Raw genomic sequence first — 144,179 nt, 5'->3', positions numbered from 1 at the left:
ATTTGTGATGTCTTCGTCCAATGTTGTCCCCTCCCCTTTGCGTGCCACAGAGTATGTAAGGCTGCTCATTTTGAGCATGAGACATAGGAAGGGGCCTGTAGCTGACTTGTGCCTGCACAGTGGGACCTAGAACTCCACTGTCTTAGATAATTTGTCATCTCCTGGGCCCCTCCCCTTCTCCTTTCCCAGTAACTGTCGCTAGCAGAAGCGGGGCGGGCAGTCAGAGCTGAGCAAGGCTCTCGGCTCTGCTTGACCACCACACCATGAATTTTCTTTCTGCAGAAGTCCATGGCTCTGGTATTGGGCCTCCAGATGTATACAGGCAAAAGGACTTAGTTTGGTAACACAATGGAAAGAAATGCACAAAACCACTAATCACATTCAGGAGGCGGGTGCTGTGGCATAGTGGGTAAAGCCACTGCCTGCAGTGCCAGCATCCCATATGGGTGCCAGTTCCAGTCCTAGCTGCTCCACTTCTGATCCAGTTCTCTGCTACAGCCTGGGAAAGCAGTAGAAGATGGCCTGAGTCCTTGGACCCCTGCACCTGTGTGGGAGATCTGGGAGAAGCTCCTGGCTCCTGGCTTTGGATCGGCTCCACTCCAGCCACTGCAGCCATTTGGGGAGTGAACCAGCGAGTGGAAGACCTCTCTCACTCTCTGCCTCTCTGTACTGCTGCCTTTCAAAGAAACAAACAAATAAAAAAACAAACCACTAATCACATTCCATGGGCCTCAGGGTTGCAGGCATATTGTGGAGGAAGCTGGTGTCATGGGGGCACTGGAATCCACATTCTACCATTTACCGCTACGTAGTTCTAGGCAACTGACTCCTTTCTGTGCTAATTTCATCATGTGTAAAATACATAAAACCTGTGTTATTGAGAGAATTCAGTGAGTTCTTGCACACACAGAGCCTAGCATACAATCAATTTTAATTAATTTAGCTCTGATTATTATTTGAATGATTTTAGTTATGCCAGTTGGACTGTCTACATGGGTAAAATTCACTGCATAACATTTTTAAATATATTATTTACAGTTAGTGTGTGACTGCTTTAAAATGAAGTTTATTTTTCCTTCTGTGCTGTATATATTAAGAGGACAACCTCCTTCTTCGCTCCTGGTTTCAGAGTTCAGGAATGGTTCCTGCTCCGTGACTCCAGGTGCACCCTTCTGTTCTTTTCCCCATGCCCCGCTCTGAGGGGCAGGGACTCAAGACAACTCCAAGCATCTGGCTAAGCCTCTGTCCATATGGAAGGAGGCAGCTCTGCCTATTTACTTCTCTGCACACGCCTTCCATAAAGGAAAGCCAAGTTTTAGGAGGCATAAATGGCTTAGTCTCTCCGATCTCTCATCTCCTTCAATACCACTTCATAAAGCAAACATCCAATGATGGATTAAGGAACAAATAGGGCCCTCTGGACAACTGGCTTCTGTATCCAAAAAAAGCCAATAGCTGGGCTGGCGCTGTGGCAGAGTGGGCTAAGCCTCCACCTGCTGCACCAGAATCCCATATGGGCACGGGTTCAAGTTCCGGCTGCTCTTCTTCTGATCCAGCTCTCTGCTACAGCTTGGGAAAGCTGTGGAAGATGGCCCAAGTGCTTGGGTCCCTGCACCCGAATGGGAGACCCAGAAGAAGCTCCTGGCTCTCAGCTTCGGATTGGTGCAACCCCAGCCATTGTGGCCATTTGGGGAGTGAACCAGCAGATGGAAGACCTCTCCCTCTGTCTCTCCCTCTCTCTCTCTGTGTAACTCTGACTTTCAAACAAATAAATACATATTTAAAAAAAATTCAAACCACATGCCGTGACTTATAAATAAGCATGTGTCATAACACATTTGGGTAACTATTGGGCAAACTAAAAATAGTTGGCAACGCATCTCTAAAAAGTTACTCAATCACTGTCTGGTGAGGCAGAGCGGCTCTGTGCTCGTGATGTGAGCAGCAGCGGGACTGGTGAAGGCTGTGAAAAAAAAAAATCACTCGGGGCCGGCGCTGTGGCGCAGTAGGTTAATCCTCACCTGTGGCCCTGGCATCCCATATGGGCGCCAGTTCGAGTCCCGGCTGCTCCTCTTCCCATCCAGCTCTCTGCCATGGCCTGGGAAAGCAGTAGAAGATGGCCCAAGCCCTTGGGCCCCTGCACACGTGTGGGAGACCTGGAAGAAGCTCCTGGCTTCGGATCAGCGCGCCTCTGGCCGTTGCGGCCATTTGGGGAGTGAACCAATGAAAGGAAGACCTTTCTCTGTTTCTCCCTCTCACTGTCTGTAACTCTACCTCTCAAATAAATAAATATTTTTTTTTTTAAAAAAAGATCAATCTTTTTTTTCAGGAGCAAGGTGAAGGTGAGGTCCTAGGGTCAAGCCACAGGTGCGTGCATGCACTGGGCAAAGCACGGCCTAGCGCTCCTTCTGCACCTGATCTGTTGGAGCGACAGGTGAGAAGCCAGGCTGTTTATGTGGGCAACCTGGCAACAGGGCATCATCTGTCTGTAGCTTTGAGAGACACACTGGGCAGCTGCCTGATTCGTCAGAAGCTGATTCGTATATGATTTTGTCTTTCCTCTCACTATAGTGGCAGTCACCACACAGGTGAAAAATATCAAATATCCCCAAGCACACGAAGCTAGCCCCCTTGCTGATGTTAGAAGATCCAGGAAATATAAGAGTATTTATGGAGATGTTTGTATTTGCAGGTGGGGCAGAAGTTTCCTTGTTGTTCTATGGTTATTGTGGCTGCTCAAGATAATGGTAGACAAGGCCTCTGTGTGTAAAATCCATAGATGGAAACTCTCATCGCATGCTCCATAGCAAATGCTGTGAGCGTTACTGGCCTTCTGGTAGGCCAGGAAGACAGGCAGGGCAGTTGGGTCCCAGAAGCCAGGGGAAGGAAAAGGAGCATTTCAAAGAGGAGGAAGTTACCATTTCCCAAGTGTGGTAGTAGACGCATCGAATGGATGGGGGGCTTCGATGTGTGTTAGGTGTTTTTTTTAAAAAACAGCTTTATTGCAGTATATTTTTTTAAATTTTTATTAAAGAGAACAGATTTCATGTATTTAATAGGTACAGTTCTAAGAAGATAACCATACTTCCCTCCCTCCCTGTTATATACACATACTCAAAGGTGTACAGTTTTATGAATCTTGGCATATGTCCATCTAAAACCATCTAAAACCATCTCCACAATCAAAATTATGGGCAGCTCTGTCACCCCAAACATGTCTTCCTGCTCTTTTGTCATCCCTCCTTCCTTCTCTTCCCTCACCTTTTTCCTAGGCAACGACAAATGGTTATGCTTTCTGCTACTATAGGTGACTGCATTTCCCAGAATTCTATACAAATGGAATCATAGACTGTGTTTTCTTTTTTGTCTGGATTTGTTCATCTTCTTTGGCCTCATTATTTTGAGATTGAGAGTCAGCCATGTTGGAGCATACATTAAAGGGTTCGTTTGCTGTTTGGTTTCTTGTGTTTTGTCAGCAGCATTTCGTTGTGCGGCTGTAACACAGTTTATCCACTCCCCATTGCTGGGCATTAGGTTGTTTCCAGTTTGTGGCCATTACAAACACAGTTGCTATGAACATTTGTGTTCGTATCTTTGTATGAACATCTGTGCAATGGACTGAATGTTTGTGTCTCTATCCTCATATTTATATGTCGGAATACTAACTCTCACAGTGATGGTTTGGGGAGGTCATTAGGCTGTAAGGGAAGAACCTTCATGAAAGGAATTACTGCCCTTATAAAGAGACCCAGAGAGCTTCTGTCTCTCTAAATACCAGGTGGAGACACAATCGACGGACAACTCAGAGACAGAAAGCAGTCCCTTATCAGACATGGATTCTGATGTGTGCCTGCTAACAAGAAATAAACAAATACATGCATATGCAGAAATATAGAGACAGGCAGCTTCTAAAATTGTTTTCAAAGAAAAACCTTGACTGGACTAGAGTTCAGATATGAATAATTCAAAGCATGGATATAATTAATACTTAAGCATGCCCAGTCCCGGCTGTTTGGGGAGTGAACCAGTGGGTAGAAGATCTCTCTCTCTCTCTCTCTCTCTCTCCTTCTCTCTGTACCTCTTTCAAATAAATAAATCTTAAAAAAAATTCTGTAACCTTCTTCCAAGTGTTATTACTACCATTTTCCATTCCCGTCAGCACTGCATGCGTGTTCCAGTCCTCACACATCTTCTCGGGCACTTGAGGAAGCCAGTCTTTTTCATTCTTGGTATTCTCCTAGGTGTTACCCATGAAATCTGGCCATCCAAATGTTCTTGTCGTCTTCAGAAAGTATCTCCACTCTAGTGTGGGGAGGCAAGCCAGCCTGCGGGGAGCAGAGGGCAGAAGTTGTACAGTGTAGATGATGAGCGTAGGCTGTTCTCTTACTAGATCAAGCTCATAAGATTGAAAGCATCTATCTCTGTATTACAGCATTCTAGCATTTATTATTTTCCCAGTTCACAGGGTGAGGCTTTAGAGAACAAAACATTTTGAATTGTACCAAATCGTAAGGCCACACTGTTTCTTGAGTCATATCTAAGTGTTAAGATTGGATAAAAGTCAGCTGGAACTTCTCAGTCTTTTAATAAAACTTTAAATGTGATGCACATGTGTCTTCATCCTCTTCCAGCAGGGCACACCCAGACAGAAGACAAAAAAGGAGACTGGAGAGGAGAGACAGAGACAGAGTGAGAAGAGAAGGACCATTAGCAATTACTCTTGCAAAGTCTTTAGGAGGATGCCTTTATAATCTAACCCTGCTGGATTCCCTGTGATTGTGGGAATGAGGGCGGGCTATTTCTTCAGTTGAACACCAGATGTAGTAATGAGCTTGCACTTGGGGCTCATGTCGTTTGAAAGATTCCTCTCTTTGAATACTAGCATCACAATCAGTTTGACAACACATTTACTCTTAGGAAGGCCAACTGTCTGGAAAATTGACAGAGGGGAAGAGCTGATAATTAAGCCCAATCCAGCTCAGCTTTCTCCTGGAATCAAACGTCGTTGGAATTTTCCTCACTATTGAAATTGTATGCCCTTTCTTTAAGCTAAACATGCGCCTTAATGGGAATACAACATGTATTTTAATTTTTTTTTAAAGATTTGTTTATTTACTTGAAAGTCAGAGTTACACAGAGAGAGGAGAGGCAGAGAGAGAGAGAGAGAGAGAGAGAGAGGTCTTCCATCTGATGGTTCACTCCCCAATTGGCCGCAACGGCTGGAGCTATGTCAATCCAAAGCCAGGAGCCAGGAGCTTCTTCCAGGTCTCCCACGCAGGTGCAGGGGCCCAAGGACTTGGGCCATCTTCTACTGCTTTCCCAGGCCACAGCAGAGAGCTGAACTGGAAGAGGAGCAGCCGGGACTAGAACCGGCGCCCATATGGGATGCCGGCACTTCAGGCCAGAGCGTTAACCCAGTGCGCCACAGTGACGGCCCCAGAACATGTATTTTAATTTTCATCTTTTAATCTATGTGATTCAATTCTTGTGTATAAGAGAACGGTCTTGGGAGAAGAAGAAACATATATAACTGTGAGATAAGGGAACATCTTTGGAAGGGGCGCAGGTGATGGAAACATGAGCCAAGTGAGGTCTTGATCAGAATATAGCAGCAAAGAGAGGAAGAATAAAGGAATGGATGTCAACATTAAAAGAGAAAGTATAAAAAGAAAAGAAGAACCAATTAACGGTTGGATCTGGAGGGAGCACTTACATGCAAACAGTTAGATAGAGAAGAGAGAGAGAGAGAAGGCAAAATCAGAGAGTTCCAAGGAGAAGCAGCTGAGGGCAAAGGACTGTGTGATGCTGAAATACCTGAAGAAGGTGTGACTGACACTTGAACCCTGATGGACAACAGCGATGGCCAGGAGTAGGTTTTGTTGAGAATAAATTTTATGGACTTCAAAAGATTAGGAAAATAAGGAGGCGTTGATGGGGCCAACCTCTTCTTTCCCCTTGGTTATTAAGCTTCTGTCATGCTGTCCCCACTCCTCTCTGCCTCACTTTTCTCGCATCAGCTAATGTATGGACACAAAGTAGCAGGAATGAGCAGATGTTAGGACTGTGGAGTATAGGGCACTGCGGGCTATGGATGCCTGAGCTTTAATTGCCTGTCTTCTGTCTCTTAGGACTTCTCAGTAACTGAGCTGATTTGTATTTAGACACATTGTTTGTAAAGAAGAAGGTAGTGATTTATCAGTGGTAGAATTTTCAATGACTCCTTGACAGGTAGCTGATGCCTGAGTGTTCATCATCAAGACTTCATCCTGTTGGCCTAAGACTTTGTTTCCTGTTGGGACCCAGCAACAATGTATATCTGCCACAAACTCTGTTTTATTTTATTTCTTTGAAGATTTATTTTTTATTTATTTGAAAGGCAGAGATACAGAGAGAGAGACAGAGACAGAAAGACAGAGAGAGACAGAGAGAGAGAGAGAGAGAGAGAGAGAAAGAAGTCTTCCATCCTCTGCTTCACTCCCCAAATGGCCTCAATGGCTGGAGCTGAGCGGATCTGAATCCAACATCCAGAAGCTTCTTCCAGGTCTTCCACGTGGGTGCAGGGGCCCAAGGAATTGCTGCTTTCCCAGGCACATTAGCAGGAAGCTGGATCGGAAGCAGATCAGTCGGGACTAGAACTGGTGCCCATATGAGATGCCAGCACTGCAGGCCAGGGCTTTAACCTGCTATGCCATAGCACTGGCCCCCAAACTGTGTTTTATTTGCCTCTGGATGCCCCCCATTCTTAGTATGGCCAATGGTGCGCTGGAGCTAGCACTCACTGGCTTACCAGCATGAACTGTGACATCTCTTTCCGATACTGTTCATGGCGACATCACATTGAGATCTCAATATCAGTTGTGCTGGGAGTATTTGCACCATGGCAATTGAGGAGCACTGCAAATTAGGGCTTTCTCCCTGCAAGACCTTCTGCCTCCACTGCTGCTTGTCCTTTTACCCTTAAGCAACTGGCTTTGTTGTTGTTGTCATTGTTGTTGGTCATTTGTTTTAACCATTGAACTTACAAATATACTATAGATTTTTTATATATTTTTTTTAGAATTAGAAAAGACAATCCTAAAATTCGGAGTCACTAAAGACCCAGAATAGCCAAAGTGACACTGAGCAAAAAAGATAAAGCTCAAGGTATCATAATACCTGACTTCAAGGCATCCTACAAACTATAGTAATTAAAACAGCATGGTACTGGCATAGAAACTGACACATAAACCAATAGAACAGAATAGAGAGCCCAGAAATTAATCCATGCACATACAACCAATTGATCTTTGACAAAAATACTCAGGCCATACATTGGAGTAAGGATAATCTCTTCAACAAACGGTGCTGGCAAAACTGGATGTAAATATGTGGAAGATTGAAATTTGATTCATATCTCATGATATACAAAAAAACATCAAGTCAAGATGGATCAAAGACCTAAACTTAAAACCTGAAGCTATGAAACTGCTGGAAGAGAACATAGTGGAAACACTCCAAGACATTGGTGTATTGGACAGATCTTAGACAAGACCTCCAGAGCACAGGCAACAAAAGCAAACTAAACAAATGGGATTAAATCAAAGCTAGAAACTTTTGCACAGCAAAGGAAATGATCAACAGAGTGAAGAGACATCCAACACAAGGGAATAAAATATTTTGGAGTTACCTACTTGACAAAAGATTAACATCCAGAGTATACCGGCAACTTTAAAAACTTAACAGAGAAACAACAAATCCATTTAAGAAATGGGCAAAAGTACTCCATAGACAAGACTCAAAAGAAGAAATACAAATGGCAGCAAATACATGAAAAATGTTCAACATCACTAGCTGTCAGGGAAAGGCAAATCAAAGCTATGATGAGATATCCCCTCACTCATGTCAGAATGGCTAAAATCCAGAAGACAGAGAGGAACGAATGCTGGCAAGGATGTGGAAAAAGGGGAACACTGACATACTGTCAGTGGGAATGTAAATTAGTGTAACCACTGTGGAAGACAGTATAGAGATGTCTTAGAAAACTGGAAATAGATTTGCATATGGTCCAGCAATCCCTCTTCAGGATATATACCCACAAGACATGAACACATTGTATCAAAGACATACCTACACCACCATCTTTATGGAATCAGCCAATGTGTCCATCGTTGGATGAATGGATAAATAAAATGTGGTATATATATATATACAATGGAATATTATTCAACTATAAAAATAATGAAATTTTACCATTCTCAAAAAATGGTTGCAACTGGAGGGCATCATGTTGAGTGAAATAAACCAGACATAGAATGACAAATACCATATGTTCTCCCATATATGTGGGAACTAAAATTAAAATAGAAAAAAAATTTCAAAAACCCAAAAAAGAAAGAATGCCTGTGTTAACCAGCATTGCTGCAAATATAGTTCTATCAATCTTTGTTTTACACCTTTGTCAAACCAACAGTTAAGAAAGTTATAATACTTGGCCGGCGCCGTGGCTCACTAGGCTAATCCTCTGCCTTGTGGCGCCGGCACACCGGGTTCTAGTCCCGGTCGGGGCGCCGGATTCTGTCCCGGTTGCCCCTCTTCCAGTCCAGCTCTCTGCTGTGGCCTGGGAGTGCAGTGGAGGATGGCCCAACTGCTTGGGCCCTGCACCCCATGGGAGACCAGGAGAAGCACCTGGCTCCTGCCTTCGGATCAGCGCGGTGTGCCGGCCGCAGCGCGCCAGCCACGGCGGCCATTGGAGGGTGAACCAACAGCGAAAAGGAAAACCTTTCTCGCTGTCTCTCTCTCTCACTATCCACTCTGCCTGTAAAAAAAAAAAAAAAAAAAAAAAAAAAAAAAAAAAAAAAGTTATAATACTATAGTTTTAATGATCTATGATTACTTTAAAATTTATTGTATATAGCACTTGCTTATATGCCCACTAAACTGGGGTCTTTTTGGTTTTTACTTGTTAAATTTTTTATTTGGCAGGGCATCAAACCCTTGACTGTAATGTAAATTAAAAATATGGCATTTCAAAATCTGAAAAAAAGAAAGGACGGGAGAGGGAGAGAGGAAAGAGGGGAAGAAGGGAATATTATTATATTTTAGAATTGTATCTGTGAACTACATGGGACTTGTTCAAAACTAAAAAAAAATCATAAAGACAAAACTTTCCCACTATAATATAATAATAATGATCTCCTAAATTTCCATATGCTTTATAGCTTTGCTCATTTGACCTCTCAGTGAAATTGGGAGTTGGCGCAGGGAGATTGTGCAGCCATCACTTTCAGTGGCCACTTGCTGGGGGTGTGACAAATGAAATCTCCCAGGTGGCAGGAGAGGAGAGGAATTCCTTCTTACCTGCCATCAATCCACCACTTTGTCCTTTTTCTGACTGCTCTCTGCTTTTAAAGACCAAAACTGGCTATGATGTGAGACTTAGCGGCCCTCCCAGAACACAGAGCTAAGATCGAATTTCCAGTATGTAGAAGAGCAGGCCTCAAGAGGGACAGGCTGTAAAAAGTCACCAACCTTATCTCCCTCAACTCCATGTTTTTAAAGGCTCAGTATTCTAGAAGGCTTGCCTTATCAGGCTCCTGTGTTCCAGACTTAGCCTGGAGGCTGAAGCGCGTCTCTCTACATTGTCTGTCTCTGCCTGCTACAGGACCACAGGACAACTGGAATATGGCAGCGTCCTGAACCAGGATGAGACAATCCAGGGCCATTCCCCAGCAGAAAGCACACACCATGTGATGTGCTTTAAGTGGTGAAAGTGCCAAACCAGAGATCTGAGGCTTCCGAGGACAAAAAGCAACTGGCTCAGCAAACAGTCCTGGCCCTGACTTCTGAGACGTTCCCAGAACTGAGTCCAGGTTAGCCTCACATGGAGTCAGGTTTCCTGGTGAGTTCTGCCAAACGTGGACTCCGCTTCGATCATGGGTCAGGTGCGTCAGCCCCCGGCACCCTCAGGCACCTCTCCTGTTTCCCCAGGTAGCTGGATCCTGGCCCTGAGTCAGGTTGCACGCCGGACACCTTCATCACAGTCTGATCTCTGCTGCGGTTCTGCTCTGTCTGCATTCCTCGCTGACAGCTGCTGACTTCTCATCTCGAGGTCTTTCTGACTACGCTTCCTCCAGGAGAGCCGTTCTCATCGTCCTTGGGTTCTGCTCCCTCTCCAGGCCATTCTTTAGAATCCAGCTGATGGTGCTGTACGAAACTACCTTTTTAGTTGCATAATTACTTTCTTGCCATCTGTCTTCCTCACTAAGTCCTAGACTACCAACTCCAGGAAGACAAGGACAATATTCTTGACACTGAATTTCCAACACCTTTGATAGAATTTGGCCCACAGTAAATTCTCAAGTAAGTAGGATGGTACTTCAGAAAGTCTATGTGAAAATGGAATTCAGAGGTAAGTTAATTTTGGTGCAAAAATTTTTGATTTTTGCAAATCCATGCATAATAGTTTCATAATATGCATCTCCATAAACTTTTTGAAGACTACTCGTATTTGAGTGAATGAATGGGTCCTCAGGCTAGTCTGTTGTATCCTTACTCTGTCATTTCCTGAGCAGACTCCCTCTGGGACCCCCAAATGCTGTTGCCATCACAGTGGTCTCATTTCCAGTTCCTGCCCGTTTCTCCTTTCCCAGCTTCATTGGGCCCATGCCAGCAGGCTCAGCATCAGAACTTGAGAACTCCAAGCTGCCATTCTGGTAACTTGCCGGTACTTGCAGCTGTCCAGACCTCCGCTTACCTACCTGGTCTCAACACATAGCCTTGTTCTTCCCACCAAGAGCTCTGCCTACTTGGCTCCCACCATGATCTCCTGTCTCCCCTGCCCGCCCTTTGTTTTCTTCTGCCCTCAGCTTGCTCCTCTGACTTGTCTCAGCTCTTCTCTCTGCAGCTCCCGTCCCTGCTCCCTGTGTTCCCCAGACTACTGCAGAGAAGCCAGCGTCAGGGTCACAGGATTCCTTAGCCCCAGGGGTCTTAGCCTCAAGGGCTCTCAGGGGTGTCCAAGGGGGAAACGCACTCCAGTCAAACCTAGAGTGTGCCAGTCACTAAATATTTAATGCTGCCCAAAAGTCATTCTTGAGAGAAGGCGTATCTTCCTGGGGATGAAGAATGAAGTCACTTATTTCATAGAATTTTTAAAAACTGTGAAGTAAAGCATACTTTCAGAAAAAATGCATAAAACATATACATAGCGTTTACCAAATAAGAAGTGGACAGCTTGTCCTAATCCCTTGTGTGCTCCTGTAACAGAACCTGAGACCGGGTCCTCTATCAGTCGCAGAAGTGTCTTTATCACAGTCCTGGAGAATGGGGAGTCCGAGATCAAAGTGCAGGCATCTTGCATCTGGTCAGGGCATTCTCGCTGCATCCTCACATGGCAACAAAGCAGAAAAGGGGGAACTCATTCCCAGAACCCTGTTTAATCCATTCATCAGGACTCTGCCTTCAAGACCTGAACACTTCTTATTAGGCCCCCTTCTCCAAAATTGTTGCCTTGGGAATTAGGGTTCCAACATGCGAATTTGGGGGCACACATTCAGACTGCAGCTCATCAAAAGAACCACCACCCAGATTAAGACACCAACCCTCAGAGTCGGCGCTGTGGCGTAGCAGCTAAAGCCTCCGCCTGCAGTGCCAGCATCCCATATGGGCGCCAGTTCGAGTCCCGGCTGCTCTACTTCTGATCCATCTCTCTGCTATGGCCTGGGAAAGCAGCAGAAGATGGCCCAAGTCCTTGGGCCCCTGAACCCATGTGGGAGACCCGGAAGAAGCTCCTGGCTCCTGGTTTCGGATCAGCCCAGCTCCGGCCACTGTGGCCATTTGGGGAGTGAACCAGTGGGTGGAAGACTCTCTCTCTCTCTCTCTCTCTCTCTCTGCCTCTACCTTTATAACTCTGCCTTTCAAATAAATAAATAAATCTTAAAGAAGAAGGAGGAGGAGGAAGGGGAGGAAGAGGAGGAGGAGGAGACGACACAGACTCTCACCAGTAATCCTCCCTGTGTTTCTATCCAGTGAGAAGCAATTCCCACTCCAATCCCTGGTGGGAATCACAGTACTGACTTTTATATTTATTGCTTCATTTTTTCCTTGTTGTAGTAACACAAGTATTTCTCTAAAAACCATAGTTGAGTGTTGTCTATTTGGAATTTTATATGGATGGAAACAAATTGTGTGTACCTTCTTATGTCTACTTCTTTGATGACGACTCTGATTTTTTTTTTTATCATAATGCTGTACTCCCAGGAGCTAGCAAAACTCATTATTGCCAAATTGGCCCTTTCCTCATTCCAAGCTTTCTTGGAATGTAACTTGAGTTTCCAGGCAAGGTTTATTACTTATGTTTTTCAGATTGCTTTGTAGTAGATCCTGTTCAGGTATGCAGGACTATTCCCTGCTGGCTGCCTCCTCCCCACCCTGTGTATCAATCATGGAACACAAGACGCTTTCACATCTGTATTTGCATATTGGTAACAGAGCTCAAAATGCTCCATGGCTCTCATTGGAGCCTAGTACCTCAATAGGAGTGGTTTTCAAGAAATTTGTAGAAATATACTTTATGGAAAAACTATTCATGGATTTCATTTTTTTTTTGCACCAAAACAAGCTTGTTTTCAATTCTGTTTTTCATGAATTTTCTGAAGTATCCTGATTTGCAAGTTCTTACTCCATATAAAGAGACTCACGAGGCCTTTGCATTGAAATGGGAAACAAATGTTGAAGAAGTGGCCTGTCTTGGATGAAAATAATGGATGATAAAAGGCTGAAATTCTCTGTGAAGAGAAACTTTTATCTAGTGCCTTCTGAAGGGAAAAAAATAACATATTGGAAAGTGCTGTGACTTTAGAGTGCTTTCGTGCCACTTGAACAATGATTGAGAAAACCCAGTTCTAGAATTTTTAAAATAGTTACATGAATGCATCTTTTGTTTCGAGCTGAATCCTTTGGTGAGCCTCCTGGTGCACTTCTGTTTGTGTCACGAGATCTTGTAAATGGGGCCTGACCGTATTCTCTGGATTGAAATGACTCACTGCCTCCTGCTGCCATCGATTCCCAGTTGGCTTTGCAAGTCGGTGGTGTTGCTCAGAACTGATTTATACACCAGCGATGGTGGTGCTAAGGCAAAGAATGAAAACAAACATACAAAAAAACCACTTCTCCTTTTGGCAATCAAGTCAGGAACTTCCACCGTAGTTCTGAGAAATTGCGTATATTCACCCGCTGTGCTGAACTCACTCATTCTTTTTTTTTTTTTTTTTTTTTTTTTGACAGGAAGAGTTAGAGAGAGAGAGAGAAAGGTCTTCCTTTTCCCATTGGTTCACCCCCCAAATGGCTGCTACAGCTGGTGCATTGCGGCCGGCGCACTGCGCCGATCCAAAGCCAGGAGCCAGGTGCTTCCTCCTGGTATCCCATGTGGGTGCAGGGCCCAAGGACCTGGGCTATCCTTCACTGCCTTCCCGGGCCACAGCAGAGAGCTGGACTGGAAGAGGAGCAACCGGGACAGAATCCAGCGCCCCGACCGGGACCTGAATCCGGGGTGCTGGCACCGCAGGCGGAGGATTAGCCTAGTGAGCTGTGGCACCGGCCAACTCATTCTATGTAGTAGTTACAAAGGTCTGGGCCAGCAGGTTCTACTTCATCTTTTTTAACGATTTATTTTATTTATTTGAAAGGTAGAGTTACATATAGAAAGAGAGAGAGCGAGAAAGAGAGATCTTCCATCTCGTGGTTCGCTCCCCAGTTGTCTGCAACAGCCAAGGCTGGGCCAGGCAGGAGCCAGGAGCTAGGAGCCAGGAGCTTCTTCCAGGTCTCCCACATGGGTGGCAGGGGCCCAAGCACTTAGGCCATCTTCCACTGCTTTCTCAGACACATTATCAGGGAGCTGGATAGGAAGTGGAGCAACCAGGACTTGAACCAGCACCCATATGCAGTTCGGATGTCGCAGGCCTTGCTAGACCACAGCACCAACCGAGTATTCTACTTCTTATCCATACTCCCGGCTCCTGGGGTCCCAACAGCTGCGGCTGTGCACATCTGTGTGTGCATGTGTGTGTGTGCTATATCCAGAAAGGGAATTTTACAGGTACATTTGGAATGGGGCATATTAATAAAACACTGACTTTTGGGAGTAAATACTGGAATCCTAGGATCCTCAGGCCTCCTTCTCGACTCCAGTTTCCTCTATTTTTCTGCATTGCATGACCCATTCTGTTACCAATAAGCAAGAGGAATAGGAAAACTGGAGAGTAATGTCCATGTAACCACTTGAAGGCTATCAAATGTCAGAAATAGGAGAATCTAAGACATAAAGTTTTGGACAACCTTGTGAGTATTCATGTGACTTCCTAGAGAGAAGGCTCAAAGCGGCGAAGCTGTGTAGCTATAAAAAGCAGCTGGAAGCTGTCTGGGGAAGCCACCCAGAGACAGAGCCCCAGGGCTCTTATGATGTCACCCACAGCAGAATTTAGTGTAAAAATAGCCTTCAAAGACTCAAGGCAAAAGAGTTCAGTTTGGGAGCTGATTTTATCTGTGAAACTCAGGAACTTGTGCAAGTGGCTGTGAAGTGGGCTCTATTCTGTCTTCTCTCTGATTGTAACTAGGAAAATCCTAGCATGAAGTCAGGTGATTAGATGTCCTTCCGTGAGTCTTCTGGCCCCTCCTCGATAACGCTCCCACTTCATTTCCTTCAGCCCTCATTGAAATCCAGTCCCTCTACATCCCCTCCCCACCGGAAATCAGCAGGATCAGGTACTTCGGGTAAGGGACCTAAATATTTGCAGTTGCTTAAGTTTTATAGTCACTTCTTTTCTTTTTAAGATTTATTTATATGTTGATTAAAAGGTGAAAAGACAGAGAGGAATAAAGACAGAGCGAGAGCAAGAGCGAGAGCAAGAGAGAGAGAGAGAGAGAGAGAGAGAATCTTCCATTCACTGATTCACTCACCAAATACCTACAAGAGCCAGGGATGGTCAGGATGAAGCCAGGAACCAGGAGTTCTATCTGGTTCTCCTGCATGGGTGGCCGAAGCCCAAATAAATAGGCTGTCAGCCACTGTCCCCTAAGTGCTTTAGCAAGAAGCTGGATCAGTGATATAGAGTAGCAGAGACTCAAACTGTCACTCCCATAGGGATGTCCCATGATAGCAGCTTAACCGGCCAAACCACAACTTCCCCCTTTACAGTCAGCCTGTCTTAGTCCATTCCTGCTCATATAAAAATATCTTAGACTCAGCAAATTTTTTTTTTAAATTGTTTATTTATTTGAAGAGAGAGAGAGATCTTCCATCCACTGGTTCACTCCCAAAATGGTTGCAATGACTGGGGCTGTGCCATGCCAAAGCCAAGAGCCAGGAGATTCTTCTGGGTCTCCCATGTGGGTGCAGAGACCCAAGCACTTGGGCCATCCTCCACTGCTTTCCCAGGCACATTAGCAGGGAGCTACTTAGGAAGCAGTGCAGCTGGGACTAGAACCAGTGCCCATACAGGATGCAGGCACCACAGGTGGTGACTTTACACACTTCACTACAGAGCCAGCCCCAGCCTGGGCAATTTTTAAACAAAAAGAATTATTACTCACAGTTCTGAGACTCGGAAGTCCAATGTCAAAGTGTCTGGTGAAGACTTGCTCTCTGCTTCAAAGATGGTGCCTGTTGCTGCACCCTCACATGGTGGAAAGGGCAGAAGGGCCAAACAGCATCCCTCGGGCTCTTTTTTTTTTTTTTTGGCATGCATTTCATAATTACAACTTTAGGAACATATTCTTCCCATCATATCCACCCTCTCACCCATATTCCCACCCCTCTTCCTTTTCCCTCTCCTATTCCCAGTGTTTTTACTATGATCCATTTTCAATTAACTTTATACACTGAAGATTAACTCTATTCTAGGAAAAGACTTCAATACTCTGTATGAGGAAGAAGAAGAAAAATAAAACAAACAAACAAAAAAAAAACAAAAAAACTGTTCCTTAACAGTCCAGACATGGGCTGTTCAAAGTCATTGCATCTCAAAGTTAATTTCACTGTTTTTTCCTCTTTTTTGCCTCCCTTTCTCTCTCTTTCCCTCTCTCTCTTTTGAGAAATTTAATTATCTTTAAAGAAAAACCAAAGAATGATACATAATTTTATGAGCATTTAGACATAACTATAACTTATAAGGCATAAGAATATCCTCCACTTAATACACTAAAATGAAGTAATTCTTTGAGAACAAGTTGTACTCATAATACAACTCTTTGAGGACAGAAATTACTGCACAGAGACTCCTGTTGTTAATTTATCAATTAACACTCTTATGTATGACGTCAGTAATCACCCAAGGCTCTTGACATGAGCTGCCAAACTTGTGGAAGCCTTTTGAATCCACAAACTCCATCAGTATTTCAACAAGCCTATAAGCAAAGTGGAAGTTCTCTCCTCCCTTCAGAGAAAAGTGCCTCCTTCTTTGGTGGCAGCTTCTTTCCACTGGGGTCTCACCCACAGAAGTCCTTCATGTAGGGCACTTTGTCACAGTGTCTTGGCTTTCCATGCCTGAATTGCTCTCATGGGCTTTTCAGCCAGACCAGAATGCCTAAAGGGCTGATTCTGAGGTCAGATGATACTTAAGGGGATTGTCATTCTATGGGTCTGCTGTGTGGACTGCTTCCCATGTTGGAGCATTCTCTTTTTTTTTTAAACTCAATTATTATTACCAGACACTTAATCCTATCCATATGATCATTTTAACACTTAATCCTGTCCATATGATCACTGTAACACTTTTAAAATACTATTTTTTTTACTACCCAGCTTAAGGGGATTTGGAGTCCCATGGCAAGTTTTTAAGCTATATCCTTAGAAGTAAGTCTATAGGAATGTATGCAGAGCTACACTGCTTTACAGTTTCAAACTTCATACAATTCACATTTACAACTTCAGGAACATGGTGAGTCTTTCCACTGTGCTTTGGACTCTTTTATAAAAGCAGCAGTCCCATGATGAGGGCAGAGCTCCCATGACCTAATCATTTCCTAAAGGCTTTGTCTCTTTTTTTTTTTTTTTTTTTTTTGACAGGCAGAGTTAGACAGTGAGAGAGAGAGAGAGACAGAGAGGAAGGTTTTCATTCTGTTGGATCACCCCCCAAATGGCCGCTGCGGCCAGCACACTGTGCTGATCTGAAGCCAGGAGCCAGGTGCTTCCTCCTGGTACAGAGCCCAAGCACTTGGGCCATCCTCCACTGCATTCCCAGGCCACAGCAGAGAGCTGGACTGGAAGAGGAACAACCGGGACAGAATCCAGCACCCCAACCGGGACTAGAACCCAGGGTGCCGGTGCCACAGGCGGAGGATTAGCCTAGTGAGCTGTGGCGCCGAAGGCCTTCCCTCTTAATATCATTTCATTGGGGATTAAGTTTCAAGATGAATTCTGGAGCGACAGGAACATTCAAACCATAACAGAACTGCCCTATTAATAGCTTGGATCCTGACACTGGTATTGAACTCTAGGTCCCTCAAAAACCACCTCCAGAGGACCAAGCCGGGCTGGCAGCTGGGGATGGGGGTGAGAGTAGGGGGTGATTGGACAGGCTAGTGAGGGTGGTGGGCTCAGAGTAAACCTATACCATGCCAGAAGAACAGTTTTGATGGGAGAAAATACATTGACATCTCACTTTTGAAGGTAAAAAGAAAGAGCTAGGTATGTTTAGGATCTATGCAATGAGCTTTCATTGAAGATTTGAATACCCCTTTCATCTGTTAGATACAGGTCTCATCTCAAATTATAATTCATTTCTTTCCTTAGAGAGGCCAAAGGGAGCAGTAATACATGGAGCTTAGCTCACTGAATGAACAAATAGCTCATTTACTTACCAGACCTTCGGATCCTTAGGGAACATGGGCGTGAAAAACTGGATGTAGGCACCAAGGTAAAAACACGCTAAGTTTTCATGACAATTGCAAACGCATTAGTCACCATATGATTCCCTTCGGGCCACACTTTAGAGGTTGTGGTAGGAATGGAGATTCAAAGTTCCTGGCTATTATTTCCCCCAAATCTGACTCTTCCGCTACTTAAACCACTAGGGTATCTCTTGCTCTCCATACAAACAGAGCCTAACCAACTCTTGAATAAAAAGAGTGAATTGTATCCCTGGAGAGTAAAACATGCAGTAGAATAACAATCTTATTGTCTGAAGCAGTGAGTTTTTGTTAAATTTTTTTGTTAAAGCATAGATCAGTCATCTGAAGAATCATTTCACAGTCCTTTGAAATTAGGTTTGTTGAAAGGTATTTAATGAAATGTAAAAATGTTGATGGTACATTATTTTTAAGAGCTGGATATCTATATATAAAATGATTTCATATTTTATAATATATAAGTGTGTGTAAAATGTGTATATACATATGTAAAAAGACTAAAAGGGAGAGAGGTAGGAAGTATCATTATGAGCTTAAAATTGTATATATGCATAAAGTCTGTTCTCTTTATATAAATAAAAAATTAAAGAAATAACATCATTTGATTTAAAAAGACTGAAAGCAAATATATATCAAAATATCAATAGTGATTGACTGTGAGTTTTAAGATTAAATGCGGTGGGGCCGGCGCCCTGGCTCACTTGGTTGATCCTTCGCCTGTGGCAACAGCATCCCATATGGGTGCCGGATTCTGTCCCGGTTGCTCCTCTTCCAGTCCAGCTCTCTGCTGTGGCCCAGGAAGGCAGTGGAGAATGGCCCAGATGCTTGGGCCCCTGCACCCGCATGGGAGACTGGGAGGAAGCACCCAGTTCCTGGCTTTGGATTGGCGAAGCTCCAGCTGTGGCAGCCATTTGGGGAGTGAACCAACAGAAGGAAGACCTTTCTCTATGTCTCTCTCTCTCTCTCACTTTCTAACTCTATCTGTCAAACAAATAAATTTTAAAAAAAGATTAAATATGGTTTAGAAATATAGGATGCTTTTACATTCCAGCCATCCTGTGATGGATGCATATTTCACATCTAATACTTGTATATTTTTATGGAGTACAGTTGAGTACAATATTCAACACATGGATTCAGCATAAATTAATCAAATAAGATAGCCATCCCACTTCCTTATCTTTTCTTTGGGTGTAAAGCCTTCCAGTTCCTCTCCTCCAGTTCTTTATAAAGTACATAATGCATTAATGTGAACTATAGTCATGCCACGGTGCTGTGGGACACTGGACCTTCTAACTTGTGTCTGACTGTGTTTTCATATCTGTTATCCAGCCTCGCTCTAACCTCCTTCCCTCTCCTCTCCTCACTCTCTAGTAACCTTTTTTGTTTTTTAAGATTTTATTTATTTATTTGCAGACAGTGAAACAGAGAGACAGAGAGAGAGAGAGAGAGAGAGAGAGAGGTCTTCCACCTGCTGATTCACTATCCAAATGGCTGCAATGGTCAGAGCTGCACTGATCTGAAGCCAGGTGCCAGGAGCTTCTAGGTTTTCCACACAGGTGCAGGAGACCAAGTGCTTGGGCCATCAGAGTTACACAGAAAGAGGAGAGGCAGAGAGAGAGAGAGAGAGAGAGAGAGATCTTCCTTCTCTGCTGGTTCTCTCCCAAGATGGCTGCAATGGCTAGAGCTGCACCAATCCAAAGCCAGGAGCCAGGAGCTTCTTCCGGGTCTCCCATACAGGTGCAGGGGCCCAAGGACTTGGGCCATCTTCTACTGCTTTCCCAGGCCATAGCAGGGAGCTAGATTGGAAATGGAGCAGCCGGGACTAGAAACAGCACACATATGGGATTCCGGGCGCTGCAGGCAGAGGATTAACCTACTGCACCACAGCGCCAGTAATCACTATTCTATGATCAGAATGACTTTTCTTAAGCCTCCATATATATTTTTAAACCACATTTTGAAGGTTTTAAAGCTGCAACTTCCACAGTGTCTTATCCATTTTCTGGAACAGAAGCAAAAATGATAAAAGTACATATTGATAAGGCAAGGAAGATAAATGTGATCACTTAACAAACTATTTACTTGGGTTCCCTGGCCACATGCTCCCCAACACTTGCAGAGCTGTCTCTAAAGTAAAAGCCACTGATAACTACTAGAGACGCAGCTCGAAGCCCTTGTCCATTGGTGGGAGCAAGCACACAACCCTCATCAGTGAAAGGCAGTGCAGGAATTGGTGTCTCCCTAGGTAGACACATGGCAACTCTCTGAGCAAATAGCAAGACTTTCTCATTACTTGAGTGTGTTTTAAAGAGAAACTGTGGAAAGCAAAAATAGCACATCCTACGGTTGTATTATCTATTTTAGTTTTTATAATTGTCCCACAGAAGTAGATAGGCTTTGTACATTATACAGATGAGCAAACTGAGGCTTAGAGATCTTAGCTATCTTATCTAAGGTCAAATAAACACGTCAATACACATACAGCTTTGTTAGATGTCCTCTATACAATACACAGTCCCTTGTCTAAAAATATGCGGAAGGAGGGAAATGCATTGAGCAATTACTATATTTAGCTGCATTCACAAATGCCTCTTTGTCCAAAAAAGAAAAGAAAGACATTTATTGGGACACATTATCCATTACAAGACTCCCATAAATGTAAGCTGGAAGTCAGCGAGCAAAAGGAAGGATGATGTTGTCTGATTCATGGAATGGGTACTGTGCTGAGAGCTGCTGGGTTGCGGCAAACACCAGCCTGGCTTGGTGAGCCTTCAGATGGTGAAAAACAGGTTTCTCAGGGCAATGACTGGGGGAGCACAGGCAATACTTTATGTGAACTTTCGTGGTTCAAACAGATTATGTACTTTATAATTTCCACTTAGATCGGTGGGGGGGGATCAATGAAAAAATGGAAACTAAGCAACTACTTTTTCCTCAAGCATAATTTTCTTTCTTTTTTTTTTTTTTTTTTTTTTTTTTTTGACAGGCAGAGTGGACAGTGAGAGAGAGAGAGAGAGAGAGAGAGAAAGGTCTTCCTTTGCCGTTGGTTCACCCTCCAATGGCCCCCGCGGCTGGCGCACTGCGGCCGGCGAACTGCGCTGATTTGATGGCAGGAGCCAGGTACTTATCCTGGTCTCCCATGGGGTGCAGGGCCCAAACACTTGGGCCATCCTCCACTGCACTCCCTGGCCACAGCAGAGAGCTGGCCTGGAAGAGGGGCAACCAGGACAGAATCCGGCGCCCCGAGCGGGACTAGAACCCGGTGTGCCGGCGCCGCAAGGCGGAGGATTAGCCTAGTGAGCCACGGTGCCGGCCTCAAGCATAATTTTCAGTCAAGGGAAATGATATATTGAAAAGGATACTCATTTTTCTTTTATTTGAAAAGAAGAAAGACACACACACACACACGCACAGAGAGACTGAGAGAGAGAGAGATATCGATCTCCTTTCTGCTGTTCATGTCTCAAATTCCTGTAACAGCTGGGGCTGGGTCAGGCTGAAGTCAGGAGCCTGGAACGCTACCTGGGTCTCCCACATGGGTGACAGGACCCAAGTGCTGGCACCATCACCACTGCCTCCCAGGAATCTGGAATCGTGAGTGCCGTCACAAATGGAACTCGGGCACTCCCATGTGAAAAGAGGACATCTTAGCCAGTAGGCCAAATGACTGCTCCCTAATTGCCCTATTGAAGTAAGTACTCTTTTTTTAAATTTTTTTTATTTTTTGTTTTAAATATGTATGTATTTATTTGAAAGGCAGAGTTACAGAGAGGCAGAGGCAGAGAGAGAGAGGTCTTCCATCCGCTGGTTCACTCCCCAGATGGCCACAACGGCTTGAGCTGGGCCGATCTGAAGCCAGGAGCTAGGAACTTTCTCCAGGTCTCCCACGTGGGTGCCCAAGGACTTGGGCCATCTTCCACTGCTTTCCCAGGCCATAGCAAAGAGCTGGATGGGAAGTGGAGCAGCTGGGACTCCAACCGGTGCCCACATGGGATGCCCCTGATGCCAGTGCTGCAGACAGGGGCCTCAACCCACCAAGCCACAGCACCAGCCATGAAATAAGTACTCTAATCATGTACAATTTACAAATAAGCAAACTGAGGTTTAGAGACCTTAAGTATATTGCTTAATGTCAAAAAATAGACATTTATACTATCTATTCTTTTGGTGCCTTGACAAGACAAGGAGCAACACTTAAACACTATTAGTACCCAGCGTATCTCTGAGATATGTATGTATGCATACAAATACCAGATAGAAATACTAGCAAGTTACTTTTTAATTTATGATAATTAGTGAGAGTACAGTTTAAAGAAATTTCCTCATCTTCAAACTTCCAACTCAACCGATTTCTCCTTTGTTTTCATAATAATGTGACGTGCATGAGAGTTTGGGACCCTGTGTAGCTTAGATGCTGGGAGTCAGGAAGAGTCTAACTGAACATGACGCATCTGAGGGTGAATTTTATTTTTATTTTTTAATTTTTTTTTGACAGGCAGAGTGGATAGTGAGAGAGAGAGACAGAGAGAAAGGTCTTCCTTTTGCTGTTGGTTCACCCTCCAATGGCCGCCACGGCTGGCGCGCTGCAGCCGGTGCACCGCGCAGATCCGGTGGCAGGAGCCAGGTGCTTCTCCTGGTCTCCCATGGGGTGCAGGGCCCAAGCACTTGGGCCATCCTCCACTGCACTCCCTGGCCACAGCAGAGAGCTGGCCTGGAAGAGGGGCAACCGGGACAGAATCCGGCGCCCCGAGCGGGACTAGAACCCGGTGTGCCGGCGCTGCTAGGTGGAGGATTAACCTATTGAGCTGCGGTGCCGGCCAAAACAATTTTTAGAATTTATTTTCATTTTATTTGAAAGGCACAGAGAGAGAGAGAGAGAGAGATCTGCCATCCTCCCCCCTTTTTTTATGATAGGCAGAGTGGACAGTGAGAGAGAGAGAGACAGAGAGAAAGGTCTTCCTTTTGCCGTTGGTTCACCTTCCAATGGCCGCCGCAGCTGGCACGCTGTGGCCGGCGCACCACGCTGATCTGAAGGCAGGAGCCAGGTGCTTCTTCTGGTCTCCCATGGGGTGCAGGGCCCAAGCATTTGGGCCATCCTCCACTGCACTCCCTGGCCACAGCAGAGAGCTGGCCTGGAAGAGGGGCAACCGGGACAGAATCCGGCGCCCCGACCGGGACTAGAACCCGGTGTGCTGGCGCCGCAAGGCGGAGGATTAGTCTGTTGAGCCGTGGCGCAGGCGCCTGAGCGTGAATTTTAAAGTAGGGCAACAGTAGACTGTGGCTCTGCTGCAGAACAGAGCTTTGGTCATCATGTGAATAGTTAACATCTCCGTGCCAGGCTCTGGGCTGAGATCTAGACATCCAGCACTTCAGTTAACCCTCACCACAGCCCTACGCACTGGGTGTTGTGGTATTATGTCCATCCTACAAAGGAGGGAGCTAAGGTTCACCGAGAAGAGTCTTGCCTAAGGTGTGTAGCTGCTGCGTGGCACAGGGGAGTTGTCAGCTTCTGAGCCTCAGCTGTGAACCTCATCTCGGAAAGCCAAACTGAGAGCAGGTTTCTGACTGCAGAAGGGCCTGGCTTGGTATGCCAGCCCTGTTTCAGTCTGTCCTTGTAAGGAGCAGAAAATTAAACAACTTCACTGTAATATTAACAAAAATAAGCAAGAGCCAAGCTGACTACAGGAGATCTGCATGGACTTGATAAGAATCACCCGTGGCCTGCACACACCGTCCTCGGGAACTTAGCAACCCTACACTGACTGTTCAAAAATATATAAAAAATGCACAGACTGAGAAGGCCAGTGGGGACTCTGAACAGATTCTTCTGAGTGCGGCCGAGCAGAAGCTCGGGGTTAACCCACCGCATTCAGATCTTCCGGTGAGAGAGTTCTCCCAGCCAGCCCTGGGCTCTCTGGGTGTCGAGGGGCTGCTCTCCCTGGGCTGAGACCACCAGCCAGACGCTGTTGATGACCATTGCTTTCCGGCTCAGAGGCATCACCCCTGCACACGCCGTGCAACTCCGCCCTCTGTGGCCAAGTCACGTTCATGAGGGGCACTGGAGGTACTTTTGGGAACTTTGGGAACTGGTTTATCCAGTGTGTTGTGTTATACCAACTGAAACGTGTGATTTCTCTACTGCATAATAAAAAAGCCTTATTGGGGCTGACACAGTCTCCATATCATGACTATGCTCGCGATAGCTGGAGTAGGCGGCAGGATATTAAGAATATCCGTGCACAAATTCTCTTCTGGGAGATTTTAGGTTCGACGTGAGTATGTGGCAGGAGTCACCTCCAAGAATGGGAGTGAGAAGGGGATAGGGAGGAGGAGGAAGGGTGGGAGGGCAGGTATGGTGAGAAGAATAACTATATTGTACTTATAAAATTTGCATTCCTTAAAAAGCTAAATAGTTAGCTTTTTTTTTTTAAAGGAGTCACCTCCAAAAGACACCAGTGGCTAAAGCTAAGTGGCTGAGGCTGTGCTAAGACCAGCTCTGGTCGGGGCAGATGCTGAGATCTCATGGGAGCTAAGTTTTAAATGTGCAGCTGGCTGTCCAAATGGTAATATAACTATGCAGAATGGAAATTAGATAAGTGTGGGAAGATTACATGGTATTTGGGGAAAAAGTAGGTTAAGGTGCTAATTGATCTGGCCACTTGTATAGCATAATTAACCTTGGCAAAAAGCCCCAAATAGCAACATAAATACATAAATATATTAAATATATATTTATTTATATCGGTACAAGTAAATCATATGGGTATTTTGTACTTTGTATGAGTATAGATATTTACATAAGTATAATTACAAATTATCATATTGCTTATACATAGAAGATAAAATGGATAAGATCTGGAAAAAAATTAAAAATTGGAAGAAAAAATGAATTAACGGTTAATAATCCTTGGCACAAGGTGGAATTAATTACTTGAGAAAAATTTCCTGAGAGGAAAAAGGGGACTGATGTTACAATTAACTTACACTCTGCGGAAGGAGTGAAGCCAGTGCTGGCAAGGGCTCCCCCTCGTGAAGTCCCCACGTTGTTATACAAAACCATTACAGACAATGACTCAGATCCATGTAAGGGAAAGGAATTAGCCAGACGGGTATGAGAAAAGACCCAAATGAATCCATTCTTAAATAATAACCCCTTTTTAGAAAATAAAGAACTTAAGTCCAGTTTACTAATAAAGAAATTAGGACTCAAAGAACAAGGGGGACCCCAAAGTCAGCATAGACACCAGAGAGTTTACAGGAGCTGAACTTCAAAAACATAGGCAAGACTTTGTCCAAAAAGAAACTCGGGATATCGAGTTCTTATACATGCTCTGGGCTGAAGGAGCAAATGACGTGATAGTGGACAAGAAATAAATATTCTAGTCAGAATAGTAAAAACTCCGGTAGTACACGACACACTTTGCTTGTTTATTTATTTATTTTTTAATTTATTTTTGACAGGCAGAGTTAGACAGTGAGAGAGAGAGACAGAAAGGTCTTCCTTCTGTTGGTTCACCCCCCAAATGGCCGTTATGCCGTTGCGCTGTGCAGATCCGAAGCCAGGAGCCAGGTGCTTCCTCCTGGTCTCCCATGCGGGTGCAGGACACACTTTGTAGAATAACAGATGATTATATGATGAAGGAACAGTCAATTTTTTACTAGATAGCAGAAGCTTTCCCAACGTTAAATTTAGCATCTTTCAATGCCCAGATTAAATGGAATAACATCAACCAGTCCGTAAGGCTATGCAGAAAAACTGGAGTGTTACCGATGATATATTCCCAAGAGGCAACTGCTCCAGTGATGGTGCCTGTAGGTCAAGGGATTAAAAACGTAATTATTAGGGGTGGACCACAACACTTGCATCTCACCATGATCTCCGCCCTGAGGAGGCCAGAATAATGCAAGAAATTGTTGATTACTTCCAGCTAAGCTAGAGACCTAGAGGAGGGTTAAAATTTCTCATTTATTACAACCCAAACCCAGACATCTGCCTCTTTCTTCGCAAAACCTAATAGGGAGAGGTTTAAAAACATACAATGGAAACCCAAACCTAAAACACAAAATAATTACCAAAGGAGAAACATATCAAAAACTCCAACAGGGGGCCCCGGAATTACCCACATTACAACAAAAATCCATGAGGCCCCAAATTCCCCCAAAATTTTCAAAGGCCAGCAAATCATTCCCCATACCACCAAAACTGGCGAGAGCCGGACAAGACCCCTCAATGGGGAAATTTCAAGTTCCCAAAATGGAAACCAACACCCAAAAGATACAATTAAAATGTAACTATATAGATAATAGGCTATTTATAAATTTAGTTAATTAACTTTAAAAATATAGATTATAACTTAAAATTCTTAATAGATACAGGAAGCCAAGTAACCGTAATTAGAGACATGGATGCTAAAAGTAAAAATAAGATAACTATTGAAGGCATTAGTGGACAGACTTTAGAGGGGTATGAGATCTTGATTAAAATAAAAAATTACAGGGGCCAGAGCTGTGGTGTAGCGAGTAAAGCTGCTGCCTGCAGTGCCAGCATCCCATATGGGTGCCGGTTTGAGTCCCAGCTACTCCACTTCTGATTCAACTCTCTGCTATGGCCTGGGAAAGCGGTAGAAGGTGGCCCAAGTCCTTGGGCCCCTGCACTTGTGTGGGAGACCTGGAAGAAGTTCCTGGCTCCTGGCTTTGGATTGGCCCAGCTCTAGCTGTTGTGGTCATTTGGGGAGTGAATCAGTGGGTGGAAGACACTCTCTCTCTGCCTCTACCTCTGTAACTCTGCCTTTCAAATAAATAAATAAATCTTTAAAAAAATAAAAAAAAATTATGATAGGAAAGATATTTTAGGTAAAACAATTCTAGCAACAGCTCCACGTAATATTTTTTTTTAGATTTATTTATTTAGTTGAAAGGCAGAGTTACACAGAGAGAGAAGGAGAGCCAGAGAGAAAGGTCTTCCATCTGTTGGTTCACTCCCCAATTGACTGAAATGGCCAGAGCTGCACTGATCTGAAGCCAAGAGCCAGGAACTTTTTACGAATCTCCCACATGAGTGTAGGGGCCTGAGGACTTGGACCATCTTCTACTGCTTTCCCAGGCCATAGCAGAGAGCTGGATCATAAGTGGAGCCGCCGGGACTCAGAACTGGTGTCCAAAAGGGATGCTGGCACTGCAGGCGGCAGCTTTATCTGCTATGCCACAGGGCCAGCTCCTCCACATAATATTTTGGGAATGCATTGGATTCCAATAATATTTAAAGACCACATTCCCCTTAAAAAAAAAAAAAAAGAAAACAATCATTACTAATACTTCCACTTTGACCATGGCCTTGTCTAAAAATTATCAGAGTCAGTGAACTCAGGGGGCTTCCATAGCCTTGGCAGCTCATGACAAGAGCCTAGGGTGATTACTGATGCCATAAACAAGAGTGTCAATTTGTTAAGTCAACAACAGGAGTCACTGTGCACTTACTCCTCATGTAGGATCTTTGTCCTTAGTGTGCTGTACATTGAGATTTAATGTTATAACTAGTACTCAAACAGTATTTTTCACTTTATGTTTCTGTGTGGGAGCAAACTGTTGAAATCTTTTACTTAATGTATGCGAAACTGATCTTCTGTATATAAAGAGAATCGAAAATGAATCTTGATGTGAATGGAAGGGGAGAGGGAGTGGGAAAGGGGAGGGTTGCGGGTGGGAGGGACGTTATGGGGGGGAAGCCATTGTAATCCATAAGCTGTACTTTGGAAATTTATATTCATTAAATAAAAGTTTTAAAAAAAAGGAAAACAATCATTACTAACAGCTATTAATGTTCAACCAATTGAATTACCAATGCCAAAGCAAGTTGTACTAAACAATATCCCCTAAAAGGAGGACATAAAGAAATAACAACAAAAGTAGAGGAGCTTTTCAAAGAGGGAATAATTGAACAAACCCAATCCTTTAATTTTAATAGTCCAGTATAGCCTATGAAAAAAACCCACTGGCAAGTACAGATTCATACTAGATTTTAGAAACTTAAATAAAAATGTACCTGCCATGCTAAGAAACTTACCAGAGGTAGAAGAAATTATCAATAAGATTACTATGGACAATTCTAAACATTTTTACCACAGTAGAACTAACGGATATGTTCTTTAGCATTCCATTATCTAAAAACTCAAGAGAACAAACTACGTTTACTTGGAATACTACTTAATATTAATTCACTAGGCTACCTCAGAGATATAAAAATAGCCCAGTAACAGCACATATAGTAATAACAGGATATCTAAAACAAATTAAAAATAAAAATCCAAACATGCAAGTTTTTTTTTAACTTTTATTTAATGAATATAAATTTCCAAAGTACAGCTTATGGATTACATTGGCTTCCCCCTCATAATGTCCCTCCCACCCACAACCCTCCCCTTTCCCACTCCCTCTCCCCTTCCGTTCACATCAAGATTCATTTTCGATTCTCTTTATATACAGAAGATCAGTTTCGCATACATTAAGTAAAAGATTTCAACAGTTTGCTCCCACACAGAAACATAAAGTGAAAAATACTGTTTGAGTACTAGTTATAGCATTAAATCTCAATGTACAGCACACTAAGGACAAAGATCCTACATGAGGAGTAAGTGCACAGTGACTCCTGTTGTTGACTTAACAAATTGACACTCTTGTTTATGGCATCAGTAATCACCCTAGGCTCTTGTCATGAGCTGCCAAGGCTATGGAAGCTCCCTGAGTTCACCGACTCTGATCATATATAGACAAGGCCATGGTCAAAGTGGAAGTTCTCTCCTCCCTTCAGAGATGACCTGTTCTTTCCACTGGGATCTCACTCGCGGAGATCTTTCATTTAGTTTTTTTTTTTTTTTTTTTTTCAGAGTATCTTGGCTTTCCATGCCTGAAATACTCTCATGGGCTTTTCAGCTGGATCCGCATGCCTTAAGGGCTGATTCTGAGGCCAGAGTGCTCAAACATGCAAGTTTTAAGCTACATTGATGATATAATAATTTATGGAGATACAAAGAAATAGTGGCTAACACTTTAGCTAAACTTATTGAACATTTAAGAAGTAGTGAATGGGTGCCGGTGCTGTGGCACAGTGGGTTAATGCCCTGGTGTGAAGCACCGGCAGCCCAAATGGGCGCCGGTCTAGTCCTGGCTGCTCCTCTTCCCATCCAGCTCTCTGTTATGTCCTGGGAAAATAGTGGAAGATGGCCCAAGTGCTTGGGTCCTTGCACCTGCATGGGAGACCCGGAAGAAGCTCCTGGCTTCAGGTGGACCCAGCTCCAGCTGTTGCAGCTAATTGGGGAGTGAACAAAGGGATGGAAGACCTTTCTGTTTCTTTCATTTTCTCTCTCTCTCTCTCTGCTTCTCAAATAAATAAAATCTTTAAAAAATTATTAAAACATAAATAAATAAGAAATCATCTGCCTTATCATATTTTCTGATGGAATAATCCTATGTATATTGCATAGATGATGGCCCTACATCTTATTTAAAGACTTTCCTGGAAGCACCAACCTGTCATATCACTGAGTTCATCATTAAGTCTAAAGGACAATTTCTTTCTGGATAAGCTTCGAGAAGGACAAGATCATCTCTCCTGTAGCTCACAGGGCCAAGTGATCCAAAATAATACTGACAACATAGGAGCTCTGTGAAGTGAGGACTCGTTTTATTTTGACCTCGTTGTCTTTTTTGGGGGAATTCTAAAAGCACAACCAACTTCTCTTTTTTTGTTCTTTCTCATAAATCATTAGTCAGCAAGGGGTCTGGTATTTTGCAACTGGAATGGATCCACAAACTCCATGTGAAGTTACAGGTTTTGTGTGTGTTTCTGTGTAGAGTGGGTATTTGTATCCATCTGTGTAGTCATTCACAATACAGTGTGAATTCTCAGTAAATAAAACCATAGCTAATAGGAGTATGAAAGAGTCAACTTAATTGTAGGTGTTGTTGAAGATACCTATTTCATCTATCAGCCTTCCATGGTTAGCGCTTCCTGTGTCCTGTTTAAACAATCTTTGTTCGCCTCCAAAACATGAAGATATTCATCTCTGTGTTCTTTAAAAGTCTTACTGTTCTCTCTCTCTCACATGTAGGTCTATGATAGATCTTTGGTTAATTTGTTTATATAGTGTGAGGTAAAGGTCAGGTCCAGATGTTTTCCATGTGGATATCCAAATGCCTACGTACCGTTTGTTTGGAAGGACCACACTTACCTCACTGAAACGCAGTGGCATGTTTGTTGCAAATCAAGTGGCCGCTTATCCCTGGGTCTATTTTAGGCCTTCTCTTTTTGTCCCCCTGAACTATTTATGAAAACCTTTAACATTAATTGTGGGTTGCACTGCCTTTCTGAAGACAGAAGGAAGAGATGACCTAAGTAACCAAATTACAAAGCCTTGCATAAAATTTTAAGAAAATTACTGGAAAGTGAAGAGTCCTATTGTGTAAAAAATTTTTGATAAGCCAGAAATGGCCAATGTATAAGTATCCCAACCTTTCCCCACTAGGGCCACCCAGTGGGACATATCCTGTGTTGGCTCTTTAGTTTCTCCTACTTTGTCATTCCTAAAATATAAGGAGTCATGGTTTTTGGAAAAGGGTCCAAAAGATCAATTTAGATTACAAAAGAGAGAAGGCAAAGGTTGCTTGAGCTGTGTGTTGAGAGTTTAGGTGGCATTTGGAGAGAGAAGGGCCTCTTTGGGAGTGGATTCTGGGTGTAAATAAATTGGAACATGGTGCAAAGGTAAGCAAATCAGTTGGGTAGATTTATGAGTATGATCACTTTTCATAATCCTCAAGAAATGCAAGGAAAGAGTTTTTATTGCAAATAATTATTGTTGGTTATTAAAATGGATTTAAGTAAACCACTTTACCTTCTTGATCCTGCACCCAAGTCTTATCACAGGAAAGTGCTATGGTTTGGACAAGATTTGACTTCCAAATTCATGCAGACATCAAACCCCAAAGTCATGGGTTAATGGTGCTAAGAGTGGAAATAATCTAATTATGGTGATAGGAGGTGAGCCCATTGGGAGTTGGTTAGGTCATTTGGGACATGCCTTTGGAGGGGTAATTCTTCTGAGAGAAGTTGGTTGCAGTAGCCTGAGTTGAGACCAGCCACTCTCTTCTTCCTAGCTCATCATATTATCCTTCCTCTGTAAGCACTATACCATTGCCAGTGGGGTGAATCTGACCACAGACTTTGAACCTCCAAAACTGTGAGCTGAAATAAACTTTCCTTCATAAGCAGCTCATCTCAGACATTCCACTGTGGTGATGAAATGCTGACAAACACAGAAGGGAATTCTATTGACAGAGGAAGGAATATGAGCTCGTCTATGTTTAATTCATCGCCCAAAATGGAGCTACGATTTGATGTCAGATTTTCAGAATTCAAATTCATGCTTCTGTCAATTCAAATCTCATGTTTCTGCCTCAGTCATTAGGAAACAGTAAAAACCATAATACAAATAACTGTAATACAAAGCAGAGAAGTGTGAGTGCTTGGAGAACATGTGATTGAGTGCATGAAGAGAGATATTTTCAATCTCCTTTCTGATAAGAAAGAACTTGGGGCAAGTGCCTGACTCCTCCAAAGATTGAAGAGCACAGGCTGGGGGATAGGCCTATGCCAATAGAGACCTACCACTGGCTGTCCACCTGCCCATCAGAGTGAGCTCAGCAAAGACCACCAATGGGAAGCTGAGATCTCAGAAGGCCCTCCCTAAGCCCCTGCTTTCAGGGCCTGAGAGCTTGAGGTGGCAGTTCACACGATGGACAGGAGAACAGAAACTGGTCAGAAACTACAAGAGATGGAGAGGGACAATAGTTTGATTTCTTGTTTCCATCTCAATTCCAGACAAAGTTATCATAAGGAAAGACTCCTTTTCGATTTGTTTAACTATTAAACTACAGAGTTTATTTTGATCTCACCAGTGTTCTCATTAATGTTATTTTTTAACTGAAAATATTTGATCAAAGTAAAATATATATGATGATACTTCAAAAACCTCATGGAAAACATGTATTATGAAAGTACTATGTGGGGGCTGGCACCGTGGCTCACTTGGTTAATCCTCCGCCTGTGGTGCCGGCATCCCATATGGGCACCAGGTTCTAGTCCCGGTTGCTCCTCTTCCAGTCCAGCTCTCTGCTGTGGCCCAGGAAGGCAGTGGAGGATGGCCCAAGTGCTTGGGCCCTGCACCCCATGGGAGACCAGGAGGAAGCATCTGGCTCCTGCCTTCGGATCACTGCAATGCCGGCCGTAGTGGCCATTTGGGGGGTGAACCAACTGAAGGAAGACCTTTCTCTCTCTCTGTCTCTCCCTCTCACTGTCTAACTCTACCTGTCAAAAAAAAAAAAAAAAAAAAAAAAAAAAAAAAAGAAAGAAAAAGAAAAAAAAAAAAAGAAAGAATTATGCATAGATTTCAAAACTTTACACCAGTACAAACTTATCTATTAATCTCATTTTCCATGAACTTTCAGAGGTGTCCTCCATAAGGATACACTCAGTTTTAAATGGAGATTGACTCTCATTGCCATTATTAGGAATGAAGGGTGAGTCCCAAAGCTTTGTGAGTTCCCACCATATTGCCTCTCACCCCCCCATTCACATTTACCACCAAAATTAGCCTGGGCGACCCTTGAGACTAACCTTATCCTGCCCTGTGCCCAGTGGGTTGTTAAATGCCAGTTATTCATCATTTCCCAGTACTGTTTTTATTCACGTTCAAGTCAGGTTTTACATCCTTCTTCCCACAAACTCTCCAACTGCCACGCCACCTCCTTGGCTTCTTCTGCTTCTCCTTCTCTTTTTCCTCCCCTCACCCCTCCCCTTTGCCTGATATCATCATCCCCATCATCATCATCATTGTCATGGAAACTACAGTGTTTTCAACCTCTACCATGTGCTAAGCACTATTCCAAGGGTCCAATACTTGTTACATTACTTAACTTTTTTTTTTTTTTTTTTTTTTTGACAGGCAGAGTAGACAATGAGAGAGAGAGACAGAGAGAAAGGTCTTCCTTTGCCGTTGGTTCACCCTCCAATGGCTGCCGCGGCCAGCTCGCTGCGGCCAGCGCACTGCGCTGATCTGAAGGCAGGAGCCAGGTGCTTCTCCTGGTCTCCCATGAGGGTACAGGGCCAAGCACTTGGGCCATCCTCCACTGCACTCCCTGGCCACAGCAGAGAGCTGGCCTGGAAGAGGGGCAACCGGGACAGAATCCAGCGCCCCGACTGGGACTAGAACCTGTTGTGCCAGTGCCGCTAGGCGGAGAATTAGCCTAGTGAGCCGCGGCGCCAGCTTACATTACTTAACTCTTACAACATATTTATAAAGTACGTGTTTTTATAAAAATAGCAACTGGATTCTTCCAGTGCTATAACTGTGCTAAGTACCTCACAATTGTCATTTCATTCATATTATACTTCTCTCACATATGGGTATATGCTCTATCGACTTAAACAAAGGCTAGAGCAGCCCTGTGTTTCTGTGTCTGCAACATCACTTGAAAAGACCATGTTTATCTGCAACCTCTCTTTGCAGACCTAAAATACCCAAACCAAGGCCCAGGGTCACATTTGGAGAACCTGATGTCCTTGGTTTGGTGCCAGCCTCAAGAAATGGAGAAGCCAATCTGACTGTCAAGAGCGAGAAAAGGCATTTCAAAGCCCATTTGGTAACTGAGCACATGGAGAGCAAGACAAGACAGCAAGTTCTGAGCTGACCGTGAAGGGAGTCTGAGTAATGGTCCAAAACAAACAGCGTGTTCACAATGAAGGGCTGACAGCATCGCCTCAATGTTCCCTTCCCCAGGCAATTAGGTCACCTGCTCCAGGAAGACACGAAGCTGTTTGAAAAGGAAGAAGAGCTTTATGCATGCCTTCCAGCGGCTCCCTGGCCTTCCTGCAGGCTTTGCAGAGTCAATGGTGGACGTTGACCAGTGGCTGTCTGGAACTTTGCTGCCCGAAGCATGCGCCCTGGCTCAGCAGCCCTGGCATCACTAGCAGCAACCAGGCCCCACCTGAGATCAGAATCTGCACTTTACCAAGATTCCCGATGATTCCTCTGCATGGTAAAGTTTGAGAGGGACTGCCTGGAGGAATATTAGACAACCAGAGAAGGAAAACACAAATATCAGTAGGTTCCCAACCCCATCAAGTCCCACTGGCTGAAACCTATCTGTAGCTCCCACTGCCCTTGGCACAGCCTCCAATTTCTTTGGGAAAAAAACAAAACAAAACAAAACCCTTCCTTCCTTCCTTCCTTCCTTCCTTCCTTCCTTCCTTCCTTCCTTCCTTCCACTTTCTCTCTCTCTCTCTCTCTCTCTCTCTCTCTCTGAAAGACAGAGTGACAGAGAGCGAGAAAGGGAGAGCAATCTTTCATCTGCTTCATTCCCCAAATGGCCACAACATTCAGGTCTGGGCCAGGCCGACACCAGTATTTAGGAACTCCATGCAGGTCCCCCATGTGAGTGGCAGGCACCCAAGCACTTGGGCCATCTTCTGCTGCTTTCCCAGTCACATTAGCAGGAAGCTGGATTGAAAATGGAGAGGCGGGAACTTGAACCAGAGCCCTGATTTGGGATGTTGGTGTCACAGGCGGTGGCTGAACCCACTGTGCCACAAAGGTTCCAACTTCTTGAAATGGCTTCAGACTCCCATTTCTATTCTGCCCACCTCAGTCTTCCCCTTTGTAGACCAGCCAAGTTCCATTGAGGGCAGCAACCTGAACTAGCCAGGCTTTCTTCTCAGAATACGTGTGTTGCACGTATTCTGCTCACTGACATGCTTTTCCTCATTTTAACAAACAGGGCTGCTTAAAAGTCCCAGCAGTACACCACTAATGCGGAAAAATGAACACAAAAAGTCTCCTTCCCCACACAGGTCCGGTGAATGTGGCCCGTCAGTGCGTCCTCTCTGACTACAAAAAGCTTCCAGCTCAGTATAAGAAGCATTCCTCTTCCCGGGAGGGTTCTTGAGCCAGCAAGTTTCAGTTGAAGGCATATTTACGCGTGGTTTGACTCTGTGACAGCAGCTCTAACGCCCGAGAGTGACAACAAGCCTCCTGGGAGCGCTTAGCCGGCCGAATGCTGTAATGGATCATTGATATGCTGTATTTGCCTTTTCTTCTTTATGTAGGTCTTAGTGCTCAGTGTTGGACATGATGGGGGTGTCAGCGGTGTTGGCCAGAATGTCTCAAGCTCTTTCACTGGCCTGTGTAAAGAGCTTCCACTCATCTCTGAAGAGATAGGAAGTGTCCTCGTGTAGGAAGGAAGTCACTACTGTATACTTAGTCATTGATTTCTAAATTGATTCCCTGTTTCCCTGTAAGTAGTAAATAGATATAGATAATATCAACAGAACTGTGCTGCTAAATCCAAATGACTTAATTTCCAGTGTCTTGGTTTGTAAGGGTTTTTCCAGCGAAACAGAACCCACAGAGTGTGTGTGTCTGTCTGTCTATCCATCGATTGACTTCTCATGAGGAACTGGATCACATAATTATGGAGACTGAGAAGGCCCAGGATATTCTATCTGCTGGTTGGAGACCCAGGAAAGCAGGTAGGTCAGCCTAGTCCAAGTCTTCAGGCCCAAACACTGAGGAAACCAGTAATTTCAATGCCAGCCTAAGGGTAGAAGATGAGATGAGATCCAAATCAAGCATGGAGGCAGGAAAACGGGAATGAATTCTTCCTTCGTCTATCTCTGGTCCTATTTAGCCCTCCAGGGATTGTAAGGTGCCCACACAAGGAGAGAGGAGGACAACCTACTTTGCCGTTTGCTTCAGCTGCACCTAATCTTACCCAGAAACAGACTTACACACATACCAAGAGGTCATGTTTACCCAGATACCTGGGCATCTCCTGATCCAGGCAAATGGACATATAAAATGAATGATCACATTGATATTAGGGGCCTCATTCATAACTAGTTAGAGAAAGGGAGGGGGGGGAGAGAGAGAGAGAGAGAGATGATCAATTTCTAAAGATTTTAGATGATCAAACATACAATAGTCATAGCTGGTGCAAGATTCTATATTTTTCCAAAATCAGTTCTTTAGTAGATGCTTTTCAAGAGCCTATTTTATGTTTGAGGCACTTGGATGATTAGAGAGAAAAAAACAATTAGCTAATACCATGATACCACACTTGGCAGAGACTGGTGGAACTGCCCAAACTAATACAGACCTTGAAAGGAGAATTCATGCCATGATCATGATGGGACAAGGACCAGAAATCTTTCCCCTAATGTGACATAAGTGCGTGGACTCTTGAAGTCCCAGGGAGGGAGTAAGTTTCTCCAACATAAGACAGATTTAATTTCTGGGCACTTACTCACGTAGGGATATCAAGTGAACTTAATTTGATTAAAGGACACTTGAGAAAATTAGGTATTGTGGCCTTTTTGTTAGCAGAATTGCGGGATGGGACTCCCAGGTGCCACGTGGGACTGGATCTGAGTGTTTAAGTCTTTCCCCATTGAGCAGTCCACATGCAGAGTTGTCCAAACTGGGCTGTCACAGGAATAAAGGAAATGCCAGGCCGAGACACGCAGCTCAGGGTCAGCATCAGCAGGCAGCTATGAAGAATGTCCCCAGAGCAACCAGCAGCCATTATGGTTTTAGGGTAATTGAGGCAGGATTAAATGAACAGATGGAAAGTTAGGTTGAGATCACAGAAGAGAATATTTAAAGTGCTAGACTAAGACACTGAACTTGAGCACATTAACTGTGCCCAAGAATGGGTTAAGCTTAGCTTAATGCCTTCCTACTTTCTAGGATGGTATTGAAATCACACTGCATGAGCCATGGGGACAGTTAAAAATATTTATGAAACATCTGAACACATGAAATACAAGGTCCTGGATTGGAGAGGGTGAAATGTAGGAAAGGAATTCAGGAATGAGTAAGGTCCTCTAGCTTCATAATTCAGCAAAGCAGACAGAAAACAGACAACTGAATATTTTTAGTTCTGGGGGCTGGCATTGTGGCATAGTAGGCTAAGCCTCTGCCTGCAGTGCCAGCATCTCATGTGGACACCAGTTCAAGTCCTGGCTGCTCTTCTTCTGATCTAGCTCTCTGCTATGGCCTGGGAAAGCAGTGGAAGATGGCACTTTAGTGGGAGACCTGGAAGAAGCTCCTGGCTCCTGGCTTCAGATTCAGCTCAGCTCTGGCTATTGTGGCCCTTTGGGGAGTGAACCAGAGGATGTATGTTCTCTCTCTGTCTCTGTCTCTCTCTCTTTCTCTGTCTGTAACTCTGCCTCTCAAATAAATAAATAAAATCTAAAAAAATATTTTTAGTTTCAATGGCAGAATGCCATTGCATTCATGCAGAACCTCAGATTTTTATATATGCCACATTTATAATCCTAACCATAGAGCACAAGACACTAGCAGATTCTGTTCCACTAGTCCGGCTAAAAACAGCGTCCAAAAAGAAAAGTGGAAACCGTGTAGTGAAGAGAGAGGAGAATGGACTACAGCCCAGGTTTACTTCTCGTTCTCTCTAAGATCAAGAGCACACCCAGTCTTGTCCAGGAGCAGGTGACCTGGGGATCAGGGCTGGCCAGAAGCTCTGCTGTGGTCGTGTCTGGTATTCTTGCTTTTGTCTGGAAGCAGAAAGTGCTTTCACATGGAATCCTTTTATTTCTCCATCTCTTACAGACAAGAGCTTCTCTCAGGACATGGCAACTTCGAGCACGGCCCCATTAACCCAAGCTACTCACCTGCAGAAGGCAATTGTGAAACGGCAGAAGTCCACTGCCACTCTGAGTGTGGGAGTGCAGCAACCCCGACTCGGGCTTCTGGCCCAAGGAAAAGCGAAATAGAGCAAAATTTACCAAAATTCAAGAAAAGGATTTCTAGGCAAAGCATATTGCTTTTTTGGACTCTCCAAAGAAGTATTACATAATTATATATATTTATTTTAAAAATATATTGCCCTAAAACATGCATACCATAAATTTTATCATTTTACCTTTTTTTTTTTCAGTGCATAATTCAGTGGTGTTTAATGTACTTACAATATGATGCAACCATTACCATTGTCCATCTCCAGAACTCTTAAATCATCCCAAACAGAAACTCTGTACTCATTAAATAATACTCCTGTTACCCAGCCCAGAGCTCCTGAAAACCTTTATTCTGCTTTCTTTTTATTTTTTTTAAAATATTTATTTATTTATCTGAAAGTCAGAGTTACACAGAAAAAGGGAGAGACAGAGAAAGAGAGAAGAGAGAGAAAAGAGAGATCTTCCATCTGCTCATTCACTCTCCAAATGGCCACAATGACCAGGTCTGTGCCAGGTCAAAGCCAGGAGCCAGGAGCTTCTTCCAGGTCTCCCAAGTGGGTACAGGGGCCCAAGCGCTTGGGCCATCTTCCACTGCTTTCCTGGACACATTAGCAGGGAGCTGGACTCAAATCGGCGCCCATATGGGATGCCAGCACTACAGACAGCAGCTTCACATGCTATGCCACAGCACTCTCTCTGTTCTATTTTTGATCTGTATGAATTTGCCTATTTCAGGTTCTACATGGAACTGGAATCAAACAAATCTGTCCTTTTGTGGATAATGGATGTTTACAGTAAACAGGCAGGAGGAAAAAGAAAGACAAAGCAAATGCATTCTCTGTTGGTTCTTTCCCTCCCTGACACATGCCCTGGCTTCCCTTCCGTGTGGGTTCCTGCATGGACTTCCTGGGTTCTGTCTGGTGATGATGCCATTGGCCTTCTGTGGGTAGCTTATTATGCAGGTCATTCCATTGCATTTCCTTCCTCTTTTGTACAGAACTGATTTCTCCTTTGCTGACTCTGTCAGCTGAGTTCAAAACCAGGGTCAAGGTTCTGCTCATGACACAATTCGCTTCTTGTGAAGCCTGGCTGGGTTTCGGCGGGCAGCTGCCAGGCGTTTAGGCTTCCAGGATGCTGTTCTGGCTACAATGGGGCTTTGTGTGCGATCACCGAGTATTGGGCACAGACCTGGCTCGGCTTTAGTGGTGAGCTGTCCCTGACTTGCTTATGGCTTTCAAGCCTTAGGTCTTGGAGGGCACTGTGACCTTGAACTTGACCAATGAAAACAAAAACAAAAACAAAAACACAGCCTCTGCTTTCCTGGTTGGAGCTCAGTTTGTAACTCTCAGGGCCTTTCTCAGAATTAGTCAGGCTCTCTTGCAAAGCCCACCCATCAACATTGAGTGCCTGGGAAATTCTCTTCCAGTCCCAGAAGAAATAGAACAGATTTTCCCAACTTGAAAACATCTGTGCTTGATCTTTTCTTCTTAGTCACAGAGATTCTCTTTCAGAATGTGGACCCCCTTTATCTGTGACTAGATGTTGAATGTGCATATTCAACTTTGACAGGGGGCACAGGCCAGCCTTATGCTAGTTTTGTAAAGGTGATTTCATAATGGTTTCAGAGGGAACTGACCGAACACCACCACCTTGGTCCAAAACGTCTTGCTTTCCCAAAGGAGTGTGCTTTTCTTGCCTTGGGTTGTGGCCAGTCTGCCGTCCGGTCCTATTGTTTTGCTTTTTGTCTAGGAGGCTCATTTATTTTGTGTGACATGTGCTCTTGTTTTAAGTTCCTTCCCCTGACCTTTCCCCAGACTCCACTTTCCTTTCAAATACTTGGGAAACAAGGCTCTTGCCTGGTTCCTTCTTTGATTATTATTCTGTCTTGTGCAGGTGGCACGGTGGGCGTTTCACAGTGTTTGTTGGGACACCTGCCTGGAAAGCCTGGCTGAGCTACTTACTAGCTGTGTGACCTTGGGCAAGCAATTTAACCTCTCAAAGCCCAGATTCTTCCTTTGTGAAAAGGGAACAACGAATTGTTATCTCCAAGAATGTTGATTGGACCACTTAAAATAATTAGGGATAGTGCCCAGGGCATAGCAAATACTCAGTTAACGGTTAACACGCATCCATAACCTTTTCTTAATGTAAGTCCTTCCTAGCCTAGCCGGCCTCCAGCTGACCTGATACCCAGATACGCAAAGTTCCTTCAGGGTTAAGCCAGGTTGCTGCCCAAGCAAGTAGGGTGGCTAGCAGATAGTAGTCACCTCACCTGTCATATGGAGTCCTAATTTCTGTATCTTAAGAAGGCAGCTACCAATTCACCATGCCACCCCATAACCCTCCATGCTAAGATGTGCTGGGAATGGCATGTGCCAAAGGTGTAGAGGGAAGGGAAGCCCAAAGTAACAGTGATTTTGTTCCACAACTTGGGAATGCCAAGGAACCAAGGGTAGCATGACAGGATTTGGTTTTACCAAGCAGAAAGTGTTATGGGAAAATGGCCACGGAGAACATATTATTACCTCAGTTCTTTGTCTCACATGGAAGCAGAATTTCCAAGCAGACAAGCAGAGATTTGAAAACAAGATTTAGGAGCCTGCACTGTGACGTAGCAGGTAAAGTCGCTGCTTGCAGTGCCGACATCCCATGTGGGGGCTGGTTCGAGTCCTAGCTGCTCCACTTCTGATCTAGCTCTCTGCTATGGCCTGGGAAAACAGCAGAAGACTGCTGAAGTCCTTGGGCCCCTGCACCTGTGTGGGAGATCCGGAGGAAGCTCCTGGCCCCTGGCTTCGGATCAGTGCAACTCCAGCCATTGTGCCCAACTGGGGAGTAAACCAGTGGATGGAAGACCCCTCTCTGCCTCTCTGTAACTCTGCCTTTCAAATAAATAAGTAAGTCATTAACAAGTAAATAATAGCAAGATTTATTAAAGTCTAGACTTCCAGCCAGAGTAGCATGGAGGGGGGACTTCCAAGAGAGGAAGAAACCTAAAGGGGCTGGTGGTAGTAGGGTTTTTAAGTACAATTTTGGGAAAGAAACTGTCAATCAATAAGGTGGTGACAAACCTAGCAAAAGACTTGATTTACAAGCCTTTATCCTGTCTGGTTTGCTCACGATAAAACATGGGATAGGTAACTTGTCTTCACAATAAACTGTGAGCTCAGGAGAGTGAAATCACCACTCCCTGGCTATTTGCACGGTTGACTTGGAGATTCCTAAGGAAAGAGGTGGGCACTTTTGATGTTGCTAAAGATAAATTTGTTGCGGGGGAGACATTTTCCACCCTCAATTTCCAGACTGTCTACCTTGTGTGTTGTTCCCAGTGCAGGTAGCTTGGGGATCTTTCCTGACAAGTTAGGGTCCCCTAGGGCCAGGGGGACCTTGTGGGCTCAGCCCCACTAAGAGCGCTAAGATTTCTGTGAGAACAGAAGAATGTCTCTGGGACATTTTTGATTGGGATCCCATTGAATCTGTAAATTGCTTCAGGTAGTATGCACATTTTGATAATATTAATTCTACCAATCCACAAACATGGAAGATCCTTTCATTTGTTTTGTGTCTGCTTCTATTTCTATTTTTTTTTTTTTTTTTTTGACAGGCAGAGTGGATAGTGAGAGAGAGAGAGACAGAGAGAGAAAGGTCTTCCTTTTGCCGTTGGTTCACCCTCCAATGGCCGCCGCTGCAGCCGGCGCACCGCGCTGATCCTGGCAGGAGCCAGGAGCCAGGTGCTTTTCCTGGTCTCCCATGGGGTGCAGGGCCCAAGCACCTGGGCCATCCTCCACTGCACTCCCTGGCCATAGCAGAGAGCTGGCCTGGAAGAGGGGCAACCGGGACAGAATCCGGCGCCCCAACCGGGACTAGAACCCGGTGTGCCGGCGCCGCAAGGTGGAGGATTAGCCTATTGAGCCACGGCGCCGGCTCATATTTCTTTAATGTGTTGTAATTTTCATGGTAGAGATCTTTTGCCTCCTTGGTTAAATTTATTCCAAGGTATTTGTGTTTTTTGTAGCTGTTGTGAACGGGGATGATCTTACTGTTAGGAAGAGTTGCAGATTGGTGCCTCCTCACACGGGGCACCCTAAATGTTAGGAAAAGAGGCGCAGAATGGAGAGGAGGCAGTGTGCGAATTTATAGCCAGACCAGATTTATTCAGAGAAAATAAATTCATAGAGGTGAATGACCAACTGCCGGCATACACATGATGGAACGCGTGGCAGAAGGCTCCGACCCCCAGGGGCTGGGCCTTTTTGTATTTTAGGATGGGGGTGGGTGTAGAGGACAGCAGGCAGAGGGGAATTCCTGGAAATGGTCTTTCGGGTGGCCGTGGGGGGTGGGATATGAAGGCAATAGGATGTGAGACCCAATTGAGATTCAAGGGCAGGGAATAAATTCCAATGTCTATCTATCTTTTGGGCAATGAGTGCGAATGGCTGAGGCTTATGTCTTTCTTCCATCACTTACTAGTTCTTTCTCAGCCCTGTGGGCTGGTAGCTTCTCCCAGCACCTCCAGCGCAGCTAGGGACTGATCTGACACCTCGCTGCAGGAAAGCGAGGAGACCATCAGCCTCAAAGTCGCAGCTCTTGCTCCGGGTGAGTTACAGGTCCTGGCGGGGCTCACTGATTTCAAGGCAGATCCACGCAAACGCCTCCTTCTCCATTTCGGGCAATTGTACTGAAAGCTAGCTAACAGCGGCTCGGGGGCGTTTGGGGCTGGTAACACATTTCCGTCAGCTGTGCGTTTATGTATTCGTTTCAACCTCGAAAACGCTGTCCCCGTCTGACTGCCGGAGGAAGATCGAGGAAGGGCGCCCGGGGTGCCCTCTGCCTGCGCGCAGGAGAGCCGAAGTGCGGGTGAACCCAGGTCTTCCCATCTTCGCGCCGTCCCCCTGCAGGCAGCACGCCCCGGGGCGGCGCGGCGCTCCCGGGGGCAGCGTCTCCGGTTGCAGCGTTAGCTCTCTAGAGGGAGGTCAGGGTGTCAGGGGGCGTGGCGGCGTCCCAGCGTTGCCGCCTGCTCTCCCCGCGGCTCTGCAGAGCGCGGTGGCCGCGGGACGCGGCTCGGAGCCCGGCCAGCTGGTACCGACGCGCCCCGAGTTCCCCCGGCGCTGCCTTCCAGGTGAGGCTGGGGGGCAGGGGTGGGGGTTGGAGGAAGGGGAGGACAGGCTGCAGAAGAGATGGGGGAGGTGAGAGGGACTCCGGGGAGGCTCGCGCTGAGCAGAGACCCTGGGACTCTCAGGGAAGGTCGGTCCCTAGGGCCTCTTGGACACTGCAGGTTGGGGCTCCTTGCCAGGTGGCGGGTTTTTATAAACTTCCGCAAGGTGAGGGCGACGCTGAGCTCGGTCTGCACTGACCCCAGCGTATTTTTTGTTGAAAGGACTCTGAATACAGAGCCTGCGCCCTGCGTCTTCCCACGCGCTGTCTTCCGGGCTCGGTGGCTTTTCTCGATTCCTCAGACGCGCGCGCGAATTGAATGCAAAGGCCAACGAAGAGAGCCCTGGAACCCAAGGAAGCCCGGGGATATTTCTGGCCGCGGGGAGAGGGGCGGGAGCAGTGACACACTTGGCGACTTCACCCAGCTGGGTTGGAGTCTGAATGCGCGGCGTGTGGGGTGGTCGGAGCGCCCTGGGGAGAAGTCCACCTGCTGCTGCGGCTGCTCCCCTGGGCACCCAGCCACTTCCCACCGCCTGGTCGTGACAGCGCCGGCTCTTGGCCTGGGTGCTGGCAGCTTGCCAAAGGCGGAGAAGCCTCGGAGGAGGGCTCATTTCTGCTTAAATGAGAATGGAGGCTCAAAGGAAGGGTGTATTTGAGAGCTGCCTGAACCGCACCGTATTATTACAATGGACATGTATTTAAGAGCTGTCCGAGCTGTGTGATTACGATGGAAATAGATGCTGGAGCTGCCCGTGGTTGTGTTATTACGATGGAATCTGGAAGGATCTTTGAACTGAAGACAGCGCCACGGACTGAACACATGTAGATGTGGGTTTCTTAATGCTAAGTCCTCAGGCCAAATAGTGATGAGGTCTTGGCAAACCGAGAAACCTCAATGATCACTTCTTCTGTGGGATGGGGGTCGATCCTCCTCCCTGGGACTTCACCCGGGCGATGGGAAGATGAATGAACCGGAGGGAGGGAGGTGCTTCTGCAAATGAAGGTGTCCCGACAAAGCCTTCGTGGTAGTACTGGTGATTTCACAATTACCCGGCCAGAGTGCCAGGATGCGTCCATTTGTCCATCTCCTGGTGCACCTCCCTGCACCTTCCCAGCCACAGGAAGCCAGGTGTCAGTTGTGGCATCAGAGGGACACCACCATCTTCAGCTTCTCCAGGGTCAGCACAAAGTGGAGGAAGCCCTAGGAACTGCTGGTGGAGATCCAGAGTGGTGGCCTCTCTGGGGCAGTCTTTATGCAACCGTATAGCTCTGAGAATAAGGTTGGCCTTCTGAGCTTTTTTTCTGATAAAAAAAACAGGGATAATGCTGTTGGAATCAGAGATAAGCGTGCAAGAGTGAGCATTTTCTTTAGAGGAATTATGGAAAGAACTACAGGAAGGGTCCATTGCTCACCAAGGCATTTTTTCCCTATCTATTTGAAGGCACTGATAACAGCCCTGGCAGATTTGAATACTTTCCCTTGTTGCTAAATCGGAATGCATGTTTCTAATCTGGAAAGAAGAGTTTGCATAGTTGGTTATGTTAAAATTGAAGGCACTCTCTGTAGGTAAGCTATCTGGGAAGATTTCCAATTGGTTTCTCTGTTTTAATTACAAGGAGCTTGAGAAATAAAACTAGGCCTCTAACTCACCATGTCTTATGTTGAACTATATTTTTATGCACTAATAATGATGATGATGAAGCTAACTTTTGTACAACATTGTATACCAGACTGAGATACAATTCATTTAGTTCTCACAACAGTCCTCACACAGAGAGGCTATGAGCCTTGCTCAAGGTCACACAGCTGGTAAATATTTTCTCTCAGATAGGCATGAACATTATATTTGATTAGGAAGTGTGTGTGTGTGTGTGTGTGTGTGTTTTCTGCGATGCATTTTATCCCTCCCCTCCCCCCCCACATACACCAAAGCACCATGGAGGTGAGCCCAGGGCTCACAGCAAGGCTCCATGCTTTGAACCCTGAGCACGCCTCTCAATCATTGTGGGCTCATCAGTCTACTTCCATTATCTGGGCCTCAGTTATTACGGTTTTTGAATTTGTGTATATTAAAAAAAAAAAAAAGAGAGAGAGGACGAATACTCTCTGGTTCACTCCTGAAATGCCTGCAACACTTGGGGCTGGGCCAGGCTGAAGCTTGGAGCCAGGAACTTGATCCTGGTAGGAACTCAGTGACTTGAGCCATCACTTTCTGCCTTCCAGGGTCTGCATTGGTTGGAAGCTGGAGCCAGGAGCTGGAGCCTGGTATTGAATCCAGAAACTTCCATACCTCTCCATTGGTGCCCCAACCACTAAGCCAAATGCCCACCTTGGTCTCAGTTTTCCAATCCATAAAATACATGTAGTCATAATAAACCCAAATTGCGTTAAGGTTTTATTTTGATTGGAACATGAAATATGAATTGGAAAAATAAAATAGTTGTTAGAATGCAAAATGAAGCTTTGGATTTAAGTGTGTTTGTCATCTGCAATAGTGTTGGGAACAAAAGCTTCAGAGAGCCGGCATTAGCCCAGCAGTTAAGATGTCTGCATCCCTCCTTGGTGTACCTGGGTTTAACTCCTGGCTCTGACTCCTGACTCCAACTTCCCGCTAATGCAGACCTTGGGAGGCAGTAGTGATGGCTCAAGTAATTGGATTCTGCCACCCACTTGGGAGACCTGGATTAGGTTCCTGGCTCCTGGCTTGGGCCCCATCCAGCCTTGTCCACTGCAGGCGTTTGGGGAGTGAGCCTGTGAATGGCAGCGCTCTTTATGTCTGCCTCTCAAATGATTTTTTTTTTTTTTGACAGACAGAGTGGACAGTGAGAGAGAGAGACAGAGAGAAAGGTCTTCCTTTTGCTGTTGGTTCACCCCCCAATGGCCGCTGCGGCCGGCGTGCTGCGGCTGGCACACCGTGCTGATCCGGAGCCAGGTGCTTCCTCATGGTCTTCCATGCGGGTGCAGGGCCCAAGCACTTGGGCCATCCTTCACTGAACTCCCAGGCCACAGCAGAGAGCTGGACTGGAAGAGGAGCAACCGGGACAGAATCTGGTGCCCCAACCCGGACTAGAACCTGGGGTGATGGCGCCGCAGGTGCAGGATTAGCCTATTGAGCAGTGGCACCGGCCTCAAATGATTTTTAAAATGCTTTTAGTTCTGTTATTGGATCCTTACTACAAGAGATAAATGCAAATTAGAACTCAGTTTTTTGGGAGCAAGTAACTTTGAAAAGCACCCATGCTCAGCAGGTGCCTCCCTCTAACAGTTTTAGGTGATTGGAAGGTGGAAATATGTGGGTTCCATTCTTCTGTGTTCTTTTATTCCAGCAAACTACAGTAGATAAGAGAACAACTGAGTTTCCAAAGTATCTGTAGTGTATGTCTCTGTCCTTTCTTGATTTGGAAATTATTCTTTTTTGAAAAGATTTATTTATTTATTTTAAATTTATTTATTTTAAAGGCAGAATTACAGAGAGAGAGAGGGAGAGAGGTCTTCCATCTGCTGGTTCACTCCCCAGATGGCCACAATGGCCAGAGCTGTGCCAATCCAAAGCCAGGAGCCTGGAGTTTCTTCTGGGTCTCCCACGTGGGTGCAGGGGCCCAAGGACTTGAGCCATCTTCTACTGCTTTCCCAGGCCATAGCAGAGAGCCTGATTGGAAGTGGAGCAGCCAGGTCTCGAACCGGCGCCCATATGGGATGCTGGCACTGCGGGCGGAGGCTTTTCCTGCTGCTACATTACAGCACTGGCCCTGGAAATTATTCGATGGCAATTTTTGAGATAGGCATTTTAAACCTGGGAAGTGAAGATACTTTAAATTTTTGTACATTCATATTTTAAGAATATGGCTCAATTGCCAAGTTTTTTAAATTTCCCTACAAAATCCATTTTTTGGGGGGAGGCAACTCACTCTTTGTTTAGATTCTTGGTTTTATGGAGATATGGGTTCAGGGAAGCAAACATGGCCATGTCACTGGCATTGCCAAGGTCGTGGCAGTCTGCTCTATGCGTGGTGAATGTGGGTGTTTTGGAAAGGTGTCTGGTTCCGCCAGTTTGCAAGTCTTCCCAACACCTTTGTGCTTGAGGGGTGGGGGCTAGATTCCTTTATCCTGGGCCTGCTGGGTGTTGGTGGTTTGAAAACAACCCTGGAAGCAGACTGGCTGTTTGCTTTAGTATGGAAGAAATAGTTCATGGTTAACTCCAAGTGTCTTCTGTTACACTGTGAACACAGAGATGACTGTTTTCTTGTTGTTTTTCTAAACAATGCCACTTTTGCTTGTGGGCTTTGCTCACACGTTGACTGTTTCTCAATCAGGATATTTTCACAATCTGCACTCAACCCCCATCTTCCAGCTCCCTTTTGACATATTGCTGTTTAGAAACCGCGAGAGTTGGTTGGTGTTGAGGGCTGAGCTAGGTTGGTAATAATCTGAAATACCTTGAGGGATTCTGACTTAGGGGATAAGCAGATACTCTGTGTGTGTGTGTGTGTGTGTATTGTGTGTTGTGTGTACAATTTAGCAGTGGCAGCCTGGCACACTGTGTTGCATCCCTGTCCTCCGCTGCTGCTATTTTAAAGCAAGTTCAGGAAGTTCTATCAATTATTTCTAACTGCTTCTGTGTGTATTTCTGAGAGCTGGGCACTTCACAAAACCTAGCTGTGGTGCTAACCTCTCTGACCTTGCCTCCCGTGGGGAAGTTGGGCAGCCGACCTGCCCTGGTTTACAGATAAGGGTGCGCACCTGAGGCTGCATTAGTTGGCCAGTTGCTGGTAGCCAGTTTAGACTGATTCTGTTTCTGTTACCTTTTCCAGCCCTTGATTTTTTTTCTTTTTTCCAGATAGTTCTGTTGTGACAATCTCACATTCACTTCCTCCCTCTTCCCCATAATGATTTTAGACATTTATTCAGAATTCCCTTGAACTACTCTCTCTACTTCTCCTTTTAACTTTCTCCTAACCTTTCAGAATCTTAGCTCACAGCCCAACTTGTAGCTTGTTCTCTTTTGATCGCTGTCACCCATGAAATACTAGCTCACTCTAGTTCTAGATCTTTTTGAGATAGGCATGTCTCCCTGTTTCCTATATTTTAAAGTAGTGTTAATGAGATTGAGATAGAATTCACATGCCATACAATTCATGCATATAAACTGTACACCCATTTAAAATTCAATACTTTTAAAGATATTAAGTTATTTGAAAGTCTTAGTGACAAGAGAGAGAGGGAGAAAGAGAGATGCTCCATCCAGCAGTTCACTCCCCAAATGGCTGCAACAGCCAAGACTAAGCCAGGAGCCAGGAATGCCATTGAAGTCTCCCATGTAGGTGGCAGGGATCCAAGGACTTGGGCCATCTGCTGCTGCTTTCCTAGGTGTATTAGCAGGAAGCTGGGATTGGAAGCAGAGTGATCTGGACTTGAACTAGCACTCTTGTATGGTTTGTGGGATCGCAAGCAGCAGCTTAGCCCGCTGTGCCGCAACACCCATTGCTAATTAGGTAATTTTTAATCTGTTCACAGGTATATGCCACCATGACCACAGATGTTTTTAGAATGTTTTTTCCACCTCAAAAAAAAAAAAAAAAAAAACAACACCTGGTGCCCTTTAGCTGTTCTCATTCCTCTATCCCCGCTCTAAATAACCACTAATCTTTCTGTCTCTGAGAATTAGAATTAGTTTTCCAGGATATTGCTTATAAATACTTATAAATATAGAATATCTTGTGTCTGGCTTCTTTTGTTTCATGCATTGTTTTTAGTGCTAACTTATGTGTAGCATGAGTGAGCCCTTCATTTCTATTTATGGCTAAATAGCGTCCCCTGTATGAAGACAACATTTAAATTATTTCCATGTTTTGTCTCTTATAAATAGTGCTGTTATAAACATTTGCATACAAAGTTTTCTTTAAATTGATTTACTTATTTTTAATTTGAAAGACAGAGATAAAGGTCTTCTATCCATTGGTTAACTCCCCAGATTCCCGTGACAGCCAGGGCTGGGCCAGCTTGAAGCCAGAAGCCAGGCACTCAGTACAGGTCATACCCATGGGTGGCAGAGACCCAAGTACTTGAGTCATCACCTACTGCCTCCCAGGTATGCATTAGCAGGAAGCTGGAATCGGAAGCAGAGCCAAGACTTGAACTTGGGAACTGTGATATGGGATGAGGGTATCCCAAGTGGCATCTTATCTGCTGGATCACATTCCAGCATTTTTAAAATATATTTATTTTGGTGTCGGCGCTGTGGCAGGTAAAGCCGCTGCCTGCAGTGCCAGCATCCCATATGGGTGCTGGTTCGTGTCCCAGCTGCTCCACTTCCAATCCAGCTCTCTGCTATGGCCTGGGAAAGCAGTAGAAGATAGCCCAAGTCCTTGGGCCCCTGCACCCATGTGGGAGACCAGGAAGAAGCTCCTGGCTCCTGGCTTCGGATTGGTGCAGCCCTGGCCATTGCAGCCATCTGAGGAGTGAACCAGCAGATGGAAGACCTCTCTCTCTCTCTCTCTCTCTCTGCCTCTCCTTCTCTCTGTGTGTAACTCTGACTTTCAAATAAATAAATCTTTAAAAAAAAATTGTTTTTGTGTATAAGCTTTATGTAAACATAGAGTCTCATTTGGCATAGTATATATGCCCAGGAGTGGAATTACTAAGACAAGTAGTCATTCTATGTTTAGCCATTTGAGAAATTTCCAGATCATTTTGTTTCATTTTGCACATACATGGAAGTATAACCATCTTTCAAGTGCAGGTACTACCCTTACTTTGGGTAAATCTGTGTGTTAATAGTTGTTTCTCAAAGTCTTACTTGGTTTTCTTATGATCTTCATGTATAATTTTATTTTTGTTTGTTCATTATTGTTTTTATGTATAAGATTCTTAAATAGAACAATAATTGAGCAGTGATCTCCAAAGTATAGAGTACAAGAAGATTCATTGGAAAGCAAGAAAAAAATGTTTTTTTCATGTATGCTTTATAGTTGTGTATGGTGGCCCCTAGTTGTACATGTGTAAGATTTATAAATAAATATTCTTGGAGGTGTATGTGAAAAAATATTTCTTACACAAAGGCAGGCGGAAGGAAGGTGGACTCATAGAATCTTGGGGATAACTGTTTTAGAGACATGAAATAAAATATAGCTATGTAGTTCTTAATTCAAGTTTTTTGAGATGTCTGGTGGGAAAATTCTTAGTTACTTTGCTAATAAAGTTGAAAATATCCTGCTAGTGTTAACCCTCATGGAACATGTGCATATCAGTGGAAAAGAGTTTGGATCAGCTGTCAGGCCTGATTTTGTCCTACTTCTGCTGATGAGTAATGATGAAACTTTGGCAAGTCCCTTAGTGGTGACTTAGTTCTCAAATTGACATGGTGACACCTGAAATACTGCAGCTCACCACTGTGCAGAGTGAGAGTGGTAAACATGAGCTGTGCAGCCATCAGAGGAAGTTAATCATCCGTGCGTCCTGGGCAATCCCGTAGTTCTCGTAGGTGAGGTATCTAGTGGTCCCTAATCTTTCCCTTTGTTTGGTCTTCCTCTTCTTCCCCTGCCTACTTGTTTCTCTTTATTGCTTTCTGTGCTTCCTCCGTGTTCCTGTGAAGACAAACCTTCAAAGTTTAGGGTCTCTGCCGAAGGCTAAGTTGGTTGGAGAGGAGTCCATGTGCCCTCTGTGAAACGGCACTGTTTCCTTCTGCTGCTTTTGGTGCAACGCGGTGTTTAGTGCCTGTTGCGGTGCAGGTGCTGCAGTGTGAGAATCCAGGTTCACACGGATTCTGGCTGCTATGGTGGAAGTGGGGGAGTCACGTCAGTGCTCTTCCTCATGGCTAATGTTGGATATGTAATGGTTTTAGAGACGGTGGGCATCCTTGGGGATGTGAATCTTTGCTTAAAGTCAAAGTGTGAAGGGAAGTGGATCCAAAGAGAGACAGGAAGAGGTTGTGGGCAACCATGTCAATCAACCAACTCACGTGCCTTGGTTAAAGATTTACTCATTCTCTGTCCCCTTGTATTTGTTTATGACTGGGTGTGTTACCAACATTCCATAAAATGGAACCAAGCTCAACATCTGGTTTGTGATTTTTTTTTTTTAACTTTTATTTAATGAATATAAGTTTCCAAAGTACGAATGATGGATTACAATGGCTTCCCCCCCATACCGTCCCTCCCACCCACAACCCTCCCCTTTCCCACTCCCTCTCCCCTTCCATTCACATCAAGATTCATTTTCGATTATCTTAATATACAGAAGATCAGCTTAGTATACATTAAGTAAGGATTTCAACAGTTTGCTCCCACACAGAAACATAAAGTGAAAAATAATAGATGATTTTTTTTAATGATGATGAAATCAGATCAGACCTATTGTCATGTTTAATCCCAGTGAGAGTCAAGTTGGGAGTTGATAGTTTCTTTTCTTTTCTTTTCTTTTTTTTTTTTTTTTTTTTTTTTTACAGAGGATCAGTTTAGTATGCATTAAGTAAAGATTTCAACAGTTTGCACCCCCATAGAAACACAAAGTGAAATATATTGTTTGAGTACTCGTTATAACATTAAATCTCAATGCACAGCACATTAAGGACAGAGATCCTACATGAGGAGTAAGTGCACAGTGACTCCTGTTGTTGACTTTACCAATTGACACTCCTGTCTATGGCATCAGTAATCTCCCTATGCTCCAGTCATGAGTTTCCAAGGCTATGGAAGCCCTCTGAGTTCTCCGATTCTTATCTTGTTTAGACAAGGTCATAGTCAAAGTGGAGGTTCTCTCCTCCCTTCAGAGAAAGGTACCTCCTTCTTTGAAGACCTGTTCTTTCCACTGAGATCTCACTCACAGAGATCTTTTGCCAGAGTGTCTTGGCTTTCCATGCCTGAAATACTCTCATGGGCTTTTCAGCCAGATCCGAATGCCTTTAGGGCTGATTCTGAGGCCAGAGTGCTATTTAGGACATCTGCCATTCTATGAGTCTGCTGAGTATCTCACTTCCCATGTTGGATCACTCTCCCCTTTATTTATTCTTTCGGTTAGTGTTAGCAGGTACTAGACTTGCTTATGTGCTCCCTTTGACTCTTAGTCCTTTCATTATGATCAATTGTGAACTGAAATTGATCACTTGGACTAGTAGATGGCATTGGTACATGCCACCTTGATGGGATTAAATTGGAGTCCCCTGGTATGTTTCTAACTCTACCATTTGGGGCAAGTCAGCTTGAGCATGTCCCAAATTATATATCTCTTCCCTCTCTTATTCCTACTCTTATGTTTAACAGGGATTACATTTCAGTTAAATTTCAACACTTAAGAATAACTGTGTATTAATTACAGAATTAAACCAGTCATATTAAGTAGAACAGACAAAAAAAATACGAAGAGGGATAATGTATTAAGTTGTTCATTAACAGTCAGGGCTATGCTGATCAAGTCACCGTTTCTCATAGTGTCCATTTCACTTCAACAGGTTTCCTTTTTGGTGTTCAGTCAGTTGTCACCGATCAGGGAGAACATATGGTATTTGTCCCTTTGGGACTGGCTTAATTCACTCAGCATGATGTGTTCCAGATTCCTCCATTTTGTTGCAAATGACTGGATTTCGTTGTTTCTTACTGCGGTATAGTATTCTAAAGAGTACATATCCCATGATTTCTTTATCCAGTCTACCGTTGATGGGCATTTAGGTTGGTTCCAGGTCTTAGCTATTGTGAATTGAGCTGCAATAAACATTAGGCTGCAGACCGCTTTTTTGTTTGCCAATTTAAATTCCTTTGGGTAAATTCCAAGGAGTGGGATGGCTGGGTCGAACGGTAGGGTTATCTTCAGGTTTCTGAGGGATCTCCAGACTGACTTCCATAGTGGCTTGACCAGTTTGCATTCCCACCAACAGTGGGTTAGTGTCCCTTTTTCCCCACATCCTCGCCAGCATCTGTTGTTGGTAGATTTCTGAATGTGAGCCATTCTAACCGGGATGAGGTGGAACCTCATTGTGGTTTTGATTTGCATTTCCCTGATTGCTAATGACCTTGAACATTTTTTCATGTGCCTGTTGGCCATTTGGATTTCCTCTTTTGAAAAATGTCTATTGAGGTCCTTGGCCCATCTCTTAAGTGGGTTGTTGGTTTTGTTTTTGTGGAGTTTCTTGATCTCTTTGTAGATTCTGGTTATTAACCCTTTATCTGTTGCATAGTTTGCAAATATTTTTTCCCATTCTGACGGTTGTCTCTTCACTCTCCTGACTGTTTCTTTTGCAGTACAGAAACTTCTCAATTTGATGCAATCCCAATAGTTAATTTTGGCTTTGACTGCCTGTGCCTCCCGGGTCTTTTCCAGAAACTCTTTGCCTGTGCCAATATTTTGAAGGGTTTCTCCAATGTTCTCTAGTAACCTGATGGTGTCAGGTCGTAGATTTAGGTCTTTAATCCATGTTGAGTGGATTTTTGTGTAAGGTGTAAGGTAGGGGTCTTGCTTCATGATTCTGCACGTGGAAATCTTCTAATATTCTTTATTCTAAGCAATGCTTTGTAGACATCTTAGGTTGTGGTCTCTAATTTCTTCTAAAAGATGACATCTATTCCTGACTTCTTTTCTTGGGTAACAGAAATAGCCAACATATCCCTCTTGGGTCTTCTTGATTAGTGTGCTCATTCTTTCATTTAGCTGCTCAAAGAATACATTCATTGAGCACCTGTTATTGAAAGTGTTCTAGGTGCTGGCCGACGCCGTGGCTCACTAGGCTAATCCTCCACCTTGCGGCACTGGCACACCGGGTTTTAGTCCCAGTCGGGGCACCGGATTCTGTCTCGGTTGCCCCTCTTCCAGGCCAGCTCTCTGCTGTGGCCCAGGAGTGCAGTGGAGGATGGCCCAAGTGCTTGGGCCCTGCACCCCATGGGAGACCAGGAGAAGCACCTGGCTCCTGGCTTCCGATCAGCACAGTGCGCCGGCCACAGCGCACTGGCCGTGGCAGCCATTGGAGGGTGAACCAACGGCAAAGGAAGACCTTTCTCTCTGTCTCTCTCTCTCACTGTCCACTCTGCCTGTCAAAAAAAAAAAAAAAAAAAGTGTTCTAGGTGCTTGGAATAACCTATTCTTCCAAAAATTGCTCCCATAGATGTCACATCCTAGTCGCCGTTGAGGTTAAATAAAATGGAGATTGGTAGGAAGGAGAGAGATGGAGCCGGGAGGGTAGGTAAGAACTGTTGGGGAAGGGCAATTGCCCTTTTTATAGGGTGACCACAGAGGCCTCCCTGGAAAGGTAATGTTTAAGATGAATCTTAACTCTGATGCCCCCAGTTACGTGCAGAATGGATAGCAGTGCCAGGACAGGGATGATCCTAAGCCCCAAATCCAATATGCTTATGCTTGTTCACAGAGTCCTTTAAAGATTTACTTATTTATTTGAAAGGCAGTGACAGAGAGGCAAAGCAGAGAGAGAGAAGGGAGAGAAGTCTTCCATCCCCTGGTTCACTCCCCAAATGACGGCAATAGCCAGAGCTGAGCCGATCCGAAGCCAGGAGGCAGGAGCTTCTTCTAGGTCTCCCACGTGAGTGCAGGGCCCAAGGACTTGGGCCATCTTCCACTGCTTTCCCAGGCCATAGCAGAAGAGCACCTGGGACTTGAACCAGTGCCCATATGGGATGCCGGTGCTGCGGCAGCAGTTTTACCCACACACCACAGTGCCGGCCCCTGCAGAGTACTACTTTTAAGACTGTTAGGCACAGTAGATGCTGAGGTTGCTCTGGCTGCTTGTAGTCTGAAAGACTCTGTGAGGTCACTGTAGAGGTCATAGTGGCTCCTACCCAGCTGAGAAATCTGTCCCTCTGCGCAGTGGATGGTGTGGCTCTGAAGTGGCTGTAGTGATTCTGCCATTTTCTGTGGGGCCACTGACTGACAGAGTCAGAATGACTTGGCTGGGGGAGGCCCAGGGTCTCTCCTTTGTCTAGGACTTAGCTGTCACACTCATATTAACTAGTAACCTGGCCTGTACTCACCTTTGATCCCGGTAGGAAAATCTCAGTAGGAATGATGCTAAGCTTTGAGCCTTGATTTCCCTTCTTCTAAAATCCTTTTGGAAATTGGTTTTCTCTTGTGCTCCAGCATATAAAGGACCTCATTTATGCTGGCAGGAAGTATGTTGAAAACATGCTAAGCATTGCTTCAATCCACAGTACCTGCTGTCAGTCCCTGAAATGTATGAATGTGTGTGTCTGTTCACCATCTCCCCTCCCCCAGAAAATAGGCTTAATTTGGTTACCACTGTTATGTTACCCCAGTTCTTCCAAACAAAAACAATGCCAGGTGTATGGTAGAACCTCAATCAATATTTTTAGCTGGATAACTAACAGCAGTACGGCGGTAAGCTACATACTCAGCAACTGTATGATGGGAACTACTTACCCTAAACATTAGAAAAGAAAATGTGGCCCTCCTGTCACTAGGGCCTCTCTTCTGTGTCTCTCCACTTCCCAAAGAAACTCATGGTCCCTAATGAGTGCTCAGCCTGACTTCCTATCGTCTCTCTGCCACTGTCCCCAGCTGTGACCTGAGATACAGTTTGGAATTTCTGGGGATCTATCGCAGCTCTGAAATGTTATGGTTTGGTAACTCGGCAAAGCCAGAGCCTGCTGGTTATTTTATGAAGCGGCCTTACCTTTCTAGAAGGAAGTGGGGCAACCACCTGCTTCTAAAAACTGCTTTCTATAAGGAAGTTTGTTTTCTCTCGATGTACTTAGATCGATTCCCATCCATGGGAAGTTCACAAATAGTGTATTTCTCTTTCAGCTGTTGACTTTAATCTGTTTATAAAAACTCTGGATCACAATTATTTATCACTTAAGGGTGTATATTTTACATGTGATTTTTTTTAAAGATTTACTTATTTATCTGAAAGTCAGAGTTACACAGAGAAAGGAGAGGCAGAAAGAGAGGGAGAAAGGTCTTCCATCCGCTGATTCACTCCCCAATTGGCTGCAGTGGCTGGAGCTGCGCCAATCCAAAGCCAGGAGCCAGAAGCTTCCTTGGGGTCTTCCCAAGCGGGTGCAGGGGCCAAAGGACTTGGGCCATCTTCTACTGCTTTCTCAGGCCACAGCAAAGAGCTGGTTCGGAAGCAGAGCAGCCAAGACTCGAACCAGCGCCCAAATGGGATGTTGGCACTGCAGGCGGTGGCTTTACCTGCTACACCACAGTGCCGGCTCCATACATATGATTTTTATATCTATAAATATATCCCCTCCACAAACACAAAAGATGTGGTATGTAGAAAATTAGAATAAACCATGACTTACTTCTGTAACTTTATTCTGTTGGAAATAGTTTATCATGAACTCAGACTATGGACTCAGCCTAAGGTTAGAACTAGTAAGGGAAAGGAACTAGTAGAAGAAAGTCAGAAAAAAAAAAAAAGACATGAACAAAGATGTTCATTGGTGCATATTTTATAAAAACAAAAATTTGCAATAATTTTTCATCAATAGCATCTGGCTAAGGAAGGTGTGCTGTATTTATACTACAGAGATTGGTAAGAGGAAGGGTGTTTGGTGTAGCAGTTAATATGCTGCTTGGAATGCCCACATTGCATGTCAGAGTCCCTGCATTTGAGTTCAATTCTTCTCCCAATTCTAGCTTCCTGCCTAGGAGGTAGCAAGCAGTGACTCAAGTACATGGGTCCCTGCCACCTATATGGAAGACCTAGATGGAGATCTGGGATCCTGGCTTCTCCCTGGCCCAGCCCTGGTTGTTGTAGGCATCTGGGGAGTAAACCAGAAGATGGAAGATCTATGTCACTATCTCTGCTTTTCAATTAAATAAATAATAAAAATTTTGAAAAAATAAATAGGTAAGAAATAATAGACATAATGTTGAGAGCAAAAGAAGTTATAGAGGGCCAGCGCCATGGCTGCTCACTAGGCTAATCCTCCGCCTGCGTCGCCGGCACCCCGGGTTCTAGTCCCGGTCGGGGCGTTGGATTCTGTCCCGGTTGCTCCTCTTCCTGTCCAGCTCTCTGCTGTGGCCCGGGAGTGCAGTGGAGGATGGCCCAAGTGCTTGGGCCCTGCACTCGCATGGGAGACCAGGAGAAGCACCTGGCTCCTGGCTTCGGATCAGCGCGGTGCACTGGCTGCAGCATGCCAGCCGCAGCGGCCATTGGAGGGTGAACCAACGGCAAAGGAAGACCTTCCTCTCTGTGTCTCTCTCTCACTGTCCACTCTGCCTGTCAAAAAAAAAAAAAAAAAAAAAAAAAGGGAAGAAGTTATAGAGTATGTACACCATGATCCCATGTATGTGTGTAAAACAGAAAACAAAACATATCTTCTGACCCAACATATGGATTAACCAGGTCTGGAAGCGATAAAATGGTTAGCAACATCATTTCAAGAGTGAATTTGGAATGGTGGGGCTCAATGTGAGGGGTGCTCCTCAATTGTCACTCCAGGCTTCCATGTTTGAATCGCTTTATCAAAGTCATAGTCATTGCTTTGTTTTGTGGTTATAAAATCCAAAGTTATTGGAGAGGAAAAGGTATGCAACAAGGAGAACTTGGAACACAAGGGGGTGTTTGAGGGCTGCAGAGGCAGATGAAGCACTTTGCAGTGGAAAGTTCTGGCAGTTGACACAGGTATGTCCTGTGATATACCGTGAGTTGTGATTTGGGGCTTGTATTTAGATATACACATGAGTGTGCACACACACTCACACTCACACTCACACAAGGGGTCTTCAAAAATTTCATGTAAAATATATATTATGAAAAGAAACTATTACTATTACTTTGTCTTTTAATTTCCACAATTTTTTTTTTTTTAATTTGAGGGTCAGAGAGAGGGAGACAGATGGTGAGATCTCCCATCTGTTGGTTCACTCCCCAAATGTCCACAGTGTCTGAGCCTGGGCCAGGTCAAATCTAGGAACTTGGAACTCAATGCCAGTCTCCCACACGGATGGTAGAACCCCCCCAAATACTTAAACCATTACACGTTTCTCCCAGGGTTTGAATTAGCAGGAAGCTGGAATCTGGACTCAAACCTAGGTACTGCAGTATGGGAAGTAAGAATCTTAATTGTTAGGCCAAACACTCGTCCCTCCATAAACTTCATGTATATATATGTATATGTATATATATGTATGTATATATATGTATGTATATATATTTTTGTATTATATATATATAATACAAAAGATGTGTGGGACATATACACAGAGAGAGTCATGTATTGCTCAGTGATGGGAATTTGTCCTGAGAACTGAGTCATTGGTGATTTCATCATTATGCAACCATCACAGAGTGCACTTACACTAAGATGGTGACGTCACGAGGCAATATAATCTTACAGGGACTCTGTTGTATGTAGGGTGTGCCATTGACCAAAATGTTGCTATGTGGTGCATGGCTGTTTATATAATCTTCATCTGTATCCCTCCCAAAGGTGTCACCTGGAAGAGAGGACTTTTAAGAACAATTTTTCTATGTACCTTTTTTGGGTTTATTTGAACTTGTATCTTATTATAAACATTGGGTGAGAAATTTCATATGTTTAGGAAACATGAACTCACCTCTATGCCTGTATGAATAATACTGACCTAGGAATAGAACAGCTGTATCTGTCACAGAAATCTGGTTCACTCCCCAAATGGCCACAACAGCCAGGGCTGGGCCAGGTCAAAGCCAGGAGCCGGGAGCCTCATGTGGGTCTCCCATGTAGAGGGCAGGGGCCCAAACACTTGGGCCATCTTCTGTTGCTTTCCCCAGGCCATTAGCAGGGAAGCAGGATTGGACACGAACCAGTACCCATGTGGGATGCCCGTGTCGTAGGCTGTGGTTTTACTGGCTGCATTACAACACCTGCCCCCATAGAAATCTTTAAGTAGCTCTTGACTTTATGCCTGCTTTGTCGATTTACTCAGAAACGTTGATTGAATTTCCACGTGCTACTCCAGATAAGGGGGATGCAGCCAGGCCACTGCCCCCAGGAAGCTCATGGTCGGGCGCAGGTGGGGAGCGCTGACATTTCAGGAAGTGAGATAAAAACTACACAGGGTGCTGTGATGGAGCGTGAGTGGGGAACCACCTCAAGAGAAGTCATTAGGAAAGTTCTTTGAGGAAGTAATTCATCAACCAGAGCGCGTGTGACAGGAAAGAGTCAGAGGTGTGCTCGTTTTGGGGAAGAGCAGACAGAGGGGATCTAGAAAAGCACTCCCGGGGTGAGAAAGAGCTTGCAGGGTTCAAGAGCCGGCTGTGTGGCTGTGTGGCTGCAGCTCGGAGGCTGAATGAAGACAGGCAGAGAGGTCTGCAGGGGGCAGGAGCATGTCAGGCCCTAGGGACAAGGTAAGGCATTCGGATTCTATTCCGGATTTGAGGCGAGAAGCCGTTGGGGGGATTGCTATTAGCAGGGGACTGGTGTGATCTCATTTAGGCTTATAAAAGATCTCTCTGAAATTCCTGTTGATTGTGGAGGCAGGGCTGCCACTGGGGAGTGATGGTTGGGTGTTCAGGTGGGAGAAAATGGTGACTTAGACTAAGGTGCTGGCTGTAGCTGTGGATTTGAGGATGGGATAAAGGTGGAGAGCTATGGAAAGATAGCAGATGTGTTTCTGGAGATGGGAGAAACAAGAGAGGAGCAGGTTTGGGAGGAGATCGGGCTCTTTTCTGTGTTTCACATCGGAATGCCCTTTGAACCGATGTCAAATAGAAAGTAGGATAATGGTATCCTTGAGTTCAGGGGGAGGTCAGGAGTCCAGATATGCATTTGGGAGTTGCCTACACACATAATGATGGTATTTAGAGCTCTGGAATTGGCTCCACAGAGTCTCATAGTCAGCACTGTGCACATGTTTTGAAACCCTTCATAAATGGCTGAACCTGCCTAGATAGAGGGCTTCTATTTCTAGATTTCCCGGTGCTGGGCTCCCTCGCCTTTGAGGGTTGTTCCTCTGTTCCAGAAAGGAGAATAGTAAAAAGAAACATTTGCTGAACCTGTAGTTTTAATGACAAAAGGGCTTCTCATTTGCATAGCACTTGACATTTTAATTATCACCTTATTGACTAAAGCAAAAACCAAGCCTAAAGTGAGTGAATGGGGGGTGGATATTCAGAGTATCAGCTAAGGCACTGGTTAAGGTGACTGTATCCCGTACTGGAGTACCTAAGCTCAAGTCTGCTCCTCATTCCAGCTTCCTGTCAGTGTAGACCCTGGGAGGCAGCAGATGGTGGCTCAAGTACTTGGGTCCCTGCTACGCACATAGAGCCCTGTACTGAGTTCCTGGCTCCTGGCCTAAGCCCTGGCCTTATCGCAGTCATTGTGGGCATTTGAGAAGTGAGCCAGTGAATGAGAGCTCTGTTCTCTGTCTCTGCCCTCAAATAAACAATTTTTTTTTTTTTACAAAGCAAGTGAACCACCTTAAAGATGAGTCTAGATTCATAGTGTATTCTTCAACTATTATAAATTAATAATATGAATTGCTATTTCAATATAAATATTATATAAGCCAATGTAAGTTACATGAAATGCGGTACTGCTGGTCAAGCCACTTGCCTACTTTGTGAAAATGCTAATACAAACTAAATAAAAATTTTAAATGGACGAACATGCATCTTTGCTTCCAGATAGTAGTCCTACTTTGGATTTAACATTTAATTTAATTTTTTAAAAGATTTTATTTATTTGAAAGTCAGAGTTACACAGAAAGAGAGAATGAGAGGCAGAGAGAGAGAGAGAGAGAGAGGTCTTCCATCTGCCAGTTCACTCCCCAGGTGGCTGCAACAGCCGGAGCTGCACCGATCCGAAGCCAGGAGCCAGGAGCTTCCTCTGGGTCTCCCACGCGGGTGCAGGGGCCCAAGGACTTGAGCCATCTTCTACTGCTTTCCCAGGTCATAGCAGAGAGCTGGACTGGAATTAGAGCAGCCAGGTCTCGAACCAGCACCCATACAGGATGCTGGCACTGCAGATGGCAGCCTCACTCGTTATGCCACAGCGCCGGCCCCCAACATTTAATTTTGTTGGAATGATTTTGATATTTGGATGTTTTATATTTTTTTAAAGATTTAATTTATTTGAAAGAGTTATAGAGAGAGGTAGAGGCAGAGAGAGAGGTCTTCCATCCGCTGATTCATTCCCCAGATGGCCACAATGGCCAGAGCTGTGCCAATCCGAAGCCAGGAGCCAAGAGCCAGAAGCTTTTTCTGGGTCTCCCACGAGGGTGCAGGGGCCCAAGGACCTGGGACATCTTCTACTGCTTTCCCAGGCCACAGCAGAGAGCTGGATCAGAAGAGGAGCAGCCGGGACTAGAACCGGCGCCCATATGGGATGCTGGTGCTTCAGGCCAGGGCTTTAACTGGCTGCACCTCAACACCAGCCCCAGATGTTTTATATTTTATGTGATTTATTAGTTAGGATGCCGGCACTGCAGGCGGTGGTTTTACTTGCTACGCCACAGCGCCGACCCCTGTAGCTGATTTATTTTTTTGACTCAAATCAGCTAAATTTACTGTGCTGTACAGAGCAAAATACAAACTTTTCCTTTTTTTTCTGTTTTCTGTCTCCCCCCAGTAATTTGCAGTCTAAAATATGATTAATCCCTTATCTATCTTTTAAAAATATTATTTATTTGTTGACTTTCATTTTTATTAGAAAGGCAGAAAGAGGGGCAGAGAGAGAGAGAGAGAGAGAGATCTCTCATCTGCTGGTTTATCCCTCAAATGCCTGCAAAAGCCAGGGCTGGGTCAGGCCAAAGTCAGGAACTCAGTCCAGGTCTCTAAAGTGGGTGGCAGGGACCCAAGTACTTGAGCCATCATCCGCTGCCTCCCAGGGTGTAGGCTATCAAGAAGCTTGACAGGAAGTGGAGGAGCCTAGACTCAAACCAGCTACTCTAATATGGCATGCACAAGTCCCAAGTGCAACTGAACAACTGTGTCAAATGCCCACCCTTATCTTTAAAAAAAGTTGTAACTTTTTAAAGTATTTATTATCAGACGTATAAAACTTGTACATATGTATGGAGTACTGTGTGGTGTTTCAATACATGCATATACTGAGTGCTGACCAATCAGGGTAAATATATATATATATATATATGTGTGTGTGTGTGTGTGTGTGTGTGTGTGTGTATCTCAAACATTCGGCATTCCTTTGTGATGAAAACATCTGAAATCCTGTCTTCTAGTTTATTTTTATTTTATAGAGAAATATAAAGTACATTACCTTTGCTGATAGTCACCCTGCTGTGCAATAAAACCCTAGAACTTCTTACGCCTGTCTTGCTGTAACCTTGGACCCATTATTTATCTTGAATGACTTTTGCTCCTTGCAGGGAATTTCTTCAGACCTTTGGCTGGCCATGTGGCAAGTTCAAGTTCCTCATCAAGTAGTGCTACAGCCCCCAGAGAACTCCTCCCGTCAGTCCTGACCGCTCTCACCGCAGCCCCGAGCCTGGCAAGATGGTGTCCCAGTCCTCAGGCCAGCAGGATGCCCCTGTGGACGCCTGGGAAGGGATCGGCGGAGCCTCCAGCGACGCTGATGCTTCCCCCAGCCTCCTGGGCGCCGAGCAGCCCCACTGCCAGTTAGATGTCAGGTTCACGAGGCACAGGGCGGCCTGGATTAACCCCCAGTGTGTGCGGCAGCAGCTGCAGGACTCGCCTTCCCAGGTGCCGGCGGTGGGGAACAGCGCCAGCCACGCGGCGGCAGATGCTGCCCCTCCCTCGGACCCGTCGCCGCCGCCCCTCGGGGGCGCCCCTGAAGAGACAACGTTTTCTGAGGACGCTGCAGACTCCACAGGCAGTGCCTCTGCCCGTGGCTCAGGCATGAAGAGCGGCGGCTTCTCTTGGACTGAAGAACGGGTGGCTCCCCCAGGGTGTTCTCGTCATGCGTCTTTCCCGACGAGTTCTAGGATTTTGGCCACGTCTGCGTGTCCCGAGGTTGACCGTGCGTTGTTGGAGCCTTTGCAACTGACAGTTTCTGCTGCTGAAGGTAGTGCTGGTTCGAAGACTTTCCTCATTTCTGTCTGTCCACACACTCGGCTTCCCCTCCATCTAAAGCCTGCCTTAATGTCTTCTCTAAGAGAAAAAATAATTCACAGATCTCTTCTTTCACCAGAAGTCTGTACTAGCTGCCTTAATAGTATCATCAGCCCAGACACCGGGCTGGACACAGCAGGGGAAGCCAAGAATTTGCTCACTTCTTAGGCTGCAGGGAAATGTTATTAGTATGGCTGCTGATCGACGCCTTGTGCCCGCTTTGGTCTGGTGTGTGCCTTCAGGGACTTAACAGTCAGTTCAGCTCTCTGCAAGGGGGACCATGCGGAGCCCTCTCCATTCAGGATGGGTGATGGAAGGTGTGTCCCCATGGCTTGAAGGGGTTCCAGTTCACACCTCTACCTGCATGGGCAATGAGCTCGCCTCATCTGTTGTGTATGCCTATGCAGAGGGTGATGAGAAGACAAGATTTAAAAACAACACCTGTGATTTCCCCCCAATGACTATATAAAATTCCTAAAATAAGATAATGCACGCAAAGTGCCTGCCACTCAAGAATTCTGCTGTTTGTGGTGTGCTTAAGTATTTATTATATTCATGCTTTCAATTGTTTATGTCTGAACTCTAGTTCAGTCCAGGTTTTTCTTTGAAAACATAAATTTTAGAAGCTGCCCATATATATTTCTACATATTTATTTATTTAAAAGGCAGAGTTACAGAGGTAGAGGCAGAGAGAGAGGTCTTCCAGCTGCTGGTTCACTCCCCAGATGGCCGCAACGGCCAGAGCTGCACCAATCTGAAGTCAAGAGCCGGGAGCTTCTTCGGGGTCTCCCACGCAGGTGCAGGGGTCCAAGGACTTGGGCCATCTTCTACTGATTTCCCAGGCCACAGCAGAGAGCTGGATCAGAAGTGGGGCAGCTGGGACTCGAACCAGTGCCCTCATGGGATGCTGGCACCACAGGCGGTGGCCTCACTTACTACTCTACAGCGCCGGCCCCTTTTTATTTCTTGTTAACAGGAATCCATCTTTCCTTATGACGCAGATTTGGGGTTTATTTCAAGCATGGGAACTGTTTGAAAAATCAAAGATGGTAACAACATTTAATACGTTACTAATAGCTCAAGAAGAGCAGTCCTGGGCCAGTTTTTTGATGTGCTAATTTTTAAAAAAGATTTATTTATTTATTTGAAGGTCAGAGTTACAGAGAGAGAAGAGACACTCTCTCACAAACACATGCACGTGCGCGCGCACACACACACACACAGAGTTCTTCCATCTGCTGGTTCACTCCTCCAAATGGCCTCAACAGCCAGGGCTGGGCCAGGCTGAAGCCAGGAGCCAAGAGCATCTTCCAGGTCTCCCATGCCGGTGCAGGGGCCCAAGCACTTGGGCCATCCTCTACTGCTTTTCCAGCCCACAGCAGAGAGCTGGATTGGAAGAGAGGCAACAGGGACTGGAACCAGCACCCATATGGCTTTTTTTTTGTTTGTTTTGACAGGCAGAGTGGACAGTGAGAGAGAGAGACAGAGAGAAAGGTCTTCCTTTTGCCGTTGGTTCACCCCCCAATGGCCACCGCGGCCGGCGCTCTGCAGCCGGTGCACTGCGCTGACCCGAAGCCAGGAGCCAGGTGTTTCTCCTGGTCTCCCATGTGAGTGCAGGGCCCAAGCACTTGGACCAATCTCCATTGCTCTCCCTGGCCACAGCAGAGAGCTGGCCTGGAAGAGGGGCAACCGGGACAGAATCCGGCGCCCCAACTGGGACTAGAACCCGGTGTGCCGGCGCCGCAAGGCGGAGGATTAGCCTAGTGAGCCGCGGCGCCGGCCCCATATGGCTTTAACCTCCTACATACTGGTCCCTCGATGGGTTAATTTTGAGATAAGAACCAGATTTGAGTAAAACCACACTCCTTACAGGCCTTTTTATCTATCTTCATTGACCTTCCTGGGTAGTTCTCAGGATAAAGTTAGTGGTTGCTGTGAGGTTGATCTGTTATTGGATTGTGCATCCCCCATCCCCCACTCCCCCGCCCCCACAAACAGTGACAAGTTACAAACTCACTGACTGAAAAGGATCTTTGAGCCTGGTCTGCCGGGCCACAAGTTTCTTGTTGATCCCTCTGCAGAAGGTGGCTGTGCAACTTAAAATAACCCTGTGCCTTTAACTTTCTCCCAAAACAAAAGCAAGGATTACAACCCCTTTTGTGCGAATACAGGCACTCCTAGAAATCCTTCTCAGGGCCTTTCACAGCCATCTGTGTCCTAAGAATATCTTTTACATTTAGTGAGGGGATTGATTCCGTGGGAGTAAGGAAGGGAAGTCCTGAGTGACCTGGCTCTTCCTTTCTTTGCTGTGGGGCAGGGATGGGGAGAGCAGGCGGTGGCTGGTCACATGTGGATTCCTCTGTGATTTTGCTGCATTTCAAATGGCAGCAGCAGGTTTTCCTTTCCTAGAAAATGTGGTAGGAGGAGAAAGACGATGTACGTGTTTCCTGAGGCTGTAGGAAGCAGTTCTACAGCTGCTTCTATTTGCAGAGGACCTACACGTTCCTAAGGCACTTTCACGTTCCTAGCCCCCCTTGATGTCCTACTAGGCAGTTACCCTGATCTGAGAGAGAAGAAGGTTCAGATGCAGAATAGCCTGTTCATGGAGAGCTGGACCTGGAATCTATTGCGACTTGACTGTGATTTTCTGATAAGCTTAGGATCCACAGATTAGGATCTGTGCGCCAACTCCTTCCTGCTGCCTCTTTTTATGAACAAAGTTTTGTTTTGTCTCTAGTTGGTGCTGCACTACTGTGGCAGATGGAGTAATTGCAATGGATGCTATACGAACTTCAGGCTCTACAATATTTACTGCCTAGTCGGCCAGCCCCAGCTGGTTTCTGAAGCTATGAGGACCAAAGTGTGCCGTGCATCCGCTGCTTTCTTGAACACGAGGCTCGGGATTCAAGTGAGCCTGCTTGCCTCTCTGCTGAGCCTTCTGAGAGCTGCACGTGCACCACGGCGTTTGCGACATTGTGTTCTAATGAGCAGACCCGGACAATTCAGCTCTTGTGGTGGCCATAGAAACTTTTGCATTAAATTCTGCACAAAGAGAAACCGCACAACAGAAACTGCTTGTTCTGATGGTGGTCGTTGCCACTAGTGGAGTGGCTTATGGGTGCAAGAAAATAGGAAGTCAGCAGAATATAGCTTCTGCAATTTCTTGTTTTTCACTGGAGGAAGATTGTTTCAAAGAAGCAGTACAAACATTTTCAGATGGGTTTGTTTCTGTGGACAGGAAGTTTGGGGTCACTCACAATGATTTGGAGAACTGATCCCATAATACTTATGGCCCTGCTTTTGCACTGGTCCTTCTCACTGTTCCCCATATCCTGTAGCTATTTCCCATGATCCTCTTCCTACCCATGATCCTCTTCTCTTCCTATTCCATTCCAATGGTTCTCCCAGTGACTCCACAGCCTCTCTGAGAAATAATCAGCAAGGCAGTATGTGCAGGACCTCACATCACAAGGGACTTTCTTTTTCTGTCATCCTTGTTTTGTCCAGAATTGTGTTAGGTTGTCTTTTATTGAACAGTATTTGAAAGCTGCTTCTTAGAATTGTTTTGTTTTCTTAGATAAACTTTGGACTTCCATTTCTCCATTTTTAATAACTTGCTACATTAGCAGGTGCTGTTCAAGTCAGTAGAAGAACCATTTCTTTGAATTCCTTCTCACCAGAGGCATTCATGCTGCCTGTTGATGTAGAAAAGGTAAATGTTAACATCGTCTCTTTTTTTTTTCTTAACTACAGGGTAAACCTCACCTTGATGAGGCATGAAAAATAGGTTTTGTTTCAGTATTTGATTTGTAGAGGCTGCTAGGCACGCTGCATTGAGAAGGGTTCCAGGGCAGGATCTGTGCTCAGCTGGAAGGTGTTCTGTGACCGATGAATGAGTCGGCCATTGGGCCACCATCCAGCTAGGGTTTTGTATCACCAGAGATTCTACCCAGTTGGCTGCTGGTGAGAGTGGACTAAATCTACGTCTCTGGATGATGTGGGCTGCAAGCAATGCAGTGGCCTACGAGGGGTCACCAAAGGACTCATGGGAAATGTGCATTATGAAAAAAAACTATGCATGGGTTTCACGTAAAATTTTAATTCTAAAATAAACTTATCTTTTGGTTTCCTCTTCCATTAATTTTTTTGGGAAGAACCTCATATCCTTGTGGAAAGTTCTGTTAAGTGAGCATTTATATTTATATGCATGAACACTATTGAACTCAGACTGGTTTTGGAGCTTATTGATGTTTCAAATCTAATATACTCTCCATGAAAAAAAATATTGATTATGCTTGTATTTCCATTGTTTTTTTTTCTTGCAGGAAAATGCCCACTTTTATGTGGCAGATGTGATTATATCAGCAATGGAGAAGATAAAGTATAACATCATGAGTCAACAGCAGGCAGAGAGCTGGATTGTCGAGGAAGCCGGTGCTTCGCTTGAGCACAGAGAGGCTGACCCTGAAGCAACAGCTCCTGACACGAGGGAAGAACCCAGCTCTTCCACTTCTTCAGACAGTGGCTATGAAGGCAAGTTGGGCACATATGAGAAAGCTTTATTTGATAATCTCCCACATCCATCTCCTTCTGTGTCAAAACTGTGTGTGTGTGTGTGTGTACTTGGTCTAAAACTTCTTAATTTTATTATTTATTTATTTATTTATTTGAAAGGCAGAGAGAGACAGACAGACAGACAGAAACAGATTTTCCATCCACTGGTTCATTCTCCACATGCCTGCAATAGCTGAGGCAGGGCTAGAGCTGAGGACAGGAGCCTACAATTCAACTTAAGAGCTTGCTCCCCGATGTGGGTAACAGAAATCCAGTTATGTGGCCGTTGCCTGTTGCTCCCCCGGGTGCACATTAGCAGGAACCTGGAGTCAGGAGCTACAGCCAGAAATTGAACCCAGGCACTGCAGTATGGAATACTGATATCATAACTGCTGTGTTAAATACCCGCTCCCTAAACCTTTTTGAGCAAACTATAAAATCGTCAACATTTCTGCCGTTTTTCTTCAAGATGGTTATGTTCCATCCAGTTGTGAGATCCTCTGTTTTGTGTTACATTTTATTACACTTTATCTTGCTTTTATCTCTCTCTCTCTTTTTTTTTTCCAGCAGTTTAAGTCTTCTTTCTTCCCTTGTTTTCTGTCACACAGCATTTTCCCAGCTCTTCACAGAGTCTCTTCCGTGTGGTTCTTTTTCATTCATTCAACAATGAGCCTGTGTTGTGATGGGTGCTGGGCAGGAGCAGAGCCCAGGAAGTGCTCCCTCCCTCCTGGAGCCTCTGCACAGGAGGGGTGCGCAACGAGGGGTGACTGGCAGAGCAGAGACAAGGGTCCAGTGGTCACCTGGTAGGAGCAGCTCCTCTCATTCTGGGCCAGGGAGTTCTTCCCTGAGGGCAGGGTATTTCTTAAGCTGACTGCTGAAATCAGGGTGTGCCACACATTCTTACCATTTTCTAAATGTGAGTCCTGCCTCCAGTCCTACTGTTTTCCTATATATTTGCTTCCTGGACAGTTTTAGTCACTAGACATCTTTAGTTCTTCCCTGCCAGTTGATGTCGCCCCAGGCTGTTGGCGGGCCTGCACCCCTCTTCTCAATGTTTGATCTGTATATGGCCAGGACCTGCTGAGCTTGACCATGGGTTGGACCCCAGGACCTATAACCTAAAGTGGCTAAAAGCACTCCATTTTCTCCGTCACTGGTGGATTCATGCCTGCAGCACACAAGTGGGCACAGTCGCCCTCCAGCTTAGCACATCTGAACTATTGTCTCCATCACTCCCTCACAACCCCCTTCCTTCCAAACCAAAGTAATGAAACTCAAAAGTAAAGATTGTTTTTCTATATTTGTACCTGCAAAAAATTTATTTCCCTAGAAGGCCACACTCCCAGGCTCTGGGCTGGCAGGGATTTGGGGGGAATGTTATTCAACCCTGTACAATATCTATGTTTCCTCGTACTCTTTGCTTTACTGTGAGCTAATGTTGTTTGTTATCCCATTCCATTAAAAAAAAAAAAAAACTTGGTAATAGGGAAAATTTTAAATATACCTAAATGTAGGTAGATAGATGATTATTATAAATTATATATTTATCAATCTGTTTTATTTAATCATAGAGGACATAAAAACAACACAATATCTTCTTGCAGTGTTTAATTCCTGAAGCTGGACTCTAGGATTCTTGTGGGGTAACTCCTCAGTCCTTTCTATTCCCTGATTTCACTGTAGGTTGTGCCGTGTCTCTTTCCTTCTTGCTGGAGAAAACTCCTTTCCCCTCTTTTTCCAGGCTGTGCTGTGTTGCAGGTCAGCCCAGTGCCTGAAACACCTGCTTTCTCTGATGTGGTGAAAGAGGCCTGCAAATGTGACTTTGATGACTTTGTTATTTTAGGTAAGATGTGGAAACTTGCTGGATGTGACCGACTTGCTCCCTGCCCCGTGCGCATACTTCCATGCATCACACACCATAGCTCATGATCGTGGCATTGGAGGAATCTTCTCCCAAGAGCAGAAGAGGCCCCTGATTAAAAATAATAGCACGTTGTTCTCATTTCAAATGTCTTGCTAGAGAATCTCTCATCTCATTTGTAGAATTGAATGAAAAACCAGATATTCAATTATGGTCTGATACCTGTTTGGCCTCTGAATTAAATTTTGGTGAAATGTCAGGTGAAATCCCATCTTTGTTCATTATCTGTAGTCTCATAATACAAACACAAAAGAAACCGAAGCATGAAGATACTGAATCATTGGTTCTTTCTGAGGTGCAGGGAGCTGTCTTTGTGTTCTTTTTCTAAACTTGACTGTGTTTCAATGGAACAGCCTGGAAGGCATCATTTCTCTTTCTTTTATCTTCCCACAGAACTTGGAGAGCTTAATGACATCATAGAAACCTGTGGATGTTCCTACAGCTCCTCTAGGAGGTATCTGTCTTCCAAGTACACCTGCTCGTGGACACCTAGGCGGTCTCTTCTGTGGCCCTGTGAACACTGCACCTCTGACATTCTTGGCCAAGTTCAGCCAGTTCCATTGATAGAGATTATCACCTGGAAAAGGAATGATCACCCCCAAAGTTTCTATGGCATATATGTCATATAAATGGCTTTTGTGTACACACTCATGGACAGGGCTGAACAACTGTTTAGATATATAAATGTACTTTTTTTTTGTCTATTTAAAATTTTATTTAAAGTATACAAACTTCCAGTACTTCATATATACAAACTTAGGAACAGAGTGATTCTTCCCATCCTACCCTCCCTCCCACCTGCACTCTCTCCTTTTGAACTCCAATTTATGGACATAGAAACCAAGGCATGTAAAAGATGTGTCTCAGGTCACAATGCTGTTAGAGTCAGAAGCAGGCCTTGAACTCGGGTCTCCTGGCTCCAACTCTAGTGCTCTTTTCACTATACCTCCAACTGTTAGTACCCGTAATAAATAAAAGGCTCTATTAACTGAGCATGGAGAACTTGGAGTGGACATCTGGTGTGCGAGGGAGGGTCTGACACAGTAGCAACCTCCTCTGACTTGGGGGGTGGGAAGAACAGTAGAACAGCCCAGGAAGACCCCAAACATACTTTTCATGAGTCTCCATGTCCAGTTTTTGCATCTCTTACATTTCAGCTTCACTTATGAGCCAGGCTTCAATTCTGCCGAACGGTTAGCCAAGGAGTTGTACCAAGTGTTCCGGAAGTGCTGGATGTTGTCGGTGGCTAATTATCAGCTTGCAGATTCCCTGAATGCAGCCGGCTCCATAGTAAGTCTCAAAAGAGCTTGAGTCTAAAATTGCTAATTTTGCCTGGCCCATTTAGCTCAAACTCATGTTTGCTCTATGGTCGCTGTGGGTTGGAGGAGACAACCCAAATGACAAAACTGGCAGGCAGAGAGTGCTGGTTATGGTCCCAGGGCTGTGCTAAGCAGTCCTCACTGTCATCCTCAGATGTATGCTGTTAGGTGGATGCCACTGGTATTTTTTTTTTTTTTTTTTAGATTTATTTATTTGAAAGTCAGAGTTACAGAGAGAGAGAGGAGAGGCAGAGAGAGAAAGAGAGGTCTTCCATCCGCTGGTTCACTCCTCAGATGGCCACAACGGCTGGAGCTGCGCCTATCCAAAGCAAGGAGCCAGGAGCTTCTCCTAGGTTTCCACGCGGGTGCAGGGGCCCAAGGAGTTGGGCCATCTCCCACTGCTTTCCCAGGCCATAGCATAGAGCTGGATTGGAAGTGGAGCAGCCGGGACTCGAGACAGTGCCCATATGGGATGCCGGCACTGCAGGTGATGGCTTTACCTGCTATGCCACAGCGCTGGCCCTGGTATTTTTATTTTAAAGTGGTGGACCCAAGCCCTCAGCAGGACGGGTCCATGTGGACTGCCTGACTTGAAATACACGCAGGTTCCCTTGTAGGCCATTCTGCTCTCTGAGAGCACGCAGTCTTTCTGTGACAACGAGAAAGGAAAAAAGCAGTCTGGAAGAGCAAGGAAGGGAGTGTTTGATTTTACCAGGGGAACATGGAAAGGCTGACTGGAAATCTCTAGACTTGAGCCAACTCTTGGGGTGGGCAGCACTGTAGCAGGTAGACGTAGGGGGCAGAATGACTCTGGCGCTGGATTGTTTGTGTGCGTGTGTGTGTCTAGGAGTGGGGGGGGGGTGTTGATCTTCATGGAAATAAGGCTTGAATGGTAGTTTCCGATTTGTAGAGGCTGTGGAATGCTAATTTGGTGAGTTTGGGTTTTAAATGAAAATAGGAAAGTGGTATGGATCAGAGGGGAGCCACCTGTGTATTTATAAGCAGGACAGTGTTCCTAACAGAGCTGCTTCTGGGGAAGAGGCACAACAGGGTTGGCCCTGGCGCATGTCAATCTGTTGACTAAGGCTGAGGCTTCTGCTGCTCATGAAAGTTCAGATGGGTTCACAACGTTGTGACTTTTGGAAGATTGCAGAGTGCAGATTTTCAGATTAGGGATGATCAGCCAGTAAAACCTATGCAGATATTCCAAAAGCTGAAAAAAATCCAAAACACTTCTGCTCCCCAGCCTTTCAAATAAAGGCTAGCCAACCTGAAATCCGGCTCCAAAGGACCTACTCATGGAAAGTGGAGTCTGGAAGCAAATGAACCAAAAATACTAAGACGAGCAATCCCGCTGGGTGGTGCTGGAAGCCGCTCTTGGGCAGATGGCTTTAGGGATGAGGCGGGCTCTTGCCATGGCTTTTGGTTCAATTGGAAGCAGTTGTAATTTTCACAGTATATGTTCATGTGGGAAACACATTTGAATGTTCTTTTCATCTAACTTCTTGGAAAATGCTCATTTAACTTGTTCCTGAATCCTCTGATGTGTTGTTCAGGTGGTAAATGAAGATCGTGTTCGACAAGACTTTGAAGCCAGTGTGGATATAGTCGAGGAAATTAAACTTAAGTCTAGGATCCGAGGGATTGAAGACTGGGCCCCGCCTAGATTTCAAATCATATTTAACGTTCATCCACCACTCAAGTAAGTGTGGGCCCTGTGTGGGCCTCCAATTCTCTCAAACAGGTTGTGACGGGTCCTACCTGACTCTTTAAGGAGGTAAGAGAAGGAAAAAAATCCGCTGAGCGACACATGAAAATTCATTTTAGGAAAAGGAATACGGGGCACATTTTTCTGGCCCAGCTTTCTTGCCACCTTGTTTATTCGTGGGCTTTTAGGGACTGTGTAGTTTTACCAAGTCGGGAATGTATTTCTGCATCCCTAAGTATGAATATTACATGCAACTGAAAATCCTGAAAGTTCTGAAAGACAAATAGCTAAGATGGCACACACACAAGAAGGATCTAGCTGTTGATCTGTGTGTGTCTTCAAAAAGACCACGGCAGGTTGAGTTCAAAGGAACTTCAAGGTGGGTGTTGGGGCAGTGATTAAGCACCTGCTACCTGCACTGAGGGGTCTGCTTCAAGTTCCAGCTTTCAGCTAAGGCACATCCCTGGAGGCCATGGGTACTCAAGACCTTGAGACCCTGCCATCCACATGGGAGACCTGGATGGAGCTCTTGGCTCCCGGCTTTGACCTGGCCCAGCCATAGATGGTGTGGGCATTTGGGGAGTGAATCAGTGGCTGGAAGATCTCCCCCTTTCTCTCTGTCACTCTGCCTTCCAAATAAATAAATACATGGTTTTTTTTAAGGTAGATTTATTTTCATACAAGAAAATTTTAAAATTCCTTGCATCATCTTGTCACAAAACATTTTCCACAAACCTTTTGAAGTATCCTCATGTGTGTTTATTTCTCCATGTGTATTTAAACTAGCATTTCAGTTATATTTGTTCTGAGTGTATATGATGAGGATTATAGACAAAAAGGGTTTTTTTAATTTGTTTATTCAAAAGGTAGAATTATAGACAGTGAGAGAGAGGAAGCCAGAGAGAAAGGTCTATCCATCTGTTGGTTCACTCCACAAATGGCTGCAATGCCTGGAGCTGGGTGGATGATCTGAAGCCAGGAGCCAGGAGCTTCTTCCAGGTCTCCCACACAGATGCAGGGGCCCAAAAACTTGGGCCATCTTCTTTTTTCTTTTTAAGATTTATTTATTTATTTATTTATTTGAAAGTCAGAGTTACACAGAGAGAGGAGAGGCAGAGAGAGAGAGAGAGAGAAAGAGAGAGAGTTTGGTTCACTCCCCAAATGGCCGCAACAGCCGTAGCTGCACCAATCTGAAGCCAGGAGCCAGGAGCTTCCTCCTGGACTCCCAGGAGAGTGCAGGGGAAACCGGCACCCACATGGCACGGCGGCGCTTCAGGCCAGGGTGTTAACCTGCCCCAGGCCATCTACTGCCTTCCCAGGCCATAGCCTAGAGCTGGGTCGGAAGAGGAGTAGCCAGGACACGAACCAGCACCCATATGGGCTGCCTGTGCTGCTGGCGGCAGCTTGGCTTACTACCCCACAGCGCCGTCTCTGACAAAAAGTTTTAACCCAAGACAACCCTTCCTTTCCTCTTGGTTTGTATTTAATTTGGCCTGCAAGCTGCAGGGAGGGGACTGGTGAGGGCTGGCTCGCTGTTTCCCGTGGAGGACCCTGATATCTTTTGGTCTTTTTCATTTGCAGAAGGTCTCTGGGGTTGCTTGAGAACAAGAGTTCCCTCTCTAGACATTTACTGGGGTGGGGGTGTGGGGGGCGTCACTTCCATTAGCATGGGGTATCTCCAGGGCCTCTCTAAGGTACATGAGCTGAGATTTAGCATATTTTTACCTAGGCCACTTTTGCTGACCCTGAACCGTATTTAAATTTTACAACTTTCTCCATATTTACAAATCACATGTAAATTCACGGCACTGCAGCTCAGTAAAAACATTTCAGTGGAGTATCTCCCACTGGAACTGTTGACTGCCTGGTTTCACAGTGCCTCTTACTTGCCTCAGTTTCTTTGGATCAGTTTGTGGACCTCCCAAGCACATCATCTATTGGTCTCCCTGAATTGTCCTCTGTTATAAGTCTCCAGTTTTTTCTAGAGATGGGACTCCGTGCATGGGCAGTAAGATGGAGGAGCTGTTTGTGATACCGTCTTTCATTTGGGGATATCAAGCTTTTAAAGAATTCTAGAAAGTTCTACAAAGACCCAGAGGTTTCAACTGGAAAATTGTATGGGGTCAACATAATTTTTTTTCCCAAATGAAAAATGAAATGATTCAAATAGAGGCTCTGAGCCAAGAAAAGCATCACTATGGCGATTTCTTTTCCAGTATGGGGTAAATGTTCCATTGGCTTCTCTGAGATGTAAGCATTGTTACCATTTTCTGTGCTCAGGAGGGACCTGGTGGTAGCAGCCCAGAATTTCTTCTGTGCCGGCTGTGGCACTCCAGTGGAGCCGAGTAAGTATGAACAGTGGATTGCCTGCTTACCATGCCATGATGTGTGCAGAATAACGGAGGTGGGCAGCACGTGGTTTCTGTGAGATGCCTTTGATGAGGTGTTCTCAGCACCTTCTGGAAGTTGCCCTCTCTTTCACGAAGAGCCCATCATGGTCCACAAGGCTGTATGACCAATCAGGAAGCAAGAAAAACAGCCTGCCACTTCCATCCCTGTTGGGCATTCAGCCCCAGCCGCACAGCCTCCCTGCAGGTTCTAGGAGGTGCTGGCTCGCTCCTTGCATTTGTGATTTTCCCTCTCCCAGTGTGCTCCCTGCAGACATCGCCAGGGCTGGGTCCTTTGCCTCCTTCCCATCTTCACTCCAAAGTCATGAGGTCTTTTCCTGAAAATGCCCACCGTGCTGCTTGGCTGGCCAGCGTGATATCCGCACTTTGTATTACCCATGCTTTGTGTGTTTTATTCCTTGCACCTTCTTCTTGGAACACTCTTCTATATTCTATGAATGCATGCTACCGTTGTCTGCCTCCATCACTAGATTATCACTTCTGTGAGGCAGACAGGATGTTTTGTTAATATTTTATCCTCAGCTTCTATTGTATGAGTCCTTGACACAGAGTTGGTTCTCAAAAGGTATTTGTGGGGTGGATGAATGGCTAAGCGAGGAGCTGGCCACATGTGTCCGAGAGAGACAGCAGGTGGCTTCATGGGACCCTGCTTGGGCCAACGAGACCTTGAAAATTAAGACTCCCCCAGTCGGAAACGCAAGGTTTCCACTTGAGGCTGGGAATCACTGGCTGTGCAGTGAGCTGTCTGTGTCCAACCTGCAGAAGGCTGCAGAGAGGAGCTTAGGTGGGAAGCGTTTCCTTGGCCTGCGGTAGCCGTTCTCTGAAAGAAAAAGACTTCGATGTGCTCAGCTTCTAGAAATAAAAATCGAGAGCAGAAATACATCTGTGCTTCCTCTGCTACGTTGCCTGATCCGGCCTGACAGCACCACAGCTGTAACTAGTTTTATTTTTAATTGAGTCCTCTTCCTAGTCTAGGAAGGACCCTGTCTGTTAGTCAACAGCTGTATCTTGATGCCTCAGTAAATCTCGAATGTGTGAGTCAGAAACTATAGACACATGGCTGTGATTCCAACCAGTGTAAGTGCTGCCCTGAGTTTGTCGAGACACAGAGATGAGTGTGTGCACTCTCGGTCCAGCTGTGAATCTTACAGCCATGGTCCTGCTCTCACGGAGCTTGCTTACCATCTTGTAGGAGCGACAACAAACGTCAGCCCCCTAAGTACATGACAAGGGTGATGCATGCAACAAAAGAGAAAGGCGAAAGTGCTATGGGGTTTACAGTGGAGAACTTAATCTGGGCTGTGGATGAGAGGTTTTGTAAGGAAATGGCTGTCTCCAGGAGAGGAGCATATTCTTCATGTGCCAAGGGCCTGTGGCAATTGAGCAGAAGCCTTGCATGACTTGCAAGTGGAAATGCAAGGACAAAACCTGTAGGCAGAACAGAGAGGGTGGGTGTCATTAGTCACCATGGAAACAATTTGGAGTTTTTGCTGTAAACTTCTAACTCTTATCATAACTTTCAAAATATATTTTAGAGATAATTTTAAATTTAGTTACAATTTTAAATTTAAATTTAGTTAAATTTAGTTCCTGTATCCCCTTTACCCAGCTTCCCTTCATGCCAACATCTTGTGTAAGCAGTGTAAGCATAGAATAATGGTTACAGCTGAGAAATTAGGACTGATAAAATCCTATCACATAGTTTATTCACATTTCACCAGGTTTTTCACTGATATTTCTTCATGTCCTAAAACTAAGGATGATAAACAGTTATCACACCACAAAAATTAGCAGTTCCTTAATATTGTCTACTGCTGGTCCACTTTCACTTTTTGGATTAAAGATATCACTTATGGTTAATTTGTCATCCAGGTTCCAATCAAGTTTTATATATTGCATTTGGTTATTCTTTGTGTATAATTAGCTTTTATTTTAAAGATTATTTATTTGAGGGAGTTACACTGAAGGAGAGGCAGAGAGAGAGACATCAATCTTCCACTTGCTGGTTCACTCCCCAAATGGCTGCAATAGTCAAGACTGGGCCAGGCCAAAGCCAGAAGGCAGGAGCTTCCGAAGCTCCAATGTGGGTGCAGGGGCCCAAGGACTTGGGCCATCTTCCACTGCTTTCCCAGTCGCATTAGCAGGGAACTGGATTGGAAGTGAAGCAGCCGAGAAACAAACTGGCACCCTTATGGGATGCTGGTGCTGCAGGCAGTGGCTTTACCTGCTACGCCACATTGCCAGCCTCTGTACAGTTAGTTAGCTTTAGTCTAGAACTCTGCTACCCAATACAGTAGCCAGTAGACTATATGGCTGTTTCAAATTAATTGTATATTAATCAAAATAAAATATTTAGTTCTTTACTTATGCTAGCTACATTTCAAGTATTTTGGACAGCATAGATATAGAACATTTCCAATCTTTTTTTTATATTTTTTAAAAAAAAAGTCAGAATTACACAGAGAGAGGAGAGGCAGAGAGAGAAAAAGAGAAGTTTTCCATCTGATGGTTCACTCTCCATATGGCCGCAACGGCCAGAGCTGTGCTGATCTGAAGTCAGGAGCTTCTTCTGGGTCTCCTGCGTGGGTGCAGGGGCCCAAGGACTTGGGCCATCTTCTACTGCTTTCTCAGGCCACAGCAGAGAGCTGGATTGGAAATGGAGCAGCTGGGTCTCGAACCGTCGCTCATATGGGATGCCAGCACTGCAGGTGGCGGCTTTACCCACTACGCCACAGCACCGGCCCCTCAATCCTTTCAAAAGTTATATGGCACAGCCCTGTTCCAGAACACTTCCCTCCTGTGTTTTCCCATGTCATTGACTTCTCATGAGATTGAGAGCACTTAGGGTTTAGAGCTGGATTTTGCAACTTGGGTGCTGCTGACTTTGCGGTGGGGCGTGTCCTGCGTCGCAGGGTGTTTTGCAGCACACTAGATGCCAGGAGCAGCCTCCCGGCAGTGACAACTACAGATGTCTCCAGGCATCTCCAGATGTCCCACAAGGGACAAAATAACCCCCGGCCAGAGGACCGCTAGTTTAGGATGCTTTGTTTTGTTCTATTTTCATGCAAGGATTTAGAAAACCAAAGGCGATGGATATGATTTATTTTGTACAGATTCTTTCCCACTTAGTATGTATTCAATTAAGTTTGATGAAGAAGTTGATATTGACATGATGGAGTTTTAGATGCTGAGAAAAAATAATTTGGAAGTTCATGGCCCCATCTGTCTTCCTTTCTCTTCTGTCTTGCCAAATTTGATGAGGAATGTATGCAGGGGCTGGTGCATGTGATTGATTCTGTGCTTGTTTTTTGGGAATTTTGTGCATTTTGCAGGTGACTGCATGGTTTAAGATGGACCCCTAGCATAGTGCTGAAGTGCCCCCTTGTGTTCCCGAGCACAGAAGAAGTGGCATGCCTTACAGAGAGAATGTGTGCGTGACGTAAGCGTCATTCAGGAGTGAGTTACAGTGGCGTTGGTACAGAGTCGAAGCTGGGTTAAAGAAGCTGTCTTTAAACAGAAGCACATGTAGAGCCAGGTCATATGTCAGCCACGTGACAAAAGCGCTGCTCCTAGAGAATCGCAGGACCCCAACTAACCCTGTGCTTCCTCCAGGAACAATGGTTCGGTGTTGGCTAATTCAGGGTTCATGAAGCTTTTGCAGAATAGAACGACCACAAACAGTGAGAGTCAACTTTATCGATTTGTTTGGTTTAACAAATCAACTCCGTGACCTGGGATGCAGGGATAATTTGGGCAAGTGCAGAGGCTTCAACTGCTCTCTCCCTCCTGTTGGCTGCAGCAGAGGAGGTGTGTAATATGTTGGCTAAATGCCTGCACATCAGTAGCCCAGGGTTAGGCTGGGGTCCTGCTTGCCTACGTACTATTGTGTGTCCTGGCATGGTTTTTGACTTCACTTTCATGTGTTTTCATCAGTGAGACAGGGAGAATAGTAGCCCCCACCTTGCAGGTGCTCAAGTGCAAAATAATACATAAAACATTAGGCAGTGTGTCACACAGAATAAATGTGCAATAAAGATTTGCTACCCAGTCACTCGGGCCTTGTTTATTTTTAAAGCCATTATCTGGAAACTATAATTAGAATCTATTGTATGTTAGGTATTGTAGTAGCATCTCTACCATACTTTGTTTCATTAATCCTCACAATATATGTCAAGTAATGTTTGTATTATGCTGTATGAAATTTGAATCATAAAGAGACACAAAAGTCAAGTGATGAATGAGAAACATCAAAGTTGGTACATGTGAGACCCTAGCATTGAGGGGCAGGCACAGAGAAGCCTTCAGCTGATTGGTTTCCTTTCTTGAGCAGGGTGGTGAGTGGACAGGTGTTTGCTGCATTAGGCTCTGTGCTTTTTGTTTGTCCGTCTACTTTACTGGAGAGAGTTCCAAATATTGTGCATGTCCATTTCAGCAAATTAAAAAATGTAAATAGCAAAAATCCCTTTTTTTCCCATCCTCTTGTGATATTTACTGTTGGCTTTCTGGTGGAGATCTGGACTGTATGTATGTATTTTTTTTTTTAAACAAAAGCAAAGCTGAGGTCCCTTTATACATACCTACAACTGGATGACCCATTTCTCTGTTCTCCTGTGTACCTTCTGGGCTGCACAGCATTGCATGTGCAGCACACTACTTATTTAACTGGTTGTCTTTTGATGGACTTTTGGTAACTCCCCCCATTTTTAGTGGCCTGTAATGAACACCTTTCTGTGTCTCTCTGCATGTGCCTGTTAGCGTTTCTGACAGTCGCAGAAGTAGAATTACTGCTGCCCATGTAAGAACTGAAGCCATCACAGAAGGCCTCCTCCTCAGAGAGGGAGCACCTCTTTCTATCCCTCTACAGCTCTGGATCTTCTAAATGTGAGACAGTCAGGGCAGGACAGAGGATCTCACTGTTTTAATGTGATTCTTTGTTACTGAGATTGAGTTTTTTTATCTCACCCTTGGTTATTTGCATTTCTTCCTTGCATGCATTGCCTGTTCCCACCCTTTGTGCATTTTTGTTTCTCTTACTAATTTATCAAGCAACTCTTGTGGACGCTACTTCCCAATGTTGTATGTGGATTGTCTCGTAACTCACAAAGTTCTTTCCATCTGTGTGATATCCCCTACTCCATTTCTGATGTGAGTTGTATGGTCTCAGGGCAGTTAGCCTGAAGAGATTCCCACCTGCCCCTAGTCTTCCTGCTCACAGGATGTGGATTCTGAACTCCCAGCCAGATTTTCTGGCTCTAAGTCAAGTGCTATTTTTGCAACACTGCAGTTTATGATGCCCGTCTTCCAAATCCAGGAGTACTTGGTAGAATTATATATTTTCCAATATTTGTTCCACCAAGGCAAAGCTCATAAATGGCCATGATTTAAGTCCCTGAGTCCCTGCCAGAGCTTTCCCAGCTGTCATGAGGTCGACCATGGCTTTATCATGAAGAGTCATTGAACCTTATGTAAGATTCGAGGGTGGGGGTGCAGACCAGGGTTGGTTTTCAGCATCAGATAAGCGCCATACTGTGTGCTTGGTATTAAGTACTAAGCACCACCTGTGTACTTGGCAGAGTTCGTGAAGCGGCTCCGGTACTGCGAGTATCTGGGGAAGTATTTCTGTGACTGTTGCCACTCCCATGCCGAGTCCTGTATCCCCGCCCGGATCCTGATGATGTGGGACTTCAAGAAGTACTACGTCAGCAACTTCTCCAAACGGCTGCTCGACAGCATATGGCCCCAGCCGATTTTCAATTTGCTGAGCATCAGTCAAAGCCTCTATGCCAAGGCCAAGGAACTGGAGAGGGTGAAGGTGAGCGTCTCCCTCTGGAAGAGGCAAGGCCAAGGGTCTAGGCGTGTCCCACGGCAGGAAACCCACACCCTCTAGTTTAGGGGCATCTACAGACAAACCCTCCAAGAGGTAGAGGGACCAGGAAAACAGCGAAGCTGAAGCTGTGGGGGTACCTGGCCTGCTCTTTCCAAGCCCCCTGGTGGGTTTTATGTTTGTGCATAGCTCTGGGTAATTCTTAGTGAAAGCCCCCAAAGTTGCATAAACTCCAGGCTCCCCCACATCTGGATCTACTCAGGGCCTTCTGTTATGAACCCCTGCTGCATAGGCTGTTAGCCTTAGAGGTTTGTTCCATTCAGGAGTGACACTTCAAGAGTGGCAGAATCATTTAAATTCAACAGACACATCCCTGATGTTGTTGATCACATTTAACTTTTTCTCCTGCTTGCTTCTCCACCCTAGGAAATCCGGGAGCAGCTTTTTCATATCAAGAAGCTGTTGAAGACTTGCAGGTTTGCGCACAGGTACGATTCTCGGCTAGGGCAGTCTGCCCATCCCCCACATGCCTGCCGGTCCCCTGAGTGCCTCCTAGTCCAGCTGCCCTATTAGTGACCCTGGGGATGCAGAGCATCTCTAAAATTACTAACCCTTAAATCACGAGGGCAGAATTTAACTTGTTAAGGTAAGTGGGCCCGTACAAAGGTGAACGATGCTAGCCAGTGGCTTCTTATGATTATTATGAGTAATAAGTTGTGAGGAATACACATAACAGGAAATTTACCATCCTGACCATTTCAAGTGTACACTTCGGGGTATCAGGTAGGTTCATGTTGTGCAGCTAACACTCAGCCCCAGAACTCATTTCATCTTGCCAAACTAAAACTCCAGAGCCATTTAACATCCACTCCCCCCATTCCCTCCTCCCCTCACCCCTGGCAACCACAAGCTCCTGTTCATCTCTATGAATTTGATTACTCTAAGTGCCTCTTATAGGTGGAATCATGCAGTATTTGTCTTTTTGCAAGTGCCTTGTTTTACACATATAATATCCTTAAGGTTCGTCCAACACATGTCAAAATTTCCTACCTTTTCATATTCCATTGTATGTATATAGCATATTTTGTTGATCCACTCACTTGTGGATGGACAGTTGGGTTCATTCCACACTTGGTTACTATGAGTGATGCTACCATGAACCTGGGTATACCAGTAGTCTTTTAAAATCCCCTTATGGAGAGGCATATCAAAGTAGGTAAGACCATGGCCTCCAGAAATTCTATTTCTAGAAGTTTATCCTAAGGCTATGCCCATAGCAGTGGACAGAGTTAGTTGATTGGTAGAAAAGATGTTAAAAAGTCTACTAGGAGTTCAGTAATAAGACAGCTCTTAATACCATAGTATAGAATACCATACAGTCAATAAAGTTTTAGGCATGAATTTATTGACAGATTTTTTTTATGTATTTTTTTTGACAGGCAGAGTGGACAGTGAGAGAGAAACAGAGAGAAACGTCTTCCTTTTGCCGTTGGTTCACCCTCCAATGGCTGCCACGGCCAGCGCGCTGCGGCCAGCGCACCGCGCTGATCCGATGGCAGGAGCCAGGTGCTTCTCCTGGTCTCCCGTGGGGTGCAGGGCCCAAGCAGTTGGGCCATCATCCACTGCACTCCCTGGCCACAGCAGAGAGCTGGCCTGGAAGAAGGGCAACCAGGACAGAATCCGGTGCCCCGACTGGGACTAGAACCCGGTGTGCCGGCGCCGCTAGGCGGAGGATTAGCCTAGTGAGCCACGGCACCGGCCCATTGACAGATTTTTAAGTAGAAAAAGAATATGAATATGTTACTCAAAAAGGTTAAAATTATTTGTTTAGTACATGGGGTCATATAAGTTTTTTTCCAAAAAAGGTTTTGTTTTGAAAGCTTTCTCAGTTTGTGATCTTTATAAAATTGTATTCACAATAATTGCCATATGCTTATGGGCTACTTTGTAACATTTCAACATAAGAACATGCTAGGTACTGATCAAATCAGAGTAAGCAACATTGCCCTTTCTTTGCTAATACTTTATGATTGAGGTTTGGAGCACCTTTCTTATAATATTTCATTATTGGACTTTTTGGGAAGGAGTTTGCATTCCATAGTCACTTGACCTTGAACCTCAACTCATGGCATTGGTGTGACAGGCTAATACCTTTCAGGGCCCCTGTCTTCTCATAACGTGTAACAATACCCACAATTCTATAAAAAATTCCCTGAATACCCATTCTGTGCTTGAGATAAATAATCAGGAGACCTATGTTAAGTCCAGGGGAAGGGCGACTCAAACAGACGATGGCCCAGCTGGGGGTCAGACGCGTGGAAGATGCAGCCGCAATGGCCCTGAGCTCAGTTACAGGCCGGGTCAGGTGGAGAGCAAGCAAGGCTTCTGAGAACAAGTCTAAGCATGGAGGGCAAGTTAGAGGGAACAAGCAGCAGTGGAGGCAACGTGCCACCAGGCTGGTGGCACTGCTAGTGTGCCAAGGTCAGTGTGGCTTGGGAATGCGGTAAATGGAACTGCAGGTAACCAATTACAGGAACTCAGGAGGTGTGGGGAACAGGAAGTTTCAAATGCCCTTGGGACAGCCAAGTGACCTTGACCCCTGGAAGTTGGATTCGAGAGTCTGAAGCTCAGTGCTGGACTCGGTGGATGTGGGAGTCACACCTGCCCATGAACAGTAATTCTCCTGCCAGCTTAGACAGCAGTCACTGATGCTGATTGGCTGGGGATTTAGCTGGGAAGAATATAGGAATTTTGAGTTGCAGTTCTTGGCTGTCAAGCACTACATGGTACAAATTTTTTAAGATCTAAGAAGCAAATATTAAGTTTTGGTTTTGCTCGATGTGTGCATGCGTAGCCCACAGTTTTTGAAATCAGCTGGCATGGAATTTTAACTTCCTCGCAAACTTGCACAAAATAGATTGATGAGCAAGGCTCAGTGTTGTTCTCAGGCTAATTTTTTTCAATTGAGTTTAAAAAAAAAAATGTTGTTTGAGTGCCAGGGAAAACAGCTGGCCTCATTCTGCCCCGGCCTGTGTGTGGGTGGTTTGTGACTTCCTCTGTTTCCTCCCTGGCAGCACATTAAAGGAGTTTGAGCAGGTTCCCAGACACCTGACTGAGGAGCTCCACCTGTTCTCCCTAGAGGACCTGGTCAGGATCAAGAAGGGGCTGCTGGCACCCTCACTCAAGGAACTTCTGAGAGCTGCCCTCACGCACGTGGCCAGCTGCGAGGTGAGGGCTTGCCTGGAGCACCTGTGTCCCGAGCTATCCCCTCATGTGCCAAGGCCTGTGCTGGCCTTGACCTCATGTAGCCCTCACAGATGCTGAAGCGCTGGTGACACTACAGATAAGACAACTGAGGTTCAAGCTGTGCAGTCATGAGCCAAGTTCATGTTTCCAGTAGGGGACAGAGCTGGGACGCAAGCTGGAGCCTACTGCCTCCCCAGTCTGGGGGTCCAGCCCCACTTGGGGGCCACTCTGCCCTGAAGTGCCCAATACAGCCCCGTGGACACAGGGTTCAGTGGAACAGAAAGCTCTTGTCTGTGAACTGAAGCATTTCAGTGCAGCAATCAGAGATCAAATCAGATCATTTGAGAATGAATGTTTAGGAGTGGGCGTTTGGCTTAGCAGTTACACAGCCTTAGTTAAGACGCTTGCTTTCCACATCAGAGTGCCTGGGTTCAGCTCACGGCTCCAGCTTCCTAGGTGGCTCAAGTAATTGGGTTCCTGCCACTTGCATGGGAGACCTGGGTTCAATTCCCAGCTCCTCAATTCAGACTGGCTTAGCCCCAACCATGGTAAGCACTTGGGGAGTGAACCACCAGATTGGGGAGCCCTCTTTCCCGTCTCTTTCCCTGTACCCTCTCCCTCTTCAATTAAACACACACACACACACACACAGTATGAAAGTAAAGAGCCACGTGTTTAAAATCATGATCTGCCTGTGTGTGAAGCGGATGAACTGCAGGGTTTTGTCGCTCAGATCCATGCACTGCTGTATTCCAACATCCTTGTCCTTCTGAAGGCTGGAATCGCAGCCATTCCAACCCCGAGATGATGAAGTTCTGCAGAGGGGGCAGCTCCGCTTCTCCCTCAAGAGAAGCAGTCACCCCGCGGACTGCACCTGTGTCACGTTTGCGTGCCCTCTTTTACAGCTGTGCCAGGGCAAGGGCTTCATCTGTGAGTTTTGCCGGAGCACGACTGTCATCTTCCCATTTCAGACCACGACGTGCAGAAGATGTTCAGGTATCTTTCAGCACACAGGATGGGGCAGGGTTAAGAGCCAATGTGTCCTGGGACAGTATTCAAGAGAGCAGAGGGACCCATCCTTGTGCTGCTTTGTCACCAGGTCACGGCCACACCCAGCACTGCATGTGCTGCCTCTGGCTGCCTCTGCATCACCATGGCAGAGTTGCATGGTTTTACAGAGGCCATGCGGCCTGCAAGGCCCGAGTCATTTCCTGTCTGGTTCTGTACAGAAAACGACCCCTGTCCTATGGTATCCGTGGCCAAGGGGACCCCTTGCTCTCTTGACTGTTTCATGGGAGAGATCCTAGTAATGGATTCTGCCTTCACCCCTGATGTGTGCTCTCCTTTTGGGCCATTCCATTGTGATCTCCTCGAACCCTTTAGGGAGCACTTCAGGGCGGTTCCCTAGCAGGGAGACTCCGGGCCAGGGATTTCCATTAAGAATGTTCACTGGGGCGGGGTCTAGGCTCACCACCTAATGATGAAGTCCAGCTGTGGTCAGGTTGCAGGGAAACCCTCAGCCCACCTCCCTGGGGAGCCCAGTCAACATTGCACCAAAGTGGCGACAGAGGGCTGGAGAGGCCTTTAAACTCCGTGGTGACCTGTCACTGGGTGCAAGCTGGTGCCGGGAGGAAGCCTGACCTGGCTGGGGAATCTCCCTCCACTTAGGGCCATTTGCAGAGAAAGCAGTGCCCCTTCCTAAGAGCTGTCAGCCATGACTCTCTCAGCAGCTGGGGGACCGTGTGCTGCAGGGCTGGGGGCACCATGGCATCTGCTGCTTCAGGCTCTTTCAGCCTCATGTTCTTGCCTGCGAGGTCAGTTATGATCCCCGGGAGTTTCAACCTGGCTGATTTCGTGAGAGAGAGAGAGAGAGAGAGAGAGAGAGAGAGAGAGAGAGATTCTTCCATCCCCTAGGTCTACCTCAAATGTCTACAACAGCTGGGCTGGGCCAGGAGCCCGGAACTCCATATTGGTCTCTTATGTAGGTGGCAGGGACACAATGACTTCAGCCATCACCTGCTGCCTCCCAGGGTGCCCAGTAGCAGAAAGATCAATCAAAAGCAGAACTGGGACTCAAACCCAGGGCCCCCAATATGGAACGGTGTCCCAAATGGCAACCAAACCACTGCCTCAAACACCTGCCCCCAACTTCCCTGTGGAAGACTCCAGGGTCTGCACTGAGACCCGCTCCCTCCGCAGGTTGGAGCTGAGCAGTGGTACCTGTGCGGGCAAGCGGGAGCCTGCCTTGGCTGATGTCCGTCTTCCTTGCTTGCAGTGTGCAGGGCGTGTTTCCACAAGCAGTGCTTCCAGGCCTCCCAGTGCCCCCGGTGTGCCAGGATCACAGCTAGGAGAAGACTTTTGGAAAACTTACCCTCTGCAGCACCGTAACAGCCCTGGGTACTGCGAAAAAAGACTTCAACAGGCCTTATGATACCACTGATTTGTGTCTGTTTTTGGTAACATTGTTTTAGATGTCACACGTTGTATAGTATGAAAAATCATGGTCAATATTCACTTTCTTGTATATGTGTATATATGTATAATGTTTTAAAAGACAGATTCTTTGTTATTTGGCAAAGGGTTGTAACTAGTGGTTTTGTTTACAAATGTTTGATACTTTTGCTGCTACTGGGTTTTGTAAAGAGTTTTTGTATACATCTTAAGTTGGATTTTAATAGTTATATTTAGATGACCTTGGAGCTTTTTAAATTAGTTAAAACTGACAAGATTAATTACTGAACGTCCTCTTCCTTTAAAGCTTGTTTGGTAAAACTGATTTATAGAGTCAATGAACAAAAATGCAATAAAAAATCTGTGTGCTCAGGCTTTTTTTCTCTGAAGAAACAGATTTCTATTCAAACGCAATTTTGTAATTATTTTGATCTGAGACATTTTATTCATCCCAGGGTTTGTATTGAGAGGACATATGACTTCAATACTTATATTTATTTATGTTGCTTAGCTGTGCAAGTAGATGCAGTTGAGGTGCAGTTTAAGGCAGTTGCCTATAGATGGCACTCTTTGAGCTGGCACTAACCAAGTGGTAGGAGTTTGTCGTCTATTCCATGCTCTTCTATGCTAAGGGACCCTTTAGTATCTTTCTTACTTCACAGATGTAAAACTGAACATAATGTCTTTTCAGACTTACCTAAGCTGGTGGGAAATATCTTAACAATGTGATTCTCATAAGAACACTAACATCACAGCCATTGATAAGGATAGGTGAATCACAAAACCTTTCTGAATTTCTTTTTCTTAATGTTTCTTATATTTGTGTTTATACGCTTTTTGAGATATGTGAGCCTATTTTCTCTTGCTTCTACCTCCTAAGTGCTTCCTCTGCCTTGAGAGAGAGGGACCCGGGTACCGGGTATCTTCTTGGCATGTCTGGAGGAAGAGCAGTTCTCAGGTTAGGGCTTGGATGCCATTTTCCCCAAGGCTCACACATGCACCATGCCTACTCTAAATGAGCTTCACAAGCAACACGGGTATGCAATAAATTGTTACATACAGGTTGTCTCAAAACCCTCCCACCCACCGTCTGTGTGTGTGTGTGTGTGTGTGTGCATGTGTGCTTATTCAGATGGGGAATATTGATCACATGAATGAGTCAGTGTCTTCTATTGGTCTGGTGTCTTTTAATTCTGTCACTTGACCTCTCATCCCATTCATTATCTAAGCTGGGTCTCATTCATTTGATGTGAGAGGCAGACAGTCCTCATGTGTTGCGTCACTCCCCAAATGTCTGGGGACAAGGAATTCAATCCAGGTCTCTCATGAGTGGCAGGGACTCAACCACTTGAGACATCACCACTGCTTCCCAAGGGACACAGTAGCAGGAAGATGGACTTAGAAGCGGAGCTGGGATTCAAACCCAGGCCAAGTCAAACACCTGTCCGTCCCATCAGGTCTCTTCAATAGAAAGGTAGGCACATAGGATAAATATGACCATATTTCAAAAATGGTTTCATTTGTACCCTTAGCTCATATTCCCTGTTAAGAATGAAGGGCCAGAGTGGGATGTTTATATACTTTGTCATCGCTTTCTGAGGTGATGTCTAGTGTTTCCCTTTTACAGACAAGGAAACCGAGGATTAGAGAAGAAAGAAACTGGCCTAGTTCCCCTGGGGAGCATGTGCTAGGGGTGGAGTTGGCATTCGAGTTTCCTGTCTCCACAGCTGTTTGAGAAAGGACTGGGGCAAAGACAGCTCCAACGTGCAGGTTCTCATCCACCCTACACGGAGGGGTGGAGCATTGCTTGAAGGGTCCTGTGCTCAGGGCTGCTGTATTTGGAAGGCACTGGCGAGTATGTGTTACACGTCGTTGATGCTACCAAAGGGTGCACATCAACTGCCAGGAAGTAATGCACTGATTTTTTTTTATTTTGAGGAAGAATGAGGTCATCTGAGTACCCACTGCAGCTTTGTTTGAGACTTGCTTTCTGCCCATCTTGGAAGTACAGGCTCCTTCCTGGTAAAGTATCTAGTAAAACAGAAACGTGATGCTCAAACGAAGTAATGAGTTGTAGCATATCAACATCCCTTCCATGGGATTTACTTGTGCACTGATTTTTTTGTGCCACTCTTGCTTGGCTGCTGGAAGGAAGGGGAGCTCTCGGTCTTTGCCATCAGAGCATCGCCCATGGGGAGGCATCAGGTCGCAGTGCTGTGTCCTCAGTGATGAATTGTCACAGCTGCAGTCTGCGCAGGATGGACGACTCCAGGAATGTGTTATCCTCAGGGAATGCAGGGTGAGGAGGGGTGAGCCTTCCCAAAGACACTGTGCTAACTTGACCTGGGGGGTTACTAGTGGTCAGGACTTTGGGATGAATCTCAGATCTGCCACTTCTGAACTCTGGGTGAGCTACTTTCCCTGTGCTCCGTTTGTAGAATAGAGATAAGTATGCAATTGAGGGGGAATGAGAAATGAAACGAAGCACCCAAAGGAAGGCCTATGATGAGCTGAGGCACAGTAAATGGTGATAATTAGGTCTAGGTGGATGAAAATGGAATCATACCATCTATAATCTGTATCTTTGAGTAAGTTATTCTCTGAGTCTCAGTTTACAATCTATAATATGAAGACTAGGATGATAGCTACTATTGTGTGTTGAATTAGCATCCCCCTAAAGGATATGTTAAAGTCCTGACTCAGGTACCTATGACCATGATCTGTTTGGAACTAGGGTCTTTGTAATTAAGTTAGGATGAGGTGAGAGAGAATTAGGAGGAGCCTTGATGCTGTGACTGGTGTCCCTATGAGAAGAGGCCGTTTGGACAGAGACACACAGAAGCCACAGAGGAGGATGGAGGGAGGGATGGGTGGTGCATCTGCGAGGCAAGGACCACCAAGGACTGCTGGCAGCACCAGGAACTACCAGAGAGGTGTGGAACAGAATCTTCTCAGCCTGCAGGAGCATCCACGCCTGCCCTAGCGCCTTGAGTTCAGACTTCTGATGTCCCGAATTATGAAAGAATAAATCCCTGATGTTTGAAGCCATAATTTGTACTAACCTATTATGGCAGCCCTAGGAAGTTTAATACACCTATTATTTGGCTTTGGTATAAGGGTTAAGTGACAATTAAGTAATGTGTGAAAGAACATCCCAGTTCCTGGCACACGAGAGACTTTACCAGGTTTTGGTTGGACTTCTAACCCTCAGGTGTCAAGACATCAAAAGATGATGATGACATAAGACACCTCTACTTATCTATAAACTTGTGGGTGTATATTTCAGGGAGACCTAAAGCACAGAGCAGGAACCACAGAGCACTGTACCTCTCTATTCTCAACTCCTACATGTTAGAGCTGTGGACCCTCCAGGTGTCAGGGGATGGCTTGAATCATGGTGGGGGGATGGGGGAATCTCACATAAAGAGGCAAGTGAGTCCCCCTCAGTTTTCACATGTAACAGAAATTCGAACTTTTCATTAAAAGCTTTTTGAAGGAGGCCTCGATTGGTGAACATTAAAAAGCTTCGCTGGTGCCCCCCTTCCTTCCCATTTCTTTTGTAGTCTGCAGGTGCTGGGTTTGGATGGGCACAAAACATTTTTGAAACTCACACAGAATTTTTTTCATAATACACATTTTCCATGAACTTTTGGAAGACCCCTCCTAGAAGACCATGGAGGCAGGCCAGCACCGCAGCTCAATAGGCTAATCCTCCGCCTGTGGCGCCAGCACCCTGGGTTCTAGTCCCGGTTGGGGCGCCGGAGTCTGTCCTGGTTGCCCCTCTTCCAGGCCAGCTCTCTGCTGTGGCCCGGGAGTGCAGTGGAGGATGCCCCAAGTGCTTGGGCCCTGCACCCCATGGGAGACCGGGAGAAGCACCTGACTCCTGCCTTCGGATCAGCGTGGTGCGCCGGCTGCAGCATGCTGGCTGCGGCGGCCACTGGAGAGTGAACCAATGGCAAAAGGAAGACCTTTCTCTCTGTCTCTCTCTCTCACTGTCCACTCTGCCTGTAAAAAAATAAATAAATAAATAAAAAATAATTAAAAAAAAAAAAGACCATGGAGGCAGGAACGCAGCAGGAAGTGGTAAGAAAGGGCAGCCCACGAAGAGGGAAGGCTGGAGGCATAGGCAGAGCCCTGCAAAAGTTCAGGAGAAAGCACATCGGCTTCGTTTGTGTGCTTTCTCTCTTCCATTCTGAGTCTGTGTGGCTGGTAGAGCTGCTCCTCCGTGGGTGAGGATGCTCGAGACTCATTCTCTTGGCTTTGTTTGTTTCCTTTTCTCATTCGTATTTGCAGTTTTCAAATGCGTGCAGTCTGCCTGTCACGGCAGCTCTTGTGAAAGTACTATTTTAGTTTCTAGTGAAGTGAAAAAGGGAACTATGACATCATTTATGTAAAGATGGAGATCCTTACATGTTCGCACTGAGGAAGCATGCCTAGCGAGGATGCCGACACGCCAGCCAGTGCAGTTCACCACTTCGTTCCGCTTTGATAATGACCTTGGGAAGCCTGGTGAGGGGTGGGCATTTGGCTCAGCGGTTAAGACACAGCGTGGGGTGTTCACATCCCACCATCAGAGGGTCCTGGCTCCATCCCTGATTCCGGTTTCCTGCTAATGTGCAGGAGGTGGCTCAAATACTTGGGGCCCTCCACTATTGTGGGAGACTTGGATTGAGTTCCCAGCTCCCAGCATTCACCTGGCCTCGTCCAAGCTGTCGCAGGCTTTGGGGGAGTGAACCAGTAGATGGAAGCTTGCTCACTTACTCTCGCTCTCGCTCTTGCTTTCTCTCTACGCCTTTCAATTAAACAAGTAACAATTTCATAAAAAAATAAGGCTAGTGCCCGCGGGTCTTCCTCTGTGGGATCTGGCTGGAGCTAAAGCAGCTCCCAGACTTATACACCTGCAGGCAGGGACTGAGGTCCCGCACTCTTCCCTGACATGCCCACAACGTTCCTTTCAGCAAGAGGCAGCAGCTGGGGTTGAGGGACGCAGATCACCCACCTGGCATCCAGAGTCGCAGGCCAGCACAGCAGCTTCCCACCCACGTCCTTTCCTGGTCACCCCAGACAGAAGCACAGAAGCTTCGCGAGGCTCCCCCTGCCAGCCTTGGCCTCAGTGCCTTGTTGCCACCAGCAGGCCCGTTCACTGAAAGAAACACAAACGTGAAAAATGCATTGGTGGAGTCGCTCAGGAGGCTGTTCACTGAGCAGGTACACGAGGTGCCTCGGGGCAGGGCTTGACTGTAAGTTGTAATTATGCAGATCTGAGCTCCGTCTCCTGCACGCTGCTCCTCTCAGCCCCCAGATGTGTAAAAACCAGAGCACGCTGCCTCTGAAGGCTCTGGTGAACAGCTTCTCTGTTGCTATACAACAGGAAGTGGCTTGTTCATAGCTGTTGGACCATCACATCAGGTTAATATCTGCTGGCTTAACTGTGGGCCTGTAAGAACACCAAGAAGAAAGATGTGCCTACAGCTGGTAGCATCAGCCAGTCTCTGGCTCCTGCCCACTTCATGCACTCACAGTTAAGGTGCAAATCCCAGCCTATTTTGTACATACGTGGATCAAGGTGGCTGAAGAGTAGCCAATGAAACACAAGTGAAAGGGATGTGCATGCCTTCCACTGGGGCCTTAAAGCATTTGGTTGGGGTGGGTGTTTGGTCTAGTGGTTAAAATGCCAGTTATGACATTTGCCTTCTCTATCAAGAGTACCTGGGTTCAATGCCTGGCTCTAAAAGTTTAGCTTTTTCTAGTGCCTTCCTAAGTAGTTGCGGCTCAAATCATTGGGTTCCTGCCACCCACCTGGGAGATCTGCATTGAGTTCCTGGCTCTTGGCTTTGGCCCAGCCCAGCACCAGCCATTATGGGCATTTGGGGAGTGAACCAGTGGATGGAAACTCTCTCTCTCTCTTTCTCTCTCTTTCTCTCCCTCTCCCCTCCCCTCCCCTCCCTTCCTCCTTCTCTGTCTCCCTTATTCCCTCCCTTTATAGTTAGAGATGATCAACTGTGTTTCTGTTTTTTTTTTTTCTCTCTCTCTCTGTTTCTCTGCCTCAAGGAAAGGAAGAAAGTCCTGTCTGATGTTCCCCTGCTCATAATTTCTCTCTGCCCATCTGGGAGCAAAGACTATGTGATGGGAGAGCCACATGATAGAAAAAGCCCAGCTTTTTCTGAAAACAGAATTACACGTGAGCGTGGTACCTGCATGAGACACTGCACAAGGGGCCAGCGCAGCGGCTCACTAGGCTAATCCTACGCCTAGCGGTACCGGCACCCTGGGTTCTAGTCCCGGTCAGGGCGCCGGATTCTGTCCCGCTTGCCCCTCTTCCAGGCCAGCTCTCTGCTGTGGCCAGGGAGTGCAGTGGAGGATGGCCCAAGTCCTTGGGCCCTGCACCCCATGGGAGACCAGGATAAGTACCTGACTCCTGCCTTCAGATCAGCGCGGTGCACCAGCCGCAGCGTGCCAGCCATGGTGGCCATTGGAGGTGAGCCAATGGCAAAAGGAAAACCTTTCTCTCTGTCTCTCTCTCTCTCACTATCCACTCTGCCTGTCAGAAAATAAATAAATAAATAAATAAATAAATAAATAAACAAACAAAGTTTATCGCTCCTAGTTCTAGAGGCTGCAAAGTTCAAGATCAAGGCCGAAGATTTGGTGTCTGTGAGAGCACCCCCCCCCCCCCCAGCTCACCTATGGCATCTTAGCTGTGCCCCAACATGGTAGATTGGGTGAGCCCTCTGTCAGGCCTCTTTTATAAGGACACTAATCCTGTTGTTGAGGGCTCCACCTCCCTGACCAAGGCCACACCCCCTAGGGGGACTAGGGGATTAGAGGTTAGGATTTCAATAAAAGAATTTTGAGGATCCATAAAACTTCAGTGCATAGAAGACATTCTGACAGCAAAAGTGATTCTATGGCTTCTAAGCTATCCACTATTATCTGGAACTCCTTACATTTAAAAACAGAACAATAAAGAGGGCAAACAGTTCTTTTCCCTCACATTCATCTCCAGGTCCAACTGCATGCTCACATCAACATCTTTGCAAAAACAGCTTTTAATTTTTGTCTTCATGTCTGTGTGTATTTTCTCTTTTACCTCCCCCAATAGAGTTTATTCCACTCACCCCACCAAAACTGTCAAGGCCACTAACAAATTTCACTATCTTCATCTTTACCCCACTGGAACACCTGCCAAGGTTGCCTGCAATCTCCTTAGGAAAAAAAAAAAACTATGATCAAACTTAATTATAAAAATATAAAATCATAAATTAAAAGCTAGACTAGCCGGCGCCGCGGTTCAATAGGCTAATCTTCTGCCTGCGGCGCTTTGGCCATCGGAGGGTGAACCAATGGCAAAAGGAAGACCTTTCTCTCTGTCTCTCTCTCTCTGTCCACTCTGTCTGTCCAAAAAAAAAAAAAAAAAAAAGATGATGGTTCCATTTCTGCTGTCCATGCCCACAGGTGAGAAGTCAGGTTAGCTCTTGGGGACCACCTCAACCCCGTCTTGATTGGGTCTGTTGACGGAGGCACTCTCTGGTCCCAGAGGCTCCTGAATTTCTTGGTTATTTTTACTAAATGTCATGTGGGCGAAAGTGAGCAGCACTGGCCTTGGCTGCATCCATTCAGTTTCCCCCGCCCCTGAAGGCTCTGGGACCACTGGAACATCCTGACTTTGCGATCCCTCTCCTTCCTCCCCAGGCCACTCCTTCCTCATCTCCTGTGCAGGTTCTCTTTTTGCTTCTCTGTTGATTTCCAAATAAAGATAAGATGCCAGGGCTCGGTTTTAATAGTGCTTTTTCTTCTTTCTTTTGCTAATCTTATCCAGTGAAATAGCATTAAATGACTCCCAAATTTTCGCACAACTCCAGAGTTATGTAACCTACAGAAGACTGGAGTTATACAGTTCTCCCTCGGTATCTCCAGGGGGATTAGTTCCAGGATAGCCAAAAATCTGTGGATGTTCAAGTCTCTTATATAAAATGGCCTAATATTTGCATATAACCATACATATCCTCCTGTATAATTTAAATCATTTCTAGATTAATTATAATACCTAATGTTATGAATTGAACAGAAGTGGGCTATCTAAACTCATGCAGATATTTAAACTCTGAAGTCTTATGTTGTCGACTAATGGATTAAGAGTGAAGATTTGATCGAATTGTGACCTGGGGTGTGGGTCTGCTGGGAAGTCTGGATGACTGGGGGCTTGCCCTCGGAAGTGGCTCCTGCAAGTGGGTTGGTTATCTGAGCAGAGTTCAGCCTTGCTTCTCACTCTGCTTCCTGGCTCACCACTGTTGACAATTCCTCCATACCCACTCCACCATGGCCAGCCTCCGCAGACGCCTCCACTAATAGGCCCACCTGATCCTGAACTGTGCCCTCCAAAGTGTAGGCCAACACACACCTCTTCCTTCCCAAGAAGCTCCGAATATACAGGGAGCTTCTCTCTCTCTCTCTCTCTCTCTCTCCGTCTCCCTCTCCCTCTCCCTCTCCCTCTCTCTCTTTAAAGATTTATTTATTTGAAAGGCAGAGAGAGAGAGAGTCCACTGGTTCACTCCCCAAATGGCCACCAGTGGCCAGAGCTGCGCTGATCTGAAGCCAGGAGCCAGGAGCTTCTTCCAGGTCTCCCACATGGGTGCAGGGGCCCAAGGACTTGGGCCATCTTCTACTGATTTCCCAGGCCACAACAGAGAGCTGGATCAGAAGTGGAGCAGCCGGGATTCAAACCACCACCCATATGGAATGCTGGCACTGCAGGCGGCAGCTTTGTCCACTCTGCCACAGTGCCGGCCCCAGGAGCTACTCTCAATGATTGTGGCCAACTGGGGGTGCTGATAATACGTGGATTTGCACAGAGCTCTGCTGGTACAGGAAAAATAACCTTGATTTTCTTGTCCCCATTATCTGTCTTCTGAGTCTCTTGTTTAATCTGAGTTTCTTGAGTAATTATCATGTACCCAGCAATTTACCAGAGACTCTGGACTGCTGAGTTGAAGTCAGTTTAAAGATCTATCATGGAGCATCAGCCTTGCTGTAGGCTTTGGAGCACAAGTGTGAAGCAGACCTGTGCCTGCTCTAGAGAAACCCACAGCCTGCAAGACTGATGGTCTCCTAATCAATCCATTAATCTAATCAACCACCTTCTGAGTCCAGGTCCTCTTCAGTCTCCTGTTCAGTTTATATTTTTATTTTTTAAAGCTTTATTTATTTGAAAATCAGAGAGAGAGAGAGATAAAGAGAGATCTTCCATCTGCTGGCTCACTCCCCAGATGGCTGCAATGGCCAGGACTAGGCCAGATGGAAGCCAGAAGCTTCTTCCGGGTCCCCACAGGCCATTTTCTGCTGCTTTCCCAGGCCATTAGCCGGGAGCTGGATTGGAAGTGGAGCACAGGGACACAGACCTGCACCTATATGGGCTGCCGGCATCACGGGGGGCAGCTCTACCCGCTATGCTGCAGTGCCATCCCCTCCTGTCCTAAAGCATGACCTATAAAAATGCTCCAGTTAGTAGCTCTTCCTCACACCATGGGAGTGGGTGAGGCTGTGCACCGCAAACACTATGAAACCCTCTCATTCTCTCTCCAAGTAGTCCTAGGGTCTTGGACAAGTTTCCCCCAGGGGTATCCTAGGCAATACCCTCCATATACACTTTAAATATAAACACAGGCAGAATTTGTTGCCTTTTTTTTTTTTTTAACCAAACCTGATTCCAATGAGGTTGACTTCCTCTATTAACCACCTCCACTCCTCCCTATCCTGAAGTTGCTAACCAGTAATACTGTGTCTGTGCTGCAGCGCCCAGGTGGCCAACGAGCAGGGCGGGTCCTCCATGGCCCCTGCCAGGCCCCTGCCTCTGACCCCTCCAGCCTGCCGGGTCTACGTAGGATTTCAGCACCTCTGCAGCCACCCAGCTCCGAGTCCCTGCAGAGGAGAAAGCCAGTTAGAAAAGCGAGGCAGGGACAAAACAGTGCCGTCAGTCAAGGTGTGTGCACTCCTCTTCCAGTTTTCAACATTGTCCTATTTATAGCTCCTCACACTTTCCGTCCTTGGAGTTTATATTTTAAAAATAATTCCTTAATTGTTGTTTTTGAGCAGCATTTACTGTTGCTTTATTTATTAATTTAAGAGGGAGAGAGGGAGAAGGGGAGAGAGACAGAGAGGGGGAGAAAGAGAGAGAGAGAGAGAAAGAGAAAGAGAGAGAGAAAGAGAGAGTTATCCTCTATCTACTGATTCACTCACTATTGGCTGCAATGGTCTGACTGTGTCTCAAGGAGCCTGGATCACAGCCCAGGTCTGCACACTGGGTGGCAAGTGCCCAATTACTGGAGCCATCACCACTGCCTCCCAGGGTCTGCAGCAGCAGGAGGTTGGAGGCAGGAGCCTGAAACTAACCCCGGCACTCTGCCGTGAGCTGCAGGCGTCTTCATCAACATCTTATCTGCTGGGCCAAACACTCGCTCCTTCCTATTGCTTTGGATGGCCTTCATTGGCATGAGAAGTAAATGTGTGCGCAACTGCCGTCTTTGTAGCAAGTTCAAGTTTACACTCTTTCTTTATATATATATATAATTATATATAATATAATTATATATCATAAAATTATATATAATTATATATTATAATTATATAATATATAACTATAATTATATAATATATAACTATATATAATTTTTTCAGGATATGCATTTTCCATGCCTTTTTTTTTTAAAGACTTGGTTATTTATTTGAAAGGCAGAGTTACAGAGAGGCAGAGGCAGAGAAAGGTCTTCCATCCGCTGGTTCACTCCCCAATGGCCACAACAGCCAGAGCTGGGCCGATCTGAAGCCAGGAGCTTAGGCCCCTGCTGGGCCCCAGTGCTTAGGCCCCTGCACCTGTGTGGGAGCCCCGGAAGAAGCTGCTGGCTCCTGGCTTTGGGTCAGCGCAGCTCCAGCCATTGCGGCCAATTGGGGAGTGAACCATCAGATGGAAGACATTTCTCTCTCTCTGTGTCTCTCTCTGTGTAACTCTGACTTTCAAATAAATAAATAAATCTTTAAAAAAAAAAAAAAGCAAGTTATCTCTGGTAATGGCATATGTGATGGAGGTAGGGCTGTCGCAGAAAAGCCGCTTTGAGGCTATGGTTCACAGAAGCCTACAGCAGAAAGGAATGTGGGGAGCCTGCGCTCACTGGGAGCAGCACTGCATGCTGGGGGCAGTGCATTCTGAGGTCAGCAGGTGAAAAACTGCTCTCTAGAAAGCTGTCCTTCAAAACCTCTTAATAGCCACATAGAGACGAACGAAGAGACCTGGTAAGGCCAATAAACCAAGGTTGTACTTGACTTTGTTTAGGATGCTGATATAGCAGTGAACAGCAGAGGACGTAGTTGTTCAATGAAGAATATTCATCTGCAGACGGCGCTTTCCCACTCAGGTGACACTGTGCACACTACGGACTCCTGCAAGGACAGAGAACACGGAGGCAACCACAGTCCCTTGTTTGCTGTCTCCCGGCAGGGCTGGCTTTTCCCCCTGATTCTTCCTTAAGGCTCTTGGATTTTGATTTTTCTAACTTGGCTCTTCTGGAAGTCCTGATATCCTTTCGAGAAATCCCTTTTCTACTTAAAGCACTCTCGGCTATAAACCTCGACAGACAGACGAGGGAACTGTCCTGGAGTCTGGCCCTGGTTCATAGTCACCAGCATAACAAACACGCCACATGACGCAGACCTGTGTGTGTGCTGTGTGAGTGTAGACCCATGAGTTGACTCTGCTCTGCAGGCGAGGGCTGGGACTTGAGCTTCTCTCGCTACAGTTGGTACTGAGATTCACAGTCCCTACCCAGAGGAAGTGGGCAGAGTGTCGAGAAGGAAGTGGGGAGGAGGAAACCCAGTGGAGGAGAGGGGTGTGGCCCTCACCCATTGGCACCTGGCCCCAGCCCAGGCAGTGTTGATCTATGGGGACTTTCATCCAACTTAACCTCAGCTCTGTTCTGCTGAGGGCAAAAGCCTATTTTTCCTTCTTGAAAAAGTACTTTTGCATGGACTGTGTGTTCACTGTTTTAGTTGACATTGCAGGAGCTTCTGCTAAGCTTCTGGTTGGAATTCCAGAGCTGAAACTAAGCACTGTACTATCACAACTCGGAAGAAAACTCAAGGGGAAAGCTTCCCTCATTATCAGCCTTCCCTGTGACTCTTACTTAGTGTCCCTGGCCAACTCCTCTCCTCATAATCTCTCCACCTTACTATTTCTGTACTTTGATACATTAACACCGTTAGAGAGCTGGCTCTGAGGATCAGTCTGTGTCACTTTTAAGGGTGTATGTAATATTTCTGAGCTGTTTTAATTCACGCTACGCCTGACACCAAGTGCAGGGGTCGGGGAGGGTTTCCATATCAACCTATTTTCCAGCTCTTGGGACACCAGCTGGGTGTCCGCTGATTCACTCTGGCTCAGACACTCCCCAGAGCCAGTTTCAGCCCCCACAGGTTCAAGGGCTCAGTCCCACAGGCCTGACCTCACTGCAGAAGCCGGGCACAAGGGTTGGGCAGCCAGCTTATAATTCTTGCTTCTGTCCAGTGTGGCTACACAACTGGGGTTCTCACAATTCCTCCAATTTTAGGTTCAATGATTTGCCCAAATGGCTCCCGGAACTCAGGAAAGCACTTCACTCACATGGCTCCGTTCCTTCTAAAGGACATAAGTCAGGACCATCGAAATGGAGGAGATGCCTGGGGCTGGAGGGTAGAGCTTCGCTGGGTGCACCACCTTCTCAGCACTCCACATGTTCACCACGCCAAGCTCTCCAAACCCTGCTGGATTGCTCTGTCCACTTTGGTATTCTCCCAATTTCTACAAGGCATTAAACTCCTATCCCATTACACACTGTTCCCTGTGCTCCCCTCGTCAGACGCTGGGCTGCCTCCTAACCTCAGAACTTGGCTCAGCTGCCTGGAGCAGCTGCCCTGACCTCACCTGCCCATCTCAGTGGGACTCCTTGTTGCATGGCTCTTATTTGACATGGGTTATTTTCATCATAGTATTAAGCATGGTGACCATTATCTTGTACCCATCTGACCATGCTGCCCCTTGAGCAGCCTTTAAACTGAGAGCATGCATATTTCATTCTGTTTTAGCATAATCTTGCAATACAGCTACTCAGTACATATTAAGTGAATGAATCTTTGATTAAAATTTTTAAAAAAGGATACATCAACCAGTTCAGGGTAAGAAGTATGGGTGGTTAGCCTGGTGGCAAAGATGCCAGCTAAGATGCCCACATCCCATGCTGCAGTGCCTGGGTTTGATATCCAGCTCCCGACATCAGCTTCTTACCAGTGCACATCCTGAGAGGCAACAGTGATGACTCAAGTAGTTGGATCCCTGTGATGCTGAGTTCTGGCCCAGCCCTCTATGCTGTGGGCATTTGAAGAGTGAATCACAGGACGGGAGTTCTCTCTCTGCCAAATAAAGAAATATTTTGAAAAGTTTATGGAAAAATGAAATCAATGTTAAGTTCATTTGGAACAAAGAATTTGGAAACCCATGTGTACTTTTTAAATTATACGCATTGTTCATGAACTTTAAAAAGACCCCTTGCAAGTCAAATCAGGGTGAAAACAAAATAAGAGGAGGAAACATACCATCGATTCAGGGAAGAAATACAAACAGGATTCTTCATGTTTTCACAAGGAAATAAAAGTCTGGCCTTGAACTTTCTTATGGCAAATACAAAGAGTGGTACACTCAGTGATGCGGTTCAGGCTCTGCGATAGGATCCGACCTTTTTAGGAGAGGCACAATGTTTCCCAGAATTCACCCCTGAGAGATATTTCTCCTCGGAGTCAATGAGAACATCAGAGAATCCCAAATCAGTGGACTAGAAGTTGACAAAACAACACGGTACTGGAAAAAAACAGCTGACACATGGACCAGCAGAACAGCATGGAGCCAGAAATGAATTCATACACCTTCAGCCAGCTGATCTTCAACAAAGGTGCCAAAACACACACTGGAGACAGAACAGTCTCTTCAATAAACACTGCTGAGAATTTTAAAATTTACTTTATGTGAGTGAACTTGAACATCTTTTCATTGTTTATAGCCCTTGACTATTTTTCTGCTGAATGATGGTATGTGTACTTTTTGTGTGTTGAACTCTTTATTCAGTAGAGCATTAAGCCTCTGGCATTCATGTAAATTAACAATATGTCATTTCAAAAATAATAAAATAGCAGGTTAAAACAGGATTTCAGGAAATAAGAAAATAAATAGTGCTGAGAAAATTCAACAACCATGTGCATCTCTCACCATATACAAAAATCAACTCAAGATGATGAAATGCAGCATGGACGTTCGATGCTGCTTGGGAGGCCTGATTCTGATATTGGAGTACCTGGGTTCAAGCTGCAGCTTCATTTCTGATTCCTGCTGTCACATACTCTGGGAGGCAGTAGGGGATGGCGCAGGTATTTGCATCCTCGCCACTCACCTGGGGAACCCCGAGAGCTCCAGCTGCTGATTTCTGTTGGGCACAGCCCTGGCTGTGGCAGGCATGTAGGGAGTGAATCAGCAGATGGAGATACCTTTTAAACAAACAAACAAATAAATCTTAAAAAATAAAGACTTAAATGTAAGTTCCATAATTATGAAATTATTAGGAGAAAATATAGGAGAAATGCTTAAGGACGTTGATCTCGGCAAAGATTTTTTTTGAATAAGATCCCCAAAGCACAGGCAACAAAATAAAAAAAACAGAAAGCTAAGGAGCTTCTGCACAGCAAAGGAAACAAACACCAGAATGAAGAAACAAGTAGCAGAACGGGAGACAATATTAGCAAACTAACCAATCCAACAAGGAACTAAAATCCAGAATTTATGAGGAACTCAAACAACCCAACAATATAAAACAAATAATCCAGTTTAAAAATAGGGAAATGACCTGAACAGATATTTCTCAGAAGAGGATATACAAATGGCCAACAAACAAATGAAAATTGCTCAACATCACTAATCATTAGGGAAACGCAAAATAAAACCGCAATGATGTATCATGTCACCCCAACTAGAATGGTAATAGTGACAGACAAAAAAAATTACAAATGCTGGTGAGGGTACAAAGAAAGGAATGCAAATTAGTGCAGCCACTGTGGAACACAGTATGGAAATTTCTCAAAAAAACTAAAATCAAACTATCATACGACCCAGCAAACTCACTACTGGGTATGTAAGTATCCAAAGGAACTGAACTCAGTATATCAAATGTACCTGCTCAGTGGTATTGACTGCAGCACTATTCACAGTAGTGAAGATACGGAATCAACCACGGTGCCCAGTGATGGATGAGTTACTTGATAAAGAAGTAAGGCACATATACATGAGGGAATATTATTCAGCCATGAAAGAAGGAACTGGAGGGTGTTATGTTAGCTGAGATAAGCCAAGCACAGAAAGACAAGTGCTGTGCGACACCACTCATAGGTGGAGTTTTAATAGTTGATCTCATCCGGCCTCCTGCTAATGCAGCTTAGAGGGCAGGGGCCCTCCACGTGGGAGATCTGGTTATAGATCCTGGCTCCTGGCCTCAGCCTGGCCCAGAGCCAGGCCATTGCAGCACTCTCTTTGGAGTGAACCTCCCTGTCTCTCCTCTCTGTCGCTCTGTTTTACAAATAATACATAAATAAATCTCTTAAAGTATAAGTTGGACTCATAGAAGTAAGTAGAATAGTGGATATCAGAGACCAGAAAGGCTAAACAAAAGGAGACGCACAGGGAAGTTGGACAAGGGCTATGAAAACACGGTTACATGGGAGAATAAGCCGCAGTGTTCTGCAGAGCGGTGGGTGATTACGGTTTGCAACTTTTTTAAAATAAAGTTTTATTTATTTGAGAGAGTGAGAGAGAGAGTGAGACGGGGGGTGGGGAGAGAGAGAGAGAGGAAATCTTCATCCACTGGCTTACTCCCCAGATAGCCTCATGGCTAGGGCTGAGCTAGGCTGAAGTCAGGAGCCAGGAGCTTCTTCCAGGTCTCCCACATGGGTGCACGTGCAGGGGTCCACGCACTTGGGCCATCTCCTGCTTTTCACAGGCCATTGGCAGAGAGCTGGATCAGAAGTGGAGCAGCTGGGACATGAACTGGTGCTCATACGGGATGCAGGCATCGCAAGCGCTAGTTTAACCCACTATGCGATGCGGCAGCCCCTGTTTACAACTTTTTTAAAAAGTAACTAAAAATAGAGGAATTTGAAGGTTCCAAACATAAAGAAATGATAAATATTTAGGGAGATGGAGATGCTAATTACTCTGATTTGATCAAATATTGACTCTTGCAGGCATTTGGGAGTCAAAGCAAGTTCTCTCTCTCTCTCTCCCCCCTCCTCCCCTGGCCATATCCCTCCCTCTCAAATAAATTAAATATATACATCAGATATTTATATTTTTAAGATTTATTTATTTTAATTAAAAGGTGGCATTACAGAGAGGGAAAGGGAGAGGCAGAGAGAGAGAGAGAGATCTTTCATCCACTGATTCACTCCCCAAATGGCTGCAACAGCTGGAGCTGGGCCCAGAGCCAGGAACTTCTGGGTCTCTCACGCAGGTACACAGACCCAAGGACTTGGACCATCTTCCACTGCTTTCCAAGACCACAGCAGAGAGCTGGACTGGAAGTGGAGCAGCCAGGACTAGAACCAGCACCCACATGGGATGCCAGGACTGCAGGCAGCAGCTTAACTCACTATGTCACAGCACCAGACCCAATTAAATATATATTTTTTAAAAAATGCAACTTCTTTGTAAGCCTCTTCAATTAGGATAATATTTTTAAAGATTTATTTATTTATTTGAAAGCAGAGTTAGAGAGAGAGAGAGAGAGAGAGGACCCTAGAGAGTGCGATCTTTCATCCACTAGTTTGCTCCCTAAATGGCCTCAATGGCCAGAGCTGGGCCAGTCCAAAGCCAGGGTCCAGGCGCTTCTTCCCATTATCCCACATGGGTGCAGGGGCCCAAGGACTTGGCCATTCCTCTGTTGCTTTGCCAGGCACATTATCAGGGAGCTGGACCAGAAGTGGAGCAGCCGGGACTCGAACTGGCACCCATGTGGGATGCTGCTGCGGTAGCAGTTTTACCCGCTACACCACAGCGCTGGCCCCAGGATAATATGTATTTGTTCTTTGTTTTAATTTTTTTCTAAATGGAGAGGTAACGAGTTATTATTATTATTATTATTTTTGACAGGCAGAGTGGACAGTGAGAGAGAGAGACATAGAGAAAGGTCTTCCTTTTGCCGTTGGTTCACCCTCCAATGACCGGCGCGGCCGGTGCGCTGCAGCCGGCACACCGCACTTATTTTTGATTATAAAAGTTACTCATGTTCACTCTAAAAATCTATGGCATCTGAAATGTATACCTATTTTGTTATGTATTCTTGTATACTTATCTTTCAAAAGTATTATATTACAAATTCTGTTTTGTAAACTACTTTTTTTTAAAAAAAAAGATTTATTTATTTATTTGAAAGACAGAGTTAGAGAGGTAGAGACAGAGAGAAAGGTCTTCCATCCGCTGGTCCATTCCCCAGATGGCCGCAACAGCTGGAGCTGCACCAATCCGAAGCCAGGAGCCAGGAGCTTCTTCCGGGTTTCCCACATGGGTGCAGGGGCCCAAGGACTTGGGCCATCTTTCACTGCTTTCCCAGGCCATAGCAGAGAGCTGGATTGGAAGTGGAGCAGCTGGGACTAGAACCGGTACCCATATGGGATGCCGGCTCTTCAGGCCAGGGTGTTAACCCACTGTGCCACAGCGCCGGCCCCTTGTAAACTACTTTTTTCACTCAATATTTCTGAATATCTTTGCATGCAAATCCCCACAGACCTACACAATTATTTTAATGCCTGTGTACTATCGTATTCCACGGCTCTACCACAATGCATTTAGCTGTTTTCCTTCTAAAGGTTTTGCTATTATAAATTCACTAGGGTCAATTCTCGTGTATCTTTACTTTTATTTATGGATCTAATTGTGTGGTAAGGGTGAATGTCCTCCCTTTTTCTTTCCCCCCTGCCTTCCTTCTTGTGTTTATTTCTAGTTGCTCCTTTGGCATCAGCTTGCACATTTTCCTTAAGCTAAATTCTGGGAAAAGGAACTGCTAGGTCAGACTGTGAATATAATTCATGTTTTTATAAGTTTTGCCAAACTGCACTCCCCGAATGATGACTCAATTCAGACACGCTCTGGCTGGGCATGAGAATGTCCATTTCTCAGCAATGTCCCAAACACCATTTCTCTTCATTTTGTTTACAGCTTTATTGAAGTATAACTGAAATATACTAAACCATATGCATTTATTTTCTTTATATCTTTGCCTGTAAGTGGAACATGATGTGTTATTGACTTAATTCAAATTTCTTTAAAATTTTGATTATTATTATTTCTTTGAGGTGGAGGGAGAGACAGTGAGCTACCATCCACTAGCTCACACACACACACACCCCCACCCAGGGTTTGCAACAGTCCCCCTAGCTATAGCCAAAACCTGGAGGGAGGAACTCAGCCCAGGTCTCCCATGTGGTTGCAGGCAAAAATCACTTGTTCCTGCACCAGCAGGAAGCTCCAGTCGGGAGCCAGGGGCAGGGTCCAACACAGATCTCTGAAATACGGCGTGAGTTTCTGAATCCATGCCTTAACTGCGGGCTAAATGCCTGCCCCTTGTTATTTCCTTCCATCACAAGACTGAGTTTCTTAGCGTTATGTTTGTAGAACTCTATTTTGAATGTTGCCTGTCCAGTTACCCATTTCCAGTTCATTTCTAGTCTTTTTCTGAAAGATTCATGAGCATTCCCTAGGACTGAAGCGCAGAGTTGCCTTGGCCATCAAGGTCAAGGTTAAAATGTCAAGTTGTTCCTCAGCTGCCTGGCTGACATCTGCTGCAGGTCCTTCCCTGTCCGACAGGTGGCGTCACGAACCGCAGATGAGTAAGTAAGGGTCCAAAGAGGAAAAATGACCCCAGCTGGGTGGAGAGCTGGTCTTGTTCACTGGGTCAGCTGGGGAAAGCAGACTCAGTCGGACACACACGCGCACACACACACACACACACACACAGATTCACCCGCACGCCTGGTTGGTTGTCGATTGGCTGACTGAGAGGAACGGGCTTACCGGATCGCCGGGCCAGTGAGGCAAATCTGAACTCTGCAGAACAGGCTAGGTCGGAGCTGCCGCGGCCATCTGCAGGCAGAATTGCTTCTTCTCCGGGAAACCTCGGGTTTGCTCTTCGAGCATGGATCGTGCCCACCAGACGATGGAAGACCGTCTCCTTTACTTAATGCCAGCTGAGTGTAGCTGAGAATCAGGTCGACAAAATCCCCCCATAGACAGACCTACGCTAGCGACTGATTAACAGGGCGCGCCAGCCCCAGCCACCCTGACCGGGGGTCACCCGTGCACTCAGGGGCGGGCTTCTCGGAGGGGCAGGCACCTGGGGCGGGGAGAGAGGAGGCCGCAGGGCTCCCCAGCTCAAGCCAGGGGCAGCCATGGATCTGCACCCCGCTGGGCAGATGCTGAAGGCTCGTGAAGTCGCCGCAGGGGCTTTGTGGCTCACTCATTGCTATCTGGCCAGAGCAGAAACGCTATAGAGTGTTAGCAACGGCCCCGCCCTGCCGCAGGGGGATGTTGTGAGGGTGAAATGCGAGACGTGGGGGAGGTTAGGAGACCGGCACCTGGCACTGGGTCACCTTGCAGCGACATCTGAACTGGGGGGGTGTCTGTGCTCGTGGTGCGTGGCGGTAGGTGTCAGATCTGACCACAGGAGGGCGCTGTCGACACAGTCTTGCCCCGAAAGGTTTTTTTTTTTTTTTTTTTTTTTTTTTTTTTTTTTTTTGACAGGCAGAGTGGATAGTGAGGAGAGAGAGACAGAAAGAAAGGTCTTCCTTTTTGCCATTGGTTCACCCTCCAATGGCCGCCAGGGCTGACGCGCTGCGGCCGGCGCACCGCGCTGATCCGATGGCAGGAGCCAGGTACTTATCCTGGTCCCCATGGGGTGCAGGGCCCAAGCACTTGGGCCATCCTCCACTGCACTCCCTGGCCACAGCAGAGAGCTGGCCTGGAAGAGGGGCAAGCGGGACAGAATCCGGCGCCCCGACCGGGACTAGAACCCTGTGTGCTGGCGCCGCAAGGCGGAGGATTAGCCTAGTGAGCCGCGGCACCGGCTGCCCCGAAAGGTTTTCAAACCCTCGCTGGAAGGCGCGCCGCGCTGTCTGGGTCCGTAGCTGGATTTCCCAGGAATTGCTGAACCACAGGGCCTGAAATCCAGAAAAGGCCTCGCACATGATGTAATCCAGTCATGGGATTTCACACTTGGAAGCCGCAGGAGGTTAAATGTGGGGCTGGTGAGTGCGACTTGCAGAACCGACACCGTGGCAGGAAAACCAACTCCAATTACATTCCGTGTGGCGTGGGAGAGGGGAACAGAAACCTTGCTTCTGAAAGCGAAAGGATGTCAAAAGTGTTACCAGCAGCTCTAGGCCGAAGGGAAAAGCAGGCACTGGTGTGTATGTGTGACAGAGAGAGGGGAGAATCTGCATTTGTAAAAGGTGTAAACACGGGATGCCAGTTCTTTCCTCTGGACTAGCTAATGGGACTAATGTGTTCCAGATGATGTGCGGCCGGGCTGGGCCTGAGTGTCCCGGCCCCGCCCTGTGCCTTCTAAGAGAAAGTTGCCTGCTGCAGCCGCTGTAGCTCAGGCAGCCTGGTTGATTCTTCCCCTTTCTCCCCACCCGCAGCTGACCCCAGGATATCCAGTCCTTAACCGGCCTGGGGCATGTGACTGAGCCCTGGGGGGAAAGCTGCCATGGACCCATCAGCTTCCTTTTCTCTGAGATCAAAGTAATGGAAAGACCAGGTGGTGAGGCGGGAGGTCAGACAACACGGGGCGGGGCGGCATCCCCTGTTGTAGTGCCTGGGTTCAAATCTCAGCACAGGCTTCTGGTTCCAGCTTCCTGGCTGGGAGGCAGCAGGTGATGGCTCAAGTAGTTGGACTGTAGGCTTCCAGCGACCCACCTGGGAAACTTGCATTGAGTCCCTGGATCCCAGCTTCAGCCTGGCCCAGCCTGGGCTGTTGCAGATATTTGGGGGAGTGAACCAGTGATCTCTCTCTCTCTCTCTCTCTCTCATTCAGATTATTAAACGGAAACCAAAAAATCCATGTTGTGAGCAGCGGAAGTTCAGACAGCACAGATAAAACAGCACTGATGAAAACAGAGGGGAAATTTAAGTTTATATTGAGGGAGGGAGTGTGCCTGAAGGCCTGAAGAGGGTAGATCTTTGTGGTCACGTATCTTATGGGCTAAAAGGACATGGAACCAATATCACACACCGTGTATCGACGTCAGTTCCCTGGTCTCCATACCGCATTATAGGAATGTCAGAAGCTGGGCGCAGACTTCCTGCTCATGGGGACCCTGGGAGATGCAGGTGATGGCTCAAGCAGTAGAGCTTGCCGGCCACACGCAGAGCAGGGCATGAGGGGGCAGCATTCAATCCGGAGAGGAGTAAAGGCATTGTGGGAGCCAGGAGGGCTGTAGCCAGGGGCAACCGCACACCAAGGAGCATTCCCAGGGCGCCCCCCACCTGCCTTTTCTTGAGGTAACTCGCTTGGGTCTCTGGTTCTGTGCTGCTAAGTGGCTACTGGTGGAGAGAGTTTGGAAAGCATTGCCAGACTGGAAACCTGGTGGCAAATGCAAAGTTGGTGGTGGGTGTGTGTGGAGTGGGACTCGCTGTAGGAGCTCCTGCAGAGGTGTGTGTGTGTGTGTGTGTGTGTGTGTGCGCGCGCGCGCCCAGGGAACAGAGCAGGAGATGCTGCTGCTGCTTGCCCCCCCCCCCCCACAGGAAGGCTTAGCACAGGCGTGAGGTGTGTGTGGGGGGTCAGGGGGTAGGAAAGGGAACCTTCTCTGGAAGTCTCCATGCAGAGTCAGACATCCTCCCCGCCCTTCTGATACTGGGCAGCACCTCTCTCTTCCCTCAGGGCCCAGAGATCTATTCTCTAGGAAAACTGAACTTGAGAAACAAGACAGGATCGCAGTGAAGGGGGGTGGGGAGCCAAGGGGAAACGCAGAAACCCTGCACACTGAGGCCTCGGCTGCCGGCCCCCTCCCCCACTCTGCGTTCAGGGGGCTGCAACCACGCGTGTAGCTCTCCTGCCCCGGGGCAGGTGAACGCATCGAAGGAACATATCCCAGGCTTCTTCGCTGGTTGGGAAGACCCTCCTTGTGGTGAGTCCTACAGCGGCATACACGCTAAGCTGGGAATTTGCTTCATGCTTAAGTGTGAGTGAGCGGGGAAGATCACCAGACATTCATGGCAGCGTGAGGTGGGGGGGGGGGGAGAGGAAGAGAGAGGTGGAGGGAGAGAGAGGGAGAGAGGGGAAAAGGAGGGAGAGGGGGAAGAGGGGGGAGAGGGGGAGAGGGAGAGAGGGGGAGAGGGGGAGGTGAGAGGAGGGGAGGAGGAAAAAATAGGACACAGATGAAACAGATCATGATGGAAACAGAAGATATTTAAATTCATACTCTATGGCGGAGGAAGGAATGTGCCCACAGAGTGACAGACTTGTGTGGTTGTGTACCTTAAGTGATAAAATGATGTGGAACCAATGTCAGTTTCCTGGTTTTGATATTGCATTCTAAGAATGTAAGAAGCTGGGGCCAGGCACAGGGCTTATTTGTTAAGACACCCGTTAGGATGCTCACCTGGGTTCAGGGCCGGCTCTGGGTCCTGTCGGCAGCTTCCCGCTCATGCAGACTCTGGGAGGCGGCAGGTGATGGCTCAAGCAGTTGGGTTCCTGCCACGCACATGGGAAACCCCGGGCTTTGGCTTCTGGCTGTTGTGGACGTTTAAGGAGTGAACCAGTGGATAGAAATGTGTTCTCTCTCTCTCTCTCTCTCTCTCTCTCTCTCTCTCTCTCTCTCTCTCTCCCTCTCCCCCTCTCTCTCCCTCTCCCTCCTTCTCTCTCCCCCTCTCCCTCTCTTTAAAGACAGAGTTACAGAGAGAGGTGGAGACAGAGAAAGAGAGAGAGGTCTTCCATTCCGCTGGTTCACTCCTCAAATGACCGCAACATCTACAGCTGAGTTGATCTGAAGCCAGGAGCCAGGAACTTTTTCCAGATTTCCCACATGGGTCGCAGGAGCCCAAAGACTTGGGCCATCTTCTACTGCTTTCCCAGGCCATAGCAGAGAGCTGGATGGGAAAGAGGAGCAGCCGGGACTCGAACCGGAGCCCATATGGGATGTTGACACTGCAGGCTGGGGCTTTAACCCACTGCACCACAGTACCAGCCCCTGTCTCTCTCTCTCCACCCCCCCCCATTTCTCTCTTTTTCCCATTTCTCTATCTCTCAAATAGATTTTTGAAGAAAAAAAAAAAAGAGGTAACCATTGGGGGAAAATAAATGAAGGCTACTTAAGACTTCCCTGTACAACATTGGTTGTAGCTTCCTGCAAATTTGTAATTATTTAATGATAAAAAGTTCAAATGACTAATATCCCCCATTGAGATCAGAGGAGCTATTTTTCTGTCCAGAAAAACTATGAAATAATATGAAAAAAGAAAGGAAGAAAAATTTGAGGTTAAGAATGAGACACATTGGTGCTGTGGCATAGTGGGTAAAGCCACCGCCTGCAGTGCCGGCATCCCACATGGGCGCCGGTTTGTATCCTGGCTACTCCACTTCTGATTCAGCTCTCTGCTATGGTCTGGGAAAGCAATAGAAGATGGCCCAAGTCCTTGGGCCCCTGCACCCACATGGGAGACTCGGAAGAAGCTCCTGGCTTTGGATTGGTTGCAGCTCTGACCATTGAGGCCAACTGGGGAGTGAACCAGCAGATGGAAGATTTCTCTCTCTCTACCTCTCCTTCTCTATCTGTGTAATTCTGACTTTCAAATAAATAAATACATCTTAAAAGAATGAGCCACTTTTTTAAAAATGAAAGGGTTGGGAGATAATAAGGGAGAAATCTTACGTAAAATAGAAGCGAAGTTGAAGCAATGGAAAATATGCAAGAAGAATAAGAAAGTTAGAGGGTCTGTCTTGAAAGTCCCATGTGAACCTGCAGGAGTGTTGTCGCTCCCCGTCTTCGCGGAGGAACGACACAGGACCCTGCGCTGTTCTTTTGTCTGCTCGGCCCTCCCCGGGTTTGCTGCTGGTTCTTCCCGGGTTGGCTACCGACCCTTCCACCTCCGTGGAAGGGCAGTTCCCCCTGCCACTTTCCCCACTTCCGCGGGGGAGCGGCACACCGCCGGCCAGCTCTTTCGGGACTGCACAGGTGTTCCTTCAGATAGATGTTCCTGGTGCATGTTGTCTCTCTCCTCCTTTATAGTCCTCTTCCACCAATCCCAACTCTGCTACCCACACGCCGAGTACGCTGCTCTCCTCCAATCAGGAGCAGGATCAGCTCCTGCAGGTCATCACTCAAGTTGGCGAGAGGCAGCTGCGTAGAAGTTGTTACTCCCTTCTCAGCGCCATATTGTGGGAGAGCAGATGCATAGAATAAGTCTTAATTCCAGTAACAGTCTAGTCCGAGTTGCTCCCCACAGAGTGTCATAAGGAGAAGGGAGAAAACAAGAGGAAATCATCAATGCAATAACATAAGAGCTTTCCTGGAACAGAATGTTCCAGGTGAGTTCCAGGTGCCGGGGTTCACCAGGTGCCCAGCACAGCGAATGAATAAAAACTCACACCAGAGCTCCTCGTTGTAAAACTGCAAAACACAAGAGATAACGATTCTAGAAATGTCTGGAAATGTATCAGCCATGCACAGAGGAGCATAAATCAGACTAGCAGCAGGCCACTGAGTAGCAACCCTTTCAAATTCCGAGTGACAATGATCTTCAGAACTCTATACACGACACATATTGAGAGCAGAGGGGGGAAAAAGGCATGCTCAGACCTCAACACGATGACCTCCCTTTCACACTTTCTTAGGAAGCTACTAAAGGATGCACTCCCCCAAATCTAAGGAGTAAGCTAAGAGAGACAAATATGTGGGGCCCAGAAAAGGGAGGCTCTACCCTGGAAGAGTGGCAAAAGAAGAGCCCTAGGATAGCAGGGGAGGAATGTGAAGGGCAAGAGAGTTTGAAGGAGGCCTGGGAAAGAGGACAGAAAGCTCAAGAAGGCACAAGAAGGAGCACAGGATTTGGGGGTCTGAGAACGCTGATAAGTGTATGAGGTCAGTGAAGGTGCATTAGGAAAGTTTTACCATCAGTACATAAAATATATAGCAGGAAGAGACAAAGCAAACTCTTGGCCAGTGCCACAGCTCAATAGGCTAATCCTCCCCCTTGCGGTGCCGGCACACAAGGTTCTAGTCCCGGTCGGGGCGCCAGAGTCTGTCTCGGTTGCCCCTTTTCCAGGCCAGCTCTCTGCTGTGGCCCGGGAGTGCAGTGGAGGATGGCCCAAGTCCTTGGGCCCTGCACCCACATGGGAGACCAGGAGAAGCACCTGGCTCCTGGCTTCCGTTCAGCGCGGTGCGCCGGCCACAACGCTGGCTGCTGTGGCCATTGGAGGGTGAACCAATGGCAAAGGAAGACCTTTCTCTCTGTCTCTCTCTCTCTCTCACTGTCCACTCTGCCTGTCCAAAAAAAAAAAAAAAAAAAAGCAAACTCTTGCCTAAGAATAATGAAGGATCTTATAATAAAAGGCCCTGCTCACAGTGTGCAAGGTACTGAGAGTGGGTGAGATTTGACTTCACCAAGAGTTATGTCATAATCACACTAGGGGAACTGTACTCCTAAGAGATGGGATAGGATAGATTTTTTTTTCCGACCATGGGAGAAAGTCAGTGAGCACAATGGAAATAGAACAAAAGCCTTGCAGCTTAGGTGTATTGTTTGGAGATAAGGTAAATTCCAGTGGAAAGAACTAGAAAAGTTGAGAGCAGTTAAACTGGGAACAAGATTTGAATATCATTTTAAGCCTTTAGCACTTTTGAAGTTTTTTTTTTTTTTTAAAGATTTTGTTTATTTGAAAGGCAGAGGTATGGAGAGAGAGAGAGACAGAGAGACAGAGAGAGAGAAAGAGAGGGAGGCAGAGAGAGCTTCCATCTGCTGGTTCACTGGCCCAGATGGCTGGCCAGGCCAGAGCCAGGGGCTGGAAGCTTCTTCTGTGTCTCACATGTGGGTGCAGGGACCCAGGCACGTGGGCCATCTTCTGTTGCTTTTCCATGCGTGTTAGCAGGGACCTGGATCAGAAGTGGAGCAGCTGGGACTTGAACTGGCACCACTTTGGGATAGCGCTGCAAGCAGCAGCTTTTAACCTACTGTGCTACAGGGCCGGCCCCAATACTTGTTAAGTTTTAAAACTACAAACATGTAACAGCATTAAAACATTTATAAGGACACATGCCAAAGTTTTAAGAATACTGTAATTAAAGTAAGAAATATTAAAATCACTTAAAAGTGAAATGAAAAGAAACTTTAATGACTAAAAATTTATTTTCACCAAGACTTTATTAAGTGTTCTTTTTATTTCAATGTATAATGTTCAGAGCAATGATACAAATCAAGACAAAGCAAACCGATCCAAGAGATTCTATTTTAAATGGCAAATTCCTGAAGAACCTTGTGAACAGTTTAGTGCCCCTCCATCTTCCCCCCAATCCTTTACTCTGTTGCATTAAATCTGTTTAACTTGTCAGAAAGATAATCTTTAACATTTTCAGTCATCAAAACATTCAATTATGTTTTATCTACTTCAGAGGATAGACTGATATATATTAATATTTCTTATATGTCAATGGTTAACAGGCCAAAGGTCAAAGGCCACATCTATCTTATTCATTTGTATGAGCTCATGTTTAGAATTATGCCTGGTACATGGTAAATGCTCAGTAAATTCGCATTTTGTGAGTGGTTATTAGTAACCAAGGAACTCCTCTGATCAAGGAATCTTTCCTCTGTGCATTCGACTTTTTTTTTTGAAGATTTATTTATTTATTTGAAAGTCAGAGTTACACACAGAGAGGAGAGGCAGAGAGGGAGAGAGAGAGAGAGGTCTTCCATCCACTGGTTCACTCCCCAATTGGCCGCAATGGTCAGAGCTGCACCAATCTGAAGCCAGGAACCAGGAGCTTCTTATGGGTCTCCTATGTGGGTTCAGGGGCTCAGGGGCCCAAGCACTTGGGCCATCTTCTGTTTCTTTCTCAGGCCACAGCAGAGAGCTGGATCAAAAGTGAAACAGTCAGGACTTGAAATGGCGCCCATATGGGATGCTGGATTGCAGGTGGCGGCTTTACCTGCTACACCACAGTGCCAGCCCCTGTGCATTCTACTTCATCAATCCCTTACCAAGTACACAAATCCACATTTCAGATTTTATTTTTTTTTTTTTTTATTTTTTTTGTCAGGCAGAGTGGACAGTGAGAGAGAGAGACAGAGAGAAAGGTCTTCCTTTTGCCGTTGGTTCACCCTCCAATGGCCGCCGCGGCCGGCGCGCTGCGGCCGGCGCACCGCGCTGATCCGATGGCAGGAGCCAGGAGCCAGGTGCTTTTCCTGGTCTCCCATGGGGTGCAGGGCCCAAGCACCTGGGCCATCCTCCACTGCACTCCCTGGCCACAGCAGAGGGCTGGCCTGGAAGAGGGGCAACCGGGACAGAATCCGGCGCCCCGACCGGGACTAGAACCCTGTGTGCCGGCGCCGCTAGGCGGAGGATTAGCCTAGTGAGCCGCGGCGCTGGCCCACATTTCAGATTTTAATACAGGTTTGGTTTTGCTAATCAAATAAATAATTCCATATTGTAAGGATTGTGATAAGCCACTAACCTTTCAGCCCTCCAGGTCTGCCTGAAAACAAGGCTGGTTTCTCTCATGTTCCCTGCTACAGAAAGCTTCCCCTCCACAGCCCCACATTAATGCCATCTTCTGGCCAGCCAGTGGCCTGCTGGCCACTGTGTGGCATGCCTCTGCTGATTGCACCAGGAAGGGCACCCGACCTGAGGGAGGACAGTCCATTGGCCCGGCAGCAGTAAGGTGAATTGGGCCCGCCAGAATGCTCTGTCTTGGCGATTTGGACTTAGACAAAACACTGGGGCTGGTTGGTGCCAATGAAGACAACAGAGAGTAGAAAAGTGGGGACTGTAAGAGCAGTGGCCATGTTCCCACCAAAGACCTAATGGAGCAGAGGCGGAGTCTGTGGCAGAAACCGGTTGGCAGGTGCCGAGGAACAAACGGACCTCAGTATCAATCCATTGTACTACAACCAGATCCTACGGGGAGGAACACCAAGCAGGCCATCAGGCAGGCAGGCCAGAGTGACCATGGGTCCAAAAACCCTCCAGATCCAGGGCCCACCACAGTCCTTGGTTTCAGTGTTGAGAGACAGTTCACCTTCCCTGTTGCTTTACTTCTTGCACTCTGTGTGAGGTTCCTGCGGTCTGTGGTATTTGTAATCCAATGAGACTCATCCGAAGAAGCTTAGTCTGTCATGAAAACTCCGTTGTTTCTGTGTTGACAAAGAAAGCTTTGCTGTGAGCTTCTTTCAAGCGGGAGAAGACAGTAAGTTTAAATGAATGGGCCAGCAGGGCTTCAGTGGGACAGAGAAGGCAGGCAGTGCTGAAAGAGTGGGTGTCCTTGGGCCAATCACATAGCGAATCGCATCTAGGTCTCCTCTCTCTGATTCCAGGTTCCTGGCAAAATGCCTTGCATACCTTAATTGCCATATCCGCTTGATAGTTCATTATTTGGGAAGCACCTCATACCAGGCACTGTATCCGAGACTGAGGCAATACAGCAAAAAGAGAGACATGATCCCTGTTCTCAAAGAGCCAATAACCAAAGTGTAGAACAGAAATTGGATCAATAATTACACAGGCTCTGGGTGTGGTAAAGGAATGGACAGGGTGCCAAGAGAACATTCAAAAGCAGAGGTCTAACCCAGTCTGGAGTTCAGGGAATGTTTCCTGGAGGAAGTAATATTTAAGCTGATTCCAGAATAATCCATTAGCCGAGGCATGGTTCCAGCATGTGCAAAGGCCCTCGGGCTGGAAAACTATAGTCCATGTGAGAAACCAAAAGAAGTCCAGATTGACCCAGTTGTAGACTGAGACGGGCGTGGCATGAGATGAGGCTGCAGGGTCAGCTAGGAGCAGGTCCCTCCTGCTGGGAAAAGGATTGGGGAGCTACTGAGCAGCGGGGAGCGGGGCGGTGCTGTTGCTGTGTTCAGTGTTACCACTTGGAAAGCTCTCTTTTGAAGAGCTCTGTGGGAAGCTGGCTGCAATAGGGTTGGAGCTGATGTGTATGGCCGTATTGATTATTAAGCTATCATAGTGGATGAGTTGAGAGCTCACAGTGGCCCAGCATGAGTGGAGGCAGTTGGTTAAGAGTTACATGGAGATATTGGAGAGATACACAGGTGAAGGTAGGGGTGGAGGTAGAATGGGTAGGATTCAGAAAGTTATTAGGAATGGGATGTGGCCATGAAAACATGGAACAATTGAGGCATTCAACTTAACCTACTGTACTCTGTGTGTGTGTGTGTGTGTGTGTGTGTGTGTGTGTGTATTGTATTGTGTAGTGTATAAGAGAAACAGGAGGGAAGTTTTCCTAACAGGAATAAACATTGTTTTCATTGGCTTCATGACGTCTTCAGTCCACTCTGAGCAGAAGTAGTCCTGGTAGAACATGGGGATGCTGGGCTGAAAACTTTGCTGTGCCTTCTAACACAGTGAGGAATGGCTGTGGGCTTATACCCACTGCCCCGCCCTTAGCCCCACCAGGTCCACTTGCTGCCCCTTTCCACCCTGCTGTCTGCCCTGGGAGGCCACCCTCTAGCCTGTGTGTCGATGGCTTCCAAGTGGGTCTGGATCATTGGAAACCCTGAAAGGCAACCTGAGAGAGAGGAAGGAAGGTGAGGCCAGAGTATCTGTTCCTCCTGGTTTCTTCCTATGAGGCTGCCTTGTGTGGCCCACACCATCCCTTGACCAGAGGTCATAGCACCTGTCAATCTGTTTATTCTCCATAACTCCCCCCCTTTTGGTTCTTGAATCCTCTATCTCCTTCTTCCCTTTAGGCTAAGGATGGGGAGAGTGTGCTGCCACCAGCCCAGGTTCCTCCCCCATCTCATGTCAACTGTGCCCTGTCCTGGCCTTTTGGGGCACACAGCTTTGATGTCTGCCTCCCTCCCTGCAAGTCCCCGCCTTCCTGCTGGGGGCGTGTACAGAGAAGCAGCGCTCCTCCTGTGAAGCTGCTTGTGTGCCTGGCCCTGAGTGTGAGGAAGCTGAAGGAAGAGATCACAAGGAACCCGGAAGAGCTTTGCACCCAGCGGTTGCCCGCCATGGGCAGGGGTGAGTCAGCAGACCCACCAAAAGCACATGAGATATGGGGCCTACACATCAGTTCTCAGAGAGGAAACATGGCTGAGCCTCTGCCAATTTCTCTTGTGAGCAGCCCTTACTAGAAATAGACCAGGAAGCCAATTCTGGAAAATACAGCCCAGCTTAGCCAACTTGACACCTAAAACCACCCCAGGAATCCCACTATGATTCTTTCAGGTGTCCTTCTGTCATTTCTAGGGCACCAAACCAAGAGGATTAATTATATGGTTAATAAAAATGTTCGGTTTTTAACCAAATGTTAGAACAATGCAGGGAGTGACTAGAAGTACCAACTTTGGTGAGAAATATCACCGGATAATGGTTTTTCAAGCTCCAGAGAGATGAATTTGGATTTTACCTTAAGATAGCAAAAAGCTGGGGCGGGGGGCTGAACACATATTGGAACAATTTTGTCCACTTTCCCAAGGAATTGTGAGAAAGTTTACCACATGGGGAAACACGGGGCAAAAGTCATCCATGAAAAATAAAAATATTGCCTATGAAGTCTGAATGGGCCTTTTTTGCATGGATTGGAAAACTCAAGCCAAGAAACGAACATGCACGCACTAGACCAGAGCCATTGAAACCCCAAGGATGCTGACCACAACAGACGGAAGTATTTTGTAACTCAGGGCTTATACGACTTCAGTGGCAAGAAATAATCCCTACTAAAGATGAACACAGTGAAAACAAACTGTGAGGCCCATGAGGAACTCATCCGGCAGGAAGAGTCGGCACACACACCAGACACGTCGCACGCATTGAGGGTCTGCCACACCAGGGGTAGTCTGGAAGAAACTGTAAAATAAGCACATTGATGATGACCAAATCTTAACAGGATGAAAAATCCCAATCAAAAAGTGGATACTGTGAAAAACACAGAGCTGCACTTGACTCAAATAGAATTCCTGGAAATGAAAAAGTCCTTAAAAACTGAGTTTAGGAGTTAAATGGCATAATAGAAACAGCTGAAAGTGGGAAGATTGGAGAAATAAACTTAGTGTGGTTCTCTAGCACGTCAAATAGATGGGAATATAAGTAAGAAGGCAGAAGACATGGAGGGCTAAAGAGGTGACAAATTCCACGTGGTGGGAGTTCTAAAAGGACAACTAAGAGAAAGTAGGAGAGAGGCTAATCAAGAACCATGGCTACGGATTTTCTAGGCAGGAACAGTATGCAGCCATAAGCCTACATCTTACGTAGCACAGCTAAATCATTATTTTACAGGGATGACAAGTAGAGGCGTTTTGTACACAAACATCTATCATCTAACAAAACATCCTCCTCTATTTAAAACATATTTGCTTCTAAAATTAGTATTTTCCCATCAAATCCTTTATGACTGTTACTACTGCTGACTTCATTCTCTGAAAAAAATAAAAGCCGAGGTTAAAAAAATTAAAAAAAAAAAAACTTTCCCAAGTTTACCAAATACATTGAGGACAAAAACCCTGGAATTGTTACTTTCTGAATGATAAGATAGGGAAATAAAAGATAAGGAAAGTCTGTCCTCTTTTTATCAAAGATGCACAACTGAGGTTAGTGAGCTTTGGCTAGGCTGGGTTGCAGTAACAAACGCCTCCAAAATCTTACATCAACACCGATTTCCTTACTCATGTGATGAGTCAGCTGGAACCTCTTCTTCATTCTGGCGTACAGCCTGAAAGACTCGCCCCTACCTAGGACATGCTCCTTTTGTAGGAGAAGGGAAGAAGCCATGGCTTAATTATGTGACTGCTTTTTTTTTTTTTTTAAAGATTTGTTTTATTTATTTGAAAGACAGAGCTACAGAGAGAGGTAGAGCCAGAGAGAGTGGGTTTCCATTCCGCTGGTTCACTCCCCAAATGACTTCAATGGCCAGAGCTGATCTGATCTGAAGCCAGGAGCTTCTTCCAGGTCTCCCATGTGGGTGCAGGGGCCCAAGGACTTGGGCCATCTTCTACTGCTCTCCCAGGCCATAGCAGAGAGCTGGATTGGAAGAGGAGCAGCTGGGACTTGAATATCAGTGCCCATGTGGGATGCTGGCACCTCAGGCCAAGGCTTTAACCCCCTGTGCCACAATGCCGGCCCCCACAACAGCTTTTAAACACTTTTTGAGGTATGTTATAGGTCATATGCTCACATTCCTTTAGCAAAGGCAAGTCCTTGGTCAAGCCTGCTATCAATAGCAGGAAAAAATATATTCCTCAGGGAGGCACAGTATGTCCCATGACCACAGGCATGGACGTGCGATTCTCTTACAGAGAGGGTGCACATAATTTGGGAAATACACTGCAATCTAAATTGATCTTCTGTATATAAAGATAATTAAAAATTAATCTTGATGTGAATGGAAAGGGAGAGGGAGTGGGAGAAGGGAGTGTTGTGGGTGGGAGGGAAGTTATGGGGGGGAGCTATTATAATCCATAAGCTGTATTTTGGAAATTTATGTTCATTAAATAAAATAAAATAAAATAAAATATAAAAAAAGAAATACACTGCAATCTACCACACATCCCAAAGATATTTCCATACTTGTGTTTTTTGCAAATATTTGTAAGATGTAGTTCTCCTTTCTTGCAAAACAAACAAGCATGGAAACAAAAAAGTTGCTGTCATGTGCAAAAATCTTTTGGACGTTTTCCCTCTGAATTTTGAAGTTTTTCTAGATCAGCACTACTCAGAATCTGATCCAAGAACTATTTGTTAACAATCTGCAATGAGATAAGAAGATGAGGTCAGAAAGGAAAACAACACCTGCTTCCTTCATCGTGAAGGTCTTGACATGAAAAGTAAAATGACAGCAGAACTCAACAATCTGCTTCCTGGCGCACTTGCTTGACATTTTGCCTTCAGCTCATGTTGTCAGATAGGTGCCAAACACTCTGTGCACCTACAGTGGTCCACAAACCATGCGTTCAGTAGCCCTCTCCTGTTGTATGGAGGTCTCACCCACACGATCATGCAGTTGTAGATTTTAGAGCTAGGAGCTGTCTTAGCTACCATCAACTCCAAGCCTTTAGTTTTAGAGTTGATGATCCCGAGAGTCTGAAAGTTGAGCAAACTGCCCAGTCATGTAGTGGCTTCAGTGGAATATGAATGAGAGGCCTTGTCCTGACCCTCTCCCAGCACCAGCATGCCCTGGAATGCTGATGGAAGATGGAATCCCCAGAACTTCCTCCTGAGTAGTCCGCAGGCTCTCTGCGGGGTGCAGACTCGGGCCAAGGGGCCAGGTTGCCTCCTTGGTGGGAATGTGGTGTGAGGATGAGCATGGCTCTCCCGACAGACAGGTCTGGGGCATGGTCCATCTCTGTTTTTCACTTTCAGAATGTCCTTGGGGAAATTACTTAAATTCTCCAAGCCTCACTTGCTAACTCTGTGTCTTACCTTGAAGGTTGCTGCAAGGATGACAGATCCATGCCGGCGCCGCGGCTCACTAGGCTAATCCTCCACCTAGCGGCACTGGCACACCAGGTTCTAGTCCCGGTCGGGGCGCCAGAGGCTGTCCCGGTTGCCCCTCTTCCAGGCCAGCTCTCTGCTGTGGCCAGGGAGTGCAGTGAAGGATGGCCCAAGTGCTTGGGCCCTGCACCCCATGGGAGACCAGGAAAAGCACCTGGCTCCTGCCTTTGGATCAGCATGGTGCGCCGGCCGCGGCACCCATTGGAGGGTGAACCAACAGCAAAGGAAGACCTTTCTGTCTCTCTCTCTCACTGTCCACTCTGCCTGTCAAAAAAAAAAAAAAAAAAAAAAAAAAAGATTCATTTAAAAAAAAAAAAAAAGGATGACAGATCCAAAGCTCAAGTCTCTGTTGTAGGCCAACCCTTCCCCACAAAGATGCCTACATCCTTGTCCCCATGTGTGTTGTGTGTGTTGTTACATGGCAATGAGAGAATTGGCGCTCTGGATTGGAGTAAGGTGGCTAATCAGCTGATCTTGCAATGGGAAGTTATCAGAGTGGGCCCAGGATAAACATCTGAGAGGGCCTACGTGGGAAGGATGGAGGATGGGGAGAATCCCAGAGATGGCAGCAGGAGAAGAACTCAGCCTGACACTGGTGGCTTTGATGATGGAGGAAGAGGCCGTGAGCCCGGGGATGCAAGAGGCTGCTTTCTGGAAAAGGCAGGAAAAGAGATCCTCCCCTGGAATGTGTAGACTCCAGAACACATCCCCGCTGACCCCTTGATTTTAGTCCTGTGCGGCCAGTTTCAGACTTTAGGCCTCCAGAGCTGTGTTTGAAGCCACTGACGGGGTCATTTGCTGCAGCAGCACTGGGAAAGGAAGACACCTTTCACCTGAACATCGTCCCTACCCCCTGGGACAGCTGTTGCATCACTTTCTTAAAGAGACAAGTTTTGAGGACCCATCTAGGAGTGGAATTCTTTGGCGGAATCTCTAACAGCAGCTGCCAAAGCAGGATGGCTGCTGGTTTCTCAATTCCGTTTAGCTCTTTGGGTTAGAGTTGGGCCAAAAGCAGCGTTTTGCATTTGGGGGTCACTGCACTTGAATATTTAAACGTACTCTAAAATAGTTGGCAGTCTGATTTCCCCCTTTTGCCTGATCGTGGATTTTAGCTAGAACTGCCGTCTTCCCAGAAGGCACTGCCCTCTCAACACCGTGTCAGACGCTATTTGCCAGGAGAGGGTTGAAGCAGAGGCAACAGGAGGTTCCGAGCTGCTTGGCAGTGGTGGCAGACGGTTTGTGGTCTCTGCTCCTTGCAACACCCTTCATCCTGTTTGATGCAATGCTGATGCTGTGGAGAAGGTGTTGCGGCAGAAGCTGGCCCCTCTGTTGGACCCACTTCCGGGATTTGGATGTTTGATAGCCACATACTTTGCCATAACATTCTCAGCGTGCAGCAACACTGTAACGTGACTTCCAGGAGTGGTGAGTTTAACTTAGAAGAGGTGAAAAAGCAGCGGTGCTGGTGGTGGTGGGGCTCAACCAAGTTGTGACACAGACATCCCGTCGCATGGGAGTGTCGTTCTGTTTCTCTTGATGATGCAGATGTTGGTGCCAGAGCCCTGGCTGGGGAGAAGAGGGTGAGGGAACACTTCTTTCTGGTCCCCAGAGTAATGAAATGGTTCCTTTTTTTTTTTTTTTTTCCAAAAGATTTATTTATTTATCTTGAAAGTCAGAGAGAGAGAGTGTGAGAGAGCGAGCACGCTTCCGTCTACTAGTTCACTCTCCAAATGGCTGCAACAGCCAGGGCTGTGCTGGGCTGAAGTCAGGAGCCTGGAGCTTCTTCTGGGTCTCCCACTTGGGTGCAAGGGGTCCAGCACTTGGGCCATCTTTTCCTGCTTTCCCAGGACATTAGCAGGGAGCTGGATTGGAAGTGGAGCAGCCAGGCCTTGAACTGGTGCCCGTGTGGGATGTCAGTATCACAGGTGACAGTTTTACTCACTGTGCCACAGCACTGGCCCTGAAATGGTTCCTTTTTCTGGAATAAGCCATAGAAATGTGGGAAGGACAATTCTTTCAGCTTTTCCCTTCCCTAACTTTTTCTTTCATTTCAAGAATTAAACAGCTAATGCCAGCTGTCAGTAAAACAGTGAAGCATTTAGTCTATTTGAGATTTATGCCATGTCTGTAGCTCACAAAATTCAGGATTATCAAATTCAATCATTAGAAAAGGGAATTTAAAATAAACACAAAGGTGGGCATTTGGCAAAGTGGTTAAGATGCTGCTTGGGATGCCTGCCCAGCTCCTCTTCCGAGTCCAGCTTCCTGCTAATTCCCACGCTCAGAGGCAAGTTCTTGGGTCTCTGCCACCCACATGGGAGGCCTGGATGGAGTCCCCAGCTCTTGGCTTCAGTCTGGCCCAGCCCGGCCCCAGCTGTAGGCACTGGAAGAGCGAACCAGCAGATGGGGAGTGTCTTTTTCTCTTTCTGTCTCTCCTTTTCTCGCCCTCTCCCTCTGTATGTCCCTCTGCCTTTCAAATAAATTAATTAAAATTATTTTTAAAATAAAGATAAAATAACCATAATAAGACAGTGTTTTCTCATATTATTTAAAAATTTAAAAGGCCATTCTTAATGTTTCGGTGAGTGTGGGGTGCAAAAGCTGATTATACTGCCCGCTGAGTATGTCCCCTAGTAGGGGGTGTCAAGCAAACCGACTGCCTGTATAGAAAATACGTACGTTCATAACCCTGAACTTCTGCTGTTTGGAATCCACCCTGCTTACCTTTATTTCCCTTGGCTTCCTTACCTGCAAGACAGAGCTGCTAATGGGAACAATTTCATAGAGTTAGACAATGAGCAACTGGGATGCAGTGTGTGTACAAGTGCTAAGCATAATTGTCGAAGAAAATATAAAAAGGCTTTCCTGACAAAACTTATCACAGCATCGTGGCCCAGACATGTAAAGGCCCGACAGCTCCTCGAGCTGGAGGAAGCCTAAAACCCATTTTAGGAAAAGCGCTTTAGCTGAACTCGCCATCCTCCACCTACCTTCCTCCTCTTCAATTCCTCACCACATCGCTAAAGATGTCTGGAACTTATGCAGATTGGAGGTCGTGATTTAAGGTGGAGATACTGTCATAAAAAACAATGGAGTACTTCTTTGGTGTAAGAAAGCTACTCATGTTATTTTTATGCATTGCGTTTGGAGCATTCTTCATATTCTTTTGAGGAAAATTCTAGGGAGCGCTGAGTTCCTTGGAGTTGTGTGTTTGATGTGGGGCTTATCAACCTTCCCCAGTGGGCGCTATTGTAGGAATAGGAGCTGGGTCTATTGGGTGGTATTCAGCAGGCTTCGAAGATGGAGTCTTCCAGCTTCTTGAGTTCAGATTCAGAGTTTTTGACTGATAGTGATGGGGCTAGGGCTTAGATGGGCGACTCCAGGCCTCTTAGGGATGAAGGGAGAATGCAGCTGTTTGGGAAAGGTGGAGAGAAGATGTGCTACAGGAGCCACAGAGAACAAAGAAAAGAGGCAAGCCATAGTTATGGGCCAGAAGCCCAGTCATCTGGGACCTGAGCGAGAGAGAATTGTCTAGTGGTGAGAGAGAGTGAGAAAGCAGTGTAGGAGTGGGGAGAAGTGGCCGAATAGCAGGAACCCAGCACAGGGCACCTCTCACGCACCTGCAAGCTCTCTTGAATGGCATCTGTACTGCGAACCACACAGCCTTCATGCATGTAGACATTTGCCTCCTCTCCTACTCCAAGCTGTGGACAGAATGTACTGAGTCCCACCCACCCATGTCTGCCTTACCAGCTGATGGATAGCAGGGTTATCCCAGCAGTGCCTCGAGTCCAGCAACCCAAGGCAGACAACTCTCACAGCTTCCCAGCATACCTATAAACCCAAAGAGAGTTTGGATTCTGGTGAACCCCAAGGTTCTGGGAGGAGCTCCCTGCCTTGTGCTGGAAGCAGGGGTCCTGCCAAACTGAGTAAATGCTAAATCCTCAAGCCAGGAGCGTGCTTACTGGCAGCACAGTACCTCTATATGGTGATACTGCTTTCCTGCCTCTTTTATTTGTCTTTAACACAGGACATACCACCCACCTGTGTCCCCTAAAGATTACAAATTGCTGTGATTCCATTTGGTTTGTAAGAAGTGGGAGACAAGATGACAGATCTAATAGTTATGATAACTAGATATCTCTAGCATGATAATGGGATGAATTCAGGGGGTATGTAAATATAAGGATATTTAAAAGTTCTTTGTGCTTTGCCAAAGGGAACATTGTAAATCATTTTGGGCCTCTTTCTTGGTGCTTTGCCAAACAGAAAGGGAAAATGAAATTGGAAAGTCCCAATTAGGCAGTTCTTTCTATGATGTATGATGTTACAAAGAAGTGCCCTTGTCTGAGTGCTGTTCAAGGACTGCCTATTATCATGCTTTCCAGACTAAGAGAAAGTCCAGTTAAGGTCAGTTGGAAATCTGGTGCCCCAGCAGATATTTCCAATTAGATAATGACTCTTTACAATTGCCTCTGTATCTAACTGAGGCCTTATGGAGACTATTGATCTGCTTGATGAGCCAAATCTTGCATTACTTGAAATTACTTGGGTCATACTTACATTGTAGTACTCCACTCTTTAAATTAAAAGTGTATGAAAAAAAGCAAGAAATGACCCAGGGATCAAAAAGTGCAATTATTGAGCCTCTCTTTTAGTAGAAAAAAATTTATACTACCCATAAGATAAATAAAATCAAACTAGAGAAAAGTAAAGAGAGGAAATCAGACTTTTTTTTTTTTTTTATAGTTTCAGGTAGGCCTGTTGTCCTCACTTGTTTTTTTAAATTATGGCAAGGGGTTTGCCTGAGTTCCCAAGGAATATTCTAGTTGGCTTTATATAGTTTAAATGTAAGAAAAATAAATAAGTAAGTATAAGGAAAACCTCATCATGATAGAGCTCTGGAGACATCTCTGTGTTCTGCAAAGTTCCCAGCATGAGCTTTCTTTATTTGAAACATAGTGAAAGTTTGACTGATTCAGATATTTCTGATGATCACACAAATTCATGACTTGCTTTGGAAATGTTTAGGTCATCAGCCCTTCCAAAACTGTAGTGACTCTGAGTAGATTGAGCCTTATTCTTCTCATGCTCCAAGTGACAGAAAACACCCTTCCCAATGATCAGGTGTAGCTGAGTGGAATTCTTTCAAGAGAAATATGTAGTTCCAAGGGCTGGTGCTGTGGCACAGCCGGTTAAAACCCTGGCCTTAAGATCCAGCATCCCAGCTGGCACTGTGGCTCAATAGGCTAATCCTCCACCTTGCGGCGCTGGCACACCGGGTTCTAGTCTGAGTCAGGGCGCCGGATTCTGTCCCGGTTGCCCCTCTTCCAGGCCAGCTCTCTGCTGTGGCCCGGCAGTGCAGTGGAGGATGGCCCAAGTGCTTGGGCCCTGCACCCCATGGGAGACCAGGAGAAGCACCTGGCTCCTGGCTTCGGACGGCCGCAGCAGCCATTGGAGGGTGAACCAATGGCAAAAGAAGACCTTTCTCTCTGTCTCTCTCTCTCTCACTGTCCACTCTGCCTGTCAAAAAAAAAAAAAAAAAAATTCGGCATCCCATATGGGCACTGGTTCTCATCCCGGCTGCTCCACTTCCGATCCAGCTCTCTACTATGGCCTGGGATAGCAGTAGAAGGTGGCCCTGGGACCCTGTACCCGTGTGGGAGACCCGGAAGAAGAAGCTCCTAACTCCTGGCTTAAACCAGTGGATGGAAGACCTCTCTCTCTGTCTCTACCTCTCTATGTAACTCTGTCTTTCAAATAAATAAAATAAAACTTAAAAAAGTTCCAGTGCCCTGGGCTCACATGATGTCTATGGGTCATAAGAGGCCCAAAGGGGGAAGGCAACATGGTTCCTATGAATAGCTAGTGGGGCTAGCTTGGTCCTTTCTCATTGATTCCTTTTCCAAGACTGGTTCTTTACCTACCTCTACATGAAATCACTGATAGATCCTAAAGCCCTTCCTGCTGTATTTGTATTGGAGCATTATCATTGCAGCACAGTGCCTATTGCCATGTGATCATCACATCCCAACCTCTTAGCCAAGTGAGAATAGCAATGTGTCAGGCAAACAACAGTGGGCTAGGGTCTGTGGTCAGCTAAATCTGTCACCCCAGCCTCTGGTACTCAGTCGCACTTTGCTCCCCATTGACTTGCTGTAGTTTCTGACCTTTCAGAGTGGTGTCTCAGGAGTAAAAGAGAGTAGGGGCAATGGGCATCATCTTGTGTCACAGACACTGTTGTGACCTAGTATTTGGCATTTGGGTGTGGTGGGTACTCTGGGCAATTTTGTGGGTTTCTTGGAGCGGTTCCCAGCTGCCAGGAATACCCACCACAGCGCCTACAATCAGGAAGATGTTTCCTTCCCTTGAGCCCTGTACCTCTAGCAGTAGATCTTTTTTTTTTTTTTTTTTTTTTTTTTTTTTTTTTTTTGACAGGCAGAGTGGACAGTGAGAGAGAGACAGAGAAAGGTCTTCCTTTGCCGTTGGTTCACCCTCCAATGGCCGGCGCGGCCGGCGCGCTGCAGCTGGCGCACCACGCTGATCCGATGGCAGGAGCCAGGCACCCATCCTGGTCTCCCATGGGGTGCAGGGCCCAAGGACCCAGGCCATCCTCCACTGCACTCCCGGGCCACAGCAGAGAGCTGGCCTGGAAGAGGGGCAACCGGGACAGAATCCAGCGCCCCGACCAGGACTAGAACCCGGTGTGCCGGCGCCGCAAGGCAGAGGATTAGCCTAGTGAGCCGCGGCACCGGCCTAGCAGTAGATCTCTTAGAACCCATTCAACAAGACCTCAGGCCTGATCCTCCCTCCAGTCTGCTTGAAATGAGGATATCTCCTACATCTTTGCCACTGTCCGTGGTCCTGCGTTGTGTACCTAAGCTGTTCTGTCTCCTTTCTCTTTGCTTGGCTACCTTGGGCCAAGAGCCAAAGTGTCTTTGCTTTCCATTTCTTTGTGTACGTCCAGCACCAATGCCCTGTATCCCTGAAGCTCCAGGGAGCACCCATAAATCTCCTCCAATGGGATCTTTGTCACTTTGGGAAGAGGAATCACCCACCATGATTTCAGTAAAGGAATTCCTTTGTATGCTTCAATTCTTGGTCAACCTCCCATACATCTCTTATATAATTTCCAGATAGAAGTATGACTAGCTGTTCCAAAACTAGTTTTTTAAAAGATTTATTTGTTTATATGAAAGTCAGAGTTACACACAGAGAGGAGAGACAGAGGGAGAGAGAGGTCTTTCACATCTACTGGTTCACTAACCAGTTGGCTGCATTGGCCAGAGCTGCGCCGATCTGAATCCAGGAGCCAGGAGCTTCCTCTGGGTCTCCCACATGGGTGCAGGGGCCCAAGCACTTGGGCCAACTTCTACTGCTTTCCCAGGCCATAACAGAGAGTTGGATCGGAAGTGGAGTAGGTGGGTCTTGAACTGGCACCCATATGGGGTGCTGGCACTGCAGGTGGCAACTTTACCCGCTATGCCACAGCACTGGCCCCCCAAAACTAGTGTTGACTACCTTCTTTCCAAGTTCTATTTAACATCTCATTCAAAAACTTATCATTGTATTTTAGGCAGTAGGGCTCCAGCTAAAATGCAGACAATGCAAATCTCATTCAAGTATCTTATTACAGTTGCTAACCAGTAACAAGCAAAAGCTTAGCAAGCTGAAAAGAGGCATGAGACAAAATCAAAAGTCTTTGTAAAGTGCTCACATGCAAACAAAGCCTGGAAGGTTATACTGACAAGGATTCAGAAGCAGTACAGAGTGTTAGGATTGATTAGTAATATCTGCAGTGAACTAAGGAAGATGGTGAAGTGGATCTAGAAATTTGCCTTCCTAGTAGAAGTTAGGAGAACTCAATAATAAACCAGATTTTGCATGCTATCCTGGGCTTTCATGGTTTGCTGATTCATAACACTTTTTCTCTCTATAAAAAAAGTATTCAGAGGTAAAATAAAAAAGGAAACTAATTTTATCAGAAACAATTGCTCTTCCTTGCCAGTTGGTCATACAGATAGATGAGTGTCTAGTGGAGTGACAAGACCTGGCACTTTGCCCTGTGTGATTTGCTCTATGAGAGATCATAGATGAATCAGTTTACTCACACTTCTCCCCAGCCTTAAACACAAACCTAACCAAAGTCAGGTTTAAAAGACAGTTATGAACAGTTGAAGATGGAAAGAAGTGAGTTAGCAACACATTACTCTAGTAGGGAGCCTGGCTCTTTGCTGTATATTATGGTGTAATTGATTGCCAAATGTAACAAACTATTTGTTGGAAGACTCAGCTGGATATAATTGAAAAGTCCCAAATACTAGTAGCTAAAAAATGGAAACTGATTTCTCTGTCATGTACAAGGTAGGTGATACCAGGCCTGATATCATGGCTTTTTGTCATCAGGGACCTAGGATCCTACTTTCTATTCTCAAGGTCACCTCATGGCCCAGAACAGGTACTGGAACTCCAATCATCCTGTTTGCAATCTAGGCTGGAGGAAGATCAAAGGGCAAAATAGGGGCTTGGCATTGTGACACTGGCATCCCTTATTGGAGCACAGGTTTGAGTCCTGGCTACTCTGTTTCTGATCCAGCTTCCTGCTAATGCACCTGAGAAGACAGCAGAAGATGGCCCAAACAATTGGGTTCCTGCCACACATGTGGGGTCTCAAGATGGAGTTCCTGGCTCTTGGTTTTAACCTGGCCCAGACATGGCTGTTGTGGCCCTTTGCAGAGTAAACCAGTAGATAGAAAATCTCAATCTCTCTCCCTCTCTGTCACTGCATTTCAAATATCTATATATATATATATATATATCTTTTCAAAAAAGAAAGAAAGGCAAAATGGTCCTCTTTCATATCAATTAGCTCCCTTCCTCAGCCTTCCTGGAATCTGACCCAGCCCTTTCACTCATTGTGCTGGCCATAGTTCAGTGTCCCAATATACCTTCAATGAACCTAAGAAAAGTAGTATCTTACTCAGAGAGGCAATTGTGCTTACAAGTACCAAAAGATCAGTATTGTTCTAAGCAGGAAAGAGAAAAAGAGAATGCCATGGGTTACATCAGCTTTCTGTGCCACATAGGCAATACTAAAGATGAAATGATTTTAAAATTCTCCTCTTCCTGTGGTATGTGAAAGTGCTCTGCAAAATCATAAAATGTGCAAGCAACATAATCTTGTTTAAACCAGTATGTGTCTGCAATGGTGCAAAGACAGTAACTATTTGATGAGATTTAGTGAGAAAATTAGGTATTCAAATCATGGTGCATTTTTCTCCTTAAAAAGCAACTTGAACATCATGATCATGCATCTGAATTTACTTTAAAAAAATGAGAATGCATAGTCTGCCATTTCGTCTGAGTGTGGCAATAGATCAGAACATTTCAAATTGTGAGGCCATTTATGCTGTATATTATTAGAGTAATTTTCTGTTGTTTTGCAAATTTATTCAAATGAATAAATATATGGAAGATGTCTGCTCTATGCAAAGCAAGGCACTAGAAAACACCTTAAAACTAACAGCTTACCCCATCTTTAAAAAGGACAATCCGTTAGGATATAAATGCTGCATAGATATTTTGTCTGGCTCCTTCACTGATATCACAGAAGCAAGTAAGACAGTGTGTGACATAGACCAAAAATCCAGTAATTTGTTAACCTAATGAATGGATAATCCTAGAAAATGCTGACCAGTCACTACTGTCAACAAATAACACTTGCAGAGGGGACCATAAATCAACTTGGAAGTATGTATGTATCTATTTTTTAGAAAATAAATATGTTTCTGAGGAGCAGGTATTAATCAAACTATATTTAGAGCTGACAGTTTAAAGGTGTCATATGAAGATTTATTTCATAAAACAAAGAATCCTTCCAGGAAGAGAATAATCACTTTTGTTTGTTTCCCATATCTAGATTGTTTTAATATGTCACATTTGCATAAAGTGGCCTCAATTCCACTTTAGTAAGAAGAGAACAGAATATTAATTACAACCAACCAACACATTTACCTATCACTCGTATAAGGCTATTTTTTCTATGACAGAGTCACAGAATGGGTGGCAGAATAAAGTAAATGATTTCATTCTCTAGTAAAATACAAATCCAGGGAACTCTCTTAGAGATACTCCCCGCTCTCTCTCTCATGCGCAGTACCACATCTGCCAATGCTATGCTCTAAACATTTCTTGAAAATTCTCCTCCTTATTACTCTTGGTTGTGATGACTGTGTGGCCTAAGCTCTGCTTATTTCTCTAGTCTTATCCCCCATAATTCTCTGCTGTCCTCTTTTCAACAGTGACCCTGTTGGTTTGGCTTAATTAATGCAGCCTAAGGAAGAGTTCCCTGATCCCCCAAGCTGGCACTGCACTGCTTTGCTGGGCTCTCATGGCATGCTGGCTGTACCTTCTGTCATAGAATATTCCACATTACACTATCCAGAATTATGGTTCCAGGCATATAATAGGTGCTCAAGACATCACTGGTGATTTGATTGAGCTAGAAAAATGTGAGCTCTAGAGAATACTGGTTTGAAAGTTTTACTCAACCAATATTTGGTATAATTATTATTTATATTTTTTTTACTACTAAACAACTCTTCTGCAGATCTACCCAAGGGTGTGCAGAGAACAGGACACTGAACCATTTGATCGAATTACACAAATGTCCCTCAACAGCATTTTCTGATCTAATATACAGTGTTTCTTATTGGTGAAGAATAGGAAGTCCTAGTGTGCTAAAAAAGAATGATTGGGTAGTCAAAATAGGTTGGCATTCTTGATTTGTGGGTGTACAGATTTCTGAAGTTAATCACATTTATTTGGAACATTTGCATTACTCCTAGCCAAAAGAAGCCTATTTTAAGATAAAAAGTGCTTAACTAAGCACACCTTGGAGAAAATAGAAGAAGAAATTTTTTTATTAGTCCTACATCCTCCCCCTCTCTCAAATGTAATGAAACAACAAATGAAAAAAATCAGAGATCTTCAAATACCATTCAGTCATTTGGAGAGGTCATTGTGTTTATAATCTAAATGGAACAAACTGAAGAACTACATGTTCAAAATCTATTTTTTAAAAAACAGCAAACAAGCCAGAATGTATTGAAGGCAGCCATCATGGTACAGGAAAAGGGAGAATTGGGCCAGGTCTGAGCAGGTGTGAAATCTGACGTTAAAAATAAGAGCTACGCTTTTCTGAGTCCCTAGTGTACACTACGTCCTGCACCAGGCACTTAATCAGTTCTGCAAAGAGTGAGGATTCTTGAGCAAGTCATTTGACCTCTGCTTTTCCTTTTTTTTTATCCTATTGGAAGTAAGGACCCTGAGCCTGAGTCCTGCAAGGCAAAAAACTGAGAAGCAATGTTTTCCTCCTACATAACAGAAGGTTAGTATTTTCATTTCTCTTCTGTTCTCTTTCTCTTTTCTACCATTCTCTCCTTGTCTCCCCCCCCCCATATAGTTAAAATCAATAAAATGGATAAACATAATAGGAATGTCAGAAAATCATTAAAGGGAAAAATACAAAATATTATAGAATTATTATCATTTAATAGGGAACTCCAATCAGCTTAATAGTAACACATTAAACTGATCATGTCTTTTGTCTAATTGGCTATGAACATATTAGATATTGATTCACTAAAAGCAATGATGCTGTAGATTTGGGGAAGAGGGCATTTGACTCAGTGTTGTTGAAAAGGTAAAGTGATACAGGAAGAACAAGATTAAAGTCTTAAATCCGTACATAATGCCTGATCTAGCAATCCTAATGTCTGAACTTTTTTTATAATCAAATAAATGTATAAATTTAGGTAAGATATAGATTTAGGATTTCATAAAAATTGAATTGTAGTTTTTAACATAGAAAAGTAAAGATAAATTATTTAACAGACAATATTAGATAAGTTGGGACACTTGCATAATGACATGTCAATATTGGAATAGAATAACAGCCACTTTGTGATATGTGGTTGAGGAGAAAAAGAGTGTCACCATTATATGATCCCATTAAAAGCAGAAATGCTTTTTTATTTTTATAATACAAAATTATATTAAAAATTCTAACCTTCAGAAGTGCATGTAGTTTAAAACAAAAGACCCTTTTCTCAGCCCTGGATCCATTTCCCAAAGGTCATCATGAATCCATTGTCTATCATTCAGATGGCTTCTTCCAGCCTTTTTAAATGTGTATATTGATACATGCATACACATACGCTCACTGTTACAGAATGACTTTTGAGATACAGATACTGCCACTTGGGTGGCAGGGACCCAAGGACCTGAGCCTTCACATGCTGCCTTACAGGTGTGCATTAGCTGAAAGCTGAGATGAGAAACACGGTAGTCAGGACTCAAACCAGAAACTCCAATGTGGAGGGTGTCCCACGTAGTGGCTTCAAGTGCCTGCCTCACTCCCCACTACGTATTTCAATTGGCTTAGCATTTTCTGTACCAGAAATCAGAGAGACAGGAAAAAGAAAAGGAAGAAAGAAAGCGACAAAAGGAAGATTGGGAGAGAAAGAATGAGAGTTGCTGTGGACAAAGATGATGAAAGTCTAGTGATAGAAATATTCCCCCTTCTCTGTTCTTCCACCTCTGATGTTGCTGGAGTTCTGGAAGTTACAGTGGCTGTGGGGCTTACCATGGATGTGCAGAGGTTGACATTGACTGGTCTTGCATTCCCAGGGTAATTTTTGTAGATGAGAGTCTCACTGATGACAGCATTTGGCTTATCCCGATGACATAACAGTGAAGTACATTGCAGCAAAAGTCGCATCTCTTATTTAACCAACGTCCTGGTGGTGAGTGTTCTGATCTGTGGAGACTATAGAGCTTCTCAACTTTACAAACACCTGGAGAGCTAGTGACTATGAAAATCCCTGCATGGTTTCCCCAGAGATTTGCTTTATTAAGTTTGTGTTGATTATGAGAATCTGCACTTCCAACAAGCTTACAGGTGATGCTCATGTGCTAATGAGCACAACAACGAAAACTACTGGAATAGGGGCGACTTATACACACAGATGCATGCTGCTATGTAGTTAGTGCTTAGGCAAATGAAAGAAGCTAGTATTATCTCTAAGTGGAAGTGGGCATATGAAGGAAATAATATGAGATAAACTTGCTTTTCACTCCTATCTAAATCTTTTTTGGTTTGAGTATGCTACTATTACCTATTCAAAAAATGAATTAAATATATAACTCCCCCCAACTCCCAGTTAAATATAAATGCATATACTTTTGACCCAGCTATTTAATTTCTAAATGGGTTGATACCAAAGATATATCTAAACATGTACATAGAACAAAAATTATTCATTGCAACTTTTTTTCTGTAGCAATAGATTACCAAAATTGAAAGTTCATTAGTAGAGAACTGGTGAAATAAACTATACAGATTTTTTTAGTGGAATAATATGCAATAAAAAAGAATGCAAAGTAATAATGTACTTATATGAAACTTCCTCTCTGACATCATATTGATTGGAAGTGTGCGTAAAGGAATATGTATTATGTTAATATTATATAATTAGAGAAGAGATATATTTGTAATTTAGCTTAAATGTATATAAACTACCCTGGAAGAATACAAAAGGATTGATATCATTGATTGTCTCTGAGAAGGAAAATGAATATAGAGCATTGGAGTTAAAGAATTTTTATGGTATATTCTTTTGTATCTTTTGAATTAGGTAATTATGCTCCTATCACCTAGTAAACATTCTTCAAAAAAATACTTGGTAGATGCCTTCCATGTCAAGAAAAAAGAATCACATAATTTTTAAAATGAACAACTATTGCCTTCTATGGGTTTACCATGTTAACCAATTCTCTGCTGATGAAAACTTAGACTGTTTCCAATTATTCACGCTTGGAAGAAGCCTATGGTAAATATCCTTGTGTGCTCTTTAGCTCTGGGTTACTGCATTGGTATACTTGTTGACAAGCTACTTATAAAGGAAAAAGAGATTTATTTAGTTCATAGTTTTCAAGGTTGAATGTCTAAGTGCCACAGCTTTGGTTCTTGAGAGATGATGGAGTTGTGTTCAGAGGAAGGATCGCTTGGTGAGCCAGGAAGCAGAGAGAACTGGTGGAACAAACTCAGGCTTTATAACAAACTTCTCGTGGGAACCCAAGAAGTCACTCAAGAAATACCTTCCAAAGGCACACCTTCAATGACCTAAGAACTCGCCAGAGGGTTCCATGCCCCCACAATATCCTCACCCTGGGAGCCAAGCCTTCAACACATGGGCCTTGGGAGAACACTCAACATCCAAACTATAGCACCTTGAGCAGGTTTTTGCACATACATGCCATATTTTTTAGCAGAATATTCTTGGAATTGTGTGAAAATACATACATTTAATTTTGATATTTATGGCTGGCTAACTAGTTAATCTTCTTGTTATTGTTACTGGTAACAGCTTATTGTTCAGAGGTCACAGACAGTTCTGTTTGTGTATGGATACATTACCAAGTTGAGCCAATGAGACCAGGCTTATCCAGTTGTTGAGGTATGTTTATTTCTCTGAAATGTGTCTAAGAAGTGTCATTTTTCTTGAAACTCACTCTTTCTTGTTTATTCCCTATTTAATTATGACACTACCCACTTACTCCAACCAAAACACAGTATTTTTGAATGAATAAATACATTTCTTCTCCCAAGAAATATTTCAGGGATAAGGGTGAGTATAATTAGGCTATATAACACCAGCACTTCATCTTACATTGTTTATCTTGCTTTCTCATTATAAATATATTATGTTTTTAATGAATTAAGTTGTTATCATGATATAAATACTCCCTTTGCATTTCATGTGTGATGTGGCAGTTACTTCTATTTTAAATAATTTTATTATTTTGCTAGAGAATGTAAGGTATACATCTTAGGCAAGGTTTGTCTCTTTATGCTTAAAATCAACCTGAATCTGAAGGAAAAGAGGGCAAGTATCCCAGTTTATTGAAATCAATAGAGAAGTTATTTTGCTTGATTTATCTTTAATTTAATGATATAATTAAATGTCATGCAGAAACCTGACATAATATGAATTTTCTGACATTCTCCCATGATGAGATGGCTGTATGAATTTATATCATTTCACTAATTAACAATGATATTTTACTTAACTGCATATAAAAGATATGCTATATATGAAACAATTCTATGACATTCTAAAATTGTTAAATCAAAATCCTCGTTAGTTTCCTTTGTTAAACCTTAGCTCTTAAAGCTTCAAGGTCTGTTCTGTGTGATGTTGATTTGCAATGCAAGTTTGTAATTTCTACTCTCTTTTTTTTTGGGCTATCAGTGAAAGCCTTGGGAAATGCTGATGCTGGCCTATGGCATCCAGCTAACGCCCAGTATCTCAGTGTTATGAGATGAAGGTCAAAGCGACCATTAGAGAATGTTCCAGTTTTTAAAAAGCTCAGATGAAGAATTCAAACAACTAAAAATAAGACTGAAGTTACTCTTTTATTCTCAAAGCAATCCAAAATTGAGATGGTTGGCACTGGACAGAATTCCACAGAAATGCACTTAGATACATGACATGAGATAACAGAAATGGACTTGGATACATGGCACGTGGCATAAACCCCAGCAAGAACTCTGAAATGCTATCTTGTCATTTAGCATTGCTGCATTAAAGCACCAGTTGTAAGATATAACCACTTCTGCAAAGGATTCTAACATTTTTTCTTTGTATAGTAAAGAGACTTAAATTTTCTTAGATCTTCATTGAGCTCTAAAGGCCTTTTATGAATCCTTGTAAATTTTATGTTATACAACAATTTCTTAACAATCACCACATTTCATAAAGGAGATAGGATTGCCAAAGGGATTCATATGAGAAGGCACTTATGCCTTTTACACACAATCTATATTATCAAAGAAATAAATTACTGATACCTAAATTTTTGTTACTTTTATGGTGTAAATGTGAATCACCATATTATGATTCTTTTGTTGGTTCCACATTTAGTTCTATTCTTTTCCCAGAAATACCTTCGATAAAATAGGTGCTTTCCTTTAATCTTCTATAACAGGAAGGAGAACAGACATGAAACATAATAGGAAGCTGTGAGGTTCCAAAAATATCACAGGAACGGATGATCCGTAAACCTTCACCGAACATGGGGCCGTGGCACCAGTCACACCTGGATGTGCTGGCATGGAGAACAAATCAAGTCAGAATTTACGAAATTTCTACTAAAGTAAAAATGCTCTGATTGCTGCTATGCAAGACAGAAGGAATACAGAATATGGCTTTTACCTTCATTGATATTATTATTTAGAAGAAGTGCTTTCTATCAAGTGAAAAATAAAGTAGATATATGTGGAATATAACCCTAGCTTTCTAACATAAAAAGTATATTATGCATAGTAAGAATAGACACTAAGGATAGATATTCAAATGAAAACAGTTGCTATCCTTAGAAAATGTGATCACAATGAATTTTAAATTTCTTTACAATCTTTTTTATGTTTTTCCAAATTTTCTATAAAAATGTTATTTTTATAATTCAAACCAAATAAATTTTTTAAAAACTTTATTGAAATATAATACACTACCAAGAAATGAACATAGGTATACAGATAAATGAGTTCTTTTTGTCATCTGGTCATACTCATAATCAACTCCCAAATTAAGAACAAAGAATTTATTTGAAAGACAAAGTTACAGAGAGAGGTAGAGCCAGAAAGAGAGAGTCTTCCATCCGCTGGTTCACTCCCCAAACGACCACAACGGCCAGAGCTGAGCTGATCGGAATTCAGGAGCCAGGAGCTTCTTCTGGGTCTCCCACATGGGTGCAGGGGCCCAAGAACTTAAGCCATCTTCTGCTGTTTTCCCAGGCCATAGAAGAGCTGGATTGGAAGTGGAGCAGCCAGGACATGAACTGGTGCTCATATGGGAGGCCGGCACTGCAAAGGGCAGCTTTAACCCACTTCGCCACATATGATAGATCTATTTTTAGTTTCTATTTTTAGTTTCCATACTGTGTTCCATAATGATTGTACCAGTTTGCATTCCCCCAACAGCATATTAGGGTACCTTTTTTCTCTACATCCTTACTGTCATTTGTTATTTTTTTATTTTTGGGTGATAATCATTCTAACTGGAATGGGGTAATAAATCATTGTGGTTTTTTATTTGCATTTTCCTGATGACTAGTGATCTTGAACATCTTTTCATGTATCTGTTGGCCATGTGTATTTCATCCTTTGGAAAATGCCTGTTCATTTCCTTTGCCCATTTGTTAACTGGGTTGTTTGTTTTATTGTTGTTGAGTTTTTTGAGTTTCTTATATATTCTGGTTATTAATCCTCCATTGGATGCATAGCTTGTGTTTTCCTTTTTTTATAGTTATGTGATTTATAATGTAAATTGACTTACATTTTCATAATGTTTCTATTGATTTCAGCCTGAAATCTCAGAAGTATAATGTGAAATAGTATTCCCACTTACTTGCATATTTACATTTAATAAAAATATAATATACTCTTTGAACCACTAGGTAAATACTTGTGTTTGATTTTTATTTCTATGCATTATACTCTGTCAGGTAAAAATTCAATAAATTGAGTTGTTTTTTCAGTTACCCTGATGAACACAGAATTGAAGTAATTCTGTTTTTTCCTCTATATGAATATAGACAAGGGTTATTAAAAATAATCAAACCACAAGATGTCAATTTCACTCATCTATATTGAAGTGGTTTTTTTTGCTGTATATTAGCTATCACAAATCAGAAAAACATATAGGCTATTTGTCTTTTGGGGTCTTATTTCCCTAAATATAATGGCCTGCAGTTGTGTCCATTTTGTTGCAAAAGGATTTCATCCTTTTTATGGCTGGGTAGTATTCCATCGTGTGTGTGTGTGTGTGTGTGTGTGTGTGTGTATACCACATTTTTTATCCAGTCATCAGTTATCTGGGTTGATTCCATATCTTAGCTATTGTGAATTCACTGCTATGAACATGGAGGTACAGATAACTCTTGCATATGCTGATTTCATTTCCTTTGGGTATACTCCCAGCAGAGGGAGGCTGGATCATATGATAGATCTATTTTTAGACTTTTCCAAAATGGGAAAAAACACAGAATTTCATTTCACTGATCTTTGTGTTTTTTTTTTTTTTAATTTTAAATTCTATTTGTTCTGTAATTTTTATTTCTTTTTTCCTACAAATTTTGAATCTGATTTGTTTTTGTTTTTTAGGTCCTTGAGATGCACTAATATATTATTTGATACCCTACCAATTTCCTGATGCAGGCACTAATTGCTATAAACTTTCCTCTTAACACTGCTTTTGTTATATCACATATGTTTTGATATGTTGTGTTGTCATTCTCATTTGTTTCAAGGAATTTTTTGATTTACCTTTTGATTTATTCTATGACCTACTCTTCATTCAGGAGATGTTGTCCAGTTTCCATGTGTTTGTAAATTTTGTAGAATTTCTTATGTTGTCAATTTCCAACTTCATTCCATTGTGGTCAGAAAATATACATGGCATGATTTCAATTTTTTAAAAGATTTTGAGACTTGTTTTATGACTTAGCATATGGTCTATCCTAGAGGATGTTTCATGCACTGTTGAAAAGAATGTGTATTCTGCACCTGTGGGATGAAATATTCTATAGATATCAGATCCATTTGGTCGATAGTGTTTCTTTGTTTTTTTTTGTTTTTGTTTTTGTTTTTGTCTAGTTATCCATCCATTTAATTAAAGTGGGGTGTTGAAATCTCTCATTATGATTGTATTGGAACATATGTCTCCCTTTAGATACAATAACATTTGTCTTAAATAGCTGGGTGCACTAGCATTGGGTACATACATATTTACAAAATCACATCTTCCTGTTAAGTTGATCCCTTAATCATTACATAAACACCTTCTTTGTCTTTTAAGTTTTTGTCTTAAAGTCTGTTTTGTCTGATTTAAGGTAGCTATGCCTGCTCATTTTTATTTCTATTTGCATGGAATATCTTTTTCCATTCTTTCACTTTCAGTCTGTGTGTATTTTTGTTGGTAAAATGTGTTTCTTTTAGACAACATATAGATGAGCCTTGTTTTTTTTTAATGCATTCAGCCAGTCTGTATATTTTAATTGGAGCATTTAATCTATTTACATTCAAGGTTATCATTGATAAGTAATGACTTGGTCCTGCCACTTTCCTATAAATATTCCTTTTGTTTATTTTGGATTTCCTTTATACTATTGGTAGGAAGTTTTCTGCCTTCCAATTCTTTCATGATGCTGATTATCTTTCTCTGTTTCTTAAGTATCATTTGTCAGGCTGGCCAGGTGGTGATAAGTTATTTAAATTTTTGTTTGGCTTAAAAGGTCTATTTTGCCTTCCTTTATAAATTAAAGCTTTTCTGGATACAGTATTTTTGGGTTGACAGTTTCTTTCTTTAAGGACTTGGTATATATCTCTCCATTCTCTCCTACTTTCTAGAGTTTCTGATGAGAAATCTGCTGTCAATCAAGTTAGAGATCTTTTAAAGGTAATCTGACATTTCTCTCTTGCACACGTTAGTATATTATCTTTGTATTTTACTTTTAAAAATTTTAATATAATGTGTCATGGTGAAGACTCTTCTCTGATCATGTCTATATGGGGTTCTATGTGCTTCCTATTATTTGTATGTCTATATCTTTCTCCAAATTTTAAGGACATTTTCTTCTATTATGTCACTGAATAAGCTTTATAGCTCATTCTGTTTTTCCATTCCTTTAGGAACACCCAACAGATGTATATTTGGTCATTTGATGATATCCCATTGATCCTGAACACTGTTTTTATTTCTTCTAATCTTCTCTTCTTCTTTTTTTAATTGAAATATTTCAAAAAATTTGTCTCTACCTTAGGTATTCTTTCTTCTTCCTCATTAAATCTGTTAAGTCTTTCCACTGTATTTTTTGTTTGAAATATTCAATTCTTTATTTCCAATATTTCAGTTTTGTTTTTCTTTATTATCTGTATCTCCCTACAGAATTTTCCACCCATGTCATGTACAGATTTCCTTAATTCTTATAATTCCTTTTCTGTGTTTTTGGATAATCTTACAATCATTATTTTGAATTCCTTTTCAGGTGATTTGTCAATCTCTTCATTTTTGCAGAATAATATTGAAGTACTATTTTTTTCCTTTTGGAGAATCATATTGTCTTCCTTGTTCATGTTTCTTGTATTTCTATGTATAGTTTTATGCATCTGGGGAAACACTTGCTGTTAATTCTTCTGAAGGCTTTCTTCTTGGGAATGTGCCATATGTTTTACTGGAATGCCTGAGGTTTACAGCTGATATCTCAAGGTGTGTGCTGGTTGGTACCAGGGAGCTCTAACCAGTGTTTGTGGGTGGGGCAAGAGTCCAGAGTGACATCCAAGTTGGCCATGGTGAATCTCCTCTATCCTCAGTAGATGGAGAGGATAGTTTCATTGGTTGGTGTGTTCTTCTCTGAGCCAAGATAATTGCTTAGTGTTAGCTAAAGGTGTCCGCACACCCCATCCCCTCAGCACATGAACCTCACAAAGGATCTATGCCCTCTGTAGTGTGAGTGATGAGCCCTCTGCAAGGTCCCTGCCCAGCATTCAGGGAGTTCTGAGCTTCTGGAGTGACTGAACGCTCAAAGTCCTAGGCACACCCACACCTTCTCACTTTCCCAGCCTATGTATAACACAGTAATAGGATTTCCACAGTCACAGGGTGCAGGGCTTTCACAGTCACAGAGAGCAAAGAAGTCACTCTGCCTTGGGAGCCTCCCCAACTATGGAGTGAACTGCCCATCCCCTGAGCAAGCTATCTCCTCAACAAAGACTACTGGTGTTCTGTTCTAGCAAACTGAGCATGGTGCTTTGGTGGCAGGAGTGGAGGGAAGACATGTTCCATTACTTCCTATAGCTAACTGGGTACCCTGTTCCCAGCCAGCTCTCCAGACTGGAATTAAAATCAATGGGGACCATGGAGTTCCCCCTCAGATAAAATTCACTAGTGGCACAGGGGCTGCTGCAGCCTACAAATACCTTACTCTGGGTAGATGGTATTTCCTCTGCCAGCTTCTAGGTGTTTTCATGGAGGGAGGGAAGAAGGGAAGGAGTGTTATTTTTCTTCCTGATGCTAGGTGGGTGCCCTGCTTCCCACCAGTTTTTCAAGCTGAATTCAAAGTCAGGTTTGTACAGGTTTGTGCTATTGATTTTTTGTGTTGATTTTATATCCTGCAGGTTTGTGCACTGTCTTTGCTGCTCCACTGTGTCTCTCTTCTGTACACTGTCCACTGAAAAATTCTTTCCAACTGTCCTCTGGAAAGGCAGTCCCTCCTCAGTTCTTCTGGTATCTTCCCAAGGTTAAAATCAGTGAGTCTTTTCTCTATTCAACCATCTTGGATCTCAGATTTTCTCCCATTCTGTCACTTGCCTCTCACTTTGTTAATTGTTTCTTTTGCTGTGCAAAAGAAATTATCAGGGTTGGCACTGTGGCATAGTGGATAAAGCCACCACCTAATTGCTGGCATCCCATATGTGCGCTAGTTTGAGTGTGGGATGCTCCTCTTCTGATCCCGCTGTCTGCTATGGCCTGAGAAAGCAGTGCAAGATGGCCCAAGTCCTTCGGCCCCTGTGCCCATGTGGGAGACCTGGAAGAAACTCCTGCTCCTGGCTTCAGATTGGCCCAGCTGCAGCCATAGAGATCATTTAGGGAATGAACCAGCAGATGGAAGACTTTTCTTTCTCTATGCCTCTGCCTCTCTGTAATCCTGACTTTCAAATAAATAAATCTTAAAAACAAACAAACAAACAAACAAACAAAAAAACTAACCAAGTACCAAAAAGGAAACCTGTTAAAGTGAAATGAACACTATGAGAAACGGTGACTTGACTTGCCCTGATTGTTGATGAACAACTTAATACGTTATCCCTCTTAGTATTTTTGTTTGTTCTACTTAATACTATTGGTTGAATTCTGTAATTAATACTCAGTTATTCTTAAGTGTTGAAACTTAAAAAAAATAAAAATAAAAAAATAAAAATGGTCACTAGCCTGATGTATTTCTATTTGTCTATTTTTATTTTTTTTAACCTGTGCTTCTGAGGTCTTATCCCCTATGATTTCCTCTAGTGATTTGACTGTTTCAGATCTTAGATTTTGATCCTTCATCCACTTAGAGTTGATTTTTGTATAGCATGTAAAATCAGGGTCATATATTAAACTTCTGTATGTGAAAATCCAATTTTCCCAACACCATTTGTTTGAAGAATTGGTCCTTTCTTCAGGGAGTGATTTTAGGGTATTTGTTATAGATTTGTTGATTGTAAATGACTGGGTTAATTTTGAGAGTTTCTAATCTGTCCCATTGGTCTACATGTCTATTTTTTTTGTTAGTACCAAGCTGTTTTGATTATAACAGCCCTGCAATATGTCTTGAAGTCTTGTATTGTGATGATTCCAGCTTTGATTATTTATGGTTATGTTGGGTATCCAGGGACTCTGTGTTTCCATATGAATTTTAGGATATTTTTCAAAATCTATGAAGCATATCCTTGGTATTTTGATTAAGATCACATTGAATCTGTAAATTGCTTTGGATAGTATGGATATTTTGATGATATTAATTCATAAAATCTAGAGATATGGAAGATTTTTCCATTTTTTGTCTGCGTATATTTCTTTTATTAATGTTTTATGATTTTCATGGTATAGATCATACACACCCTTGGTTAGAATTTATCCCAAGGTATTTAAATTTTTTGCAGCTATTATTGAATGGGACTGATCTTTTAAGTTCTTTCTCAGCCAGAATATTGTTGGTGTATAACAATGTTATTGATTTTTGTATTGTTTTTATATCCTGCAACATTGCTAAATTCTCTTATGAGTTCTAAGAGTCTCTTAGTAGAATCTTTTGGTTACCCTATAGAAAGGATCATTTCATCTGCAAACAGTGGTAATTTGACTTCCTACTTTCCAATTTGTATCTCTTTGATTTCTTTTTTCTTGCCCAATTTATCTGGCTAAAACTTCCAGAAGTATATTGAATAATATTGGCAAGAGTGATAATCTTTGTCTGTTTTTGGGTCTTTGTGGAAATGCTTCCAGCTTTTCCCCATTCAATGTGATACTGGCTGTGGGTTTGCCATATATTGCCTTGATTGTTTTGAAGTATATTCCTTCTGTATCCAATTTTTAAAGGTTTTAATAATGAAAGGATATTGTATTTTGTCAAATGCTTTTCTGTGTCTATTGAGATAATCATATGGTTATTATCTTTCATTTTATTGTTGGTTTGCATTGTTGAGCCATCCTTGCATTTCTGGGATAAATCCTACTTGATTTGGGTAGATGATTTTTTTTATGTGTTTTGGATTTTATTTGCTAGTATTTTGTTGAGGATTTTTGTATGTATGTTTACTAGGGATATTTGCATTTTTCAGTTGGATCTTTTTCTGATTTTGGAATTAAGGTAATGCTGGTCTCATAGAATGAGTCTGGAAGTATTTCCTCCCTTCCTTACTGCTTTGAATAGTTTAAGAAAAATCTGGAGTAGTTACTCCTTAAAAGCTTGGTAGAATTCAGCTGTGAAACCATTAGGTCCTGGGCTTTTCTTTGTTGAGTGGGTCTTTATTACTGACTCAATTTCAGTCTTAATTATTTGTCTATTCGGGTTTTCTTTATGCCTTAATTCTGATAAATTGTATGTGTCCAGAAATCTATCCATTTCTTCTAGATTTTCCAATTTGCTGGTATACAACTGTTTGTAATAATTCTTAATTATTCTTTGTATTTTTTGTGGTATCAGTTGCATCTCCTTTTTCATCTCTGATTTAATTAATTTGGATATTCTCCTCCAGTTTTTTTTATTATTATTTAAGCTAATGGTTTACCACTTTCATTTTAAAAAAAAAACTTCTTTATTTCACTTATGTTTGGTATAATTTTTTACTTCTATTTTGCTTTTTTATCAACTAATTTTAATTATTTCTTTTCTCCTACTAATTTTGGATTTGATTTATTCTTGTTTTTTAGGTGCTTGGGATGCATTATTGGATAGCTCATTTGGTACCTTTCTAATATTTTGATGTAGGCACTAATTATATCCTGTAAGCTTTGATACGTTGTGTTTTCACATATCATTGTGGTCAGAAAAGATAT

The 144,179-nt window shown here is 44.9% G+C and overlaps 2 protein-coding genes and 1 long non-coding RNA gene across 7 annotated transcripts in view; 1 reads left to right on the top strand and 2 right to left on the bottom strand.

Moving 5' to 3' along the window:
* The first annotated feature begins 42,669 nt into the window (after nt 1–42,669).
* RUBCNL (rubicon like autophagy enhancer) lies at nt 42,670–86,663 on the top strand. Of its 3 annotated transcripts, none has more exons than XM_008259985.4 (14): nt 42,670–42,806; nt 62,121–62,776; nt 66,453–66,535; nt 67,149–67,356; nt 69,119–69,220; nt 69,692–69,752; nt 70,456–70,588; nt 72,174–72,319; nt 74,606–74,670; nt 80,307–80,545; nt 80,984–81,045; nt 83,632–83,785; nt 84,709–84,799; nt 86,079–86,663. In XM_008259985.4, the coding sequence occupies exons 2-14, from the start codon at nt 62,248–62,250 to the stop codon at nt 86,189–86,191; spliced, it is 1,986 nt and encodes a 661-aa protein (XP_008258207.2). In that variant the 5' UTR covers nt 42,670–42,806; nt 62,121–62,247; the 3' UTR covers nt 86,192–86,663. The 3 variants fall into 3 exon arrangements, with proteins under 3 accessions (XP_008258207.2, XP_008258205.2, XP_008258206.2); XM_008259983.4 differs by having other exon boundaries at nt 66,450–66,535; XM_008259984.4 differs by lacking the exon at nt 42,670–42,806 and adding an exon at nt 59,012–59,139 and having other exon boundaries at nt 66,450–66,535.
* Nucleotides 86,664–99,396: 12,733 nt separating this feature from the next.
* Nucleotides 99,397–105,905, bottom strand: LOC108177015 (uncharacterized). Its single transcript, XR_007920980.2, has 4 exons — nt 105,384–105,905; nt 100,720–100,813; nt 99,872–100,133; nt 99,397–99,688 (listed from the first exon to the last, which is right to left on the bottom strand). It is a non-coding gene; the product is annotated as an uncharacterized lncRNA (long non-coding RNA).
* A 29,575-nt stretch (nt 105,906–135,480) lies between these two features.
* Nucleotides 135,481–144,179, bottom strand: part of LRRC63 (leucine rich repeat containing 63) — a 56,739-nt gene continuing 48,040 nt past the window's right edge. For all 3 annotated transcript variants that reach the window (XM_017343482.3, XM_017343483.3, XM_051850057.1), the window contains exon 10: nt 135,481–136,188. In XM_017343482.3, the coding sequence (XP_017198971.1) occupies nt 135,975–136,188 (214 nt within the window). In that variant the 3' untranslated portion in view covers nt 135,481–135,974. The remainder of the gene's footprint in view (nt 136,189–144,179) is intronic.

This window comes from Oryctolagus cuniculus, chromosome 9 (genome assembly GCF_964237555.1).
Source record: "Oryctolagus cuniculus chromosome 9, mOryCun1.1, whole genome shotgun sequence".
In the NCBI taxonomy this organism is placed as follows: Eukaryota; Metazoa; Chordata; class Mammalia; order Lagomorpha; family Leporidae; genus Oryctolagus; species Oryctolagus cuniculus.
The sequence above is the reverse complement of the archived record's forward strand: the minus strand, read 5'-3'. Positions and strand labels throughout refer to the sequence as shown.

Coding starts and splice junctions, on each gene's coding strand:
- RUBCNL (XM_008259983.4), top strand. CDS start 62,248: ATGGTGTCCCAGTCCTCAGGCCAGCAGGATGCCCCTGTGGACGCCTGG. Junction 69,221..69,691: donor TGATGACTTTGTTATTTTAG/GTAAGATGTGGA, acceptor ATCTTCCCACAG/AACTTGGAGAGCTTAATGAC. Junction 81,046..83,631: donor ACTTGCAGGTTTGCGCACAG/GTACGATTCTCG, acceptor CCTCCCTGGCAG/CACATTAAAGGAGTTTGAGC.